The sequence below is a fragment of the Chroicocephalus ridibundus genome, chromosome 5, assembly GCF_963924245.1.
Source record: "Chroicocephalus ridibundus chromosome 5, bChrRid1.1, whole genome shotgun sequence".
NCBI classification, from domain to species: domain Eukaryota; kingdom Metazoa; phylum Chordata; class Aves; order Charadriiformes; family Laridae; genus Chroicocephalus; species Chroicocephalus ridibundus.
In genome coordinates this window covers 50430867-50575045 of record NC_086288.1, presented here as the reverse complement: position 1 = coordinate 50575045, position 144179 = coordinate 50430867, and the positions used below count along the sequence as shown (strand labels likewise).

The window sequence follows — 144179 nt, the reverse complement described above, 5'->3', positions numbered from 1 at the left end:
CAGCGCTGCTGCACGCACACGTGCCATCGCAGGAAAATGCCCCATTTGGGCAGCGTGCAAGGCTGCAATCGCATCTATGCACACACACACGGCGTCCACGCTGGTCCTGCAGTTTCGGTCTCCACATCGCCTGCCTTCTCAGCTGCTGAAAACAGCTCTTAACTGCAGCCAAGGAAGGGTTTCCCATTGCAACATTTGTAATAGAAAATGCTGATTACAATTAACTGGATAATTTTGGATTTTTTTTTTCAATGCATTGCACTCACAAAACTATTGAAAATCTGTGTTAGGCACAAAAATACTTTATTTTTATGTTTTCAAAAGAGGCCTTTATACACTTTTTGTTTTCAATGCTTTATAACAGGTGGGTGATTTGTCCCTTGGAGCTGCCTATCTCTATATGGACTGCAAAGAGACCTTGTCTTTAAACAAATTAAGTTAAATGAAATTGTTCTCACTCTGTATTTACATTTAGATAATTCTAAAGACATTTTAAAGCCTAAACCATAATCATAGAATAATTTAGGTTGGAAAATACCTTTAAGATCATAGGGTCCAACCATAAACCTAACACTGCCAAGTCCCACTAAACCAAGGCCCCTACGCACTGCATCTACACATCTTTTAAATGCCTCCAGGGATGGTGACTCAACAGCTTCCCTGAGCAGCCTGTTCCAATGCTCGACAACCCTCTCAGTGAAGAATTTTTTCCTAATATCCAATCTAAACCTCCCCTGGCACAACTTCAGGCCACGTGCTCTTGTCCTATCACTTGTTATCTGGAAAAAGACACCGACCCCCTCCTCGCCGCAGCCTCCTTTCAGATAGTTGTAGATACTACATGCAAGCCAGAGCTAGTGCTTTGTCACAATCTCTTTTTAAAACAAAATTAATATTTCATTCAAGACAATTGAATGGAATCTCAATATTTTGGCTTGCCTGCAGAACAGACAAATTGTTTCACCATGCAGCCCTTCTCTTTTCATGGCTATTGGCTGTTTGCTACCTTCCACACAATAAAAAGTACCAGGTGAAATGACTTTGACATTAACAGATTATGAGCTCCATTTCTGATACCAGACAAGCCTGACATCTAATTGTCTTTTCCAGATGCTTTCGACTCACAGGAAAATAAGCTGGAGAGGCGAGCAAGGAACAGCTCAAGGACTTTTTTGGATTGTGCAATGCATCTGCAGAACAGTAGCTCAGAAGTGATGGGCTCAAACCTGAGCAGAAATGATGCGGTCAAAAGACTTGCAGAGCACGTATCCCACACCATGAGATCTGCCAGCTGAAGATGGAAATAAAGTTTTCTTTGAGTCCTGAACTGAAGCAGTTAATTATGGATGGCAACAGGGCACTGGTCACGCACAATACTGCAAGGTGGATGGAGACCTACCTATGCATCCTTCAACGTGACTGCAGACAGAGAACACACCCTGAACAACCAGAGACATCATCCTTCACTGGACTTGTCCACCATATAAACAAGGACAAAGATTTCTGTGCCCGGACCCACAATGTGGACTCAGACATTTCACTCCAGAGGTCGCCGTGAATGTTACGGAGGCAAAACAGCCTGCACTGAATTTCTCTGGAGCCAGAGGCTGCTCCCCGGGCTAGGTACCACTGACAGTACAGATTAATCTTTTTTGAGAGGCTGACATCTGTCTTCATGCTGCATTAAAATATACCCTGCTTTTCTATCACTCAGTAAATGGAGAAATCTTCTGTGTCGGAAGAAATAGCATTTAGGATCGATTACACAGTGTCAGTTGTTGTTGTTGTTTTGTTTGGTTGGGGTTTTTTTATTTGCAATTATGTAATTTTAAAAATCCAAAACAAATGATGATATATGAACAACGAAAATCATGTTTTATTCTGTTTTACTGAGGTTCATTTTGATGATATGAGAATTTATCTTTCCTCCAGCATAGGATTTTTAAAAATACCTGCGTGACTTAGTGAAGTACTTGCATTTCAACGGGATTATATTTCCCAATGAGAACGCTCTGTTGGCATTTGTCCAGCCAGCTCTAATTACTTCTGTTTTATGTGACTACAGAGGAATTCAAGCCTGTACATCCTATCTGTGATGTCTGTCATTACCAAAGTTTAATCCCATGTAGCTTTCTACTGTTTATTACTTATTTGCAGCCTATGCTGAACAAATAGCAGTGAAAAGATCTGCAGAAGCAGTGTGTTTTCTTTGACATTCCTTGGTATGAGCATTTTATTATGCAAAGCATCTGACACCGTACTTGCTGTTTGTTCTGCTTCAAAGATACATTACCTGACCATAATTTCTTCTGCTGTGTATTAGGTAGGTCTTTGCTCCTGAAATGAAATGCCAGGCTACGAGCTATAACAGAAGTCCTAACAGGGCCAGGGGTGCTGCGAGATTCCTCTGCCTTCATTAGCATTTAAGTTAAAATTTTTAAGTTCTGAGATGGATGGCATGTAGTATCCTTTCCCCTTTACCTCCTTATTAAATCATGCATAGAAACAACCTTGCTTCCAGTTCCTCTGTGAAATGAAATACTAATCAACACTCCTTGGTTAACAGTTCACAACCCGTTTCTTAGCCTTCAGTAAGGTCTGAGCTTGGTTTTAAAGCATAAAGAGGGAAAGCAGAACTCAGCCCAGTTTCACTCTCTGACACGGCCCAAGTCTCTGTACCTCAGTTTCCAAATCTCTAAAACCAGGATAAGTATTAGATCAAGATCAAAAGAAGGAGAAAACATTTAACAGAGCAGAAACTTCATCATTTCAGTGAGCTGGCAACACTCGAAGCATGTCTAATACTCACTGATCTCCTAAGACTTGGTAAACTTCAGCCCATTGATATCAATACGATGCTCTACGCGCTGTGGAAGAGCTGCTGAGGAGATGTACAGTCCCATTCCAAACTGCAAACAGATCGATCAGAAATAAACATTTCAGTCATATAAAAGAAAATTTAAGGATACTTCCTACTGTCTCAATTGTTGTGCATTAAAGCAGTTTCTCAAACTGCAGGTCAAGTCCCTAGGGAGACTGGAAGAGGCAGGGAAAGGATAGTAAAGGATTAGGAAGGTCCTAACATCGTGGCTTATCTACACTTTTAAGCATTTAATTGAGTATTAGCTGTGTTAATAATAAAAAAAAAGAACCATTTTAGGAGGAAAAAACCCCAAGAAAATAAATAGGAATAACTCAGACCTCCTGCAGTTCAGAGAAGCGGGAGAGCTGAATTCATCAGCTGCTGGTCCCTGCAGCAACAGAGTTACAAGAGAGAAGTCGGGATGTGCTGGAAGCTTCTGAGCTCAGGAGTGATATATGAAGGGTCAACAATACGTAGGTGCTCTCTTTCCCTCCTGATAAAAGAACAATTAAGCACCACACAAAAATAGTGGGTTCAAACACAAGACTGTGGGACTCCTTGACACTGGAAGCTCTAGATATCAGACATTTGGCTGGGTTCAAAAAGCCACTAGGCAAATTCATGGAAAAGGAAGCAACACAGAGCTATTAAATACAAGAGGCACCTTGTTGTTAAGCTGCAAATCACTGACAGGAAGGAAAATATTCTTGAGATGTAGCATCATGTTTGCCACCTTCATAGGCTCTTCCCCAGATCACAGAGACACAGGCTCCCAGCCTGAGTGGATGCTCTCCCTGACCATCTCTCCCAACAACCTTTTTTCAACAGGAGCCACCCCATACTTCCTCGGTGTGGGGCTGGGAGTTTGCACATACAGACAAGAGTTACCCAGCTCACATCCTTCACCCTGGGATTATTGTACTGCTAGTGGCAATTAGAGGTATTTAGCAAATTACCTTGAGTAACGCAAAGAGTTTCATGCCTGCAGAGGAAACAGCTGTTGCTGCTCTGGAGGCAAATGAGCGAGATGATGCTAGCAGCAAACAGAGGAGCTGATGTTGCTAACAAGCAGAGTGCGTCTGAGTGAAGTTTAGATATAAGCTGAGCTGCATTCAGAAAGGATGTATAGAGGCAGGTGTGTGTATGGGGAGGGCCTGGAGCAGGTCCTGCTTGCAAAAACCAACCAACCAACCACCCACCCACCCACTGACCGAGGGAAGTTTGGTTTCATGGAGGAGTCATCACAGCACAGGGAAGTGGAGAGACCAGTGTGTAGGATTGTGTCTTCATTTGGAGACAAATCTGCAGGACCTGCTGGTCACCGTGACGCGCTTGAGTGGCTGCACGCTCTCACTGGGATGAAATGGCTGGTGCAGTGGGTGCTGGACCAGGATTCAGCACAGTGGTATTTAATTCCCGATTTTAACCTGGCTTTTTGGTTTTGTGTCACTGAGTTGCTTAATCTTTTGAAGCCACAATTTCCATATGAAAAAATGAGCCTAACTGTGTGTCTTACGATGTCCTGACTATTAAGGCTGTATGTTCCTTGTGATGAGTTTTGGTTGTCGCTATCTTTGTGCGGTGCCTGGCACAGTGGGGGCTAAAATTTACCTGTCGTAGCTAGGCATTGTTGCAATAATAAAGCAAATTTCCTACTGTAGGTAGTTCCTTGGGGTGGTGGGTTGTTTGGGTTTTTTTAATCGCCCCCTACACACTGCTTTCACTTTCATTGTGGGGGATGCAATTTGATTGATTTTTATATCAACACCCCTGTAAAACCTAGTATCCAGAGGAACGCTAGGCAAATTATACCTATTTCTTGTCTATGTTTTAAACATTTCTGTTCCCACTTGAAAACCTTGACAAAACCTTCTCCTCCCACGCAGGAAATAGGGTTTTTCAGCTCCTCAGAGGCTCAGACTTCTCAAGAGCTGTGCACCTGGCTAAGTTATAGTTTCCATATAGCACATGCATTTCCAGCATCTCCCCAGGGCCTTTTCCCTGTGGTCATCAGAGATCTTCTAAGAAACGTACATGTGCATGCTCTGAGCTGCCAACAGACTGAGCGTGAGGGGATAGACTGTAATAGAAATTACAGCGTCCTTTCAGGAGACTACAGTCTGACTTTGGGTTACACTGAGATAATTCAGAAGGTGCTCCTGTGAAATCACTCCCCGTGAAATGAATGCACCAGTCAGAGAATAATTAAGGCCCCACAATGGTGCAGGCTAATGGGTTTAAGAAAAATGTTATGGGGTCGTGTTAATGATCTATTTGTGCCTTGTGGCTCCATATGGGGATTCTCTGCAATTTCGTCAGTCACGCTGATGATGGTACCATATCCCAAACCCTGATGATGGTACCATATCCCAAACCCTTCTGTAGATGGCAACTTCTGCCAATCAAGTGTTATGTTCAACCTACAGCCAGCTCATTAAGGTTTTTTTTGTTGTTGTTTGTTTGTTTGTTTTGTTTCAGGGGAAATTGCCTTGAGCTGAGATGATCGTCGTCTCCTGTTGGTCTCTCCAACTTTCTTTGCTCCAGTAAAGCTGCTCCTGATGCATGCGAGGTAAGGGAATGCAGAACCAGTTCCTATGTGGGCTGGGTGAAATTCCAGGTTCTTGGCAGCCAAGAGATTTATAATCAAGGGAGGCAAAAAGTTAGAAACCATGTGTTGGAACAAGAAGTAAACATCCTGGGTTGTATCTGATCACATAGACGTTGTAGGGGTCTGGTCCATGAGGGACTTGGAATCAGGGACAAAAATGAGCCCTTAAGTCTACAAAGTACTGACATTCTCCACCTATTAAATTAAACAGGAAATTAGTGTTGAGGGGAACTTGCAGAATCATTAATAACTATTTTGTTTTGTGGGAAACCAAGTGGATATCCATCTCCCTCGCTGTGCGCTGCTCTCCCGCTCGCGTGAAAACTTTCACACTGTGGTCATGTCAAGAGCTCAGCACGTACATTCCCGTCGAGTGCTGTCTAGCGCATGATGAGACGGTCTGGTAGGTGTTAGAGTAGAGTAAATATTTTGAGGAATACAGTAAATGGCAGCCTGTTCTCCCCACAAGGCTTTCTGTCTGAGTTTGCAGACGCACGCTGGAAAGCGACTCCGTAAAGAAGACGCGGAGAGCTGCCACCTCTGTGTTTCTTTCCCAGCTCCTGTGTTGAGAGCCGGGCCCTTTCACCCCTGCTCTTGGAGCAGCATCTTGCTCTGGGAGCGGTCCCCAGATTTCAATGGCGTTATTCATGCAGAGTATGTTTTAAGAGTTATTTTTTTTTGCTTTGTCCAAGCTTGCAAACAGCCCAAATACTGAGAAATCAGCCTCCTACAGCAACAACAATTCTGCAGTTTCTGTTAAAATGGCCACGTTATTTATAACACTTGCTCATTCTCAAGCAATCTCTGTAACATTAATGATTCATGGGATCATGGAAGGGAATGGGGGATGAGTCTAGTCTCTTTGGCCAGGGAGTAAACATAAATTCCTATTCCATGTGGTAAAGCCAGCCTGGAGACTGGATAACGCTGGAGATATGGTTATAGGTGTGCTAGTGAATGGGCACAGTGGGTGTCACAACATTATCCAAGGCATTTGCCTACATACATACAACTGTAAAACCATCCCCTAGCAAGGAAAATCGTTCTTAATAGTATTCTGCATCTCTGACCATAAAAATGTTATAAGGCTTGGGAACCTGACCTGCAAAGCAGAGAAAAATGATAGGAAGAGTCCCTAAATAATGACATGTGATTATGAAGACATTATTTCTCCAAGTATCTTAGAGAGGGAAATCTTATGAAGGAAAGTTCAGTTCCATCCCTTCCTTTAGTTACACAACTCCAGTAACTTAACATCAGCTCTTAGCTCTGGGAAAGCGCCTGCCTTAAATGGGTCTAGCAGAGCTTTATTAATGCTCCATTCATGCTCATTTTCTTCGTACAAACTGTCATTATTAGTCAGCAACTGCTGCAGACACGGGACATTCATCAGATTCAAGTAGGCAGAAATAAATGAGTTTGTTATATCAAACCTGGCTCTTTGAAGCTCTGTGAAATGTGGTTGTTGCCACCTCAGGGAGCTCGGAGCAGCCACATCAACATCCTAAAGCCCAGCAGAGCCTGCCAAAGCTGCTTGCTGAGGTCCTGCAACATGAGCTGTCCTCCTGGCCACGGCAAGGTAACGTCATCTCCTCCAAGTCCACTGCGGTGCACAGCCATCAGCGCTGCTGTCTGCAGATCCTAATCCCTTCCTGGCCCCAGCAGGTCACCTGCAGCCTCTGGGCCAGCGGGCCTGACCCTGCCGCAGCGAGGAACTGAAATGCCTCATAGCAACAGCGATGTTTCGCTGGGCAGAATTTCCCTTGAGTCAAACTGAAATCAAAAGATGGGAAACACACAACGGCAGAAGTCTGCTGCATACGTTACCAGCCCTCTCTGGTTCTGGTGTGTCTCTTTCTCTTGCTCAGTGAACACAGTTGTAGCTCTGCAAACAGCACCATTGGGCTAGCCTCCATCATCAGGGAAAGGATTTTTAAAAAGCCTGCTATTTTATTCCTAACCTTAGGTTTCCTTGCCCTGATGGCTAGGTATACCAAGGCAATAGCATCCTAATAGCTAGTGCCCTCCAAATATAAGTGAGGTTTGCCAGCTGGAGGAAAAACTAACATCTCTTTCCCTCTCAAGCCACCCAGCTGACCAATTGGTTCGGCAGCTGTTTTAAAGCTCTGGTGGAAGCATAACGGTTCACTCAGCAATGTGGTATAAGGAACTGGCTTTAATGTGCAGATGCTCACCTCTGCCTGCATCTATGGGGTATTGTCTGGGCTGGGGCAAAACACATCAGCCAGGAGCAGAGTCAACATCAGATGGTCAGAGTACGAACTCCTCACAGCACCGCTCGGGAAAAAAGGCAATATGGGATTGATTAGAGTATAAACCCTCCAGCAGAAATGGCCAGGAAGAGGAGCGATAGCAGAATGGATCCTTAAATTCACCGCTGAATCCCTGCTGCTATGCAGAGCTCATCTCTCGGTTGCTGCCAACATCTCTGCAGACAGCAGGGTCTGCACAGACCTTACAGGTGTCTGTATTCCAGAGAGTATGCTGTGATCTGTACAGCGCAGGCATGTGCGTCTCACCCAGTGAATCGTGCATCAATTAGCCCCCTAACCAAAGGGCAATCTGTTTTTTTGGGTAGGTTCCCAAGGCAAGAGGGGGAGTATTATTTGGATGGGAATCCCATGGAGTAAACCCCAGAAACTGTAGAAAATAGCAAGAGGAACCTTGTCTCTGAATCAATGCTCCTGCAGTCACCCTGCACGGCGTTAACTTGGAGACCAGCAGGCTGCCAGAAGTGACAACTTTCCTGGGAGATTTAAAACCAACGTTCCCTCTGACAGCTTAATCCCTTGCATGTATATAGCACTTCACATGCCCAAATATTAACTGATTCATGGTTAATTAACTTGTGGTTATAAATTTCCCCTGGCACTTTTTGCAAGACTCAGGATGTGAATGTTAAACCAAGTGTCCCAGGCAAATTGCAGCACTGTAAGAGAAATAATGGGGCAGATCATCACCTGGTCTAGTGCAGCTACATAGATTTACTTGAGCCCAGGGCCTGACCCAATGGTTCTTGAATTCATTAAAGCAAACTGCAATGAATGAACTGCAGAGCTCCTTCCTACATCTAACTCTGGTAATTAATTCCCTGCTAAGGCAGGGCACATGGTATAAAATAGCGTGTTCACATTTATTCAGATGAATATTATGCCACAGTGATGGAGGAGCTAAAGAAAACAAGGTGGCTCAAGGCACTGGAATTGAAGGATTGGTGCAAAAGAGACCACTCTCTGTGAAGGCTGATGTTCATAGCACGACCTAGCCCTTTGCTTGAGCAGAATGCAAAGAGAAGGGAAAATTATACTCAAAAAGAAACACTACAGGCTAGCTCATTCTCCCAGAGCTGGTGAGAAATTTCGCTGAGGCTCGAGTCAACTCCTGAATGGCCTCTGAGAGGGAATGTGTATATCCTGAGCTGCTTCCCTGGGAGGACAGTGAGCACACCTCCCCGCTCCTCTGCCTTGCTTCATGTCAATGTCTTTGGAGACCCCCAGAAATTTTCCAGAGCTAGTTTCCCTTTGACAAGTGCCAATCCAATGAACCCAAAATTATTCATGAAGATTTCCAATTCATGCTTTTTGACCTAAGGGGGAAAGGTTTTGGAAATATTAGACAGCTACACACACACATATACCCTTCTGGATCTCAGTATATGTATCAGCCCCATTTTGGCTTATACCCCTACAGTATTAGGCCTTAGTGAACCTGATAAATACTTTCCAATAGTTCAGTGGTTTCTCTTCCAAACATAATTTGTGGAGGGTTCTGATAGGTATCGCTGGCTTTCCCAGGCATCTAGCCCCTCTCTAGAGTGCTGCTACACTAAGCTTAAATAGTTATGTGCAACCTCAGCACTGCTGAATTTGATCCTTGGGATCCTTTCTTTGCTATGATTTCAGTACAGCTCTGAGGCTGAGGCACCCTTTGGGTAGCCACCCTGACATCAGGACGCGGCACTGACTTCACATCAATTTGTGTCACGGGGGAAGAGTTTGAAATCTATCAGGTGCCATCAAGGACTTGAGACTCCTTTAATGTAGAATGAGTTTCCAAAATCATGCCAATCGTTTCACAGGGCCACGTAGCAGACTGGATACTGTTGTTCTTAATTATGGTTTATTCCCTTTGTACAGTAGTTTTTCTGCAGTATTTCAATGAAAAGTCTCCCCTTGAAGTAGCCTTCCCTTCTTCCATGCCTGGAGATCTCTGCGAAGCCCTTGCTTACAGAGGACTGCTTACTGGGGATGGCAGTAAGGATGGATATACAGGAACTAGAGGGCTTTCAGACCTGCATAAATTACTAGAAAAACGGAAAATTTTTTTTAACAAGAGTGAAAAGATTTGGGGTATATAACTTAGAGGGGGGATGCATGGTGTCTGGCCAAAGAAGTGTACATACTGGGGTAGGTGGGGGTGGGTGAAAATTTTATTGATCCACCAGCACAAGACCCAGTTCAGGCACAATTATGCTGGAATAGAGATGCTTGAAGGCAGAGATGCGTGTTTGCTGAGGGAGGAATGGGGCCTGATTAAGATGCTACTTTACATTCATTTAGGGATGAAGAAAAAGCAGAGGCATTCGATGCAGTTTTTGCCTCAGTCTTTAATAATACTGATAGACCTTGGGCTGCCCGGTCCCCTGGGTCAGAGGACCACAAATGCAGGAAGAGTGACTTGCCATTTGTGGACACTGAAACTGTAGGGGCCCAGCTGTATCAGCTGAATGTTCACAAATCCATGAGGTCTCATGGCATTCATCCCAGAGTACTGAAAGAGCCAGCAGATGTGGCAGGACCCTTCTCGATCATCTACCAAAGGTCTTGGGAGTCTGAGGAGGTTCCTGCTGACTGGAAGCTGGCCAGCGTTACTCCAATTAACAAAAAGGGTGTGAGGGAAGACCCAGGAAACTACAGACCTGTTAGTCTAACCTCAGTTCCCAGAAAAATTATGGAGAAGATCACACCGGGTGCTACTGAAAAGGATTTAAAGAATAATGCAATCATCATCATCAGGCACTGTCAACATGGGTTCAGAAAGGAAAAGTCCTGTTTAACTAATTTGAACTCCTTCTATGATGAGGTCACCCACCTAGTGGATGAAGGGAAGGTGGTGGGTGTAGTTTTTCTGGCTTTTAGTAAGGCTTTTGGTACTGTCCCTCACAGCATCCTTCGGAACAAGTTGACCGACTGTGGGATGAGCCGGTTCACAGTGTGCTGGGTGAAGAACTGCCTGAAGGGCAGAGCTCAAAGCGTTGCAGTGGATGGGGCTACACGTGGCTGGTGAGCACCGCAGACACAGGAATATCACATCTTTGACCTCTTCCCAAAATCGGGACCTGAATTCACACCAGCATTTTATACCTACATTCCCAGAGGGCTCAGGACCAGGATGTCGGGCAGGATCTGGATGGCTTCTGATATCCCAAAATGTAGGGCTGGAGGTCTGAGGGACACGCTCACCTCCCTCCATCCACACCTGAGTATTGTTTTACACAGAGCAATTTCAGGGTGAGGGATTGCAGTCGTCTCCCAGATCCCTGAGAAGAACGTTTTGGCCCCACGTGCTGGGGGGACGTGAGCTGAAGGACAGAGGCTGGGATTGCCGAGCCCCCAGCCCCAGGTAAGTGCTGCGTCTCCCCGAGCAATCCCTCTTCTCGTGCTGCACAGACGAACCTCCGCACCCGCCAGAGCCTGTCGGCTCGTTTCCCCGCCGCTTTCACAACAGGGCTCGCCAGCCTCCACTGCGATCGACGCTGGAGCCATCACTCAGTGATTTGTGATGTACTGAAACACAGTTTACATTGCAAAAAGCTCTAATATGTCCCTGGAAAGCAATTAAGAGAGAGTTGCATATGAGTGTTAAGGGTTTTGCTTCGCGAGCAGATGTCCTCTTGGCGGATGCGCCGCCGACCTCTCGCTCCGGCAAGCTTTGCTCCACCTCGGAGCCCCAGCAAGGAGAGGGGCCATCTTGCTCCTGATCAGCCAGGCTGATTTTTATTAGGCCTTTCTCCGGAAATAAGAAGTATGGTAAAGCGAGGTGATCTTCCCCCGCGGCTGCTGGTGTGGATTATAGAGCTGGCAGCAGCAGGAACGCATTAAGGAAAGCTCCCAGCAATGGGTAAGTTTTAAAATGAAAGCTGGCTCAGTGTTAATGCGCAAGTAATGTGTCCCAGCTGTCTTTAATAAAACAGCCAGCTGAAACTCAGCATCATAATAAACGGAGCAGGGATTTCACAAACATCCTGGCTGCTCAGAAAGAGACTGTCTTTGCTTTTTTTTTTCCCCTTAATTTTTTTTTTTTTTTCCTCGGAGCTTGATTAAACATTTCCTGTTTTCCGCTTTCCAGAAAGGTCGTCAGAAGCCTCCCCCTGCTGCCTTCTTGCTGGCAGCGTCATTTTTCAAGGCCCTCTCCTGGTCTCGGTGTGACACAAAACCAGAAGGATTAGTGTGGACCTGGTACCTGGGCAAGAAATGCCTCCACTGCAGCTGCAGCCCTGTCAGGTTTGATGCCATCCCTGCAGTCATGGGGTGGCACGATCCTGATGGCAGTCCCAAGCATCGGGCAGTCTCACAAGACCCCAGAGAAGAACCTTATGACCCATCGCATCCTGTTTGCGGACAAGGTGCAGAGGAAGTTGTCTACAGCTGGGAAATAAACCTCGGAGCACTGGCGATATCTGCTTTTGCGGCTGGTTCATGCAAAGTCACCCTAAGCCTAGACCATCAGAGCTGATTAAGGGTCCAATAACTCACATTTCAGGAACGAGCCCCTGAAACTGAACCTGCCAAAGCAGCTGGGCTGAGTTTCATCCCACTGAACTCCGGTCAGCCTTTAGATTCTGTCCCAGCCAGTGGAGTAAAATAAGCACCTTTGGGAAAAATTAATTTGAGTTTCTTTTTAAAATAAAATTTAACACATCCGAGAAGCACACGGACGTGACTGCGCACCTCCCTTGTGTCCAGAGCCAAACCTCGCATCCATCCCACGGCTGCATCCAGCCCAAGTCTGGAGGAAGAGAAGAGAGTCCTCTGGCCATGCCAGTCCTTCTGATTATCCAGGGCTTCTACAGGATTTTCCACAAACTCCTCTGAATGAGGGAAATGGAAGAAATAATTTTCTCAGCTTTTTTTTTTTTTCCCCAACCTTTAAAGACAAATCAGATCTTGAAATCCAAAATGAGGGATGAAAGATGGCTTGAAATTCTCAAATACTCCTGCCCCTGCCTAGCAAGCAAGTGGTACGCCTGACCTTCAGCTGAGGTACGCAGGCATTTTGCCAGCCAATAAAATCAAGTTTCACCAATTAACTTTCAGTAGTGGAGGGCCTGGCTAGAAGTACTCAACTTTAATCCCAGATAATGCGTGACAACTTTCAGTGCGCTCATTCCAAATGTTTAATAGGCTTCAGTATTTCCTATAGCTCTGTAATATATCCCACAAACATATAAATCATCTCTGTGCTACAGAAGAGAGAAAAGGCTCGAAATGCTGACTGTAGCAGACGTAGAAGCATCTCATCATCTCCTGGTTTCGGTGGTGTGTCCAAATATTCCTAGAGTTCCAGCTTTGCCTATTGTTTAGAAATGCCTATGATTTCTACCTTGAGACCCAACTCGGGATCCCTTCGTGGTTTGGAATTTAACTTCTTCTTGCCTTAAGTTTCTGTATCTGACAAGGGTGTTGCAAAGGATTAGTTAATATTGTAAGGTGGTGATGGATGAGCGGATCTTTCAAAACACAAAGTGCTGCCTGATGCTGAGGATTTTCAGGGGAATTTGGAGAGTGGCATTCCTGAGGAGCTAGTCTGAACTTGACCTCTCTGGATCATAAAATCATCATACAAACTGACATGAAATGGAAATATTCTGTAATGTTCATTTTCAGTAACAGGCAGGTGAATGGTGAGGGCTCCAGTTGATGCTTCTGGCTACGCATAAATTTCTGCAGGATTTGTAACATTCTGAGGGATGTTCCAAGAAAACAGATTAATTTGCTTTCCCCCGCAGTCTTATTTTACTTTGAATCCTCAGCATTTTCTTTTCCTAAAACAAGGTATCAAAATATCTTGGATGGAATTATTCAATACCTACCGTGAAACACGTTGCCAAAAAACATTCACTTCAAACAGTATTTGTTTGGAGTGCCTGAGTTTTCCTTCAGCCTCAGGAATTCTGCTTAGCACAACTCCATAATATTTTAAAATGGAAACAAAACAGCATTAAAATTTATCAGCCATATGCAGTGCTTTTTTAGACTTTATACATTGATCGATCTTGGGCAACTGAAAAAAAAGTTTTTCTGGAGTTTTCTCATTTTTTTTTTACACATATTCATCCTTTTTTCTCTTCTATACAGTCTTCATCTTCATTATCCTCTTATAAGTTTTCATAAAGGTTACCTTTAGGTTGTGAACAGACTGAAGGTAAATTGTAAGCAAGTAGCTGTCCTCAGTAATGCATGCCTTATCTATTATCAATATTTCTAAAATAACTATCAGTGAAATATTTCATATTTTCAGGATTTTTTCCAAATGGTCCCATGGAGGTGATTTAGAGTAGTTCATACTCTTTATCATTTTGCAGTCTGTGCAACAGACTGACCCATAAATGCAGGGGAAAAAGATGTATTTCCACAACCCGCTAAACATTTTTTCCAAAAAAGGTTTCTACCCAAGAATGACTTTATGTCAAAAATATGACATTCTTTAAGGAAAAAAAAACGCCCTCTTTTGAGAAACTTCCATTTCAAAATTTAAAGACAATACCCTTTCTCACTGTTTGAGCTGCTTCCATTTGAGGATTATAGAAAATAAATATTTGTCCTGCTGAAAGAGCATGGGGGAAAAACAGAGTGAACTCATTTTTTGTCTCTACTTTAATGCTCCCACTCAAATAAAAAAAATACACAAAATTAAAATGAAATACAAAGTCAAGAATCAGAAATCATCCTCTCCCTTTTCATTATGTCACAAGGTATAAGTTACCTTCCCAAATGTGAGAGCACTTCTGATGAAAGCAAGTCCTGGACAAAAATAACTTAGCCTTAAAATGAAATTCTGTCACAGAAGGAAGGTTAGATTTTGCTGAGCCCAAACTTTCAGAGATTTGCCAATCAAGCTACTGCTTTGCTCTGCAAATTGCCATTGAACTCACATCTCAGCCTTTAGGCAAAGTGAAACACTACAGTACAATCTACAAAATCAGCCTAGGAGCCTGCCCAGGACAGGTGGACAATTTGACCTTTGGAACAGTTGGGTCTTTTCATTTTCCGTTTCTAAAGCCTAGAATTAAACACTGGTCTCAACGAAATAACCTTGAAAGAGGCCTTCAGATAGCACAACCTGTGTCTGTTGTACAGTAGTGCTCTCAGGCCTGAAAATGGAACAAGCCTCTATTGTTTTTGATGCTACCCCTTCCCCCAAGATTTCTTGTCTAACACATACAAAGCCAGGATAAAGAAAGGGGCTGTTATTATCCTCCTTCACATCGCCATTTTATGGGCTGAGAACCAGGGCAGAAGGTCCCATGACTTATTCTTGGGCGCACACCCAAAGTCTGTGCCAGCAACGGTATTTAACCCGGCTCTTTGTCCTAGGCCAATGTTTTATCAATAAGACCCACTTTCTCCCTCCATAGATTTTTTTCCAAACAGATACTCATTTTTAGATTGTCCTCACTCTTTTCCTATAGCAAGTCATCCCTGTCAGCCCTTCCCTGGCATCTGCCCAACCAACGTTGCCATCACTAGTTAGCAGCTTCATCCCCCTGAGAACCTCGCTCCTGTTATGATGCTCCACTGAGATCAAAGGTCCCAACCAAGACAGAGGCTCGGTTGTTTTAAACATCACCTAACTATACATTTCTATAAAGTAAACATTTCCATAAGTAAAAGCTTTTCTATCAGAGCTAATGCATGTCAGCTTTAGGTACAGTATGTCCTTGGCTGTGGACAAACAACTGCTGCTCACGCAAGTCGTCATTTCTGGGAACGGAGAGACAATTCCCCATGGCACCAAACTGTAGTTCTTGGAAAAAGTGCAATTTGTGATTGGAATAAGCAGGTTCCCTTTGCCGGGATGGAGGCAACGCTGATACGGGCACACCCAGCTAGTTCAAAGCACTGCAAAGTGTAGCAGTGCTGTTCTTTAGTGGAGACCTGCTTTGGCAGAGACAGTGATTGGGCTGATGTCTCACAAACCTGGACTAAATACAGACAGCCATGAGTGATGGGAGTACTTGCTCAGGCTCCATGATGATTATAACATGGGTTTTATTGCAGGAGAGACTGCTGATTTATAACTTCATCCATACTAATTAACAGTCAAACATACTTTTTCCAGATTCTCCATCAGTCTAAATGGGAAAGCTCATATTTATTTTCAGGAGATTAAAGAATGGGGTGTCCATATTAAGTGATTGTTTAGAAACTTCTACATTCATTTGTGTGTCCTGTCACAGTTAGTCTTGAACCTCGCCCTTCATAATAGCCATGCTAACATTAGTGGGATAGAAACTGTTTTGGGTCCTGCCATAGGGGTTGTGCTGTGATTACATCAGTGAACGAGCCCATCTTTTGTGAGGTTTTTTTATATTTGTTTTTGTTCTACAACTGAATGAAACCCAAACTTTCTAAATTTGTCTCACTCACAGGAAGAAAAAGATATGACAGGCCATCCTGGACCATAAAAGCCTTCCTAATAAGAAACATACCACCAGCGAACCAGCTTTTACCAACCTAAAGAAGAGGGAGATGTAAAGAAGTACAATGAAAGAAGAGCTGGTTGGAAGACTTCAGATCAGCTGCAGAGGTGAGACCCTTCACGAATAGTGCAGGGGAGGATGATGCCATCACTGCACCATCACTCCGCTGGCACTTGTGACCTTCAGTCCAGTGTATTGAAGTACGGAGGAAAGCCCACCTCCATCGGTAGGGGCAGAAGGCATGGAGAAAGCAATTTCCTCTTGTGCCACCCATATTTAGCCAGGGGCATGGTATGATCTAGGGGAAACAGTCACAGGCACTGTACTAGCACCATCCATAGCAGGGACACAGTCTGCCTTCAAAACCAAGGACAAACAGCTTCAAGTAGACCTTCCTGTAGAAACTCCAACTGACTTTGCCTGAAGTGCCTTGCTATGAAGGCTTTTATTTTTGTTTGGTTAGGTTTTTTTCACATTGTTTTGCACTTCCTGAGAGTTGGGCCAGAAATGGGGGCAAGGAGACATTAGGCACAGTACTGGCCTCACAGCATTTCCAACTGTCAGCACAAGGAAGGGCAGGAAAACTCACAAGAAGCCCAGTTTTTCAAACAGAAGTCTTTGGATAAATACTGACTACTTCAAGGTTTAATCGCTCTGGTGCAAAATGGGGAAAACAGGAATGGAAAATGCCTCTAAGATCATCCAGGCTCATTGCCTGCTGGGATAGAATTATGCCTCTTCTCTGTTCTCTCCAGTCCTGGTATAAAATTCCTTACCAAGGAACCCACACGCTCATTTTGGTAGGGCAGCAGAAGTCCTCATCCTGTCAAGGAGGGCAGCTGCTCAAAGCAGGGGATTTTATGCCTTTGCAGCAGTAATTAGCACTGGCAGTCCAGCCTCAGAGTCCACTCACAGGGTTATTTTCTTCTGGAAAAGGACCCATGGTTTATTTGTTTTCCCCTGTGCTTCTTCATTTTATACCCAAGTGAAGACAGTGCCCATTGAACCAAGCTGCCTTTTCTATTACTTCAGCATTTCCATCCCTTTTCTCTTTCCTCTGCATGTTGCTGAGAAATGATCATCAAGTCCTCATGGGGAAGGATTAACACCTCACTTTACTAGCAGTTACCCCAAATTTCCCTTTCTTAATTTTTCCCCATTGTTCCTCCATGTACCTTCACAGCTCCTTAGGGAAGCTGTAAAGAGAGAAATGCTCTTTTCATTCCAGAAAGCCGCCCAAATTAACATTTTCCTTTGTCTATATTATTCGTTGTCCAGAATTTAGGTCAGATTCTCAGCCGATACAAAGCTCACAAATTCGTACTCTCTGTCATTTCATGGCAGCTGAGAACTGATGTAAAAACGGGTCTGAGCAAAAAACTCAGCCTCTGGTTTTGGACTGTCCTGGCTTCACAGACCAGCCACTTTCAATGCTGCTAGCAGAAACCATCTCTCAGGTAGGATGGGCAAAGAAACTGTCCAATGCAGAAAACTGGGTATTGTATATATTAATATAATCTCTAGACATCTGAAGTAAAACAAGATGCTATTGTAGAAAGCCTAAAAAGCTCTAGAGTTAAAAGAACAAGTAATCAGTCTCTCAGAAATGTTTTTTCTTTTCATAAGAGTCTTTGTGGCCACATTTATCCTTACAAAGTATAAGGCCATTGACATCTACCAAAAGCTTTTCCTGCCTTTCTGTCTCAAAACACACACATTTCTGCCCAGAGTAGAAACCCTGCAATGAACATGTGTTGCCCTGCAGCGAATATATTGAGGGATGTATAAGACATGTAAGCAACACAGAAGCCAAGAAACATGATGGATAAAACAGGCTGGATTTTCATCGCTGGTGGCCATAGCGACACACGATAGAAAGTGTAATAAGTACGCTGTTTCCGAGAGGATGTGAGGTTACGGATCCAGCAATATCGGTAAATGGCGTCTGCTCTTCAGTTTGACCACATAATAGCTAAACTGCCGTATTTTCCACACTGCTCAGCTAAACAGCTTAAATTGGACCCTCTCGAAGGCTAAAAGGAATCAATTTCATCCTAAACAATTCCAAGGCCAACCTGACCAAAGCCTTTAATTCATGCCAGTTAAAGCTTGATGGTGCTGGTTATTGTTTAATATCCACCGGCAGAGTGAAGTGCTATGGCCTCATTCCCCTTGACCTCCCACCACAGAGGTGACGAGCAGCTGATAACTGGGATTACTGAGAAGTGAGGAGCTCCTTGAGTCAGTCCTCTGCAACCGACTTCATTTCGGTGCAGCTCTGCACCTTCTCATTACCTGGCAGCTATTAACTCCCTGGTCTGCGCTCCCCTTTCAGGGGCCACTCCGCAGAGCATACTGCTGACCGGTTCCTGGTATGTTCTTTCATCTGATGAAAGAGCTTATTTAAGCAGAAATTTGAACATTCCTGCTCTGCCAGGCGCTGGCTGAAAATATCTTAGTAGATGCTTGGTCATGAGCAAATCCAGACCAGAGTTTCCCTCTAGGTTCCTCGAGTTCCAGTTATGAGGTCCTCAGTTTTCAGCCAGGTAGGTAAAAATCATTCACATTTTACAGATGGGGAAACTGTGGTGGAGCAAAGAGTGTACGAAATGCACCCAAGATCAACAGTGATACTTTTTTGTGGCAGAATGAAGAGTAGAGCTCAGATCTCCTGCCACGCAGTGGGGTGCTCTCACCACACCACCATCCTTCCTTTGCAAGCCTGCTAAAGCTGGGTTAATGGACAACACTTCAAACCCAGTGGCACCAGTCATCCCACAGACAGCAAAACAGGGCCCAGGGTCAGTGGCTGGGTTGCTAAAATGCAGAAGTGAGACACATCACGCACATCTCCTGCAGAAAAACAAGCATACAGTCAGGGCTGGAGTGTCCCACTACCATCTAGGGCATAAAAACCTAAAGTTTGGCTGCAAAGGAAACTACACAGACAGCTCGTGGAAACCACTTGCAAACAGCCCTGTCATCCAGCCCAGGGCCTGCCAGATCAGACCACCCACTCCAGCACGGGCACTAGGGCTCCACATACCTGGTGATCAGTAGGGGAGGAATTTGTTTTACCTAATTTCAGATGCCTACAAGGTACAGCTGGCCACCCTCGCGCTCTTCAATAGATGATTTTTAAGGAGACGCTTGTCTGACCTACTTTAGAGGTCTATTTTAAGATTAAGAGTTATACCCTGGATACAAAAAATAAAAAAGGCAGCTGTAAAGTCCATCTCAGATGGAAATATCTATGCTCCATGCGTCTACTTTTGATCACAAGTATCTCACCCAACATGACATCAAGTATAAACAATAAATAAATTCAAGTAGAATTCTCTCAAAAAACCTGTGAAGTGACACTTAGTCCAGAGTGGCTTTCTTTTAGTTTAAATGTATACGTATCTTTCATATATATGTAGATGTAGTGCAATATCATTTGGCCAAAGTACAGTGCTGATACTTAGGATCATGGGGAATATTTCCATTATGAAAGTTGATAATTAAGTTGAGTCTTTTTGATGCAGTCTTGTTTATCTGCAAAGAAAGTTCATGTTCTCGTTTTCCTCTGGGCATAGTGGGAATCAAAGAGTAAAGAGCAGCCTCTCCCTATCTTCTTGGTCTCTTTTTCTGGTCAACTCTATACTCAAAACCCCCTCTTAGCGGTCAGCTGGGGTTACACGCAGAACTGATTTGTGGCAGCTCTAGGCTTGCTGCTACCATCTCCTCTCTCCTTCTCTCATGTTTCTGGAACATTTGCTTTTACACACACAAAATTCAACCAAAACAATATCCTGACCCTAGGTTTTCCTTCGAGTGAAACACCTCAGGCAGTACAGCTCAGTTTCTGAAGAGCCTCGGTACAACTTCTGTTTTGGGAAACAGCTTCTATTGCTCAAATTCAGACCTATCTGTCTGGAGTGGAGGATGGCCATAACAGCCAGCAATTCAATGATATTTTGCAGAAGCAGTCAGGCATGGGTAAAACAAGTAGCAGAGCTTGTCCCCTTCAGCTCTTGGTATCCTCCTGAATGGTCTTGGAACAGACCCTACTTTCAATCACTTCCTATTTTGCCAGACTTTAGCTATGTGGGCTGAAATGTTATGCTCCGGATATCTGCTGCAGGCTAAATGTTTCAAGTCAATTTGAGACAAAACGTTTCAGGAGATTTTGTGCATAAGGCAAGGGAAAAATACATTCTTTTGCCCACGTTAAGCAAGCTGTTCCTTGAACAGCGAGACTAAGGAAATGTGGTTTCTCCTCAACATGCAGTCCTTGGCTGCTAACATAACCCCCCTGTAATCCCCCTCGTTCCCCCCATGCCTCCTGCTCTGCCCCACTGGATTAGCAGCAAAATACACTGTGGTTTGTCCTGAGCCATGTGTTTACAGGCAGACTGGACATGATGAAGTTTGACCTCTTCTCCCCATTTTCAGGACACTTTCATGCATTTCTATCCTCTACTCAGCCATCAAGTTTCACAGAACTTGCAGGAACTTTTTTGTATTAGAGATCTTCCCCCTTCTCTCAAAACCGGTTTTCAATTAGCCAAGTGATTAAAAAAAATGAAGATGGATGGGCAGAGGGAATGATCACATAATCCTTCTTTTCACATAGGTTAAAATCATTATTGAACCTTTATTAGTGGCATTACCAACTCTGCTTACAGCCTATTTAATAACATGTCTGTGTATTAACATGAACCTAAATAATGAGGAGAAATGAAAATTAATAAAAGACCTAATCCAAAGCCTTTTGGGCCAAGGGCCATTATTTCAACACTTCCGTGGTACTTTAGATCAGGCCCAGAAAGAGGAACAAGACTTGGCAGGTACCATTAATTTGGGATTTATTTTGAAGAAACAAAACAACTTTTAAAAAAAAAAAAACCACAAATTTTCTACAAAGATGGTGTTTCTAGGCTCATCTCTGTCCCTCGGGTCCACTCTGTGCAATTTAAAAAATAAACAAATCTAGCAAATTATCTCTACTGGCTTGATGAGTTGCATTAGGAGGAGTATTTGTGCACTGGGGCAATGTGGGGAAGGTGCTGGGGTGAATGTATTTAGAGCAGCTGTAAACAAAGATGCCAAAGGACTGTAACAGATTCCATGTTTACAGCTTTGCTGGCACCCGTGAGGGACTGGGAGGATGTTCTTGACAGTGACAGAAGAGATGGTTTCTGGGGAAAATTAGTGTACTGCCATCCAGGTTTAATGGCTTTAAGGAGTCCGGCCCAGGTGTTCTTTGCAGGGGATTAATCTCACACATGAAACATGAGCAGCCTCTGGGAGTCTGCTCTGCACGCTCACCTGGTGACTTGGGGCAGGGCAAAGGAGCCAGCAGTCTGGTATTCATTTGCGTATGGAAATGCTACATTGGATGTGACAAATGAGGCTAAGAGAGTGTGGATGGGCTGAGGGAATGTTAGAGAAGACCTCAGCTTTGCTTCAAGGTAGGGACCCACTTTGGCATTTTTGATGTTTGCAGCAGGGCGGTAAGAGAAAAGCAGATATAAGATGCCCTGACTGTCCATGCAAGTGAGGATGAGGTGCAAACACACCAACTTCTGCTTCACTTCATGGTGAGGGGAAGGTGGGAAGGCTCACTATTCCAGCGTTGAAGTTTCCTAGCTTTAGCAGGCCACGTGCTATTAGGAACAACTGGTCTTGTTAAGAGCTATTGTCACTTACATCACAGCACTGGACTTATACTGTACTTTACAAATAGTGGGAAGGATGTGCAAAGGTAGAAAGTAGAATTAGAGAGAAAGCAAAGATTTTCTCACTTATGTTTCCTCAACGTTTGAGTTTCACCAGATGAAAGGCTCTTCATATGCTTTTCCCCTGAGCATCTGTAGATGATTCAAAAGGGAGCTCCCACTTCATCTCTGAATTTGGTCTACATTCTTAATATTTCCTTACAAATTTGTTTTGAGCAGCAACAGAAAAGAGGATATTGCTACCCAAGGACTTATAATACAACATCACCATGTGCTAAGGTCAGCAAAACCCTTCTTTAGTCACCTGGCTGCATCCAGTCTTTTCCAGCAGTGCAGGAAAATGAAAAAGTTGATGAGAGTCTACAAACTTGTTAGAAGAATTGTTATCTAAAATATGAAACCTTTGGTAGCTTAGAAGAGAAAAGTTAATGGTCTCTGCCCAGACCAGAACAGGTATTCCCATGTAAGACACCAGCAAAATGATATCTTTTGGGCACTCACAGAGAAAGGACCAGTATGAAAAGAGTTTTTGACCATTTGTCTGATGTGGCCCTTTGGGTTCAGCTGAAGCAGGTAGATGAATTGCCATGGAAAATATGTGTATTGACTACTCTACCCCTTGCACTACTTGTAAGGGATGCCAAGAAGACAACAAATCCCAGCTGGTCATCCAACTCATTTAATGAGCTACAGAATCACACTATGCAAACCCATTGCCCTCCACACACTATTTTGGCTGATGAAATACCAGCAAATTAGTTCAGAAACTCTTGGACAACAGAGCTGCACTATTATTATCAATTCTCCTTCCACCAGCCCTTCCGCCATCACAAGAAGGAACACACAGGCAGGCCTTTTCATATGCCCCAAAGTGTCTGAGATGCTCATCAAAATGAACAATTGATCCTCCCGGTGTTGCATGAAGAAGTCCCTGCTCCTTGGCGACTGCATAAGCTTCCTGAATACAAGAACATGCATGTAATTACCAGCAGCCCTAAGGTTAGCATAAATCAAAGTGAGAAGTCAGCTGCCAGTGGCACTTCAGAAGCAATGCCCACGTCTCGAATGGAGCTGAGCTAAAGCAATAACCCCATCCAAGTGCCTGAATGGGCCATGGCTTGTAATGGGCTGGCACAAAGCTACATTATGCCACAAACTGCACCTGCTTCTAGAGTTGCTGTAGCAGTAGCAAATAGAGATGCCACCTGGCAAGATGGCATTTCCTGAAGCCTGCAATGACGGGGCAAAAAAAAAAAAATTCCCAACAAACAGATGGTGCCTACAGAAATGGGAGCTATATGGAAACAACAAAGGGCATTACAGCAACGACAAATACACTGCTCTCAGCCCCCTCTAAACTGTCACGCACATCCTTAGTGGGTGGTAAAGACAAGCCTAAATTCAGGTGCCTCCTCTCCCAGGAGAAAGGGATCTTGTTTTTCAAGTTCATTGCTCCTCAAACTGTATGAAAAAGATTAGAATCACAAAGAACCACTGAGCAGTGTCTGTCCCTCAGCATAAAGACAGCAAAAAATAAAACCCAAGGACTGACAGTGCTAGAAACAGGCCATCTGCAAAGGGATGTAAATGTGACTGTGCCCCCAAGTCATGGCTTACGGTCGTGGAAAGCAGAAACATGCTGACTGAAAGCACGCAATTAGTGCCAAGAAGAATATAAAGTATGGGAATACAAGAAGTTGGGAGGTGGTCGAATTTGCAAAAGGAAAACAAAGGTTTGTTTATCCCAATGAATTCACTGCAAAACTTGGAAGTAAAAACCAATCAGAGGTGTCACTGCCATGGGTTATTGATTCTGACAGTGTCCATCTCCAGTTGCAGCCACCAGTTACAGAATAAATGACCTGAAAGGAGAATTACTTCCTGACCCACAATAGTTATGCCCTGAAACATAAGAGTTTATGTCCTTCCCATAGCTGTTGTTTATCTAGTGTTTAAAGTGTTATGGTTACAATGCTTGATAGTCCTGTCGTCTACTGAACTAACTCATCCTTATTTCCATACGGCCAATTATTTCTTGAGTCACGACCCTCAAGATTTCACAATAGACTCAAAATAAAAAATTGCATCTTAAGGACCTGAAAGAGCTTTGCAAATCATGGACAAAATCCTGCCTTCCTTGGCCGAAGGTGCCCCAAGTTCAAACTGATGGAGCCTCCAAAGTAGCAGTTGCCTTGGAGACTGAAGTTACCGTCATCTGGGAAGGGCAGAAGGAGAGACATGGCTTTCCAGGTACCCAAGGAGCAACTGGAAAATATCATGTGTGTAAAATCATCCACAGGAAAGTCAGTATGGGCTCATAGGCGGCAAGATACTCTATAAATTATCCCTGGACCACCATGCTGAAGAAGCAGTCCATTACTTCTTAACCCCTATTAGTGTCATTGCCCTACAGTCCCATGGGGGTTCCCTGCACCACACCACATGCTTGCAGGCTATGGCCGCAGGACCTTTATGCTGACAAAGCAGAGACAGACACAGCTCAGCTCTGCTCACCTTTTGATCCAATTTCCTGAACTCTAGTAGATCATTTGGGAATATGGCAAAAGGTTGCCTTCCTTTTTGTCTTATGTTCTAGAGAAGGAAAACGTCTCAAAAGGAACAGCTGGAGCAGCATGGCCAGTTCCACAGGCTTCATGTCATGTATTTGTGGTGGTAGTAGCTGTTCAGAGGGGTCAGTCTTCCTACCTCAGGTAGAAGCTCTTTCCCCCCTGACATCCTTTTAGTGCAGCAATCAGAGAGGAGCGAAAAGACCCAGCTCCCCATCCCATGTGCCACGACACATAGTTTTGCATCCTGGAACATTATGTTTTTGCCTAGTTGGCTTTAAGCCCTGGTGTGCTGATTTTAGCTTGGGTGGAGTTAATTTTCTTCACAGTAACTAGTATGGGGCTAAGTTTTCGATTTGTGCTGGAAACAGCGTTGATAATGCAGGGATGTTTTCATTATTGCTAAACAGGGCTCACACAGAGTCAAGGCCTTTTCTGCTCCTCACACCACCCCACCAGCGAGCAGGCTGGGGGTGCACAAGAAGTTGGGAGGGGACACAGCCGGGACAGCTGACTGCGACTGACCAAAGGGATATTCCATACCATGTGACGTCATGCTCAGTGTATAAAACTGGGGGAAGAAGAAGGAAAGAGGAGGTGTTCAGAGTTATGCTCCACATGATGGAGCCCTGCTTTCCTGGAGATGGCTGAAGACCTGTCTGCTGATGGGAAGCAGCAAATAAATTCCTTGCTTTGCTTGTGTGCGCAGTTTTGCTTTACTTATTAAACTGTCTTTATCTCAACACACGAGTTTTTCCTCACTTTTACCCTTCTGATTCTCTCCCCCATCACAAATGGGGAGTGAGTGAATGGCTGCGTGGTCTTAACTGCTGGCTTGGGTTAAACCATGACACCTGGGAAGTGCCAAACTGGGGAAAACAATGCCATAAGAAGTCTGCAGAACTGTTGGGCTGAATCCTGGAGAGCGAGGCAGGCAGCATGGTGCTCTGGCAATGGCTGCATGCTGTGCAGGGAAGGGACACTAAATCTCTGAAATCCAGGACTCTGGCGACACTCTGTGCTGTGTTGCCCCTTTGCAATCACTCCATTTCTAGCCCATTCTGGCCACTGGGCACTCACTTTGGATGAGTCTTGTCTGCTTTATGACTCTGTACCAACCACAGACACATCTTTCTTGAAACAAACAACAAAAAGAAGGTGAAACACTTATGCCATCATCTCCACAGGCATTAGCTAACCCCAAAGGCATGAACATAAACGCACAAAGAACTGATCTAGAAATTTCCTCTCTTTTATCCCAGTGCTCTCCCCTTTTGTGCTGTGGTTCATCCATTTTCCATATGTCCAAACATCACTAAGAAACTTTCCAGCCCTCTCTTTCAGTTTCTGCCTTACCCATGAAACCAGTTAAGCATGCTTCATCCCAACCTCTCTGGTGTTACCAGTGGTCTCCTTTTGGCTGTATGACCCCAATGTCCCATTAAAGAGTTCATAAGGATCAGTGTGATACTTACACATCCAGCTTCCATGTGGCATGCTACAGACTATGCATAATAAATAGAGCTATATGTATCCTCATGTATATATTTCCCTCGTCTGGTTTTCTTTTAACAAGGAACATCCATTTATTGATGTTCTCGCCTGCTTTACATACCACACACAAAGTCTTTCTGCTCAGCGTTCACACAGACCAAAGTCGGCAATCATCTACAGCTTGGTCTACAGCTTTGGAGACATATCTCACACTCATCTGGGTAGAAGACCCACCATGGAAACGTTGCTCTTCCCAGAAGGACTCCAAAGCTTTTTGTATCAACATACATCAACAAGAACCTCCTATGTATCAGCATACATCCTCCTAGGCAAGTTTCACACCCTTCCAGAATAACTGCAGCGTGCTGAAATCTCTGTGTGATCAACAGGTGAGCATCTCACCCAGGGTTTAAGCTTCTCTTCAGGCAGGGCTAAGCTTAAGCTTAAGTTGTCTTCAAAGACTGCCTTTGTCTTCTTTTTTCCCTAAAGAACATCGTGCACCGCTTCTGCTCTGTTAGAACTGCAGGAGGCTCAGCTCAGGCAGCCCCTGTTGTGAGCCCAGGGCAAACGATCCATCAGAAGTTAAAAAATGAGAGAGTCAAGAGGATGCAGAAGTGGAAAGAGGAGAGGAGAGGAGAGGAGAGGAGAGGAGAGGAGAGGAGAGGAGAGGAGAGGAGAGGAGAGGAGAGGAGAGGAGAGGAGAGGAGAGGAGAGGAGAGGAGAGGAGAGGAGAGGAGAGGAGAGGAGAGGAGAGGAGAGGAGAGGAGAGGAGAGGAGAGGAGAGGAGAGGAGAGGAGAGGAGAGGCCGTTTCAAACAAGAAGCACTTGACAAAAAAAAATCAATCCAGTTCATGAAGGGGAAAAAAAATAATAAAACTTAACAACAGAAGAGTTGGCACAAGGGCAAACACAAAATTATCACAGCCCCAAAAATGGATCCAGTCACAATGCCAGATGCAACACAGGAATAGTTCAGATCCAGAACAGAGCTTTGCAGCTCCTATCTATTTCTGGGATAATCAGTACCATGGGGAAAAGGGAAATAGAAACACTATAAAGTTTATCTAAGGGATGGAAACACACCCAGCATTTGACGTGAGAAAAGAAAATGTGCTATCATCTAGCATGTGTACTGCAGGAACGGCCGCAGGCCTGGGCTGGGATCAAGGTCTGTTGCGCTAAACTACATAATTGCACATGGAGAAGCTGATGCAAAAATACCCTCTCACCATCTGCTCTGACAGCATCTGAACCGAATATGCAAAGACCAATGGTTTGCGTTTTTTTCTCCAGAATAACTCAGAAATGAACAAAAAGCTTCCTATGATACAAACAACAAAATTCAGCAAACGTTTTCATGCTTTCCCATCTTTGTCCAACACGCATCACAGAAGATAAAAGGCTGCAGCCTCAGCTGGTCTAAAACATTATTGAGCTCAGGTGGAATGTTCCAATTTACTGTCACTGGAGAATTAGGTTTCTAAAACTTGTTGATCTGCTCCAAAGATGCTGGAAGTTAAGAAAAAGTGTCCTACTAGAGTCTTGGGCAAAGGCTGCAAGAGAGAAAAGTTTGCATTTTATATAATCAAAACAACTGAGCCAGAGAGTGAGAGGAGAAAGGGGAAGAGGATCAGAGAGAAAACCAGATAGACCAAGATTTCGGAAGTGGCTAATGACTTTGGATGTCTCACTTCTAAAGACCTCAGCTTAAAGAAGACCAGATTGTCCTACGTGTGAATCAGTAGAGATTCACCACTGGGATCAGCAGCAGGGGAGTGGATAGCAAACCTGAGAATCGACACGGTTGGTACCAAATCCTGGCTCTGCTGGCTGGTCTAAACTAAAATTTGCTGCCTCTGCTTTCCACTTCCCAGCCCAAGCTGTCTTGACCATACAGTATAACGACCTCTTCGAAGAAGGGATTGCCTCCCATTCTGGATGGGACAGGTCGTCCCTAAATTTAGACATCAATAACATGAGTGTCATTCCAGTTTCCCTTGCAGTTGGTGAAGAGAAAGAGACTTTCTCAGGAGATTTCATGATGTCCCACTCTGTATTGAAACTGTATTGTCTGTACTGTTTCTACCACCTGCAGCTCTAATGTAGGCACCCACATTGTAAACTTCAACACCTGGCCACCTAAATCCCAGCCTAAATGTCTCTGTCTCTATTTCAGGCCAGCCAGGACATCAGTATACAGCAATAACACAACTCACATTAGATAGATCTGAACACACCAAGGCACTGGGCTCACAGCCACCAGTTATTTAGGGACTCAGCTCCTAACCTGCACCATAGCTGGGAAACCACTGGGAATCAGGGACCTAAATGCTTCTGTGGATCAAGATCCAAATTCCTGACTTACTGGAAGTGTAACAGCAGTGAACTTTACCCACCTTCCAAGGGCTTCAGCGGAGTTGTTGTGGTTTCATACTCCCTCTAACATCCACTGCTGCTGATCTGCTGACCTCAGGGGTCCTGGGATGCAGCCTACATTTGGGGCAGGACAAGAATTGGTACTATGGCCTTTTCCCCGTTCCCAAGAACCAGCCTATAATCAGAAACTGACAAACCTCAGAAAGTTTGGTGTGCCATCCAAGAAAGTTCATACGAAAACATTAGGGACAGGAACTAGGATCCAAATCTGCTGAGAGCAAACAGGGCTTCTTACCATAGCAGGGCAGAAAGCATTAGTAACAATAGGCATTTTGTGGTGTTTCACTTTGAGCCCTAACTGGAGCCAAGGAGCGCACACCATCTGCAGACGTATTTTAGACTGCAATGAACCTTTTTTTTTCCAACATACCAGCGTGAAAAAAAGGCTGGGAAAAGGCTCTGGGTTGTCACTTGCATCTATTCAAATATAGCTAGTCAGTCACTAATGACAACCTACATTGAGACTTGTCCAAAACGCAAACCAGCCCTTTGATGGAGGTTTTTTAAAGTCTGAATAATAGAGGAGTTTGGGGTTTTTTTCTCTCTTCTTCTTTCTTTTCCCCTCAGTTCTTCAGGGTCCCCAGATCAGAAGCAGGAGTGCCAAAATACGAGGGGAACTGCCCATCCTGCCAGGTTCCTTCAAAGCAATGAATACTGTTATTCTTCATGTCCCACAGCGTGCTTTCACTGAGGTCTCTGCCTGCTTTAATTCCTCACTGTCCGACGGGGGCTGCGAGCACACGCGCCTCCCCGGTGATCAAGACAACATGTTAGTTTGCCCGTGTGTTAGCTGTGGCAGCCAGTGATGGGCAAACTTTAGAAAGGTAGCAACTAGTAAAGCTGGAATTAAACATCAGTTTGCAAGGCACACAGCCTTTCTCGTACAGTTGACCTGACACATTTTGAGGGAATTTAAGTCCTTCTTCAGATCAGCCCTCAAGAGGGATCTATGTGTCCAACTAGTTGTCGATATATTTCTGTCTAGATAATCTAATTAAAAGTCTTCTCTTTTCCCTACAAACTTGACTTTTCTTTTGACAGCTAGACTATCACATCTCAACCTTTCAGACACATAAGAACCTTGATTTTGGACCTTAAAGGCTATTGAGGCACTGCAGGCTTGGGCACTCTGCTGGATGCAGGCATGGTTTCTCGTCTCTGCTGCCAGGTCCTCAGTCCAGTATGAACGACACTGACATGTGGGTAGAAATATCTGAGGATTTCTTTTTTTTGCTTTTTATAATCGCACTCAGACTTTGATGCAGATACACTTCAGAGAAACTCAGAGTTGTTATATTTTGTGAGAGGGTCCTGGATGTGAGGGGAGCACCGAGGTGGTACTCCTGCCAATGGGTCCAGAAGCCCCCCACTGAAATCTAAGAAAGCCAAAATCTTCTCCATGGACCTGTAGAGGGTAAAGATCACCTTCGAATCCCACCTGGATTTGGAGGTGAAAACCAGAAGCCAGGCAGAGAGGAACTGCAGGGTGGTCTTTGACAGCCGGCTCAGACAGTGACTGTTTCTGGTAGGATCATCTCAGAATTTCCACCGCTCCCTCTGTTTCCTGTAATTGTGTAAGGGAACACAAACAGAGACAGCAGATGCTCCGGCTGCCTGATAAGATTAAGCAAATTTTTAAACAGCATCATTCCAAGAGAGAAATCAAAATTACCGAGTTTGTCTTCTTCCCCTTATAGCCTCTCCCTGAGTCTGTGTAGAAAAATCAAAAAAGAAAGCCTCACATATTTCTAGTTATCATATTAAACCTTTCCACTACACTAGCTAGGAAACGCTGCAAAACCGCTCTAGATACTCGGAGCTAATTGAGCCACTGAGGGCAGGAGAGTTCATTGAACCAGGCTGAGCCAAGCAACAAATTACAGCCTGCATGACCTACTGGAGAGTCTTTTCACCTTATTATTTTAATTCCATTCTTCCTTTTAATTAAACAGTTTATTTTTCAGGATAAAGAGGAAATCCCAATTGCCATTACTTGGGAATTTTCAAGCAATTATTGTCTTGCAAAATCTGTCCCTGGACACCCAAGGATTTAATATGGCTTGGTACTGGCTAACGAACATTTGTAGACCCACTTGTAGAACAAATGTGGATTTGTAGGAAGGTCCTATAGACCTGAAGGAAGGCCTGCATGGACACCAGATCATTTGAAATTAGTAATAAGTGGACCCCAGCAGGATTAGGATTAAACCTGCTGCTTTTTCCTGAGAGGTAGGAGCTTTTTTCCTCCAGCTTTGCATAGCTGTCCTGATCTCACGCTGCAAGAATATTGCATTATCCCAGCAGACAGTTAAAATGGCACTTGGGTAGCTACAATAAATAGCAATAATACAAATAATTGAGATGATAGACATCAGATCGCTCACAGACTCATCAAAGCACCTCACAAGCTAGAAAACAAGTTTGCACCAGACAGGTTAAAACTAAGAAATTGTCATAAATTCGGACAAACAGAGCTTTGGTATAAAAACACACAGGAGTCCTGACATTAAACAAAAGGTTTTTCCTTCCACTCTCTGTGCTTCTATGTGTTGCTTTTTCTCCCCACTTATATTTAGCACACTTAAAGGAACTGCAGAATAAGTTTTATTTATACCCATAAAATAAATCCAGAGGGAGTCAAAGGGCTGACGAAGAAAACTACATTAGGCTGCAAAGGCAGCAGATCTCCTTGAACATTGTGAATCCAAACCCAGAATCCACAAGTTTGTTAGGAGCAAGTGATGCATGGGTATGGCATGAATGAACTCCAAACAAAGAGTACAGTGTGACATCTATGTGTTAGGCAGAGAGGATAAAAAATCACAGCTGTACTTATATCATTATGGTCATCCCAAAGGAATTCAGGATTACAGTTTAACATACAAAGGTATTTCACCTTCCTCTGAAAAGAAATTGTCTTAGCCTATGTTATGTCAAGAGAGAATAACAGAATCACTGGGACCAGAAGTAGAGAAAAATTTTGCACCCAGCTGAAATTAGGGAAAAACTTAGTACAGAATCATAGATAAGAGCTGAAAACAATCCCTGGAGCCATGTACCACCTTCTGCTGCCACAAGACAGCAGCCTTGCTGAGAAGGACTTGGGCATGTTGGTTGATAAGAAGCTCAACATGAGCCAGCAATGTGCTGGGCTGCATCAAAAGAAGCATGGCCAGCAGGTTGAGGGCGGTGATTCTGCCCCTCTACTACGCTCTGGTGAGACCCCGCCTGGAGTTACTGTGTCCAGCTCTGGAGCCCTCAGCACAGGAAAGACATGGACCTGTTGGAGTGAGTCCAGAGGAGGGCCACAAAGATGATCAGAGGGCTGGAGCACCTCCGCTGTGAGGAAAGGCTGAAGGAGTTGGAGTTGTTCAGCCTGGAGAAGAGAAGGCTCAGGATCGGGGCCGGGGGGGAAGGCTTATTGTGGCCTTTCAGTAAACTTAAAGGGGACTTATAAGAAAGATGAGGACAAAATTTTTAGCAGGGCCTGTTGCAATAGGACAAGCGGTAATGGTTATAAACTAAAAGAGAGTAGATTTAGACTAGATATAAGAAAGAAATTTTTTACAATGAGGGCAGTGAAACACTGGCACAGGGTGCCCAGAGAGTTGGTAGGTGCCCCATCCTGGAAACATTCAAGGTCACGCTGGACGGGGCTCTGAGCAACCAATAAATTGCACCCTTGGTTTTGTATCGCATAAGAAGAAATACGGGCAGGCTCAGAAATAAAAGGCTTCAGAAGAATGTTGCTAGCCTAGGGTCAAAGTCCTGAGCAAATATATCCCAGAACCTGAAGGGGGAGACTGCTGGCTAAAGGGAGGAAAGGCAGGTACAAAAAGAGCTGAAGCCTCTTCTGTGAGGCCTGGGACTTTTCCCAACTCTGCCAGCATACCCTTTCCGCAAATATTTCAGGGCCTTAGAAAATGATGGATGATATCAGTTTAGCCATCCATAAAAACAGCTGAAGGAAGGAGTAGGGAAGAGGGGGTGCTGCTCCATTCACCTGTCCCTCTTGGAATTACCTGTCAAAGTCCTGGCCTGACCCTTCTCAGTCTGTAACAGGATTTGGCTCCATGGATAGTGACAACAAGTGACATTGTGATAACATTCCTAATTTTATTTTCTTGCAAGGGTCTGTTACAGAAATCTACCCTTTTGCTGCTTCACTAGTTTAACTCCCCTATGAACTCTGACTCCCCAAATTATGAAATCGTAGACAATACAAAAGGAAGTTTATGAACCAATGGCAGTATTTTGGCTGCTCCAGCAGACATGCGTTTGGACCAGCACCTAATCCTTTTAATAATTTCTCACTACTTAATCTACTGACGTGAACAGAGTGTCTGTCTGATCCTCATAGTAGGATCTGTCGGGCTGTGAACTTCAGAGAGCCTGTAAAAACGGAGTGGTTTAATATGCTTAAATCTCCCGAGGCTGAAAAGAGAGTTAGACAGATGTCCCACGTCGCCACGAGAGTTCGCTTATTTTGATGGAGACAAGAGCAGTGACTGTGCTGCATGAGTGCTCTTCAGTGCCATTCCAAGGAGGTTTAGTAACGATTTCTAACTCATGCAAAAACATTATTCCTCTATTCTGGTGATAGATGCCTAGCACAAAAGCCAAGGCAAAGGTTCACTTCACTTGTCTAATCCAAACTTCCCCTCTTCCCCCTTGTATTTTGGCCTATGCCTCATCCCCCAAGCCAGAGATGCTCCTTCAGGAATGCGATAAAGACTTGAAACAGGGACGAGGGCCACGGGGCTGCCAGGCTGCGCTGGTGGGATGGAGTGGGTTTGCTCGGCTCTTTGTTTGAAGTCTGCAGCGCGGGGCAGCACTCGCTGAGCACAGGCAGAGCGCAAGTCCCAACTCGGTCTCAGCACACGGCCAAGCTGGGAGAAGTGAATCAGGAGGAGAAGGGTTTGTGGAGGAGTAAGTAGAGGCTGGAACCAGCGCTCTGCCTCTGTTTACAAATGTTGCCACTTCACTCAATTTGTCGGGTACCAAAGTACCTCTCCGGTGTCTGCTCCTCCCATTCCATCACCCTGGGCCTGAGGTTAAAAATTACATCAGCCAATTTTGTCCTCCAGGCTTCTGCCGGGACTGCTAATGTCAGCACAATGCCATGCCTTCCCACCAGAGTCTCAGGTACCTCCTCTGGAAGAAGTGACAGGACCCGGGGCAGGCATCACTCGCTAATTTATGGGTTCTTCCATTTCACTCTTCTTTTGGTACTTCCACTTGTGAAAGCAGTTTGAAGGGTGTACAGATGGGGCTTAGCCCCCAGTGCCCCAGTAGGTGCCTGTCTATCACGGTGGCTGATATTCAGCAAGCCATGGGCAATTCAGGGCACTTATTATGCAGTTTTTCTGCCTCAACTCCCTATACAGAGAAGCTGCTATGATGGTAAAGCCGCATCCTGTAGCTAGATGATTTGAATATGGCCTTTCATCAGCACTCTGGAAGATGTGCTGCTCCCTTCAGTCTCTGAAATAGGTCAGAAATTTTTGAGCTTCTCTACGGTGGCCTGCATACCAAACCCCTTCGCATCCAGGGCAGTAAAATGGAGCAATCTGCACCTTTCACCTCAGCCGTCTGCTTTTCATTTTCTCCTTTAATCACAAGCAGATTTCGTCTATCAAGTGTGAAAGTGTAGCAGACCCAGAGACCCCTGCAGAGGAGGAGATCCAAACTCAATGCAAAATTCATTTTGTGCCTGCTGATATACCTGATCCCTGGTTTGAAAAAGGGGATTTGCTGAATGTTTTACCCCCATAGAGAGAAAGAAAGAGGGAAGATTTATACTCACAAGAAGGTAGTTAAGCAAATACCCAACAGTACTATGGACAGTCTCCCCCTGCTTCAGGAACAAAACCCACCTTCTCTGTGATAAAAAGAAACACAAACCACAAAGAAAAATGTGCACGGTTACTGATTCACCCAGCTCAGCACCAGCTGACCTCTGCTCGTTTTTCTACGTGTTCTGCATTTGCACAGCGCCTTGCACCGTGAAAAAAATAATAACTTGACTCCAGCTCTTACAGGATGGGTACCGGTGGTTTACAGCCCACCAGCAGAGGAAGGTGAGGGAGAAGCGGGGACGCAGGCTGACTGCACAGGCAGGCGTGCTCCAGGTGTGGATTCACGTGGAGGTTTCTCACAGGGGGATTTGTGAACCCGGGAAGTGACTCCAGCTGGAGGGTGCACGTGCATAGTTAGTGCAGCCTTTAAGAGGCAGTGGGTGGCTTCTCAAAGCCAAATCTAACACAGGGAACGATGGAGAACTTTCCAGCCCGGCAGGAGCTCCCCGCGTGGGACAGTCTCTCCGGGAGTCGTTTCCATCACCCCATGGACTGCTCAGTCCCACAGGTGGGAGTAGGGCAAAGCATACGTGGTGGGACAGGTCTGCTCTGAGTCATGCACCAGAGCACAGCGGGGAAGCTAATGAAGCAGGGAGCAAATTCCTCAATGCCCGAGGGAGGAACAGATATGTTAAAAGACTTTTTTTTATTTTTTTTTAAAAAGAAAAAAACGGTTTCCTTCACAGTCATCAGTGTCAGCTTTGCTTTCTTCACTCCCATTTATTTTAGTCAGTTTATATAGCTCCAAACACCGTTCAGCTGGGCATGTCCATACACAGGGGAGAAAAACACATTTTCAGCGCAACGCATTTGATCACAAGCCCCTGACACGCACACCTCGTGCCCGTGAGATCTAGGGGAGCAGAGGGCCTGTCCTCCCGGGAGAGGCTTGTGCGAGCAAGACTTTGGGGACTCACCATTCGCCTCCCAACCGTCTGGTCCCCTTAGGAAAATCTCGCAGACAGCGATAGCTGCTACGACTTGTTTTCTCTCACCGTCCTGGCAGCGTCCCACGCATTCACCTTTTGAAGTATGTTCCCAAGGCTATGTTGGCCATATCAGCTGTCTCCCACTCCTGGACTCTTTGACTTTGCTGACGAGTTTTTCATGCTCAGCATACCAATACCTCGCAACTTCCACCCAGCTTAAAAGCCACCTCTTCATTCCTCTCACTCGTGTAATGTGTGTGTTGTTCTGATGCTTAAACTATTCATTATTTCTGCGTCTGGCAAGCGCATTGAAACCTGAGTTCTAGCAGTCTCAAGGAAATCATGAAAGCAAATATCTCCAATAGTACATCTATGTGATTTCTATTAATCTACAGTCATCCTCTCTGCAACGCGTCCCTTCTCTAAACCATTAGTTAGCACCAATATTATCGCTGTTAGCATTTTCTCTCCAGAAGTCAATCAAGACTAGGGTATCATGTTAGACACCTCTTTTTGCACAAAAGAGCAACTCGTTCTTGGACGCTGAATAGAAAAACGTGGAAAAAAGTAAAATGAGTTGAAAGGGACTTGGCACAGCCGCTTCTGTCACTGGCTGGACCATGGCAGCAATGAGTTCAGGGTGCGTGTGAAGGTCCTGTCAGCGGACACAAGTTTGCCCAGGGTCACTCATTTATCAGATCTGTCCTCCTGGCCCTACAACACCCGAGCTAGGGATGAAATCTCCCCATGCACATGGGATTTCAAAGTTTAATTATCCTGGGGAAAAGTTGTAATTATTTTGTGCTTAATCTAGCATTAAGGTATTTTTGTACCATAACATGGAGAGAGCATTGCTACTGTGGGTTAGTAGCACGTGTTGTACTAAAATAATACCACACATTGAATTTTAATGGAGATCAAGGGTGAAAGAAATCCAAAGGTTTGGTAAGTCTGCGCCTCAAGTTATTTTGCCATGCAGTGAAATAATCCCACACAATTTAATATGTTTTGCTGCCTGACATTTCCTACAGTTAACTCCTCCCTAGAACTGAAGGCCCTGAAACAGGTGGGTATAAGCTCACCGCTGGGGTAGACGGGAAGGATTATTGTAGGAAGCTGAAGTGGCAATGGGGAGAGGGGCATTTATGCTGAATTTGCTGCTCTGGCTAATAAAAGCGCTGAGGCATCGTGTCAGTTGTCAAACTTACACTGGTCCTTCAGCGACAGTCCTGCGTGATGTGCACTTCCCAAACCAGCACCTGCCCTGTGCACGATGGCATTCATGAGAACTGTGTTTGCTTGCTCTTCTGCAAAGACAAGACAAATGGCTTCTCTGCAACAAAACGGCTTCGTCACCTGCTGATCCGATGATCCTGAGGGGACACTGCTCCAAGTAGCCCAGGGAAGCAGACTGCAATGTGCTGAAAAGGGAGGATGCTGTGGAGACCTGAATGGCAGGCACCACCGTGAGCCACCCATCCCTCCAGGCTGCGCTGCTGGCAGGTGCTCTGGCTTGCAGAAGGCATTTACCCCCGCAAAAGAGACTCTGTCTTGTCTCCCTGTCTCAGACACATCACTTTTCCCCTAAATAACTTGTCTTTGCAAAGCCACCCCAGGCAGCAATAGCCACCTGAGGAGCAGCAGTCCCCTATCAGTCTTCAGAGGAAGGCTCAAAAGCAGCTGTGCCTTCTGGAGCAACCCCAGTTCCTTCAGAGGGCCGTACACCCAAACCCACTTGCTCGAATTACCGCAGTATGGACCCACTAATCCCAAATTAGATACACAGGAAGCACAGCAATTTTCAAGAGAATCTGTGTCCACGAGTGGATTCAAAGTCACTTGGGAATGCCACCTCTCTGGACCTGTGCTGGAGTGGGGCCACAGCCCCACCAAACATACAAAGAGCCTTAAGTTCATTTCCCTCTGTGTCTCCCCATGCTCACCACATTGTAAATATTGTGCTTATACCCTGCAGCTATTATGAACCTGGGACTTTGTTCTTATACATCATATTTTTCTTTCCAAGGACAAACACAATAAGAAGGTTTCTAACATGCTGGAAATGCTTGGGAGTAGTCTGTGCTCAAGATAAGAGTGCCGACCATCTGAAATTGCTCCCTCAGCTCCATGCTGGGAAACACTCACTGATGCTGGGGAGCTCTAAAGCTGGAAGAGTGGCAAAAGCAGGGGACCCCTGTGGCATTGGTCCACCCTGATAGCACAGACATCCCCAAACTTACCCTGTCCAGAGAACCACCTGCAATATCCAAACACAGCAAAGATGCAGAACTTCGAGCAACATATTAAGTGGTGGAGACACAATGCCAAAGACCCTCCCTACCCATGTGGCTGTTCAGTAAAGACATAATGAGCAGATCAGAGCATCTTATGTATGTAAAAAAGGTCTGGCCAGAAACAGCCAGGGTCCAGCTGCCAGAGACCCACGCACTGCCAGTTACGACATGGCCAACGACATGCTCCTGTTATATGTTTTGCAAATTACTGTACAGAGTAAAGGGGTTAACGATCTGGCTGCTGAGTGCTAGAGAGTTTAAGGGTCCTTGGCTGGTAGGAAAGGTGGATTCTGGGGAAGCAGGTGACATCACAACTCACTAATATTGTGAACACTGAAGCAGAACAAAAATTAAAGTTTGGACCTCAGACTAGGAATCTCAGGAGGCAGACGGACTAAGCCTGCCAAAAATGCCGGTTGCTTTGTAAAGCCCCAGTCTGGTGTTAAACTCTTGCCAAATGAGGTAGCAATAAACTTACCAGCCATTGACACTTGAGCTGGGGCTCAGGGAGGAGAAGGAAGAGGCCCGCAGATGAACACTAGGGCTGGCGAGCACCTTGCTGGCCAAAGGAAGCCTTCCCTCAAACCTCATGGAAATGTGAATTCTGCCACTGTGCAAGGCCTGAAATCAGAATGTTTCCTGACGTCCCACACTGCTATTAAAAATAAACCCAAGAGGTTTCCAACAAAGCAGCACATTTTATATATGCCAGGAGGAAAATGAATTAAAAATGCATATCTTTGTTTCTTCCTGACAGTATCCCATTGATGCAAAGCAGCAAGCAAACCAGAGCAACAATCAGCGCTCTGCAAAGAGGTGCCCATAACCATGCAAGGAGGAGGTTTTGTTCCCCACCCTTGGACTACGCTCACTAATAATCTGGATTTCCAGGCACATGTCCCTCCCCCCCATGGGGAAATCTCAAGGCCTATTTGCGTGCAATGGCTCTTGAAGGGAATAGGCTCTTTAAACCATCCCGACACCGTGGAAAACTCAGGAAACTTTAATTAAGGGAGCAAAAACAAAAAACCACCCACAAGGCATTTTTGTGTTTACTTTCACTAAGTGCAAAAACGAACTTCACAGGAATTTCATCCCACAGGAATTTCCAATATTTTAGTATTTGTTTCCATTATGACTTGGGACAAAATGTTGAAATATCAAAGCATTTTCATAGAATGAAGTGTTCTGGGAAGCAATATTTTTTACGTCATTTCGACGTGTTTCAGACTTGAACTTGCACCTGGCTGAGCTGCTGAGAGGTTGCCATGCAAGTGCCTTGTGGTCCCAGGTTCCTTTATAGACCAGCCTGAGAACATCTGAGACTTCCCACCCAAAACACATCACCAGGTCCCACAGCACAACACAGAAATGCAACAAGGCAGAAGGTAGTAGTTCATCACAGGATATGTAGTTCTAGTCAAAGACTTGGTCTGTCTAAGAGAACGTACCATCAGATCTCCATCCTATGTGAGCTGAGCATACATAAATGTTGAACACACACAGCTGAGCCCAAATGTTTCATTTCAGTCTTGTTGGCTTTGTTTATTTCTTAGCATAAAAGACGGACAATTCTCAGCCAGCTGCAACAGTGTATTGGTCTGTTAGCACTCCAGAGACATCCCCACCTCAAACTGCATAGCAGAGCTGCACCCCTGCTGTCTTCTCCATGACGCAGATGGGCAGGAGAGGGGGGCTGTGGTGGCCAACGCTGGGAACACCTGTCCATACCAGCATGTCCTTGGCTTGGATCCGTTCTGGGGGGTGGATCTGTCCCTCTCTTGCATCCATCACCACCTGTAAGAGACCAAGCTTCTAGCTTAATCTTGTCGCTTAAGCACTCTCACTAAATCTGTCCTCCTTTTGTGACCATTTGTCCCATTCCTGCCTCGCAGAGTTTTCCAGGGAAGAGGAGGGTCAGGCAGCACAGCAGCAAGCCATGCTATCAGGAATAAAGTCACCTTTGGAGGAAAGGGGAAAAAGCTTCATTCTCAACACAAGAGCTGTAATGAAAAATCCCGGCAGCACAGGGCCCTTGTGCCTTTTTCTGTTGGCCAGCCTCAGAACCAGATTTCACATCACCTGGCAGAAAAGGATGGCAGAACTGACTCTGAGTTTTACTTTTTCAAACATGTCTGACCTAAGAACTGCTATTGTTCGTTTTCCCCGTCTGATACTTTCTTACGTATTGGTTTGTGCTCTCCAACCATTGCCTTTCTGGGAATTCAGGTGACCTGTGGCTTGTGCAGGAATTTCCTTGCCAAACTTCATTCCTCCAGACATTTTTGGTATCAAGAAAAATAAGCCTCACTCCACACACACACACCCTTTTTACCTTTGAAACCTTAATTTCTCCTGGAGCAAGCATGGATCAGGAGCTGGCCAGGACCACACACAGCTCTTCTAATATCCCAGCCTCAGGAACAAGAGGGGGATGGAGGAGACAACCAGCACACTGTGCAGAAAGGAGGGAGACGAAATCCAGCCATCAACAGGAAAGGACCATGAAGCCCTTGCTCAGATCAAAAAAAACATGAAAATGAGTAGAGCTTTTGACAGAATAAGGACAGAGCCATACGATCTGCATCCTAGAGCTGTGCGTGAGAAATTCCTCCAGGCATGAGCCCCATTTTGGGCAGACCATGCAGACTGGCGTGTCCATTACTTCCTCTCAGACCCCTTGCTGGGGACAAAGTCTTATGGGCAGCCAGGGACAAAGGTGGGCTTCTCACTGCCATCTCAGCCCCAGGGCTGGTCCAAACCCCTTGCAGAGGTCCTGGTGGGGTGGGGGGCTGTCCCTGGGGCTTGGCTAGAAATAAATAAGTCTTGCATTCCTGTGGGTTTCCTGGCAGGCCGAGCAATCACAGCCTGATGAGTTAGGATCACAACCATTTGTTTACTGTGGCCTTACCTTCTGATGTAACGGAAGGCTTGATTTCCACCATAACTCATAAGTCAATATGCCACAGGCTGCAAGGATGCACCCAGCCAAGGGCTGGAAATGTTGCGTCGGACAGAGTTCTTGCAGAAGGGGATTGTTTTGTTCCAAAGGCAGGTCTTCACCCAGCAAATGCAGCTCCTTCCTGGAGCCCACAGCCCTCCGTGCATCTCTTGCAGCAGGCACTTCTTCTGCTTACAAACAAGTCTTGCGCTTCACAGTATTTTCAAGGGGCAGGAAGATTTTTGATACACAGTCTCCATGGCCACAAACACACTGTCCATGTTGTGGGCTTAATAAACAAGGAGAATTTTTTATGCTTTCCATCAGATCATTTCCACCAAGATATGACACACTCTCGGGTCCAATCAGTGGAAGCTTTTACTTAGGAAAAGATGGGGAAAGAAGTCTGTTGTATCAAATATCAGCTGATATTAATTGGGAGGGGGCATTTATTTCCTATAATGCTATGCTAGTTCAATCCAGATCAGATTTCCTTGGACACCATGGTGGCAGGCTCACATTTTTGCAAGAACCAGGACTGTTCATAAGAGCAGACTCGCCTGACCAGACCTAAATCCTAGAAATGCTGTAACCTGGCCGGAAAGCACCTGACTTGCTGACAGGGTAGGTTCAACTGGTCCCACTGGTGTGAGGGCTGCCCATTCAGATGTCCGATCCCATGTCAGGCCAGGACTTCACCTCTTTTTCCTTGCAGTAGTGTCAAGAACACTCAGTCCTCTGCACTGCAAAAGGCTGAAGCACGTGGCTTTCTTTCCAGCCAAGCATCAGGGAAATCATGAATTCTCAACCTTTCAGTAACCTTTAAATGATGCACAACTTATCTAAGTTGGGACAGATCCTGTCATTTTGCATCACTGCAAATTCACCCTGCAGCTGCGCAGTAAGAACTGATGAGGAGTCACTCCACGTGGGGAGTAATATGCTGGTGATCAACAGAATTTATTACTTTCCACTCCTGCGGGAGCACAAAAATATGTATTTGTAGCATTGGGTTCAGGGGTTTTGGCTCCAAAAAACTCTTGTCTCAGTTTGCTTGAGACACAGGGAGTGAGTGAAGACACCAGAAAGTCAAACGATGCTTCTCAAAGTAAGTGATTCATCAGGACTGTAGGAATCAGGATTTCCAGGTGCAAAGTCCTCTCACAAACTCCAGAAAAAAATGTTGAAGCACACTTACAGACGAGGACAACAGCAGCCTGAGCAACCCTGCCTTGCTGACTGCTGGCCCCAGCTTTAGGTGTGGGTCCCTTTTGTTACCCAGCCACGCAGAGAAGGGTACCACACTGGTTGACAGATCAGGTAAGATCACTCTCGTGATCTGCTCCCTAACTACACTTTTCCAGCATAAATTTACTTCTCATCTTTTTCACTCTCTCCTGAAACAGTTTGTTATCCACACAGTTGTTTCCTGCTTCTGCTCCTAGACCTTACCATAGCCCCTCTTCCAGTGATGCTGAGTGTCATCTTTCATGCTCCATGTTAAATGAATTCTTTCCCTGGAGTCATAAATGACACTAGAAAAAATATTTCCTCATATTATTTTTTGGGATTGACACTTTTCAGATGTGCTGGCTCCACCATCGTAGGGAGGGTCAGCCTGAGACGAGGAACACCTCGTTTGCAGAGGCAGCGCTGAGAAGCAAGAGCAGCAGAGACGGAGGAGGAATGGGGAGACCTTGCAGAAATGCTGCCCAGTGGTTGAAGGTGGCACCAATACCTCGCAACAGCAACTTCCACAGGTTAATGACAGCATTTTGTAAGAAAACTCTGTTTCCTGTGTATTTGTCACCTCTGAGTTCAGATATGTTGGAGGTAGCCACAGTGTTACAGCTAAACAGGACAGAACATCCTCCAATAACTTTAAAAGCAGAACCTTTTGACTCATGTACCTTTTTATCTGTCATGTCTTCCTATAACATCTGCTGAGCTCCGAGTCTGTATACAACAGCATCTACCCGCAGGTGGGTTCGCTCTCTCTGCAGCTTCAAAAATGAAAATAAAAAAATAAATTCCCAGCACAGGCACAGAAGCACCAGAACTAATTTTCCGGCAGATGCAAGAGACCGTCAACTAATGTAGGAAATTAAATGTTTAAGGAAATTATAGAATGAAAATATAAACTCTTGAACTGCAGCCAAAAAATACAAATTCCATCATTTATCAAAAAAAAATCCAAAATGAGCCTGAAACGGTGTGGGGATGGCTGAATGAAAGGCTATATTCAGGCAGCAGCACTGTTTAGCTTACTTTTTGGACCTTTTCCCTTTATTGATGCTGTTGGGAGGCCCTCGTTCCAAAACCTCTAATGCTGTCGTGTTCTAGGATGAGTTACTAAAAGCAACCGTTCTTCTGCGTATGAAAACATTCGATTATTTGCATGTTCAGTGTCTTTAATGCCTCTTTTGTGCCTCTGTTTTTGGGGAGGGAGGCAGATGAGGAATCTTGTATTTCAGCAGTATTCTGATATAAACTTCCTTTGAGAGAGGGAAGGCAAAGAAAAAGTCTTTGCAAGCCTGAAATGGAGCTGAGGAGGGCTGGCTTTCTTGATTTACTTGAAGGGACTGATGAAGGTGTTTATTCAGGATTTATGGCGTCCTTCCAGCCCTTAAATAAAGACTCAGCCTTGAAGTTTCAGCATTACCTAGCGTTCCTTGAGCCATGTGATAAAAAAATGTCCAATATGAACCATCCCAAACAGTTGCTGTAGTGGCACAAATACCGGCACTGCGCGCAGGACAGATGAAGGGCTCAGAAAGCTGCTCCATAAGCATCTCCACACAGAAAGGAGTGAGAGTGTGCAGTGCTAGGCGAGCATTTTGGGGCAGAAAGCCTCCTGGCAGGTCACAGCAGTCAAGTCCCAGACTCCATGTGGTCATCTTGGCTCTCTCTCGCAAGGGCTAGAAGGTTACAGGAAAGCCGGAGGCACCTGGCCAGCTGTCAACATGTTACCAGCATCAGGAAATACTTTAAATACTGTCCAATTGACCTGTGAAACGCACTGCTACAAGGCATTACCAAGACTCTGGGTATAAGCAGATCATGGTTTGTTCCCTAGCACGTTGTTCCCTAGCACGTTCCCTAGCACGTCTGGTGCTGGGGGAGATCCTATCCCTCTGCAAATGCAGGTTAAACCTCAGTTAAAACTGCTGCTGAGCTCCACTGTGCAGTTGCAAAGGGCTAAGAGCTCCCAAATGGCCAGTGGCCACAGATCAGTGGAGAAGCAGTAATTCATTATGCCATGATAATTCGATTGCTTGTGATGTTCTTCCCATAACCAACAAAACTAGCGGGAATCCAAAAGAGAATTGCTTGCATTTATGGCTAATACGATTAGCTGGTCACAAGAGCCAATATTAAACAAACAAAAAATAAGAGGTTTGGAAGAAGTAAAAATCCTCAGGGTTTAAACCAGTGAATGGGGATTAGGAAGAAATTTCTCTGAGGTTCAGTTATTCCTGATCTCTTGTGGCTTGTTACATCTCGTGCCAGAGCCTCTAGCCTTTGCCCAAGAAGTACCCACCTAGACAAAGCACTATCCTGCTTCATCGTAGGCAGGCATGGGTCTGCAGAGGACAGCCGAAGGGGAACACTTTGTCCCCATGAATCCCACGGTGGTCCTCGATCACTCGACGCCGTCTCTCTGCATCCCAGTTTTGCCTCATCAGCGTTTGGCACCGGAGCTCAGGATTTACCCGTCGAGGTGCTCCCACAGCTCTGAGCCGCCCTGCTTTTCCCAGTCCCTCTGACGGGCTCATTTAACGCTGCCTTTACGGGAGCTTTTATAATCGACAGATAAAGAGCCCGGCTTTGCTTTCCTGGGCCAGCAGCACCATCTACAGCCTGCTCCGACGTGTGCAATCCGCTTCTGCCTGCGGGAACGTACCTCCTCCTTCCATCCGCAGCTCAAGGGAGGAAAAAAAAAAAAGAGACAAAAATAATTTACACGTGTTAGGGTGGAAAAGAGAAAGTGGCAGACTGAGCAGCACCTCTGGGGCTAGAAAAGCTAATATGCAGTCATATACAGCTGGTGTATTGTACTAAAAGAAGTGAAGTTGGCTTTGTACACTTAGAGGCAAAAAGGATGTGATTTGTAGCTAAACGTGTTGTCTGCTGTTATCTTGTTCTCAGGTAGCACTGTACGTATTTGGAGAAGAAAGATCTTAAGCCAGGGGGTATATGAGCCTTGTATACTGGCTGTATACATCATGTATACATGATGTAAAATGGGGGAAACAACCTGGGCAGAGTTATAAAAGCAGCTGGTGACAGAGCCAGGACCAGAGCCTGTGGCCTCTGCTTACGATTTCCCAGCCAACAGCAGGGTCGTTGCTGCTTTTCCAAAGGCCAACGAAGAGGGTCACTGCCTTCTGTGTCCTAAAAACATCCACCCTGTTCAGGATAAGGGCCCACGGCACAGTCCCTCCATGTACCTTGACACGCAGTGGTGCTGTGCGGTGCTTCTAAGGGCCACTTACGGGGGAAACTTATAACCTGCAGCAGAAAACCATGTGAAATCACTTTAACACGCCACAGGAAGAGAGCGGGAGAAACCCAGGGCATAGCCTTTTGCAGCTCTCTGCAATAGGAAGGAATTTGTAAGATAAAGGTCTGAGATAATGCTGGCGAGCAGAGCATGCCCCATGTTCACAGAGGAGAGCAAAATTTAAAAAAAATAAACAAAATCTACTTCCCTTTGTCTTCTGGTCTAGGGAAAAAGCCTTCCTCATGACCCATCACTTTAAACTCACTAGGATGGCCTTTGAAGGACTCAGCTGGATAGGGGACCCCGTACCCTAGAAATGAGCGTGGGGTAGTGTGCTGCCTTCCCCAAAATGGTCTGGGAACATCATATCCTGAAAAATGGGTTATCCAAAGCACTGAGGTTTGTACAGGAAAGGACAGTCCTGTACGGCCCTGGTACTACCCGCCACCACTGAGGACATCACAGCAGCTGCGTACATCTGCATCGTGACACACACAGCAAGGCAGGAGGAAGAGCTGGGTGCGCACAAAAAAAGGAAAAAAATGTCCTAATTTCTCCTGACTGTTTTTGCAACAAATGCTTTGCTTTGCCGTTACAGGAGCCATGGACCAGCGAGCCCAAGGGAACAGATAAATTTCTCCCTCGTCTCCTCTTCCTTCCTCTCCTCCACAGAAAGCAGGATCTGCTGTACTGGCAGCAGCTGAGCTATTTAGACACTCATTAGACAAAGCTGTCTGGAGCATAGATTGTACCTTGTGGCTACATCCATACCCAGATGGGGCCAAGACACAGTCCATTGTCCCACGGGTGTCCGTGGCCTCCCACAAGATGCTGGGACACAACAAAACAAAATGGGCCAGGAACTGCTTTCCCAATAGGTAGTTTGGATGGAACCCTCTTCCACTCCTGAGGAATTACTTTGAACACTTTGGGGAAAGCTGCTATATGTAGAAGGATACCGCAGTCTTGGGTACCCAGGAGTAGCAACAACAGGGTCCCAGAGACACAACGGCAAAGCAAAAGTTCCTGTCAGGAAGGAGCAGAGATTTGCCAGGAGACGCTGAAATGCCAGGACCATGTGTCTTTGATCTTGTTCACTCTGTCTCTCCCTCTCTCTCTCTGAGTAACAAGGGACTGTATGGGAATAAATCAGCATATAAATGGGGATGCTAATTGCAGCTGAATGTGAGATGGACTAAAATCTGCACATTCCTTTTAATTATGAATTCTATAGCCCAATTTGAACCACACATGGAACAATTCATGAGAGCAACTATTATTTTAAAGATCAACCATTCTTTCAATGGATTTGATATCTAGATTAAAATATAAAGGCAGATAACAGGACAGATCCCAACCTCTATATCACAGCATAATCCGGACTACCTCCCTTTTAGTGGAGGAGCCATTCAGAGCAACAGAGGCCAGGATAGGGCTCTGTATTTGACAGTGTGACTTTTTAATAAGAGGCAGAAACAGGCTCCTCTTCCCATTTCTCCTTGTCTCAACAATGCTGCAGTGATAAGTAATTGGCATTTCAATGCCTGTGTGCAGTGACCACATTCTTGAGCAAGCACAGACCTATGAAGTGTCTGTAACTACGAGACCTACATATCAGGTAGAGAGATAGATAGAGATAGAGATGACAGAGATAGATAGAGATAGAGATACAGACAGAGATAGAGATAGAGGTAGAGATAGAGATAGAGATAGAGATAGAGATAGAGATAGATAAATATATATGTGTGTGTGTGTGCTGTTTTGTCACCACTCCTCCCTGCGCAGAGGAGTCAAGGGGTTACCAGTTTTCCCATTCCAGTTTCCCCCGCTCAGGAGGACTTCACAATGGCATTTAAACACTTTTATCTTTTTATTTTATTTTTAGGCAGCATAATGAAGGCAGACTAAAAGAACTTAAATGTTCCCTCACACCCACAGTCTTACACATGGCCCAGAGGCTCGTCTTGCATCTGCTACCGCTGAAGACCATGAGTGAACCACAATCAAAGATCTCTCTGTGATGGGAGCCTGTCTGAGGAGGGGATGATCTACAGCCACAATTATGAAGGTAAATGTCTCTTACAGGACTCTTTTGAGGGCAGAAGGAGGGGTGAGAAACCAGATTCTGGATCTTCCCCACCTCTTCCCAAGCTCTGCTCATTTGCTTTCTCAGGCTGAGCTTCCAGCCCTCGTGGTGTCTTGCAGCAATGAGTTCCACAAGTCATATCAGCACTCCTCACTCAGGCCACTATTTCACATGAATTATCCCCAGGCTTTGCTTATTTAGTGTAGTGTAAGTGTCCAGTCTGCCTTCTCTGGTCAGGCCACCCTCCTGCCAGTAGCTTTTTCCCCCCTTTATTTGCTACATTCACCATTCTCCAAAAAGTGAGGGCGTACCCCACAGGAGACCAGTCAAGCCACCCAGGTCTCATCTGTCAGCGTATAATATCAGAATTTGCATTGACTGACCATTTCTTGAGCTTGAGATATTTCCAGTGAGAGAGAAGCTGTGACGGTCCTTAGGAAATCATTTTAATAAATGACACGGTTTCCTCTTTTTCTACTGTCTTTCCATTAAACCCTCTGTAGGTCCCAAAAGCACCTTATTCGGGTCCTCTTCAGCCTTTGGTAGCTTGAGGTCTCAGCCCCAAGGCCAGATGCTGGTCTCACTGGCACAAGAGAAGCATCCAGAGCTACTCCCTCCAACTTCTCCAGAACGCCACCAGCAAGAGACTGTTTCAAACCCTCCTTCCCCCACCTGCACGTGGCCGTTTCTTCATGGCTTTCTGTATTTGTCCCAGACACTTCATACCTTCATCCACCCCGAAAGATTTGCCTGGAAAGTAAGCAGTTTGGCAGATTTCCCTGTTATAGCCTATTCTCATTTCTTTCCGGGGCTTTGTTCAAGAGAGAGTGGAAAGCTCCAGGGGCTTCTGTCTTGGGTCACAGCTCAAACCTGAAGATCATTTAATTGTGGCAAAGCCCAGAGCCCTTATAGCATCTTAATTTGTGATACTGCTCCACTCCTAATAGAATGGCTCAGAGACTAGGTCCAAGCGCGCACATACTTCCTTCTGTACTGAATTTAATTTATGGTGTGTTGTCGTATAAAGAGCTGTTAAATGGAGTGCTAATCTTCTTCTTTAAGGAGGAGCTGTAGTAACACTGGGGTATGAACAGGCTTGTGCACTTGAATCAGCTAAGTAGCATCTCTGCAGGCCTTCTCCCCTGTAGAGAGTCAGGGTGGGAAGTTAAAGCACTGCTGGTGTCAGAGTATGAACATACATATTTTCTTTACATTAGATATGCATGCATAGGAAAACTTGCTCTTCAGTTTTGTGATATGCAGGTATATGCAGAGTCTGGCTTTGTTTCTTTGTCAGAAGCCTTATGGATGGCTGAAGAATCCATGTGGGACTGGAGAGTCCCCAGGTCAGTGGTCCTCAGTGACACTGGTGCCGGTACATGGGGCACAACGCCATGGCAACATGAGAAGGGAAAGGTTGGAGGTCAAGAGGCATGCTGGGATGGCTCTTGTTTCCCCACCGCCAGTCTAACCTCCTCCAAGAGCTATTTGCGGGGATGTTCAGAAGATTATGGGTGTCAGCCCTGTCTTGGAGCATAGTACTGCAAAAACCAGCTTTGAGTTTCCCTTCAGCCCTTCTGGGGTTGTGATTCATCCCATCCTAAACAAGGATGCTGAGTGGGATGAGTCCCCCTCTGGAGATGCGTTTCCCTCCCCCGTCATCAGGCAAGGGGCAAGACAATCAAATCATGTTAAGGACATACTCCACTTAAAAAAAGCTATGTCCAGCAAGATTAAACCCTGCCTCGTCCTCTGTGAGTGTGGAAGGACCCTCTAAGAGAGGTGCCAAAGGAGGGAGAATGTGTCTAATTCTGGGTGAGGACACAAGCCCACAGCGGTTTTTAGCACCAGGAGGGGTCTTTAGCAGTAAGCCCCAGCTCCAGCAGTCCCTACACTGCTGTGGGAAGATGTACATATCACTTGATGCCAGCTGGAGGTTAGCAGTCCTCTCCACACTTCAGCTTCAACGTGGGCTGAAAAGCATCTGGTTCCTAACATCTCACAAAAGGAAAAGCTTCAGCTGCTAAAAAAATTAAGCAGAAGGACCTCACTTCCAACCATGGCTTCAAGAGCTCACCCTGCCACAGGCAGGGCTGGAGAACGGGCTCCCTCCTGCACTCAGCCCACCGCTTCCCCCAGCCCCAGCAGCTCGGGACCTGTTCGCAACAGGGACGTACCCCAAGCACTCCACCAGCCAAGCGCGGGCTGAGCTCCCTGAGCAAGCGGCTGATGATTTAACTGGGCAAGCACGCTGTAAAGTAGCAAATAAGTGGGTCAAAAGTAAATAGAAGGTTTTATACAGTTGTTATATTTGTTCTGCTGAAGTGTTTTGATGCCAGATTCAGGGCGAAGTGGGGAGGAGAAGTTCAATTCACATAATGAGAGCTGGCTCCAGTATAAACATCCTTTCAAGCTTTGCCAGTCACTGGTATAAAAGGGGGTGGCAAGGTGGGTTAACACGCCAGCCCTTCAGTCTTGCAGATTTATGTTCAGTTCACAGCCGCGCACGGATTCCAGCTCTCACTAGTTTAACATGCACATTGACGTGGGGCTCTGCTCCTCAAGCTGCCACCCCTGCAGTCAAGTACACAGCTTGTGATGAACAGCAAAAGCTTCAACACATCACTGTGGGGCAGAAAGCCTCAAAGAAATATACGGTAAGAACCACAAATTGATTATTTCTTTAGAGTCTAGGAGTTTTTTAGGTGCATCTGGAAATTTCCTGAGCCACACTAAAGGTTTAAATACATGGGCAATCTCTGCTGGAGCAAAACCTCCACCAGTGTCCCCAGCACTCCACGTGGGGAGAGGCTGAGAGAGGGACTGAGGCACATGCGGCAGACACGGGTTGCATCCCGGTTGCAGCAATGGGAAATACATGCATGTGAGGAGGGCACAATTTCCATAGGCTGCAGTTTTAAATATCCATGGGTTGGCAGTTTTGGATTCCTCAAAGCCACAGAGCTGACCAGGGGCTGTTTACAATGTTTATCAACACAAACACCCAAGGGCAATGTATTGTACTGCAGGATATTATACCTCTTTAAAGGAAAGTCAGTTAAATTTCTACCCGCTTTTATGTCTGTCCCCTGTGATGATGATCTCTGCGATGAAAATCAGGGCTTCCCTCTGAGATTTCCACCCTGCTATCAATTTACCACAGATACTGTGGAGGGGTCACAGGAAAGATGCTGTTTGAACACATATAAATCCTATCTACCACTATGGAAAGCCAAATATACCCCAAAAAAGCTGAATACTAACATATAGAAATACCAGTCACACAAACCTTTGCTGGTGAAGGTTTTCTCATGACTACTGGCACTTCTGCAAGAGGAAACACAATAAATACAAACAGGCTCCCATTTACTGCCAAAGCAGAGCTTTTAACCAATGTCACTATGCAGCACATGAAAAAAAGTCAGCAGAGCTAAAGATGGTAAAAAATTTATCCAGGCCCAAGTCTACACTGCAAAGCACCCTGGGATTTTAGTTCCATTTAAACCTTTACCAAAGAGGTATAGAAGCAAGTGCCTAAATTATAGCACAGGCCAAAAGAAATATGACAAAAATATGTGAAAGTCAATGGAAACACATTGGGAGTTGAAGGGCTCATTGCCCAACATTGGCTGCTCCCTAAGAAATGGTTTCTTCTGTTTTCAAACGTGCTACAGAAGCAGCCAAAGAAAACCTGTGGGTTTTCATAAAGAAAACCAATAAGAGCAAACGCGTCTCCTCTCCTTGGTGCTCTCACATGAGAAGAATTTCACATTCAAAGCCTCGTGATAAATTTTTCATGTCAGGTGCCTCCTTCACCCTTCGGTTGGCAGATCTCCAGCCATGCTGCCCACAGACAGATCAGGCTGGCCAGACATTCGTACCCCGTGTTGTCTAAACAAGCCCTAGGTGAAGGTTTAAAAGAAGCTGCTGCTTGGGCATAGGAATAATGGGAGTCTGCTGAGCCATAAACTACTAGCCCCAGTTCCTCTGCTCTTCTGGCCAGGTTCAATAGACAGGAGTCGTCATAGGCTATCCTGGAGCCATGCACCCACCTTGCTGGTGGCTCTCACTCCACATGTGTGCACACTGGGTGCTCCCTGCTTTCTCCTGGGTGGCTCCTCTTGTTTTCTGGGCACCCAGACACATAATGAATCTCCTCGACCAGATCTGCCAGCTGCATTCACAGCGTGTGCTTACAGTAACCGAGACGCCTCTGCATCTTCAGAGAAATTCCATTAGCTACGACACATGAAGATCTGGCTCTGTGCTTTTTGGTGGCTTAGTAGATGCCATAATTGACACAGAAACCCACCTCAACAGAGTCTGGTCCTGTGGGCTGCCTGACTAGATGTGTTGTCGTTGACCTGGCAGGAGTGAGAGGACCAAGTCCATGCATCAACATGACAGATCTGAAGTCTGGGAGCAAAACCCAGTGAGCAGTAGGGAAGAAAGGAGAAGGAGAGCTGCTCAGTGTGCAGCTGTGGGCGCCCCAGGCACACCCCACTGCAGCACAGACAAAATCAGAGGTCACCAAGTGTGGCAACAGCTTCCTCTCTGCCATGACAATGTTGTAAATAGGCAAAGGGGAGAAGCATGGAGACATGACCCTCCTGCAAGCGGTCTGTGAGGAGGGGTCTTACCCTGAAACAACCCCCTTCCAGCCCTGCAAGCCATAGGGTTTGGAGATAAACAGGAAAGATGATCTAGCAGAACAGGGATATTACTGGAAAAGCAAAAGGGTGTCACCAAACGACTGCTGCAGCAGCCTTGGGTAGCAAAGGGATGGTCAGATCCTGCAAACAGCAGCTGTCTGCCCAGGAATGACAGTAGGAGCACAGGTTTCCCAAGGGAAAAGCTCAGAGAAAGGAGCAGGAATCCAGTGTGTCCATGCTTTGAGTTGTAGCTACAACCAGCACATTGGCAAGTAGTTCTCCTTATAAAGATTTGGCAGCATATTTCATGGCTCCGAGTCCTTTGCCAGTATTGCCTACAGCCACAGGCTGACTGTATCGTTGCAGAGCCCTGGAGACCAACCTGCTCAGCCACAGGGCCAGATCAGAGCTGGCCACCTCGCTCTGTGCCATGCCACCTCTGGGTTATAAACCACCCCAAACCTGAGGAACATGGCGCGGCCTCACAGAGATCCCTCCTTTTCTGTCCTGAACATGATGACAGTAAATGCTGCACCATCAGAGTGAAAATATTGCTCCTAATCCAGAGAATAAGGAGGAAATGAACACAGAGGCTGTAGCAGAATATAGCAACGGTGACAAAATTTTGTAGACCTGCTTTTTAAGTTGGGTCAAAAGAGAGGTCAAGGGATGAAGTGCCAAGGAAATGGGTATAGACAGAGGGAAAAGAAATGAGCTTTCTATCTCCACAGCTAGAAAAGACCACAAAACAGGGTCGCATCATTTTAGGTAGCCTAAGACAGAAAATTAAGGTAAAATCAGGTTGGAGTCAGTCCAGAAACAGAGGGATAAGTACAGCCGTTCCATATTTGGAATAACACAGGTTTATATGAGTGATGAGCTGAGGCGTGTGAGCTCTGCCCCGAGCAGCATCCTTCCCACTGACCCCCTGTCTCCACACTGCAGTAGGAGCCCATCTCCTCACAGCTGGACTCCTCAAACTTGGGCAAGGCTTAGTCCTAACCCACTGGCACCCCTGGGACAGTCCTTAACCTCTGCGGATCACAGAGTCCCAGTGCAGCTGTGGTGGGAAGGGACCTCTGGAAGGGACCGTCTTGTCCGAACCACTGCTCAAGCTGGGTCAGCTGGAGCAGGTTGTTCAGGACTTTGCAGACACCCCAGTTCATCTCACCAGCACAAGATGTCCATGTTTGGGGATGGAATCACTACCTTGCTGTCAGCAGGGAGTTCACCACTCTCATGGAAGCTCCTGGTGCAAGGACTGATCTGCAGCCCCACATGGTGTGATCCTACTCTGCTCAGGACACATGCAGAAAGGCAAAATATAACCCCAGTTAAAATTCACATCTTCACTGCAGATTTTACTCCCTTTCTTTGGATTTAAAAAGAAAAATCTCCACTGCAAAGCACATAAGTTACATCAGCCCCCGTGTCTATGAGACGTGATGATGGAAGTCGGGCCAGAGATGCTCTGGAGCAGTGTGTTAGTAGGCAAACCACATGGAAATGAAGCAAACCAGTGCCGGGACTCCTGGGAGTGATTGATTTCTAGAGAAAAAAAAAATAATGTTCAGACCAATGTGGAAGCAAACACAGTGTACATAACGGCCCGACAATGGGTTAAAGTGGAGGAAACAAAAACACAACCAATTTTACTGTCTCACTGTGATGAAAAGCATGTGAATTGAGTGGGGCATTGGAGAATGACATCCAAAGGAATGCAAAGGCTGAGGAGTCAGTTGATGAACACTGAGACTGCAGCAACTGGAAGAATGAAAAGAAATACAATTGTTTGGGGTTTGGTGGCTAGCTTGTTTTTTTTCACTTGAAACCAAGGAATGGAGGACAGAGTAGGGAGTTCTGCTTCACAGCTGAGAACTTTGGCATCTGCATACGAGCTGGGAAGCACAAACGTTTCCTGGCTTGAGAGAGAGCTCTTTGTGGGACCCAAGATCTTCAGGAGGAATTACTGAGGGCAGAAAAGCTAAACCTCTGAACAGCAAGGCCAGCAGAAATGTCCAGGGAGAGGATGAGATCGGCAACCACGCGAGCTGAACAAGTACACAGCTTCAAACAAAGGGAGGCTGGGAATCAGGATGGAGAGACGAAAGGGGAAATCATCTATCACAGGGCTGTGCCGTGATGTAGAAAAGAAAAAAGTACCTAAATTCTGGACAACAGCGCAGGGGCAAAGAGGCTTACTTTGTGTCCCCAGCTAGTCCTTCTTGGCCAGAAGTCAGGCAAGAATAAAGCAGTTTTGGTGTCTGAGGCTTTGGGGCTCTCCAGTGTAATGGCAGATGTCCAAGCAGGTCTCAAGGCTGGGTGGAATTAGATGGGATTTAGAGGATTTTCCCCTCCAGTCCTCTCCTCTCCACATGAAGATGTTTTTACTCCAGAACAAGGATAAGTCAAGGGAGAGGGGATCCTGAACCGTGGTTCTGAAGCTGTGCTGCATTCCCCATGGAAGGAGGCAGAGCAGGACAGGCTGACCTGATGTCCTGGCATGCTGAGCACAGAGGGAAGAGCCTGCATGCTAAAGAAAACATAAATGTGAAGCACCTGAAGGGTGACAGCTCTCTGAACATATACTTGGAGATAACTCCCAAAGAGGTGTCACGGAGACAGTTAGGAACCAGCAAAGGATGTACTAAGCAAGAGACCAGTCCTAAGCTACTGCAACAGTGCAGGACCCGAACCCAGGACCAGTGTGGGGAAGAGGCATAAGCCCCAATGTTTGCAGGGTTCTCAAAGCACTGCCAAAGGACAGCGAGGGCAAGCAATGGCTTTCCATCCTGGTACCTTTTGTGTGGGAGCAGTTGCTGGATGTTTTCAATTTTGAGCCCAGCTCTGGCGAGAGTGAGAAATGTTTTGACCCCTAAGTTGCTAGGCAAGCACGGAGCCCCAAAGTTTGTGGGCATTTTATTTTTTGTACTTGCTCAGTGCACAGCCAGCAGCCCCCAGGGCATCAAGCAAGGATAGGGGACATCTCCATGAATGGGTTGAATCCATCGGCTTCATGAACATGGACCCACGTTAACTCTCCACCATGCCAAACATGAAACATGAGCCTGGCTGACACAAATAGCCAAATGCCCCAGGCGTTGCTCCACAGGTACCCACAGATAACCACCCAAGGAGCTGGTGGTGGCTCCCCTCGCTCAGCTGGCTACCTCCTCCCCTTCTCAGATGTGCCCGCTGCAGGAGACCTCCCAACCCCCCACATTTCACAGCACACAAGGCCAAAATAGCAGGTGCCAATCTCCCTAGCATCCCACACTAAATACCATCACACAGAGAGGAGCAGTGGCATTACCGTGGTCATCCTAAAGCAAGAGTGAGACCGTGCCCTTTGCCCATTTGCTCCCTGTGGCACATCAGCTACGGCACGTCAGGCCGAGGACAACAGTCCCCAGCGTTGCTCAGCCACTTGCTGGCAAATCTAAGGCAGCGCCATCGTTGGATGGCAGGGAGCATTTTAAAGCATATTCAGCTTTGCTATTTGACAGTGGCTTGCTATGCACATTACGGTATAAAGGTTTTTATTTGTTCCTGTTGTTGCAATGTTTATTCCCCAAACTCTTTTAATAGTGGGCTTTTGACAAAGTGTTTCCCCAGCAGTGGGAACTACATATACAGCACAAAGCAAACACTTGCAAGATAAACATCCTTCACATCCCGTGCTGGTCCTAAGCCTTCAGAGCTCGCCATTACCTCCCTTGGAGCAATTCAGTACAACTTAATCAAAGTTAAAAATGATACTGTGTGATTTTATTTTTTGTACTTGCTCAGTGAGCTTTTATTGGCAGCTGCTGCCAGGATCTGGGACTCTGCCAAACTCCCTGGTTATACTGCTCCAGTGTGGACAAACAAAGAAAGCCTATTTAAAGTTTCTTGGACGCAAATAAGGTAAAAACATAACAAAATAAAAAACAATGTGTAATTATTTGTTTCCTTTATGAAGGGCCTCCTTTGGAGTCCTTTGAAATCAGTTCTGGTTTCCACCTACGAAAATCACCCAAGTGTATCATTTAATATTAATAGACATTCCTGAACCAGAATGTTACAACCAGAGGCACAAAATCCAGGGGGGAAAAGCTATCTACCTTTGCCTTTCATATTACACTTCCTGAGCCAAAATAACAACTTTAGCTCCTTGCCTTTCTCAGTAACGTTTGTTGCTTCTAATCATGACTCAAAACAAGTTTGTATTTAAGCCCAATTATATCCATTAAGGATTTCATATTAATTAAGCATTTTCTATTAATTAAAGATTAAGGCTCCCATCAACGATGCCTGCCTTCAGGTGCATGCATTGATCTCCTGACCTTTGGTGTTTCTGCATCAGGGCTGCCACCTTCTCGTGCCATTTTGCAGGCAACCGTTGCTCATGCGTGACACTGAGGGCCTTGTCACCTTGTAAAGGTCACCACCATTGCACTGGCTCCTTCAGCCCTTAAAAAGCCAGAAACACAAATGGCACTGCTGAATGCACAGGCTGAAACTCATCCTGTTGCACAGAGCAGCCTCTCGCTGCACATCAGAGGGAGAGAGGGGCAGAGAGGACAGGAGGGAGAGGGAGAGGGAGAAGAGGGGAGAAGGACAGAGAGAGAGGAGAGAATGAGAAGCGAAAGGGAGAGGAAAATCTCTCCCTGTTTGACACGGCTATTTGGCAGTATTTAGAAGCCAAAGCGCCTCCTGTCAACAGGACACACAATGTGCTTTTGAAGAAGCAGAAGCGTACATGCGGTTCCTTGGCAATTGGAAATAATAGTCAATATACAGACAAACAGGTTTTGGAGCTTATGTTTTTTGAACTCCCAAGAAACTGCAGCTTATCCGTTTTTTTCAGGTTGCCTCCAATTTGTTATGCAGAGTCAGTCACTTGCTGGTGTGCACAGTCCTGAGTCACAGTAAGCATAAGAAGAAATCCCACCCTCTCTCCAAGCAGAAAAGTGTGACTGCAAAAAAAGGAGCTAAAAAAAAAAAAAAGCTTCTTGTTTCCTCACCAGTGGCTGCAAAAAGGAGATTAGGGAGGAAATAAAATCCCTGTTTCACTTCTCCCTCTCACTCAGCAAGTTTTGGTCTGAGAGAGCCTCTTAGAACTCATTTAGGAAGCTTGAAAATTCCAAGTCTAAGTAAAATTCAGGTCATTTGCAAGAATTTCTTGGGCTTGGGAAATGTGTGAATTCCCACCTGTAACAGAAGGCAGGCGCTGAGACATCTGCCTTCCTTGCTAGACCCACCTTTACTTACCTCCAGCTGCATCAGGACTTGGGTCTGTTCCCTGTGGAGAGCAGGCACGGCAGACACAGGCTGCTCAGGCTGGGAGCCACCTGCCAGAAACTGCCTTTGCCCGTGGACACACCATGCGCTTTGGGCAGCCACAGGGACATGGGGACACGGGCTGGAGCCCACACAGAGCCTTGGACCCTTACTGCTGCAATTCATCTTCCTCCACTCTTGGACACAAAGATACCCTGGCATTTGCGGTGTCTCTGCAAAGTACGTGCCCCAGGACGCACATGGCTCTATGGACCCATCCTGTGGTTCATAAAGATGCTGTTATCTTATTCTAGCAAGGCGGGTTTCTTAATTCCATTTATTTCTGTGTGAGGAGGTGTTGGCTCTTTGTTGCTTTTGTCAGGATGGATGTGACTTGGAACAGGATGAAGGGAAAGAATTGAGATTTCACCCCATGGAGCTCCTGGCTCACGTGTCAGACCCTCAGTCAGGTAAGAGCATTTGGAGTGAAAAGTCCTGGGTGTGTTCTGCAGACTTTTAACATGGCCCCAAGCTGCCAGTCTTTAACAGTCACAGTCCTTAAAACCTACCAATTCCTTCCTTCCATTCATTCTCCGCTCCTGCTGTGACCCATCAGCGTCTCTAATCCAGGAGGATTTTTTGTGTCTCCTTCCAAGTTCTCTTTGTAAAGGAGAGATCATCTCTCCACTGGCCTAAAAAGAAAGCTAAGAGTTGGAAGTGGTCTATTGATCCGTGTGCAGAGCTGTGATGAGGGAGATGAAAAGGAAAGGAAAGGCAATTTGCTGTGACACCAGCCTCCCGCCCTGGAGAAGTGCATTTAGTGTTAGGGGAAAGAGCTGGGAGGCAGGTTAGTTCTTGGCCAGAGGAAACATTTGATTCCACTGGAGTGACACCAGCTTGCTTCAGATAAATATTTTTGAAGACACCTTTAGAATCATAATTTATATGAAAACATATTTCAGCAGGCAGAAATTGCAGCAGAGTGCAGCTTAGTGGCAGGGGTTCGTCTCAACTCTGCCATCTGCCCACAGGCAAAAGCACAGCGTGTAAAGGAGGAATAGAGCTCAGGTCTTTGTCGTAAGTAGGTGCATCATTCCCATCGAAATCCATGAGAATAACATGTCTATACCCCTTTGAGGATCTGACCTTATAGCACCAGGAGATTTCCAGCTTCCCATGCAGGAGGGTGGTGCTGAAACGTGCCTTGGATCTGTTTATCACTATTACTGAGGTGATGCTGGTTCCTGTTGGTGCTAACCCAGCCCTGTAAATTTTGCCGTGGGAATAAAGCAAGTCGAGAGCATATAGTTTCACAGTCAAGGCGAAAACCTAACACCTTCCCGCACCTTGCTGCAGTGGTGTGGGTACACTCCCTTGCAGTTCAGTCTGTCTTGTCTTGATTGTTCAAAGGGAGGAGGAAGAAGCAATCTTGGCTTCACCTTTTCTTATTTGCAGACCTCCACCAGCACACCAAAGCAGGTGTGAATTAGTAACTGGAGAATCCAAACCCACTTGCAGCATGTACTTACCTCTCATGGAGCCTTTTGCAAACCACAGGCTGAAAATCGTGCTGGCTCATTTTGCCCTGTGTCCAACAGACAGCAGCAGCCTTCCCGGAGCTCTGGGGTCTGTCACCATCATCTACCATGAATTCATGGCTCAGACCCCTCTTTGCATGCTTGTATAGACTTGGAGACAGGCTCGCTGCTAACACAGCAACACAACCCCACCTGAGCCGTACCAGAAGACCTGAAACTCAAATTGGCCCACCCAGTTAATTTCTCCTGCAATTTCTGGGTTACAGCCCTTTCCTTTATATTTTAGTCATTGTTAATCAAACTAAAACCCAAGCTGGAGTTTATTTTACTTGCAAGAATCCCCAATGCAAATCCCTTTTGTCCATTTCTTTAACATCCTCTGGATTTCACAGCCACAAACCACAGCAAAGTCCAACTGAAAGACGCAGTCTGAAGTAATTACTTTGTTGGTTGCCGGGAGGATAAAGTTCCCATAAATAATATTCCTTACAATGCTGAGAAACTGAATATCACTGTGAGCAAAGTGAGTAATTAAGTGCTCAGCAGTTTCACACTTGGACAGGCAGTGCAGGTAGCCTAATTCCTTGTCTACAGCAATGTACCTGCTTTGCTCCCGGTCCGTCCACATTAATCAGCTGAAAAACACCTGGCAGCCACGCAAAGCGCTTTCCTGTCAGTGGATGGGGACTCTTGTTTAGCTACAGCAGGACTTCTCCAAGCCGGTAAGCCCCAGGGGGGCTGCAAGGGGCACTCCACATCCCCAGTGGTGCAGGGCATGGGTAGCTGTGACCAGGCTGCACGACAGGTTTGCAATGGGACCTCTGAGATAAAGTTATCATCGCCTGCCTGTGAACTACTCTCCTCTTCTCCACAGCACATGGCTCAAGGCTGGTGGCTTTCAGCACACGAAGACTTGGGTATCACCTCTAGGGTCAAGAAGCTCGGCCACCCGTATAAACCCACAAGACAGTTAGATCCTGACTCTAATTATCAAGCAATAAAAGGTGGCACACCTATTTCTCACATATGGCTTCGAAGATCTCTATTTTGAGTGAGTTAAGCTTCTTGTGCAAGGGGGAATAGTCGATTCTCTGCAGCCAGGCCCATCCTCATAGATCCCCCAACAAGGGTACCAGGAACCACCAGCTCCAGCTCTGCATAACACTTGCCATAACAAGTGGCAGCTTGCCCAGCTAGAGCTGGGATAAAAATGAATAGATGGATATTAAAAACAACCCTTAGCTGTGCTCCCCAACACACATATGCACACATCGTCTGCTGCCAATGTCCTAGGAAGCTTTGATCAGAAAGCAAGGAGCAAAACTTAGAGAGATGTGCATATACATATGGACACACACGTACTTATAAATAGACACACGTAAACAGAAAAAGACAAATACGCTGCCAACATTTCCAATTGCAGTTCTTTTCCTGCTCAGGTTAGCATGGATGCTCAGATTAGACCTAATCCGGGAAACTAAGATTAGGTACCGCTAACTCCAAACAGCACTGGGAGACTCATTTCCTTCCAGATGGGACTCTCCCTTTCAGGAGCCAGCCAAACACAACCAACGTTTACTCCCAAGTATACAGAGATACTTCCTAATATTTTTCGTGCAGTGTGGATGGGTACAATATTCTCTGTCCACGTGAAGGACATTTCATGGTACATTCACACCTGGTCCAGCTATTGATCAGTGACACACATTTCTCAGTCACCTCGTCCCACATCACCAGCTGGTGTCACCACCAGCATCCTCCTTCGGCCTCTGCGCTCCGGCGTTATCTAAGCCGAAAGCACAAACCCTTTCCCAGGGCTCCTCAGATGGGCTTTATGGTAAAAGATGAGGGGAGGAATGAATAACAGATCCCTGGCAGACAAACTGACTCCAGGCTCCGCCTTGCATAATTGTCTCCGGAAGGACCTTGGGCATCAGAAAGAGGTTAATAACACCCAGTGCTCTTGTTGAGTCACTCCAAGTATTGGAATGTCACGGGTTTGAGCAATGGATTTGTCGGTGCCAGCTAAATAAATGGTGCGCAATAACTCACCAGCGGCTGTGGGCTCTGCAATGGCCAGTCCTCGGAGATGCCCACAAGGTGCCTCTGCCTTGCCCCAAGCACTGACCACTCAGGGCCTTAACAGCGGCCACCACTTGCAGACTACTTTAAAGCCCTTATTTTACACAAAACGTGGGACTGTTTCTGTTTTTATTTGGAAGCAGCACATTTTTCTCATTATAAACGGGTGATGTTTACTGAGCTGCCTGGTTTAGAGGTACCGTTGCGCTATGAACAGAGACAGCTCCTACATCGCTTGTCATGGGTAGCTCAAAAAGTGACAGATCAGTTTAAATCGGGTTTCTATTTGGAAGAATACATCATCTACATTAAAGAGTTAAACCCACAGCAAATCCTCCAGCCCTGATATCCTGGATTCCATCAGGACTAGATCTCGGCTGGAGATTTCAGATTTGGGACCCAGATATAAGTTCCATTGTTTGGAAACAACTGCTGATCAAAACACTGTTTTGGAAAGCATTTTATTTATTTACAGAAGTCTCCATAGAAACCACAGCAGAGATTTTTCAACCAGATGTGATGCTTCATTGTTAATTTGTTCATTTATCAGAACAACGGCTTTCCTATCACGAGATCTGGGCAGCTAAAATCTGAAGTGCTAGCTCCAGGCTGCCCATCAGATGGAAAATATTAGTAACACAGCTTTTGGAACTGGAAATCTCCAAGTATGTTGTGCAAAAGCAGCAGACATTCATAGAATCATAGAACTATAGGGTTGGAAGGGACCTCTGGAGATCATCTAGTCCAACCCCCCTGCCAGAGCAGGGTCACCTTAGAGCAGGTTGCACATTGTTCATCTCTAGCCACCTCTGTGGAAACAGAGGCGCAGAGCACCCTAGTGGTTTCTCCAAGAGCACGCTACCACTCAGAGCCCAGCACTCAAATTCAGCTCCCATCACCTAGACCACTTTACCCTGCAATGGACTAAACCCCATCTTTACTGCAAGATCCAGTAAACAACAGGATTGATGGATATTATGGATTATATCCGATGACTTTCTGCATTGAGGCTGTGGGGGCCATGGTGAATAGCAGCAATAAAACCAGGGTAGCAGCAGATGATACCGTGATTGGGAAAACAAAGCAGCTGTCGCACCCCTGCCTCCCCAGCTTTGCGGAGCACAGTTTAGGAGCTAGGCTGAGCATCTATTTTTAGACCAGCATTTACCTCTCTTCCAACCCAAACATAGCTCTCCCTTGTCATACCGACGGTGCTTTCAAACAGAACAGCGAATCATGGCGCCACAATTATAAATAAAATTATCAGCTGTCAGGCACGGGCTCCCACACAACTCCTTGGTGCAAGCCAGGGTAACGCTTGTTGCTTGCATCCCAAATGCAGTCCTCTTGGGTTTGCTAATGGAAAGAAAGGCAGGGGATGTTGTTTTAAATGCCAACAGACAGACAAACGGTGGAACTTTCTGCGTGATGAAATGTTGCGTAACTAACTTCCCAAAAAATGTTCAGTTCCTGGATCTAACATCCAATGGTGGTGGTTTTATTTTCCCTAATGGTACCTGTCCGCTTAAACTGGGGACAAATCCCAGACAAGAAATTAAGGTAAAACATTTGTATTCTTGCACCACTGGGGCCCAACTGGCCCCCTCTTGCCTTCTGGGACACACAGCCCTTTCACACTGATTAATACGTGCTGCTTGGTCCCCAAAGCCAGCATCACCTTTCTGTTAGCTTTGTTCTCTTTTTGGCTGGTGCATCCCCCAGGGTGAATAATAGAGAACCGGCTTGAAGAACTTGTACAAAAGGAAATGGGTTGATTGAATTTGAGAAGCACATTCACTTACGCTGGGAAGGAGCGATGTAGGGTCTTGATTTAGAAAAACTAAAAAAAAAAATAAAAAAAATTACATGGCACTGCAGGGAAACTATTTCTTTGAGGATCAAGTTAAATCAGACAATAGAAAGCAATCTTATTTTTAAGACATTAAAAGAAATGAAAAAGCGAAAACTAAAGCAGTTAACTGGGCTCCAGGGTACAATATTACTCAGCAAGCTTGGAGAACAGAAAGAGAAGAAAAAGTTTAAATGATTCATTAGATAGGTCCATACCATCCCACCATATTTCCTCCAGAAGAGTCTGAAGTCGACCCTGGCATTGTACGAAAGGACTTAGACACCAGGTTTGGGACTAAGACAACAGAGAAGCGAGTATTGGAAGGGTCTGAATGCCTTCCCCCTAGTCTTGCACCACGAGAATTGAAGAGATGCAGGGAAGAAGATTCACCACAGGTTTGCGTCCCCAGTGACTCTTTCCTCAAGCCTAACAAGCCACACGACACATGCGAGCACACTTGGTGCTCTGCTGCAACCCGTAACACGTGTTAGCCCCATTAAACAGTCACAGCTGCTTCTGGGCCACTGAGACCTATCACATAAACGTAGTCAGACAAGCTGGTCCCCAGCTCCATCAACTCTTGTAGCGCTCTGGCAGGTGACACTAGCCAAGGGACTGTCCTCTCGCACACCAAAAGCCAGGTGAGACTCCATATAGCTGGATAAAGTTACACCATCACCCTCTTAAGGACAGCAGAACTTCACCACTGGGAAATTCTCCCACCAGAGAGAAAAATCAGGGTCTGACACAGGTTCTGAGTCTGCAAACTACTAGAGACTTTCAGGCAGCAAGACATCACGGGCACAAACATGGCAGCAAGCACTGAAAAGCAAATACTGGTGTAAACTGCAGTCAATTTTCCTGGCACTATCATTAAAAATAAGACAAAACTCACAAGCAACTTCCTTCCCCTTCACTCCTGCAGAGGATTTAGTTTGTCTGCATTAAGGCATACTGGAAAGGAAAGGAAATATGTAAGAAAGTAGATGCTGTGACTGATCCATTTGACAGAGTCAAAACCACAGGGGTCTTTCAAAACCATAAAAAGATTAGTCATGTCATCATCTAATGACTTCTAAAAAGATGGAGAGCCCGTCATACAGCCAAAGACAGCCTGCTGAAGTTAAACACCTTATAAGTTTGTTTTCTAATGGAAAAATAGTATTAATTTGCCCTTTCTGCTTTAAAATGCTCCATTGTTTGCTGGTTCAGGTAATAAATGTGTCCTCCAAACTGAGGAAAAATAGGAGGTGGTCCATTATTTCTCTGGTTTTCTTCTGTACGACTTAAATTTTCACAACAGGGAGGGGGGAAAAAATTCATTATACCTGCTTTAGAGGTATAAATTGTAACCTTAGAAGTGAAGCTGTATGTTTAGATGTCCAGCTGAAATCACAGTTTGCTTCAGCCCTTGCCTGGTTCCAGTTTCACACAGAGATGACTGTTCAAATTCCCTCATGTCAAACTATGACATTTCTTTAACTACTTTCTGCTGTCAGAGTAGTGCAAAAGGACTAGAAAGTTGGCCAGAATCCAACCCACTGACTCTAGGATCAATCTGGAGACACTCCCTGCATCCAGCAGGGTTTAAGCCGTGGCTTCTGAACCAAGGTCTTTAACTATGCAAGAGACTAAAATCTGTGCTTGGACCGTGATGAACGTTCTGTTAAAAACTGGTTTTGGTGGAACAGGAGTGGAAATGGCTGGAAAGAAAGTGACTTTGGACCGTGTAGGCAAGGCTACACAGTTATGTTTGCTTTGGGAGCCTGAGAGAAGGAAAAGTCCCATTACAAGAGAGACTGACTAACATCAGTGCAGGTATATGACAGAGACTGCCTGCATGGTAGTACGGTCGAGAAGAGTCCGAGGGCAGATGTGTATCCTGAAGACTTTCTGGAGATCCCAAGAAATGCCATGAAAAGGCGTTAAAAGCACAGACCGGTGGAAGCTCTTGATCTAAACACACCAATGCTGTTAGATCACGCAAGCAGGTTCAGTACATTTGATCCACCCCGATAGGCTCTGAAATAAAATGCATCCTCCCATATGCTTGAACTGGAACAGCTGTCTAGAGCAAGAACTGTCATCTTCTGTTTGTACTGCACCTAGCAATTGTTCATATAAATAATAAATAAAATCAAGCAAGCAAGCAAAGGCACCAAGCAGTATCAGTTCTCCTTCCTATTATCTGCTTGCAGAGACCTATTTGCATCAGATGGGGCTCAGTAAGTCAGTGGCAATAAGATACCAAACCAACTAGCTTGATTCTTATCTCAGTGAGAGTACTTTAACCAATCTGAAACACGGCTGTATTTTGCATACAACAGCTCACACAAGTTCATTAATGCGCATCTGGCCATCTAGATTGTACGCTGTAAAGGTGAATAGGGACTGTCCAGCATTAGAGGGATAATAACAAGAACAATAATTTAAAATAAGGAAGGTAAGATTTAAATGATGCTTTTCAGCTAGGAATTACAAAATGCTAAATTCTTACAGATGGTATGAATGTTAAATTGGAGGTACAGATTGCACATGCAGAGAAAAATAAGCCATCCCTTCTGAGCAGTTTAAAAATGCAGAGGCCCCCGGCCCCGCAGCCTTTGGCAAGCACAACATAGTTACCCAAGCTGAAAGCTCAGCAATGCTGTGAAGTCAAGCCTTGGGGACTCACGCATTCGAAAACTGCTCACTCATCCTCTTCAGTGCCCAGGCGTTTATAGCAACCTCCACTCAAGCACTGGTTTTCACATACTGTCAGTTTTCTTGTAAGTACTGACGCAAGCAGCAAACAGGAGAGCCCTGAGGCAGGTTTCCCAGGCAGCGGTCAGATTACAGCAGACGTACAGTGTGCTGCTGTTTTTCATCACTACGCTGAAGCACAATTTCCAATATCTAATATCAACAGGCAATAACTGGCCACACAAGGAGTAATTCTTGATAACGTGTGATACCAGGTTCAATGAGAATTGTCAGGTACCAACACTACCATAGCACCTGTATCTGGTGTGCTGGTCTCTACTGGATGACGACTTCTGTATCCACCCCCATCAGCAGACTGGGGACGGTGTGTCTGTAAGGCTGCTATATTCAAGCACCAGAACAAAATAGGTTGAAAATCTCCCCCCTTCTCCACCTAGCAGCTCTCTTCCCTTCACCCAGCAAATATTCACCCAGAGATATTCTGCATAAACAGTAAAAAACCAGAGGGAATTAGAGAAAGCCATTTCACCCTGGAGGAATAAAGGAAGGCGAGGAAGATCCCAGTGCTCCCTTATTGCAGCAGTTGTCTAAAGGTGCACACAGGGCAAAGTACACTTTGGCACCTATAGCACAAAAACTAGCATTGTCACTATTTACATGCAGTCTGCTGGCATACGTCACTTTGCAGCTCTTTGTCCTTTCCAAGAGGAATCTATGAAAAAAAATTGTCTTATTAGCATTAGGCACAACTACAGCAAAGAGGGACAATCTCCACCACTGCAACACACTGAAGCGCAGCCCAGTCTAGCACAGCCAGTATTTCAAAGAGCAGCAGCTGCATCTTGTGGAAAGATTTAGCACTGCAGGCTTATCCCTACTAACGCAAGTTTATAACGTGAGTGAGTAATGCACGTTCAGCTTTGCATTAATCTACCCAGGGGTTCTGCTGAAGCGCTCTGCCCTTTTCTACCCCTCTTTTTGTGCAAGATGTACATAGTGAACCTGCACAGCACACTGATCCACTGCAAAACAGCAGTTTCATCCAGTCGACATCCTTTCCCTTAGACGGGTTTGTCCAGCTCATCACAGCCCAGAGGTGATCAGGGTGGAAAGCGCAGGCCTAACCTTTGTGGTTTTACACTGAACCATATCTAATTGTAGGCCAACATCAGCCTGCAACCTCAGTACTCTTTGAGGACTTTAATAGAAATCAGCTCCCATAATTGACACACACGGCCAAGACAGTTCACAAATTAGACCAAATACAAGATTTCTCATCCGTATAGTTCAGTCTGTATACAAAGAAACATCCCAAGACACAGCCTTGAGTAATCCCTGCTATCTGAAGTTGAGGCAGGGAGTTAATTTTGTTTTGGTACACTCTGTTCAGTGACTAATTTTTTCTCTATTATTCTGGAAATTTCCTAAGCTATAACTTAAAAAAAAAAAAATACAGCAGCACAACTCAATATTGTTGCTACCGATATCATACTGACCCTCCCAGTGCAGGAATGAAAGAAAACCCCACATATCCTAAGCTTGTAGCATGCTGATTACCATAGACCTGCTCTGCCCTATAGGATGGTTGCTGCTACATACAGTTGCCAATACACATATAACAATACTGAGCTATATAATCGAGGAGTAGACTCCAGACTCCTAAACCCTGCTACTCCTTTTTCTACCTGCCCCGGGAGACTACCTTTACATATAAGGGAAGGGCTCCAAGTACAGCTAAGAGCACGCCCAGTAGCAACAGCCCTGCTGAGAGGAAGGCCCAGCTACTAGTCAGGCGAGTGAGGGAATGACCTCCCATTAATATTAGAAGTGAAAAGCTGTAGCTTGCAATGAGACAATCCTGTTAATGTCTGTTAGATAATAGCACCTTATCTGAGATGTTTGCTGTTGCCCTCATTAAAGCTGACTCCATCATAACCCATGACCTGCAGCCTATACCTCTCAAGGCTTTCCATTGCAGGCAATGGGAAAGGCAGTAGCATCCGACAGTCTAGCAACATTAAAAAAAAATAATAATGGAGACAGAGTAGCAAGCAATCTGTCCTGCTATTCAGTACTCTGCTGGGCTTGTTGATAAAAGCAGAATCAATCCAGCTCCCCTTAAAAAACAACAAACAAAACACCACACAACCAAACCACAACTGAAGTTCCACTTTTTTTTTTTTTTTTTTTACATCATTAAATACATTATAGCATTTGTGAAAGGTCAAGTTTTATTGCAATCTTGTAACTCGGGAATGTTTTGATTAAATGAGAGAGCAGGAAGAGCACAATAGCAACAATGACCCATCCTGACCCTCACTAGCAAAGCCAGGTCATGAGTACAGAACCCTGGTGTTCTTACACAGGGAAAAGACTGAGGGCGAGACGACTAAAACTTTTTCTTTTGAGTGACATGTGAAAGTATGATGCAAGACACTGGTTGCCACTTCCAGTAGGTAGCAAACTTCAGTTTATTGAAATTTTCTACAGAAGATACAGCCAATAATAGGCAAGACAAGTGCAACTTGCGTTTTATTTTTCTCCGCACATACACAATTAAAAAAGTGAACACACAAGACAGGAAGTCAAACTAGACATATTTACAAAACAGTTAAGCTATCAAATTTTTTCCATCTTCAAGATCAAGTCATCACAGATTTTCGTCAGTTCATCATTTTCTTTAGTCTGTTGAAGACAGGAAAAAAAAAAAGTGAGTTTCAGGTATGCCTAAGCTGTGCTATACCCACATAGGGATCTGAGTCACAACAAGTCACATTTGCCAAGACATGGAATAAAGTGCCCATTTACATGCTAGTGACTCATGCAACTTTGCTCTCAAGGACAGTCAACTCTGTAGAAGGTCACATCTAAGGTTAAGAGCCTCAGGAAGTGAGACAGAATCCACTATACTGTCCATACTTCTTCCAGGTTATACTGTTATACATGGAGATAACTGATCTAGGGAAATAGGACTTATCAGACTCAAAGTCTTTTTATTAGATACACTGAAAATCAAGATAGTGACAGTTTAGATTTTAATCTTCATAAGATGACAACTCTGTAAGATGCCACCTCCATACTTTTACTGACACATAGCAATAATTCTCAGTTTGTATTATTCCTTACCTGGTCAAGCCATTTTAATAGGAGGTAACATAAAGTGTTATGTATTTATAACAGGAACAAAACTAGTTCTGTGTTAAGTGGCTTATCTCTCCAGTAACAGGCTACTGTTTCCTCAGCTACGCAAACCTTAGCCATAAGCCTGAAGACTAACACAAACACAGGACTTTTCCCCTAACAGGAATGCATCAGCATTATCTATTTTTGAGTCTTCAATGCTGGCAAAGATACAGCCATACTGCAGTAAAACTAATAGCACACATTTCCAGCAATATCACTTTTAACCCTCAAAACGCTTTTTCCTTTGAAGGGTTCTAACACAGGAGACCAAGTGTGCCTTTACAAGACATTCTAAGACTTTATCTATGCAATATGAAACAATACAAAATACAAGGATTAACAGTCTGAACAATATTGAAAGTTCAGTCAATACAAGAGATTCTGTACAAGTGCTAATAGCTTACAAATCATGTTTATGAACAAGATAAACCAGAAAATTAATTCAAGATTCTTTCCCAGATTCTGCTCTGGGTCACGTTAGAGTTCCAAATCACTGTCTCCTTCAGTAGTTTAGATAACCTCCTGACACAGTAGCCTGGATTGATCACTTCACTGTGGGAACAAACCTTTTGCTCCAAACAGTCTAAACAAACAGTTGAGTCTCAACGTAATACAGTTATGCCATAAGTTTCAATGCTTATTTCCCCAAAGCCTACCAGGACAGCAGCCATCAAAACCAGCACAGTTCGCATGGCTATTTCTAGCGCTGAGACCAGGTCGAGAACCACCTTGTACAAGACAATAGCTTGAAGAGACTCACCCATGGCATTTTGACTAACCTTTTGTTCAAGGGTCCTCTCTAAAGACTGGATCCTCATTTGTTCTTTGCGGAGACTGGCTTGCAGTGCTGCAGTCTCCGATTTAGCTTTGCTTCGTACCTGAGCAATTTCCTCATTTGCTCTGAAATATAAGCAAGACGGTGTTTACATTCCTTTCAGGCAGCACAGCAAAACTGTTCACAGAATTGCACCAGATGCTTGTACTTTGGATTAATCCCCAAACAAAAGAAGTGTTTTAAGCCAGGTTTTGGTATTAGTCAACCACATTTTGCAGCAACTGTGAAAACTATTTATTTCACTCCCAGTATTTGGCTTCTTGACACGGTACTTACTGACGCAGCTTTTCTTCAGCATGTGCTTTTAGCGCCTGATATCTCTGCTCCTCTTTTTTAATTCTAGCCAGGTATTCTTCAGCACATTTTTTCAGAGCTTCTTCATTCTGTCCCAAAAACAAGCAGCTTAGTTAGCTTTTTATGTGGTAGTAGATGGAAGAGTCTCTCACTTCACAAATGGGCTATTTGACTACACCAATGGCAGTATTTCCTCACCAGAGTAAGAGGAACAACTGTGAAATCCCATAGACCTACATAGCGACTAAAGATCTCCCTTTCAACTCTCCTAACTTTGCAACCCAAGATTTATTCATCCTATTTCCCTCCCAATATACTGTTTATTTGGTAACAAACTTTGCTAAAGGGGAAAGGTCACTAAGCAGGTTTTTTTGGGGGGAGGGATTTTTTTCTTTTTTTTTTTTTTTTTTTTTAAAAATCAGCTTTGTCTTAGCTTGCAATTGTCCTAAGAATAACTAGAAGTCCAGCTACTTCAGAGAATCCACGGAAAGATTCAGGCTTTGGACCCCAACGTAAATGAATCCAACATTAACAGCAAAAAAGTTACCTTGGTAGGCACAGACAGTATGACACCTTATTGTATTAGCTATTATAAGTAAGTTGGAACTGTTTGAAACAAACAAGTGTTAAGACTCCCTACTAATTCCAGGTCTTGAATTTAGCAACTGTTTCCAAGTGATGTTTTAAACTCTGTGCTAGGAAAAGGGCTTCCGAATTTAGGGTGCAGAGACAGAAGGGACACAAGATGAAGGAAGCTTGATGTGTTAGTAAAGCAGAAGCTTAAGGTACAACACAGACATTATTCCTGTTTCTCAAACCTAGACTACTATGAAACCTAACAGGAGAGTTCTAAGTTTGACTAAACAGACATTAAAGGATAACTGAAGGAAAAAAATCTGAAGGCACTTTTTCTAAACACCAACTGAATTAGTTTTTATGCATTTTGTGCATTAAGAAACCATAGCTTGTGCTCCTCATTAGCTTCGTTCCTCCAGTCTCTGAAAATGCTGCAGAACAGAGGCCTGACTTTACCAAGTTGGAGGGGTTTTTTTAAGCTAAATAATGCCCAATAAACTATTATCATTTTGACTTGGAATAACAAATCCTCTTCAGCATCCATTCAACATAATGAAGGGGAAAAAAGTTGCCCTTATGCAGCAGTTGCTACATGACACTGTCTCTACAATTACCAGAAAAGTGATATGCATGCAGCAAGAAACAGCTCATTCTTCTGTTTGAGGAAACTTTGGCTTCTAACAGAGATCATTATCATACTTTAAGCCAGCCACTAAATATAACAAACCAGTATTTTTTTTAAATCTTTAAACAAACAGCAACTTAGCACCTGGTTTTACAGGTAATGCCTATACTAGCTAATTAATGTATGCTCTAGAAATTCATCATTTCCTCTGCACTGTCTCATATATCTTGGAAGAATATTATTCACATTATAGCATCTTACTTTGCGGTAACCTTCTAGCACTTCTTTCTGTTTTTCAAATCGTTTGAAGAGTTCAGAAAAAGATTTCTCCATAGAGTTCAAGTCTGAAATAGCTTGTTGCTTCTCTTCCACCATTTTCTGCATTTCTTTCTTTGAAAGTTCCTTCTGCTTCTGAGCATCCTCTAAAGAAAGTGGAGTTAACAGGGTTACACTCATGATAGTTAACTGCATTAGCATAAAACTAGTTCCATAGTATGGATAGAAAACCCCCACATCTTTACTTCTTCCCCTTAAGGAAAAAAACCAAATGGTTTCAAAGGGCTTCATAATGTAGCCTCTCCTCTGAAAGGACACCATAGCTTTGCTTTTAAGGAAGCAGTCATATTCTCTTTATTTGCTACATACTACCTCACACCAACCCTAAGGCCATGAAAGACCAACTATGAAGTGCTTGCCTAAAGCATTGTTTCTCCTGCAACGTAGTCACAATAGTACCCTTGAGTTTACTCTAACAGGAGCCTCAAATGTTGTGACAGAAGCAAAGAATCAGAAAATATTTGTTTTCATTAAATATACACAATAGCTAGAAGATCTGAAGGAGACTGGGATAACAAGCCAGACCAGCATAGCAAATTCTTTCAGGACAAGTTTTTGTTAGCACACCTGAGTTATGTTTCCCATAAGCATAAAGCACAAAAAAGCTGACATAAATGTAGCTCTTTAAGGAGACTGAATATTAAGTAAGGCATAGATGTGGCTATTCAGCTTTGAACTAGGAGAACGTACCTATACAAACAAGTTTCATGTGATGTCTTCCTAGCCTTGAAGCCACAAATTTGACCAAAGCAAGGGCCAGATCTGTCCAGCAAGAACTTATATTGACATCTTATCACTTAAATGAGGTCAGATAGTAAACAGTTAAACACGAGGTGCAGACAACTGAATCTGCCAGTTTTTATAAACCAATAGCTCACACTCCACTGAAGAATACGAAAAAGTTAGATGTGTTCATGTCTGACTGAGGAAGTCATCATTATCTACCGAGTGATATCATGTCTTTATGAATATGCATAAAAGTGTCATTCTACCTTGTCTGAAACCTTACACTCACTCTAGAAGCACTTGAAATATTAATGATAGCAGAAGTGAAAGAGTACTAACTTCAGTTAGTAACCTTAGGCTAAGCACGCCCCGCTCACCCCCAAGCTACTCAAAGTGTAAATATGGAACTTACCCATCATTTGTGTTATTGTACTTTCAAACTCAGCAACTATTTTCCTAAAAAAAAAAACCATGAAGAAAATGTTGAAGTTAAGTTAGAAAAAGGAGCTGGAATAAATAAGCAGATATAAAAGTCAGGACAGATTCATACCCCATTTCCTTGTATTCCATATGAAGCTTATCATACTTCTTTTTCCATTCCTGAGTCTCCAACTGTTTCTCCTCAACCTTTGAGGGAAAACATAAGCCTTTATTTCTTGCACAGGAAGAGATACAAGATTTGATACTCAGAACAGTCTGAAGGGCAGCTAAGGTATACTTATAACTTGATATGGAGAAAAATAAGTTATAACTGCTTAACAGAATCAAAATTAAGTGTTACATTACAAATTTGAGTAAAATAAGGTGCAGATTGATAAATAGATTCCACATACACAATTCCCACTCAGTGTTATTACTATCTCTTCAAATGGCAAAATCAGAGCCAACTCAGTCAATCTCTTGGCTACTCTTACTCATCATATATGTAGATCATTATTCCTGTGCCAGTTATGTTCTCTCAAGAATTAATATTCTCTGAAGGGACATATATTTCCCTTTTTATTTACGAGGCAGACAAAAAAAAGCAACAAAAATCTCCTAATCTCAATATAGAAAAGAGCAAATACCAGAAGCCTATTCTAGCCAAGATCAAATTGCTGTTTGGAATAATTTATATTCCATACTCAATCCTCCCCCTACCGTGTTTCCAAATTTAAAGATACTTCAGTTCTTTTAAGAATAACCATACCTATTTCACATCAGCTGAATTAAACCAGAGCTCACGGTAACAGCATAAAGCAGTATAAGCGCTCTTTGCTAAATACTTGGTGCAAATTCCATAAACTTAGTTTTCTACTTAGTTTTTGTCATTGATAGATAGTTTCTTTCAAGAACTATAACACTGATAGTTGACTGCAGCATGGGAGACCTTCAACGACAACAGAGGCCCAAAATACATAAAACAACCTGGAATTTCAAAAAAGAGAAGGTGAGAGCAGCTCATTACAGCTGATTTCCCCCTCAAAGTTGCACAATATACTGTAGTACACTGATTTTCAGTATTTATTTTAGAGTAAACTTATTTTAGATGTATTGTAATATTTCAGATGACAGGAAGTGGGGCACAAGTGAAAAAAGAATGTACCGAAATATAAAGAGAAAGAATTAACAATAGTTAGGCCAGAACACGTGTTACAAGAGCAAAAATGCAGGAAGATGGAAATCTGTTAGAAACTTTTGTTTGCAACCTCAACAGAAATGGGTCAAGCAGACCCAAAAAAGCATGCTTCATGAATTACAGTATTTGCCCAGAAGGTAAATAGGTTGGGTTCCCCCCCGGCTCCTTGAGTTGTTTCACCAAAAAGCAATCTTAAAATTTAGTCTGTCTTCCTTTCAGGTTAATACAGTAATTCCAAGAATTTTTATTTGTTTAAGTGACACAGCTGGAGCCATCCAGTCACACCTGTCTTGCTACAACTAGGTTTGCATGTTCAAAATAGTTTTTTGAAACTAGAGATCAGAGCATTAATTTTAAGATATTACAAGCTTTACTCCCTGTTATTATATACAGTCTTCATTTTAGATCAATCCACTAAAAGCTGTCCCCTGTCAAAGCTGCACTTGTTTTCCTATACTAGACAACATGCTGCGTAAAAGCATCCTCCTAAGTGACAGAAAGGAAAAGTTACTTGTAGAAAAGCTAGTATCTTTGTACTTTAAAGGGAGAGAATAACTTAAGCAGCAAATAATCACAGGTCATCTCCATTTGGTATCCTTTTTGTCACTACCTGCAGTATAGCTAGCAAGGAATTTTGAATGTTCCATTTTCTTCTGAAGCTAATTTTGAAGCGACTTCATTAGCTTTAAGGACATTTATGTTAAGGTATTCCCTCTTACATTATTTAGTATATATAAGGTTACATAACCCAGAAGCCATAATGAATCAAATACTCAAATATTTTTTAAGCGAGTGGATACCTAACTCTTCTTGCATCATTAAGAAGATGGGAGTTCAAAAGCAATTTCTGTAGTGATATAGCTACAGAATATGCTTGAAATCCCACTGACTACTTCTTCCCTCCTCCACTAATGTTGTTCTCCTCCAGCAAGCTCTAGATCTCACTTTTATTTTATAAGCTGGACATACTATTATGCCTCCCCACCTCACAACAAAAATTGATCACTGCGCTGAATTGGCATTACAGTTTTATATTGTTTTAAGGAAGTAATCATATCAGAAGAAGCATAACCCTCCCATTGGAAAGAACAGGTATTTCCTGCTTACTTTAATAAAGAGTATTCAGATCACTGATATTAAACCTAACCATTCCATCTGATAATGAATGCTTTTTAATACTGACCACTTCTAAGGCAGAAGCTGACGGACTAATAGTGAAGTTTACCATATTTCCTTAGATATTCGCTCTGAAGAGTTCTATACCTACTGCTCCTATCAAGTTCTTGTTCAGAACAAGATGCCTATGTCAAGTAAGCTGGAAAGAATTACCAAGTAGAGAGATTTGTACCAGATAAGCTAGACACAAGGGACTTTCAAGACTATGCAGAGTTCTGCTTTGGACCGTACCTCTCTTTTAACCAGCTCAACAGCTGCATCCATGTCATTTTGGCTATATTTTAGCACATCTATAATAGCATCCACTGCAGTGTTTGTGGAAGCAGCAAGAGGGAGTGGAGGAACATCAGTAGGCAGGGAGTCTACAGTTAGGGGATCTGTTTCCTGTGAGGAAGAAAAAAAAAAATAGAGTTTCAACAGATTTCGGTTTTCATGCCTATAAATAGCTGTATGCAGGCTATTTGATGGTAAGTCAACATATGGTAACAAAGTTATGGAGGTATTTTGGGTGTTTAAGTAAAATAACTTTCTTACTTTGTAGATCTCTACTATGTAGTTATCTGTAAGGTATAACAGAAACTGCTATATTTCATATAGCTATGAAACAAAGCAGATGACACCACACTGTTCCCCACCAGTAAGAGAGGCACCGTTTCAGGATGAACTGCTGCGTGCAGATCTGTTCTTAAAAGGCTTTTTAAAGTATAAGCCTTAAACCATACAGCATCAAGTTTAAATCAAAGAAGTGCTTTTCATCCCAGCAGTGCAATTAAAATACAAGCTTGTCTTAATTTTGTGGCTTCGACTGCATGAAAATGATTGCTTGATTAAAGCATTCTTAAAAAAACTCAAGTTCTCCTAGATCATGTGCAATGCCCCCAGCTTCCACAAAAAAATTAATACTTAAGAAAATTACGTCCGTCAAAAAGTTCAATTCTGATATAAATGAGTATCCAACCTGTTTTTTTTTAAGATAAGTTTAAATTAGCATTAAGCATTCTGCAATCCTTAGAATAGCTGCATAAGTCTTAAGTCCAGAACCTAGCCAATCCCTTCCCCAAAATATCAACATGAAACCTGTTACCATTCCAGACACCCTTACAGAAGTTGTAAATGTCCCCAGAAGATCTAGTCCTTTTGGTTTTTCTTCATTTTGAAGACTCACTGCAGGCTTTTCAGCTTCCTCAAGCAGTTTACTTAAATCAGCAACAGGACTAAAAGCAAACAGACATACACCATTATATTCAAGCACTGCCTTTCTTTGTACAGCTATGTACTACAGCCTAGACCAAGTCAATACCTACCCACACTGAAGTGGAGTTGTCATGATATTCGTATTTGTTTCAATAGCACCAGAAATTGGTTTTCTCGGACTGTCTCTCAACAGAGGGTCAAACTTCAAATACAGTGACTGTTTCCTCAAGGCAGACTCTTTGAACTGAGGGGAAAGAGGCATAAAATGGCAGATATGCCACTTCATAGCGCAACACACACATCCCACACGCACACATAAATAATCCTCTGGAGAGAGGGTGAGCCTATTCTTCAGTGGCCAGAGCATTGTTCTCAGGAGAAAAATTGCGTAAGAAAATTCAGTGCCCACACACTTAAATCCTTATGTAATATCAAGCAAACTCAATCTGCTCACAGACAGAACCAAAAGGGCAAATATAATGAACTATTCAAAACCAGCAGAAGACACTGGAAGGGAAAGATAGTTTTTTAAAGGTGAATGAGCACTGCATGTCATTCTGTCTTTGCTCATACAACAATAAGGACAAACACAGCACAATCAAAAAACAATTTCAGTTCAGTGTATTCACAATGTATCCAGAGCCACCCCTGCTCCGCACCAAAGTAGGAGAAAGAGTAACTACACCGAACTAACTGAAACATGACATGCCCAATTTAAAGACAGATTTCCTGAAACTGCCTGTAAAACAAAAGAGCTTAGAAAAAAAATATTTTCAAAACAATGATCCTGAGCTTTCAAAGCATTATGTTCTTGCAGTTTGGCAAGCAGAGAGCTGAAACATCATCCATCTCAGTTCCACCACTATTAAAGAAAAATATCACCTTCACAAACTGAAAGCATAAGACCATAAGATCCTTAGCAGAATTGCTTATAACTATTCCTTCCACCACCACCCATTGCCCAGCCTTGTAAACACATTCCTCTGGAATAGAACCTGTATTTCTGTGGGCAAGTTCAAAATATCTCATGAAAACATTCAAGGCTTGACAGTTTTTTGTTTTCCTTTCCTCTCCCCTCTGCCAGGGAGGCAAACAAAACATTTCAATGTCATACTTACTGATGAAGTCCCAAACTGTTCTAGATAGTCTATTTCTATACCCATTCCTAGAACTGGAAAAGAAAGAAATGATACAATCAAGACACAATATTCTTATATTGCCTTACAGTCAAGCACCCGCAGGCAGAAACAAATAGGTATATGCAAATAAATCCCTGCTCCCGTGCCACAAGCTCTAGTTTTTCACTTAGTAAAAATATTGTCTTTCTATCTGGACCTGAAAATAAAATAAAACAGGCTAAGATTTCTAAGCTAAACAAACTTACAGCTTCCATTTGTCCCCAAATACCTGTAAGAACATGTAGAATTTAACACACAGTTGAAGAACATCTGTTGTTCTATGGTTAAAGTGGCAAGCACACTCAGATATTCTACTCTTTTATACAATGCCCCATAAAAGAACAAGATTGGCAATCTCACCATTAAAATTAGCACACAACTCAGATATGGACAATGAAGTTATAGACATTTCTCAATGCTGTGATTCCACTCAAGTATTAAGAGAAGTGATAGACTGCACTGCAGTCATTTGCTCATCCTTCCACACAGTGCTCCTACAAGGAATAACCCTTCCAGGTGGTTAAGTCACAGCTATGTAAGTTTACTATATAAAGTAAGCTTTCAAGACAGGCATGCAAGTGAAGAAAGACCATCCACACTGCAATATGAAATCAGCATTCAAGTAGCACTAAGGCCTGTAGTAATCTACAAGACCCAAATACAGGCAGTTGCATAGCTCTAGTGCTCTCAATTTAAAGTGCTTAATACCAGAAGTGATTTTAAGGGACCATTTTTTCCAGCAGAGAAAGCTGCCACTGAAACTCTTAATTGTTTCTGTACCAGCCTAAATTTCATCCTTCCAGGCAGCTGAACACTAATAGCCAGATTTTTGAATTTAGCTTAATCCAGAGAAAGTTAGAAATAAGCTTAGGTAATTTCCCACCCCTGATAGGGTTGTAGGTTTTACAGTCCTTTCAGAAAAGCAAAGTGAGACAAAAAAACCCAACAGAATCAATGACAAAAATGAAGTAGAGAAATACCTACGCAGAGGTTATTATATCAATACCGTTCCAGTCTGTTCTAAAGAAATGCCCTTACCTTCTGATGATGGTCTGAAGAGCTCATCAGGTTCAGTGCTAGTCGTCTGCTCATCTGCTGTTATTTCAGTTCTGTGGGAACTAGGTTTAATTTCTTCTGCAGACATTGACTTTTTTCCACTGTCAGCGGAAACCAAATTATCTTGAGGGGGGACATTAGCTGGAGACATTTCAGATGGGCTCATTTGCTTCTCCTGATGAGAAAAAACACAATCCTTTTTACTGTTAAAATAATGATTTAAATGCAATGAAAGTCACAATAACGATGAAATTGGTTTGTCGCAAACTATCTGGGCAGCCAGCATAAAACCCAAGAGTTCACAGGCATAGAAACTGAACTACCAACACTCAGTACAGCTCATATTATACAGGAGTCACTTTTTTAGAGTCCACACCCTTATGTTTGTCCTTCTATGTGACTGCTGATCAAAAAAGATACTAAATACCAAGGCACCAATTTGGTTGTCTCTGATGTTACTTTCAAAAAACAAGTCTGCACAGTTGATATTCATTTAGAGCTGCTGAAGATGCATCAAAACACTAGTTCCTGGACAAAATAACCTTGTCAAACACATGTTTGATAAGGTTAAGTCAAAGAACTCTTTCATGGAACAATTTGGTAAGAACTGGTCATCTTTCCTATACCTTACCATAGGTATCTCTCCTGGAAGTTCAGCTTCTGCTTTAACTTCTAGCTTGTCTTCTTGAGCTATTGGCTTGTCTTCTACCACACTCTGTTTGCCGATTTCCCTAAAGAAAAAAAAAATCAAAATCCAAGTCACACAGACAGTTCTGTATTCTATTTACTAGATATACTGAAGCACTTAAAGTAAGGTTTAGAGTTTCTACTGCTGTAGTACAGGAAGCTTTGAGGGTGGGGATGTAAATTCACTATCTTGCCTGGTGACAACATAAGTGACAGAAAGCTCTCCCTCCATAAGAAGCAGTGCTATCTGGGAAGCAGAAAGTCACATCAGTATCACTTATTCCTATTCACTTAACACTGTTCTCTGATTTCCATTTGTTAAGCCCATTATTTTTTAATTAAAGATGGCTTTTTGTTTAATTGTGAACAGAATAACAAGGAGCCTGCTACTCTTCCCAAAGTAATGTAGTGATTATTGGTATAAGTTGCAGAACTTTTAGAGAAGTTCTATACTTCAGTCACTGCTGACAGCACTAACTTTTCAAGTTGGTAAACAGCAGCTGATCATGTTACACAAGGAGCAAGAGAGCAAACATTTCTGTCAAATGAGCATCTTGTGCCAGTGTAGTTCTGGTAAGCACCTAGCTGTCTACAGTAATGCTGATATTTTAGCAGCTAGACTTTCTAGGAAAGACAACACAACATCTCCCATTCTCAAATAAAAAGTTTTATGCAGCGCCAAAAAAAATGCAACTTTGGTGACAAGCCTTTTTATTGGAGATAGCATTTAGATACCAAGAACATGAAAGGAAGAAACAGCACCTCAGAATTCAGGCAGGACACTCAGCAGAGAACAGAATTGCCTAGTCCCTTCACGCACTGCATGATATGCAATGCTACTGCCTACTTACCTGTTTTTTGAAAAACAGCAGAAGTCACTTAATTCTCCACATTTTATTCTAATCTTGAAGGAGTGGGGAAGAGCCACTTGACCAAGGTACTAATGTTCCTCCCATATAAGCCTATTGCCTTCCATTCCTTCAGATTTAAGAACACCTTTTGCCCAGAGCTAGCCATCTCAGGATGAGATGATCCCGGATGAGATATTTGCTGTTGCAACATATTATGTTAAAGGTTACATTGTGCAACAGGCTGAGACAACCTCAGAGGGAAGAAGTCAAGGAGGTAGGAATCAGCTACAGACACCATATAACTATCTTTTCTTCACGTGAGTTCAAGGTGCTTCTGCATTCAGCTAGATTTACTTACAAATTTTCGGGTTCTCTTTTCCCAAGAGTTTCACAGGTAGTTGGTCTGTTATCCTGCTCCACTGGAAGAAGCTCACTTCTTGATGATGTACTACCCTGCTCCTCTTGCAGCTGAGCTTTCTGAGTGCTAGGTTTAGAACACTTGAGTGAGCTGGAAATTTTAGAGCCTCCTCCAAACGGGTTAAAGTTTGGATCATCAAGTTTGTCCCAGTCAACCTTATAAGATGCTTTGGGAACAGGGATTTCATCTTCCACATTACTTTTATTTTGTGCTTCAGTATTCTCTGTTTTTGTTTTGGTAATTGGAATTTTTTTGGAAGGCGGTTTAATTCCAGGTCTTTTACCTAGCTTCTTAGGAGGTGGCTTTCTAGCAGTGGCATTATCAAAGTCAAATTCCAGTTTTACTGGTCCAGTCTTGGTGACACCAGGCTTTTCTGCAAGTTCCACTTTGGAGACAGACAGGTCTTCTTCAGGCTTTGACTCTTCTGCAGAGGCTTTTTCTGCTACCAAAATATTCTGGAGCTTCGATTCTCCAGTTTTAGAAGAACTAGTTACATCAGAACTACTGGGACCTAAGTTGCCAGATAAGCATACAGGAGGTGTAGGTGCTTCTGCTAATCTCACTGAATTATTGATTTGGCTTATGTCTGTGGAAACAGACTTCACATCCTGCACAGGATCACCAATTGCTTGCTTAGGGGACAGCTTGGATTTGGTAGACTCCAGCTCTCTCAATACAGATTCTTTTCCAGAGACAAGAGTCTTCCCTTCTTCACTTGAACGCTCTGTACTTGCTGTGCTTGAAGCAAAGGGAGCTGTATCATCCAACAGAAGAGAATTATTACTTTTTTCAGAGGTTTTCTCAGGGCTGATAGATACTCTTACAGGAGACTGATGCAGATTTCCAGGTGAATGCTGCAACTGCACTGAACTCTGAAAAGGATTGATGTCATTTAAGTTATCAAAATCAAGATTGTAGGAACCTCGACTCTTCACTGGCATCTCATCATCTGGGTAAGGAGCCGCGCTGACTTTCTCTGGCATTAGTGTATTTATCACTGTATTGTTTGCTTCAGCTTCAGTCTTTTGTTGACATGTGCTGCATTTAAAAGAAAAAGATGACACATGCTATAGCTATTTTTTAGACATCATTTGAAATCATTTTTAGAAAGATACTTGCACAAGTAGCTTTCCACGCTCAGAGTAATCTGATTTTTTTGACATAAAGCAGCTGACAGCAAAAGAATATAATCATGGCAAGAATTCAGTTGCCATCTAAACAATCAAAAGTTATGAGCACTGGTACACATGAACTATAGCGAGATTAGTCCTTGAAGCTAGTCAGTATTCTTAAGCTATCTGTTCTACACAGCTATTTTACCTTATGCCAGTCATCACTGGAGACTGCTTTACTCACTACAGCATGTGGACATTTCTATTTCACTAGACAGTGAAATATACATCACCTGGGAGTTATTAACAGAAAGTAGCTCAAACACAGGCATAACTAGTAGTACCTCTTCATGTAGATTCATCCATGAGTCATGACAGACTCACAAGTTTAGGACCAAACTCAGTCATGATTCAGGTTCTCCCATTCTAGTTATTACTTTGCCTGGTCATTCTGGCAGATATTTTTTTCCCCTGAAAGTATGCACCAACATTTCATCTATGAGGGCCTACATATCAAAACAGAACCTGGACTTCAGGCACTCTAAACTCTGTACAACAGCAAATCTGAAGAGCAAAGTGCTATATAAGAAAATACTTCTCCAGTAAGAGAAAGGTAAGATTCTCTAGCAGATGAAACAGGATAAAGAAAAAGTTTGTGTACTCACTACTGCTGAGTATTCTACAAGTTATTGCTCTCCACTTTATTTCCCCAAACTCTACTCAACTTTTGAGGCTTAGCCTCAGACCACAGAGAGTTAAACCATTACTTCCTGAAACAGGATTTCCTCCCATTGTTTTGTCTGTTCATAGAGTTATTTATTTCTCTGTGCCATCCATATCTGCCGTAGAACAGAACATGATTAAAAGCCACTCACGAAAAACACCACTTTGATAAACCCGAAAGCAAAAGCGGGAGATAAGAGTTCAGGAAGTCCTTCTCACCCGGTCTGAGTGCCTCTCCCCTGCAATAGTTCAGCCCCAGGCTTGTTCAACTACTCAGGCCCCTCCCTTTCTCCTCCAGTGTTTAACCTAATAAATGCCAGCCAAGAGCGAGACACCTGCTTGAGACTTGAATTACTTGAGATAGTCGAAAGTGACACCCTTCAGCAACACCCAGTCCTTTAGTTTATTTGCTACAAAGAGATACTTACATTTTAAAACTAGAAAGGATATGTACAGTAAACGCAACATCTTGATACATAATTATTCCCCAACTAAAACCATTTTGGTGATAGCCCTTTTAACTCACTTGAACCTTATATGTACTAAATCTTCAGTTATTCACGTGAGCAATAAGTTTGGGGCATAAATGCAATTAAGCGATTTAAAAATTGCAGTGGGTAGCTGAGTACTTTTCTAAGCTAGAGTATACATGCAAGTTAACAACTGAAGCAAACCATTACATTTAAAGAACATTTAAGAATTCCCATCTTCCTCCCTTCTCCCCTTCCCAAAAACAAGAATAGGGGTCAAATGAAAGTACCGGGTAGTTAAAAACAAGCAAAAAGATGCATTTCCTTGCAGAAGACAAAGCTAAGATCTGAGACTTCTTGCCACTGGGAATTATAGATGTCAGATGTTTATACAAGTTTAAAAGGGAGCTAAAAAAGTCATTAACAAAATACATGCATTGAGACCTACTAAATCACATTGTCATAACACTGTTTTATTAAACTGTTATAACAACCTTTCTAGTAAAAGAGAGTTGCAAAACCCCAAATTGGAACACTCCAGACAGCCACCATGAGCTACTTGGAGACCCAGACTGCTAGACTTTAAAGGCGCACAAACTTGTTCGTACTTGGAATTGATGTTATATTCATTTTGTGCTGCTAGTTTTTCTTTAATCTTAATGCTCATTGACTCAAGGTGTCAATTCAAGCTAACCCTTCAGAAGATGTATCTTAAGGAGAAAATCTGAAGAGATAAAACCTTAGTTAACATACAAGAGAAATTTTAAGGCTTAGCTTTAAGGATTAGCTTCAGAATAGTTGCAGTCTCACATCAAAACCTTACTGTAGGAAACAGTTTTGTATTCTCTGCCTAACGAGTCTCTTCTCTCAAACTATTTATCTATATAAATTATTTCTATGAAATCAGTTACTGAGAAGTTAGAGTTCAGTATTCGACATTACAACCAAGATAAATGTCATTACTTTTAAGAAACTTTCATCTTTGAAAAAGAGTTTGTATATCAAAGTACGCATTAATTTTGGTCCTTTTGTGCAGTTTAGGTCTTGTTATAAAATACAAAATTACATTTTAACTATACTGGTTTATAATGGGGGGGAAAAATCAACTTGAGTATGTCCCATATTGCTAATACTATTAGCACTGAATACATTACTTACTCAACATTGACGAGTGCAGATAAAAGATCATCCGCCAAGGCTGCACTGGAATCATCAAGAGTGAAAGTAGTCTCAAGTTTGTCTGTCATAGTAGGACTTAAGATTTTTCGAGTCTGAGGATCTCTCAGAGGAGTTTGAAAGGTTACCTTTAAGAAAGGGGCAGGGGGGAAAGGAAGAATATGAACACCACAATATTTTGAAGCTCCAAATAGCATATGCATTCAGTAGCAGAGATCATAGAAGGCAAAAGAATATAATCAAGATAAAAGCAAAAGTTTACCTTCATAGCTTTCGCCACACTTTTTGGTGGCAAGTTTTCTTTCTGGGACAGGCGTAGAATGGAAGGTCTCCCTGTAGGTTCCGGTGGTGCAAAGAAAAAGCCACAGTCTTCCGCTGTTAGATCATCATTGACATTTCCTCCATTTTCTCCATTTTCTGCGTTTAAAATCTGCAGACTCATTCTAGAACATCAACACATACAACATCGCGGCATGAATGAGAGGGTGTGGTCCACCAGATGCACTTTCAGATAATGGAAGAAGTTGGAAGCCTGGCACTGGCTAGCAAAGATTAGCAGCTTCAAAAGATGTTTTACAAATACTGAAAATCTTCATGTGATTAGTCGGATCTCAAAAGACTCTGAAAGCATCTAAATGCAGCACTGCACAGCCCCTTGGCTTTTGTTAGGGGTCTAGGAAGTTAGTTGTTGATATTATCCTTTCCACAGTTAACATTATAACCTTACTAATTAAACTGCCCTTTCTTTAAAGGTAGCTCTGTTATTTGCAAGCTTCTTCATTACTAACCCCTTAAAGCCAGTAGTGACATATAGTCATGTGTCTTGTAATATGGCATCTAGCTAAGCAAAATTACAGCTTTTGCAAGGAGCTGATGACAATCATTTCTCTATTTTCTTCACATGGTCTCATTACTGCATTGTAATCAGCAAACAGCAAAACCAAATTTGGTTGGTTAGGGTGTGTTTGGGATCAGAGTCCTGGATAAAATCATTTAGCTTTTTTGCACACTGTCTGAGCACGTGCTGCTTTTGTAAGACACATAGTACTTAAAAATCCTTGGCAGCATAGACATTATTGATATGCAAATCTGAAAAAATTGAAATTAAAGAAGTATTTTTTAAATATTGTTCTTACATTGGACATGCACAAGCTTTAGTAGACAATATAGGCTGATCTAATCTTACTAGTATTTCAAGTATGAAGAACTTGAAACTAAAGCTTGTATCACATCTAAGATTAAGGATGAAAGCAAGTTAGAAATGGAGAGAGAACACATTTCAAATATCCCAGGCAAGACAGAACACTGTAGGTACTTGAACTCCATCTACCTTTTATTCCCACTGGAGCCTCTGCTGTTCTTAAAGAATTATTTAATATTAATACCCAGTGATGGTATGATATTTCTTTAAAACAGAAACAGACAAACTCCAAAAAAGCACCAGAGCACAGAAGGCATGTTAAGCAAGATCTAGGCATAACCACTGTCCATGAAGGATGATGCCTGGGAAACATAGTTAACTGTCAAACCACTAAAAGCGATTTCTTACATAAGAACTGATGTGTTATCTTGTACCACCTATGCAAGACAATTAGTATCATCAAGTGGACGAGACTGTTGGCTTTCTGCAATGGATAACCATTCCAAATGATCTCAAATGCTTGATTTGACCAGACAGCTAACTTTTAGATAGTTTCTCCATCCTCCATCATGCAGTCAAGATTAATCCAGAAAAATCAGCTGAGGACGACTCCAAATGACTGTCTTCATTGTCAAAAAGAGGTAACAAGAACACCCACACTGAAAATTTTAAGTCATGTTTTCAATCTCATTGCCCTTACATATTCTGTATTTAAGCCTCTGCACACATTTCATACTCTCCACCGAACCCAGCTGCTTTGTCTGTGACCCAACAGCACTTTTAACCAGCAATGGAACACAAACAATGGCTACAGAAGCATGGTAAGGAAAGCATGCCTACATTAGCTACTTCTTCTTTTCTTCTTTATTCTTCATCATATTCATACTTTAGCCCAAGTTATTTTATACGTAAAGTATTTTTACATTAAACAAGTTATACAGCTTGAAGTGAACTTCATTGCCTTCTTTCATTCCAAACTAAAATTGAGACAACAGATCAAGTGAATCTTTACAGACTATAGTGGTTTATTGCAATTACTTTAGAAACAAAGCCTGAGACATGAAAAAGTTGGCAACACCTTGTAAAACAAGCCCCATAAGCAGGAGAGGTTCATTTGGAGACTTTCTTGGGTTTGTCATTGAGCTACTCGTGCACCATTGCTAAAGCAGATACAGATCATTAAAATACCCAATAAATTTACACCATATACATATATCACATTTATCCAGCATTTTATATATTAAATCTAAGAAAAAAATCAAATCCCTTTCTAGGATTAAATCATTGAAACTAATTCAGCATTTATTTAAAATATCTGCAACCAAGAGTTTATCTAAGTGCTATTTCACAAGTTCATTAGCTAGTAGCTGTATTAAAGACAGAGGGGAAGAGAGGCTTTCTTTTTCGTTAAAGAGGTCAGTGTTCAAGGCATGCAAGTATTGTGAAGGGCTGCAGTTTTCCCACTATAGTCAATCAAAGTTCATAAAAGTGAAACTGCTCTTAGTTTTAGAATATTTATCCAAGCACAAGCAGCAGTCTGTCATTCTGTATTGAGAATGAACATAAATTCAATAACATCAGATAATTAAACCTCAGGTACCTATAATTTGTAAACTGAGAGCTTCACAGCAACTGCCTGTTGTTTAATAATCCCTGGGGCACAACATCCATAACACCAATGTAGTCTCAAACGTCTAAAAAAAGCAATTGAACACGCAGGGCAAAGATGGAATTTTTTTACTTAAGTTATCCTTCTGAACTCCTCCAGCAGCTAAGATGCAGAGCACTTGTTGATGGACAGAGTAACTTAGGATTTGCTGTGAATGTTTCTATACAAACTGACACAGGTGACAGATATATATATATTTAGCACAAACATCCCAATTCAGAACAAATAAACACTCTTCTGGTTAACCGACTCCTTCACAATCACGACCTTCCCCTGACTACAGAAGTCACCCGACTCCCAGCAGACCATTTGAGGAAGGGGAATTCGCAGCAGTTTTAGCCAAAACCAAGCCCGGGAGGCAGCAGACTCCGATCCCCAGCCCAGCCGGTCTCATTAACCCCCGGAGCGGGCGCTCGGGCCCGCAGCTCGTCGCAGGGGAACAAAAGATGGCCTTGGCCTTCGGCGGGGGACGTGGGAGGCGGCGACCGGGGGGGCTCCTCCGGGCCGGGGAGAGGAGGAGCAGCGAGGCCGGGGAAGGCTTCGCAGGCTTTGCGGGAAAGCACCGTCCCTGCCCATCATTGCACCTAGCCATGCTTTAATTAAAAAAAAAAAAGCCAAAAGCCACCACACCCAAACAAAAATCCCCAGCTCCCCGCCGCCAATTCAGCGGGGTGCCCCCAACACCCCTGAGTCACCCTAAGCCACAAGGGCCCCGCATTGCCCACCTCGAAAGGCAGCGGGGTGCGCTCAACAACCCCGGACAGCCCAGGCTGCCAGAGCCCCCCTCAGCCCCATACAGCCCCCAGACAGAAGTGCCCACGTACGTGCGTCCCGCCCATACTCACAGGCAACTCCGAGTCCCCATTAGCCCCATATCACCCGCAAAACGCATAAAGATGCTTCCAAGATCCTCTTGAGCCCCACCTCACCCCCGAATTCATGGAGGAATCCCCAGGCTCCTGGCTCGGCTTCATCCCCAAACTCACAGAAGTTCCCCCCAAGTCTTGGTCCCAAGCTCACGAAAGTGCCTCTGATTCCACTCGACAGAAGCTGCCTCCAGCCCCACGTTCACAGAGGGGGTCCCCAAGCCTGTCCTGTACCCCCCCAGCCCCACACTATCCACAAAGGAGGCCCCCGAGCCTGTCCTGTGTGTCCACAGCCCTTCACCACCCCCAAACTCACAGAGGGGGTCCCCGGGCCTGTGCACCCCCCCCAGCCCCACACCACCCCCAAGCTCGCAGAGGGGGTCCCCGGGCCTGTGTCGTTCTCTCCCTCCTCCCACAGCCTCACAACACCCCCAAGCTCACAGAAGGGGCCCCCGAGCCTGTCCTGTCGTCGTCCCCTCCCCCAACCCCACACCAACCCGAAGCTCACAGAGGGGGGACCCTGAGCCCGTCCTGTGCCCCCCCTCCCCAGCCCCACACCATCGCCAAGCTCACGGGGGGGTGTCTGTCCTGTTCCCCCCAGCCCCACATCACCCCCAAGCTCATAGAACGAGTCTCCGAGCCTGTCCTGTACCCCCCCCAGCCCCACACAACCCCCAAGCTCCCAGACAGGGTCGCTGAGCCTGTCCGGCCCACCCACCCCCCCCGCCCCACACCACCTCCAAACTCACAGAGGGAGTCCCCAAGCCTGTCGTGTCCCCACCTCAGCCCTACACCACCTCCGAGCTCACAGAGGGGGTCACCGAGTCCCCCCCCACAAACTCAGCGAACGGGGCTGCCCGCAGCTCCATAGACGATCGGAGCTGCCCCCTCCCCGGCACTCCCCAAAGGACCCCTACCTGCCAGCAGGGCCCGGGTGCCAGCCCGCAGAGCGCTCGGCTGAGGCGATGCTCGGGACCCGGCAGGCCGAAGCTCCCCACCGCCGCTGCAGCCACCACCGGGCAGCGCCCCCTCCACCACCGCCACAGGATTTCAAATTTCAACGTCCGACCCGGCTCGCGAATGAGGAAGCGGCATTCGGAACGCGTCCGCCAATCAGAAAAGCTCCCTGCAGGGGGGCGGGGACAGCCTCGACCCGCCGCCGGTGAGCCCCCGCGGGAGGGTGCTCCCGCGCGGAGCATGCTGGGAAGTGTAGTCCGCGGCTCGTCATGGCGCCGCGCTGAGGGGAACAACGGCTGAACGCCTCAGACCGAGGGCGGCCGGCAGCCACGGCCCGCTTCGGACCCACGCTTGGGGAAGCGCATGCCGGTTCTGGGGGAAAAATGCGTGTTTGGTGTTCTTCGGAAAGAACTTTTGCATTTGACACTGTCCCCCATAGAATTCTCATGGAAAAACGGGCGGCTCATGGCCTGGATGAGCATACGATCTGCTGGATCAAGCACTGGCTGGATGGGCGGTCCCAAAGAGTGATGGTCAATGGAGTTAAATCCAGCTGGCGGCCGGTCACAAGTGGTGTCCCTCAGGGCTCAGTCTTGGGACCATTTCTGTTTAACATCTTTATTGATGATCTTGATAAGGACATAGAGTGTATCATCAGTAAGTTTGCAGATGACACGAAGCTAAGCGGGAGTGTTGATCTGCATGAGGGTAGGGAGGCTCTGCAAAGAGACTTGGATAGATTGGATCGATGGGCCAATGCTAACAGTATGAGCTTCAACAAGGCCAAGTGCCAGGTCCTGCACTTGGGCCACAACAGCCCCATGCATCGCTACAGGCTTGGGGAAGTGTGGCTGGAGAGCTGCCTGGCAGAAAAGGACCTGGGGGTTCTAATTGACGAGCGGCTGAACATGAGCCAGCAGTGTGCCCAGGTGGCCAAGGGGGCCAATGGCATCCTGGCTTGTATTAGAAATAGTGTGACCAGCAGAAGGAGGGAGGTGATTGTCCCCCTGTACTCAGCACTGGTGAGGCCACACCTTGAGTATCGTGTCCAGTTCTGGGCACCTCAATACAAGAGAGATATCGAGGTGCTGGAGCGAGTGCAGAGGAGGGCAACGAAGCTGGTGAAGGGCCTGGAGAATAAATCTTATGAGGAGCGATTGAAGGAGCTGGGACTGTTTAGTTTGAGGAAGAGGAGGCTGAGGGGAGACCTCATCACTCTCTACAACTACTTGAAAGGACACTGTAGAGAGGTTGGTGCTGGTCTCTTCTCGCAGGTAATTAGCGATAGAACAAGAGGGAATGGGTTCAAGCTGCAGCAGGGTAGGTTTAGGCTGGACATTAGGAAAAAATTCTTCACAGAAAGAGTGGTCAGACACTGGAATAGGCCGCCCAGGGAGGTGGTGGAGTCACCATCCCTGGATGTGTTTAAGACTCGTTTAGGTGTGGTGTTAAGGGATATGGTGTAGGGGAGAACTTTGTAGAGTGGACGGTTGGACTCGATGATCCCAAGGGTCTTTTCCAACCTAAATGATTCTATGATTCTAACTGTGTGAAGTGTCCGTGGTGTTACTGCTAGCCCAAGGTCAGACTCCTACAGGACTTGGGTCTCTGGGGGCAGAGGCTTGTGTCTGCAAATCCTGAGGTAAATAATTCTGCCCTTTGGTATGAAATCTTAGAAAAGCAAATTCTCAGTACCCAAAATCCTTTTGCCATGGAAGGAGTGAAGTAAGAGGGCAGGGACAAAGCGCTGGAGGCCCAGATGGATTTTTATGGACCCCAGTGTACTTCCTGGGCATCAGCCCCTCCATCGCCTGGCTGTGGCCAGGGGAAGGCCAGGCAGGCACTTACCCGTTCTCACTGCTCAGTGCCACACACACACGGATTTACACACAAAGCAAAACTGTACAAGAATTTGAGATGTAAACCCAAATGTTCTCCTTGCAGGTACCTGCTATGGAGGAATTGGGACTGAGGCTGATGTTCATCAGGCTTTGTAAAAGGGGTCAATATAAATAAATCTGGAGTGTCTCCTGAAATTCAGTCCCACGGTGAGTTTATGAAATACTGTTGATACCATTAGGACTCTTTAAAGGAAACGAAAGCTGCTGGTAGAGAACTTAGTGCAGAATCAGATCCAAAGCTGGCAAGCTTTTGGAAGAAGAAGGTCCACATTTAAATTCATGTTTCATTCAGAGCTCTGTGTTGCTAAATAAATCCACATGAACGTCCATGATCTTCAGGACTTTTGCATAACTGTCCCGTGTAGCTGTTGGAGCATTTTGCATCTCTTCCCCCTTCGCAACAGAAACTCATCAGTGCCCTGTAGTCCCAAATACACCCACATCTCAGTTATTCTGCTTCAACAATCTTCTGAATAAAACCACAGAAAGAAAACTTGCTGCTTCACAACCTGATTTTTATTATTGAACTCCACGGTCCATTCCGCAAATTAAAACAGTCCTTACAGTTGAGTCATTAGACAGCAACAATGAAATGATTGTTAAAAGAATAAACTTGCAAACAATGATGTCTTTTAGAATGAAATATGATGCCTGTAATCCGAGCATAATTTTACTGATGCCTCTGTCTTACTGAAGAGTCACTAAACCACCGTGAATTCCTGATCTCCATCAACAACAGTGACACATCGGCCATCTGCCAGCATGAGATCTCACATTCCAGGGGCAGCATTTCCTATTTACTCAGCTCCCCATCGGTAGCCGCAGACACATCGTGCATTGCTTTTTCTGCCACGCTTCTCCAACTGTGCGATGTCCCCTTTCTCTAAAACAGACAAATATTGCAGTTTAGGGTTATTACAGGGTGCAAACAGGTGTTTTGTTGCATTCTGAGAGAAATGGCAATTGTTGTGGCTGTTATTTGTATTTCAGTAGTAACCGGAGATCCCAGTCCAGCCTCTCTCTTTGCTGTGCTTGGGAGTGTACAAAGATATCTGATAATCTGACTCATTTTAAGGCCTTTTAAGACCATACCTCCCTGTCTTGACCATTCTTTGAAGAAAATACTACATAGAATACACCAGGAAAAACAAAGTTTTTTCAGACCCTGAAGCACCACAGGCCATTTCCCTGCTTCAGAAGGACGCCGCCCTCGCCCAACAGAGCCCTTTTAAGTTCGGAATGTTTATTTTGCCAGGACTTCTACAAGTTTATGAAGAGTGAGGCCACGGGGAGGGTCGGTTACCGGCAGACACCAGCCCTGGCCGGCTCTGGGGAGCCAGGGGCTGAGTCAGCTATTCGGTAGCCAGCTGGAGCGCGGCGCTGGCCACCGCGGGACGGCAGGGCCGCCGCTTTGCACTGAGAGCGCCGCGCCTCCACCCCGCCGCCGGCTCCGCCCCAGCGGAACCGCCCCGCCCGGGAACTACCGCTCCCAGGGAGCCGCGGGTCGGGTCGGGCCGTGCCGCGGCGGGAGCGGGCCCTGCCCGGCGGGGCGCAGCATGGAGAGCCCGGCGGTGACCTTCACGCTGGCCTACCTGGTGTTCGCCGTCTGCTTCGTCTTCCCCCCCGACGAGGTGCGCTCGGCCGGGCTGACGGTGCAGAGCCTGCTGGCCGCCTGGCTGGGCAGCGAGGACGCGGCCTTCGTGCAGTATCACCTGCGGCGCAGCACCGGCACGCTGCTGGCCCACTCCCTCCTGCCCCTGGGTGAGCCCCGCACGGCGGGAGGGCTCGCGGGGGGGAGGGTCGCCACGGGCGAGTCACCGCCGGGGGGACTGGGGGGGGATGGCAGCCCTCAGCCTGGCGGGTGTGAAAGGCAAACCCGCCGCCGGGGTGACCCTCGGCTGGGCGGGAGCAAAGGGGGTTTCTCGCCCGTGGCCGTGGGTCAGGGGTACGCAGGTGTAGGGGAATCAGGTGGTGCGATACATCCTGGAAATAGAGTGTTTTAGTATCGCTGAAGCTTCTTCGGAGTGTGCGCCCTGAGCTTTGTAACTAGTTGGCTGCATCTACAATGCATGCAATCACATGCAATTACAAAGGAATGGCATTTTATTTAACCAGAGAATTCAAATCAGCTTCGTTCAGCCATATAATTGTGCTAAAAGCAAGTGTCATCTTACAGGTAATTTTATTTAACTTGCAATGCATATCAGCTTCATTTAGCTACATAATTCTGTTAAAAATGAGTGGCAGGTAAGAATTTACCTCAGATTGCTTAGGACAAGAGGTTTGAATTTGAGTTACCATCTGGAAGTACGATAGCTCTCCAGGAGGTGAGCTCACTACTTAGATAACTATATGAGTCAGGGGTATGTGTTTATGCATGTACTTAATTGCTTCCTGAAAGTGAGTCTTTTTCCTTGCAGGTTATTACCTTGGTATGTGCTTTGCTGCACCTGAAAAGCATCTTTGTTTTTTCTACCTGGCTTCAAAAGGATGGAAAACTTTCTTCTTCTTCGCTGTTCTCTTGCCAGCAGTCACAAGTGCCCTGGCATATTACTGGTCACGGAAAGGTTGGAATAATCATCCGTTAGCCCGAACGCTTGCTCTTCATGCTCTCCCGCAGTCGGGTTGGAGGGCAGTAGCTTCTTCCATCAACATGGAATTTAGGAGAATCGACAAATTTGCTACCGGAGCCCCAGGAGCAAGGGTGATTGTTACGGACACGTGGGTGATTAAAGTGACCACCTACTGTTTACATGTTGCCCAGCAGCAGGACATTCATTTGACGGTGACAGACTCCAGACAGCATGAACTCACCCCAGACTCGAATGTTCCTGTGCAGTTCCTCACCATCCGTGTTGCCAGTATTAATCCCTATGTAAAGGCATTTGATATCCGGTAAAACAACTACCCTGTTGTGTTGTATATACTGTTTGATGATGCTAATAGAGTGCTTTTATGGCAGCTCTGAAGACTCTTTGGGTCTTGTCCCTTCCTTTTTTCTCCCTGCCTGGTGTTCAGGGATGCTGTATGCACTGTTCAGCCGTGCAGTGCAGTGGAGAAAGGTTGTTTAGAAAGATTCATACACCTACAGTATTGAATGCGCAGTGGTTAAACAGAGGGACTGCCCTCTTTGATCCATTCTTAGGAAGAAGATTGTGCTGGATGCAGAAAAAAGTAACTGGAGAAACTTAGGTGAAAGATGGAGAACAGGAATGAAAGGGAGAAACTTTGGTCTTCCAAATTTTGGGGGAGGAGAAATAGTTATTTTTCTAAAACTGGCTGTTGTTCACCCATGACTTTTTTTTTCCCCCCCCGTCTTCTGCTCAAGGCTCATAATTTTGTCACTGCTCAGAAGAGTTCTCACTGAGCTACTGCAAGCTAACTGCCCTTAAACCAAGGAAGTAATTTTGGTCCATTTCTGATTTGTGTGGCTTTGTAGCAGTAAAACATAGCAAATGTGCTGTGAACTGTTAGGGCTTGTTTTCCAAGGGCCCATGCTATTTTTTTCAGCAGTCTTTCTGTGTAGCTAGGCAAAAGTACAAGTTCTGCAGAAACCTGTGACACTGATTAGAATGGTGCTAAAGTCTTTTTTGTTGTTGTGTCATTAAAAGGAGTACACAAAGCCATGCTAGTGCTTCTAAAACTGTGTATTTGAAAAGGCATTTGAGAAGGTCTATCTGCTGCACATTTGTATGTCAGCAGCATTTATTTACTAGGTAGTTAAAAGCAGGCAGATCACCATACTGGTAGGTGAGCAGAGGGGTCCTGGCAAGCACGAAGAAGGCATAGAGGTGATTGTGTTAGATATCCGGGTGAACAGAGCTTAGAACAAGAGGTTAATTAAGGTAAGCATGACAATCCTAAGAAAAGAGGAGACTTTTATAGACAGACCTGTGAGAGTGGTGACCAAATAAGTATTAAAAAACTAATGATTTTCTTCTGTAATTGCCTCAGTGACAGAGTGATAAAACTACATCCACAGCTGAGAAAATCACGGCTTGTTTGGGAATTCCTTTTAGAGGAAAAAAAAATCCAAACCCCAAAATTTTATTTTGTGGCTAAACTGAACATCACTCAGAAGAGTTTTTAAAAGTTCTTTTAATAAGATGTGTCAGAAATAACAAATCTCTGCTAAATACAGGGTTTAAGAAAAGGGCCATAGGACAAAATTCCCCTATTACCCTATTAAGGATGTAGGATCATTGTATATATCCAGAATCAGAATTATGAGTAGTTTCTGGTAGAAAAATGCTTTTGTGTAGGTAGGCCACATTTCCCTGTGTGTTGAAGGTGAATTTTTCCTCTGGATACAAAGGTTGCTGTTACTTGCACAGATAGTATCTCTTAGCAAACAGCCTTATCCTATAATAGTTAAAACAATGGAGACCACTAGGAGCTAAAGCTAAGCCAGCGTTTCATCGCACTGGGCTCCAGGAAGTCAGCAAGTGGTAGGAAGAATGAGGAATTTCAGGGCGATGTTCCCAGGGCTTCTCCATGAAAGCTGTTTAATGAGTGGAAACATCAAGCTGGGGAGCTCTGAATCTATGGTTCAGAACTGTTATGGTAGAAAGGGGTAACAGCAGTAACGTGTCGCTACAGGATCTGCACAGGGTCTCATGTGCCACTTGAGGTCTGTGGGCCTGACCTAGAGAGACTTACTTTAGCAGAAACAACCTAGTGTGAAACACAGCTTGTTACAGCCTTAAATCAAAGTGTAAGTCCCATTCAGCAGCTGTTTGTAACCTTTGTGAAATCTCATGTTTTATCTAAAATTGTATCATAAAATCACAGAAATTGATACTGATTGACATTCTTCTAATATTTATATGTACTATATCACGATGTGCTACATGCCACATGATATAATTCTAATTTCTGTCCTCAGGAATTTATAAACTAGAACTTAGATATGGTGTAAGTAAATAGGCACTAAAAAGGTGGACAGAAATTGTGCATGCAGTAATTAATGTATTAAGTTATTAATTATTATGTATTACTGTATGAAGTTACTAAGTTAATGCATGATTTATGTACCTGTATTGCTTTTGTTCATGCTGATAACTTTGAAAGCATTCCATTATTTTTGTGTGATGTTTCAGCTACTCTTTGGCATATCCTGTCGTCAATCTGACACAGAAATGGAGGGCAGCGTTTTCCGTTATCTAAGTTGTGTCAAAACCAACAACAACTAAAGAGCAAAAGAAAACTAAATGCTCAGTGTGTATTTATTCTGACTAGTGTGTATCAACCTAAATAAGGTCTCTGTGAATTCACTTCTCTGGTGTTAACCTCTGCAACGTGCTACCAAGGTATTTGAATGCATAATCAAGGTAACATTTTGTTCTATCTTTTCTTCTCCAGGTTGAACTCCACAGAGTATGGGGAGCTCCGAGAAAAGCTCCGTGCTCCCATCAGCAATGCAGCTAATGTTGTGATCCATCAAAGCCTTAGTGATTTATTTCTAGAAACCTTTACATCTCTGGTGGAAATTAACCAGACATACTCTGTTCCAAGCACTCAGGTAAGAATTTCTATCCACTGTAATAATTGTTTTTTCAATATAGGTGAGCCTGTGATTACTGTGTAATTGATAACTGTTCGCTTAGGGCTGTCACAGGCAAATGATTAAGAGAAGTCATCATTGTGAGGTTAACCAAAAGGTTTTATTAAACACTGATTAAACAATGATAGAATGAAGATTAACTGATAATTATTAAACAGTAAGTAAACAGTATTCAAACAGTAATTAAATGGTAATTACATGGCAGTCAAACACTCTACTACTTACTGCACTTCTAATGATTAAGCTAGTTTGTATACAGTATGCTTTAGATCTAATATAAAATGTCACTTATCTCACTGTAGATAATAGATGCAGGGTGGGCACAGCCATCACACTCCACCCTGCGACTACACTTTACTTCACAGAGTGGTGGTACGGTCACCTCTTGCCTCTGTGTTATAAATAGGAGGCTGTAATGGCATCATGTTGTCTACTGCAGGATTAAATGATAAATCCAAAATTTAAAAGGTTAATTATAAGATAGTTCCACACAATGAGATATACTGATCAGGCAAAAAGCAAACTTGAATATATAAAAAGACAATAATAGCAATACAAGCTACCAGAAGGGCAAACATTATTACTACAGGATGTAACATGGCGTTCAATACAGCTGTTTCTGTTGGAGACCACCCTAATAGAGTTTCCCACCAATGGTGGTCCCGATCCTTCTTCACTCTTCCTAGTGTACGGTGTATTTCTTCTCCATCGTGATGTACAGTTATTAATGTGGTTTTGCTTTGTTGTTGTACTTTTTGTAATAAGGCCCGTAAGTCTTTATGTTTCAGTAGCTTCTGAAACAGTATCGAGTTCATTCTGCTGCGGGAAGGGTGAAAGGTCATTATATGGTTTAGACTGGATATTAGGAAAAAATTTTACACTGAAAGGGTTATTAAGCATTGGAACAGGCTGCTCAGGGAAGTGGTTGAGGCACCATCCCTGGAGGTATTTAAAGGATGGGTAGACGTAGTGCTTAGTGGTATGGTTTAGTGATGGTTTTTGTCAGTGATAGGTTGATGGTTGGACTGGATGATCTGACAGGTCCCTTCCAACCTAGGCAATTCTATGATTCTGTGATAGGGTGTCGTTTTCCTTTAACAGTGCCTATGAGGTCACTGGAGCTCTGTAATTAAAATCTCATCCAGTAATGCTTACAAAGTTACAAACTCATACATTTGATTGATTGGACACATTATGAGTAAAACTTCTATCAACGAGTCTTCACAAAGTGTTCTTATACAGATTAGCGCACATGGACAGTTGTACCCTTTTCAGGGACCATGATGGGTTAAATATGACTGTTCTGTACCTTTAATAGCAGAGGGTCCAATCACAGAAATATGTAGCTCGGTCGGTTGTGGGACTAACAGAGTAGAGAGTAGGTTGATAGGTAGTAGGAGGTAGTTGTTGGTGTAGTGTGAGGTCTGTAACCAGATGTTACTGTGACCTTTAAGGATAGTCCACTTTCACGCTCTCTCCTTTTATCTGTCCACAGGCACACTGCTTCTATAGTTGTGTCATTAAAGAGGAAACTAAGTATACAATCTGGGCGTGAGGCACAGCCTAATCTGCTTTTTCATCGAGTTTGATTTATCTTCCTGACCATCATGTAGGTGTTTGCCTTTGAATAATTTATCACATTACATTCAGTAGAGCTTCTGTCACCTGGTGTAGCAGAAGTAAGGTGATTCTTACTTGCTTTTACAATTGTGTGATTACAAGTGATGGTCATTATTAGGTTTTGTGTTGGGTCTTCCAATATTCCTGTACTTCCATCAATTTTAAACACGTGTGATGCAGAATGTATTACAGTTACTGTATTGATTAGCACAAGTAAAAGAAGTGAGGACCACCACTGTGTGCTTGGCTTGTCGAGGCGTAAATCGAATCTGGTCCATGTTTGTGATGATTACTGCTGCGAGAAGGATGAATATTTCTCTGATGATCAATCAGAGCCGCTGCTGAAAGACCAGCAAAATAAAACCAGACCTGGTATTCCTTAAAGGAGACCAGGCTTTTGTAGTAGATATTGCAGTTAGGTGTGAGAACAAACTAACATCTCTGGTGGACGCAGCAGCTGAGAAAGTAAGTAAAAAAAAAAAAAAAAAAAAATTGACACATTGAAGATAAAATCCAGGAACTGACAAATGCCACTTCTGTCATGTTTATAGGATTTCCTTTAGGAGCATGTGGTAAGTGGTATGAAGGCAATTATGAGTTGTTAAAAGAACTAGGGTGCTCTCAGGTGCTATTTAGTTCAGTAGATACTTTACATATATTTGTTGGCCAGATACAGTCTGTTTTAAAATCCTTATGTATTAATGATTTGTGATTGTTAGAACTAACGAATTGTCAATTGATTGTGCATGAATGGATTAAACAGTAATTATTAAAGAATTATTATTAACCAGTAATCGAACAGTAGTTAAACAGCAGTCAAACACTCTACTACTTACTGCATTTCTAATAGCTAAGCTAGCTTGTATACGATATGCTTTATATCTGATATAAAATGTCACTTACCTCACTGCAGAAAACAGATTCCGGGTAAGGGATCTCTAGACCTTGAGGAGTAATCATGTAAGGTATCCTACCCAAGGGGAGATTACTGCCGTGCAGGAGAGCTCAACAGGCCTGGCGGGAACTAGGATATTTATAGCATAAAGTGCTTGACTCGCAGTCAGACTCCCCTTTGGTGAGGGTGTGCAGCTGTAGCGGTTTTAGTTTTGCTAAGTTCTATCTCAGGCTGGCATCGTTAGCTCCTGATAAGACATAGCCTGAATTCTTTAACTTCCTGAGCAGGTATGGCTTCACACAGTTTCTCAAGGTCTGCCCAGCAGGGGTGACTCCAGTCAGGCCTCCTCATCAGTGATGCCTGGACCAAAGTGCTGTTTGCTTAGTCAGGGTGGGCGCAGCCGTCCCAAGGGCTCACCTTCCATTTCAGTAAATACGTAATAAATGTAGTTCTGGCTGTTTCTTCTGTTTCTTCTATGAGGAAACAAACTGTATTGTGTGCATTACGTTTTTGAGACATGAGAAACAGCACAGTGGAAGAAAGTCCCCTATACTAATTTCCATAAAAAACTATGTTTGAAAACATCCGGAAGTGATGAGGTTGCATTTCCAGAAAGTTTCTGGGGACCTAGAGTCACAGCTGTTGTTAGTGTTCTTTGGGCAGTTTGCTCCATTACAGCTTGCTTTTCTAGACAGCCAGGTTTTGCTGGATCTTCTGCTGAAATAAATTCATGATTCTTAATTGGGGCTTGTTTTAATTGTAAATAACACCCTGGAGTCCTTCCTTCAGTAATATTCTCAGAGACCTAGTCATTACTGTACTTGCGCTGCAATCAGAAGTGTGACTGGAGCACTGTTCAATATACCAGAGGTAACTAATTAAACTAGTTCTGGTGACCTTGCAGTGAGTCTGTGTCAGATGTCCCAGCTAATGGGGTGAGTACTTGATATCTTTGGTAGTGTCGTGCAGCTTAGATGCTGTATTCACTGCTCGGTTACGTGAACTAGCTAAAATAAAATTGGATCAGGTAAGTCTGCATATAATGTGTTTGTGCATTCTGATTGCAGTGTATAGCAAAAATAGATGTTCAAAATAAAGAGAAGATACTGTACATTTGAGAGATTTGCTTTCTTGCAGGACTTTTATTTTGTGACATACTTAAGTGTCAGCTAAGTTACTGAATTTTGGTTTGACATTGAGTAATAAATAACACCAGAAATTATGATATGGACATTAAAAATACAATATGGGATTTTTCCCTATTCTGAAGCTCCATGAATAAGCTGAAAAAGTTAGCAAACCTTTCTGTGCTAGAATTTTTCCTGCCTAAAAACTACAATAAGCCCTAATTTCACAAGTTAAAGCTGATACAGCTTCTGAAAGAAGCAGCCCTGCTTCCTGCACTCTCCTCATCCCCCCGTTGACACAAGATTTTGTCTGTGGTGAAGCTAGTTGGCGGAAATAATCGAGGTAAAAAGAGGCAAGGAAAGATGACTAGTTTTCATCTGGATCCGCTCCACAGTCAAGCCACCAGTGTGGGTGAACAAACGCTTGAAGGGAAGAGACACTGGAGGTGGGAACTAGAGACGACCAAGCAGGGCTGCTTTCTGTCACACCGGTAGCAGTATGAATAGGATTCCGGTGTCCCAGCCTGTCCAGTGTGCTGTCTTTTGAACTTTGTCAAGCTCTTGGAGAGCTTTGGCTAGAAGACACGTGGAAAATGCTAATTATTATTAGTTGTAAAACAATTCATAGCAACACGTTCTCCCTGTATGCAACTGCAAGTTCATGTGGCATAATTAACGGTGGGGAAATACCAATTATTCCAAAGATTCCAAGAAAAATTAAGTAAATTTCTGGTCCTTCAAGATGAGTGCCCATTGTGTTCAATAGAGCCCTGATTTCCGCTGTTATTTGTGTCTCCTACTTACAAAGATAGTGTAACAAGTGGTAAGAACTGTTTGCGTTGTTTATTTTCCTTACTTTATATTGGTATGTTTTTTTGTAAAATAGTATGTCTGAATGATAAAGATGGCTGCTTGTTTACCTTGCTCTGGCTGCTGTGCTCTGCAAACAGGTGGAGCTCTTCAGACAGAGAAAGAAGGTTTATTTTCAGTCATTTTTGTTTAATCAGTCTTGTGTAGCAGTTCTGGGCTTTCTGTTTAAAGAGATACTTTGTTGTCATTCATTAGAGGGTGTTCTAATAAAATATGGCTCTGGAGATTGAAAGCATTTGCTGGCTCTGGTGGGGCAGTTCTGCCTCAAAATTTTCTAGAAGCCTTTGAAGAGCAATAACAGAAACCGTTCTGTGCAGTTCATAGTTTTGACGTTTTCTCCTTTAGGAGCTGGAGCCGTGCATAGGGTGTATGCAGACTATCGCTAACATCAAGCTCATCAAGAACTGCCAGGAGCCAAACGAAGGGGAGTGCCAGCAATGCTACTGTCGTCCCATGTGGTGCCTCACCTGCATGGGCAAATGGTTTGCCAGCCGACAGGATCAGCAGCACCCAGAGACCTGGCTCTCAAGCCAAGTGCCTTGTCCAACTTGCCGAGCCAAATTTTGCATTTTAGATGTTTGCATAATACGATGAATAACACTTGGGTATGTTTTAACTTTTTAAATTTGAGTGTATTTCGTAATGGGTTTGGTTAAAAGGTCTGCTCAATTCGTTTGAGACTTCACGTTCTACAGGGGTGCAAAATCCAAAGCTTTCTTTTACAGTGTTGAAAACAGATGTAAATCTTTTCAGTTCCTGCCCACTTTTACTAGTATCTTTGGCGTCTATTCACCAGATGTCAGTTTCTGGATTATTATTTTTTAATACATATTGTGCTGTCCTATGTCTTGAATGGAATAAGTGTATCCCTCTCTATTTGCAGTACTATTCTCTTTTCAAGTTTTAACGTAGGTTAAATTTTTAAATTTAACTTGGGTTTTGATTCTTGAGTAAAGGGCTAACTAAGAAAATGACTTTGATTAGACTTCATTGATACTTTTGCTCTTCTTTAATCCATTTGTAAATTTCTTACTAATCTTTGCAAGTGTTCACCAAAAAGTAGACCAGTTGTGTTCCTTCTGCTGATCCCTTCCACTTAGAAATGGGATCAGTTTCTGTAGGCTAAGGAATTTAATACTGAAGATGTACAACTCCCATAGGGACCTTTTATTCCATTAATCTGCCTTTAGCTTATTTTTTTTATGGATGTATTTATTTCAAACAACAGAAGGATTCAGAAACATACCCCATTTACCTACACTGCTGATGCTATGCATCATTAAATCTGTTGGGTTTCCAGGACCTATGTTGCTTAGGGTTTCGATGTTCTTTAGGTGCTGGATTATTTTTTATACATTTGAAAGGAGTGCAGCAAGCATGTGAACTGTCTAAATACTCTGCAAGAATGCTCAGCCATTTCAAAGCCTGTGAGCGTTTTCTGAGGGGTAACCTTTCCCCTGACAGAGATGCCAGTATCACAGAGGTACAAGTTGCCATGTTAGAATGACCATCATTAATGAAAGTTCTTCAGGCTTGTGATTCGAAGACTGATCATAAGCAGTATTTGCTCTTTTAATATTCATAGGGTATTGATGCACACTTCTTGACCTCATCTGCATCAGAATGATTTGTAAATTAAAATCAAAGCATTTTCCATACATTTAAGAGACCTAAGTGTAGTGCTTAGTTTTCTAGGTGTCCATGACACCCTACAATGGACGATTATTTGGCCTACTGCCTGGTGGAAAGCCTTGAGCTGCTGGAGAACGTATGTTTGGGTTCTTACACTGACCTGTGCAATGCAGGTGCTGAGATGTGGGTATTTGCCTGCTTGGGTTGTCCATCTTTAGAGGGGTATTAACCCCAGGCAGACAGGTGGGTCAAATAAGGAGAGAAAGGAAGATTGTAATGCTTTGATGTAGGAGAATAAAAGCTCTAATGCCTCCCACCTGTATGATCAGAAGGATCTTATCAGTAAATCACTTGCATAGATGACATGCCAATGGTTAACTGAAAATGTCTTGATTACCATGACAGGCAGAACTGCTTTGAGACAGAATAGGTGGCAGGATGTTAAAACCAGTAAAATACTGGAATCACAACCATGAAAGATTCCACTAGTCTCAGCCTAGCTACAGGTTGAGTGGTGAAAGCACCGAACTGCACTTAGAGCCAGCCAGCCAGCCAGGAAATGGTTACGAATGTCACTGCAAGCTGTATTTTGGAGAGGGATATGGAACTAAGAACAGATTTGACAGCATTATTTGAGAACTAACATATATGCTACATTGTTGGTGTTGGGTTATTTGTTTGGGCTTTTTTAATAACATGCACTTACTAAAGTCCAAACCATTTGGACAAAAGTCCAAATTGCTTGAGCATATCTCAGTTGTTACGTATACAACATTTACTATGCAATTATCTGTACTACCTATTAATAAGGGTGATTATTCTGTTTTTCGTTACCTATTGTCTCTTTCCCGAAGAGATCTTAAGTGGCCTGTCCCTCTTCATCTGAATAGGATTAAATTGAGTTCATGAGTTTCAGTCAGATTTGTTGACAAGTCTGAAAATTAATAAAAATTCAAGGAGCTGATCAGTGATTGAATTTAAAATATTTTCCAGTACTTCTGTGGGAAAGCTATTTGGATGTTTGAAATGGTCTCTGCAGAGTTTTTTAACCTCTGGAAGATTCTTACAGGGCTGGGTGGTGTCATCTGACATGCACCTCCTCATTACACAGCAGCCTTTACAAATAAGCATTTTGTACCATTTACTTCTGGGAAGTTTACATAATGTGGCACAGATACAAGGGATGTGGTCCCTGAAATAGTTGCAGAAGAGAGGGTAGGATTTTGGAGTTGTGGTTTTGCTACTGACAGTCATTCAACTCTTTTCCTGTTGTGAATAAAAATATTTATTGTAAAGATGTGTGAAGTTAAAATCCTAAAGGCCTTGAGAAACTTAGGTAATAGATACATGTAGTTGCAAATGGTTTTATACAAGAAAAACAGGTCAGTTGCCAGTAGTATCTCATGTAATAAGAGCTTTAATTTCCTAACTGCTTGTGCAGTGGGGTTGTTATTTATCTACTTGGAATTGATTGGAAGCTTTCATTTCAGTGGAACTTTGCTGTTATTCATCTTACTTCTTTTGTCAATAAAACAGTATGACAAAGTAACAGTTATAAATGTAGAATAGTTTTGCATCTTTTAATGGTAGTGCTCTATGCACAGAAGTGCCTCTTAGAAAACTTAGTAATAATTACCAAAATAAAATTATGATTTATGTTAATAATAGTTTCTGGCTTAAATTCCTTAAACAACCATTTATTTTCAAAGTTTAAATTCTTAAAGTAATCTGGCATGCCTCCAAAGTTTGTAAGCTTCTTAAAGGCCGTGTTAGAGAAGCAACTTGTTAAAAATCCGTATGACATATTCTTACAGACAGCAGAAGGAGAAACCGTGACCTCTCCCTGCACAGTCATTTGATATCTTCTTTGTCTTGAATAAATCACTGAACATGAAAATAATAGAGTACAAAAATAGGCATTTGTCTTCGTGATAGCTTCAGGTCATCATCCGAAGAACCGCGTTCACGTATAGGGCTGTTTCTAGAGAAGATCTCTGTTTGCAGTAGAAAGAAATACATTGCCTCCCACCCAACCTTGATACGTTTCTTAAACATAAGGGTAGGGCTTAGAATCAGTCTTTTTACAGCACTTTACTTCGTTAATTTTTTTTCTTAGAAATGTGATGCGCTAAAATATTTACTTAAAGAATTTTCTTGAATTATTAGTGATTTAGTGTTACTTTTTTCAGCTGTGTGTATGCTTTTCCACATCACTCATTTCTGGGTAGGCAATGTTAGTAATCTGAGGTACATTCTTTAAGTGTAACGTCATTACAATAAGACAATCTATATGTGGGTGCACAGTGTCCGTGTAAATACTCCATAGGTATGTATGTGTGTACAACCCAAATTTCCCTCTGTGCTGCATCTGAATAGTTGTTTCCGAAAACATGGGCTGTGGCTATATGATTTATTTCCACGGCTGTGTTATGTCTGTAATTGTAGCATTCCAGAAAATATTGGCAAAATATGTTATCTGTTGATATTTTAGGTTAACATAGTTTGCTAACCCAAAAAAGGCATTTTATCCAAGCAGGACATATTTTGAATCCATTATATGAATGCAGTTGTTTACCATGAGGCTCGCCATTAGCTTGAAACCAAAATACCAGGTTACTATGTGATCTCTTCAGTATGATTATTTTTATTGTGTTGAAACTTGGTAGACTGCAGCTGTGTACCATTCTAGTCAGGCTAAACCTCCGTAAGACATAACTGACTGAAGTTCTGAGTGCCATTTCTTAAGAAATGTTAACTTTGAGGTATTTGAGGAGTTGAGATATATTCAAGGTCTTACATGTGTTACAAAACATTTTCTTCCAAAGATATACCACAGGGTTTGTTATTTGGTTTGTTGTTTTTGTTTGTTTTTTTTTTACCTAGGTGGCTTAACTATTTTAAAACAGTAGTATTTGGATAGCCTTTAAGGAAAAGGCTTAATGAATACATGTAGTTAATCTTAAAACTCTTTGAAGAGCTGAATAAAAATACAGTTGATTTTATGTAAGACTTCTGGTTTTCATTTTAAAGTTGTGTTTACCAGTTAAGACTTGGCAGGGGTGGAAATCAGCCTGACTTACCCTTATACAGCGTTCTCACTGAGGACGTGTGAACACAAAGAGGGCTTAAGTTCTCCTGAAGGTGCACCTGGTAATTCCTTCTTTGATGAATTTTCCTACTCTAACCTGAATGCGGAGGGCTGCATAAATGAAAGGAGGTATGTAAAAAATATCTATGTATCGCAGGGGAAAAAACCCAAACAAGCAAACAACAACTGCTTTTCATAGCTAGCAGGGGGGAAGGAGTGACAGTGGATGTCATGAAATCAGCACAGGCGACGACTAGAAATTTGATTTTCCAGGGGAGACATTGTAATGACGAGGTGCCCTGTATACACCAGATTTTTTTTGTTGTGGCATTGCTTAGGTACGTTCACAAGCGCAGGAAACAGAGGAAGGTCGTGCATTCCCGTAACGGTATGAAATGTGGGACACGTTCCTCTGGAGCGCACCAGCCCCCTCTGCCAAGCTAACGTCGCTCACCACGTCTCGCAGACGACGAGCTTGGCCAAGCCCGAATGAGGGAGGCTGATGCCTGAGGTAACGCTAACGCTCCCGTGCCGGGGTCGGGCTGTCGCCGGCGGAGCGGGCATGTGGCGAGGGGGAGGCCGTGAGGGCAGCCGCCCCCTGCCGCTCACGGCAGCGCGTTCCGCAGGATGCGACGCCTTCCCCCCGCCCTCCCTCACCGGCTTTTTAGCAGGAGCGACATCTTTTACCCGCCGCCGCCATGCTAAACTAACGCTCTAGCCCCACGGTCCTCTCCCGGCGGCGGCACCATGACGCCTCCTCACGGGTCTTTCTGCGCATGCGCAGCGGCCGCGCAGAGCACGCCCTCGGGCAGGGACGCCGCGCATGCGCGCTGCTTCCGGTGCCGCCCCCTTCCGGGAGGGAGGGTGGTGCCTGCGCGCTGCCTGGCGCCGCACGGCGGGCGCAGCCATGTTGGGTGGCGGCGGCGGAGGTGCTGGTCGCCTCAGCCATGTTGGGCGGGCAGCGGGGCCTGCCGCGCCACGGCGGCGGGCAGCGCAGGTGGGAGATGCGGCGGAGGGCCGGGGTGGCTGAGGAGAGGATGGGGTGTTGCTCCCTCTGTAGAGCTGCCGGTGCTCCGGTGTGTGGGCGGGCGGGCGGGGGGTGTGGCGCTGTCTGCCCTCGCTGAGGGCGTCTCCTTGGCGAATGAGGCGGCTCCGCTGTTTTCTGGCAGCGGGGAGTTGGCCTGGGAGTGAGAGGTACGGCGGCGGTGTGTGGGCCCGAGTGGGGTGCCGTGGGTCCGGCTGGGGGCCTAGGGCCTGCCTTGGGACTGGCGCTGGAGCGGGCGGGGAGTGCAAAGCACCGGAGGTAGCGAAACACCGCAATGTCTCTAAAAGACATAATTTTCGGTTAGCATTTTTCCCTAGACTTTCAAATAGCGTTGTACCGAAGGCATCCTAGGTGTTGTGCTTCCTTCCCCCCCCCCCCCGCCACATTTCTTTCAGATCTTTAAATTGAATAATTGTTGTTGAGAGTGGTTAGAGAAGGGTTTTATCCATTCACTGCCTTTGCGAAAAACGAATGTGTTGAAAGCGTCCTTTTGCCTAGATCCGTGACTCGTAGTAAGCTATTTGTGGTGTGCGTTAGTAACTTCTAGCCCTCTGGGAGCAGGGAACTCCCAAAGCCAGTCAGGGTGGAGGAGGAAGGGAAAGAAAACATAGGTTGTTAATCCAGGATTAAAATAACAAGAACCTTCATTCCTTTTCCCTTCTTGACTTAAAAAGTGCAGAGACCTCACACATACAGAACAGTATGTTTACTGTTTACCCACACATACAGAACAGTATATTTACTCTGGATTCTGCAGTATAGGGTCATTCTCTCAGGCAGGTTGTGGCTGAACTGCAGGTGTGGTCCTTAGCCCAGAAGCCAGGTCTGATGTTAGTAGACGCTGTGACAGTGTTTTGTTTAATCAGCTATTATCTAAGATGTCAAAGCCACCAGAACCAAGGAGGAAAATGTAGGTAACTCTTAATCCTTAAGCAGTTTCTGGCTGCCCTTCCAGCATGTTGTAGGCGCCCCACTCTGGCTCCTTTTTCCATGCTTACTTGTGAGGACTTCACTGTGTCTGGTAAAGAATTTCCTGTGTAAAAGTGTATTCCGCATAAATGTTTAACCTACTTCTCCTTAGATGTGCTGTTTTCCTGCATTGAAGTGATGTTTCTGTATTTGCCTCTTCCACGAGTTTAGTGCTGGATAGAATGGTATATAAATGTCAAGTAATGCATTGCTAACAGAGGATCTATGAGTGTTGGCACATGTCAGCAGTTCCATAAACACTGTCTTCAGTTAGTTTTTTTTATTCCTTTATTTTGCAAATAGAGAAAGGATATACTTTTGGTTGTCTAAATATTAACAGTTTATTTTAAAATCCTGATGTCTTAATTGCATTATTCAAAGACCATTTCTCAGCAATTGTGTTGTCTACTACCTTTCTTAAGTTAGTGTTGCCTGAATGAGTAAGTTGATGCAAATCAAATGTCTATGCCAAATTGTCATTTTGTAGATATAAATGATAATACTCAGATTTTCCGTATTTGTTTTGTATAGGCAATGTTCAGTGGCTGCCAGTGACTTGATTTCTGATGAAAATTCTTGTTTTCTAGTTCTGTGCAACATCCACGTTGCTGGCATCAAGAACAGGAATGCAGAAGCTGGAATGATTCGGATTCTTTGGCTTTTGACGAGTATCAGTGTAGACATTTAGACCAATGGCTGGAGAGGTACGGAATAAATGTGAAGTTATTTAAATCTTCACTTTGCTCCACTCTTTTATTTCAGAATCCAAAACCTTGGATGTGATTAAATTAAATGTTTTCTAATAATGCAGTGGCACAGGGTTAGCAAATGATACCTGCGTTATGCCAGAGTAGACCATTCAGTTTGTCTAACTGCAATACATGCCATAATATGAGCAAGTAGCAAGTATTCTATATGAAAGAGAGAAATGGTATATAGTGATGCAGTAGTTTAAGCCCTTTATTGATGAAATCTTCCATATTAGTATAAAACTGCATTGAAGCAATATGCTGTTAATTTTTATGCTTTACTTACGCATCTTTGTGTGTAAGTGTGGGCAAACCATGTTTGTCTCTTCACTTGACAGTGCACTCGGTGTATTCAGCTGTAGTACAGTTTTTAGTAAATACTCTTTTTTTTTTTTTTTTTTTTTGTAGTTCAGTACCAAGTGCAATTTGAGATGAGATCAAATTTTGTAGGTAGGTGTATTCCAGGAGTATTTTGCTTTGCTTTTGGATATCCTAGACTAAAGACCTCAGCTGGAGGAGGTGGTTGGGATTAATGTCTGCCAGGAAGTGTAAAAAGTGGTGAATGCTTGGATATGCGCAGAAAACTGTGTAGGATGTAAGTTAGAAGAGGTGAAATATTTTACTGAGGGCACGCAAAAACTTTACGTATATGTTTCTGAGTATTACATTATATGAAGGGGATTGTAATTTCTGATAGGGTGTTAATATTGCTTCAGTTAATAAATGAATCTTTCGAAGATTCAGGAAAGATCTTGTATTCAGGAGTGTTTTCTATGTCTTTGATGCTATCATAAAAAATAGTAACAGTATGTTATTGTTGTGAGTCAAACTGGATGTGCTAGCAGCATTTTGTGTTTCTGTTTTGCTGAGTAGATACATTTCTTCATGGTGTGGAATCTTTATGTCATGTGTTAAAATAATGTTGGCAGCATGGGTAGTAGTTTTCATCTGTGGATGTGAAACTGTTTAGGGAAAGTAAGACCATAAGCTAATCTACTTCTGTATTGCTTATGCTAAATGTTGAGGCATTAACATTGAAAGAAGTGGACAGACTGAAAGGAGAAGTTTTCAGTGCTTCAGAATATTCCAGCATTCTACAGTTTTCATTTATTATATTTTTTTAAGTTAATGAGGAACCTGGTAAGTGTTTCTTCACTCAAGAGAACATCAGTGATCCAACTACGTGCTTTAGGCAATCCTGCTCTAGCAGGGGAGTCGGACTAGATGATCTCTAGAGGTCCCTTCCAACTCTGAAGATTCCGTGATTCCGTGAACTGTTATTTAAGTAAGAGCTTCCTGGCTCCCTTTTTGGCTTTACACAGCAGAGTTTACATTCTTGAAATTGTATGTTGTGATATGATGGTGTCTGACAAAATATTAGTTCTGCTAATGTGGTGGACATTTTTCTATTTCTTAAGCATCTCCTCTGTCCTTTACAAAGTCCTTAGCTGATGACAAAAAGCAGTGAATAGACTGATGATTTTGATCTCAAGTAATTTGTGTTGTTTGATGGAATGGCAGTATTGAGAAGGTCCTCAAGTAGTAGAGAAAAGCACTTGAATTGGCTGAGCTGGGAGTATTTTAAGAGATGGTCAGGTCTATGTTCTGACATCTGACTGACTTCATGACCTTTTTGTTTCCCTGCAAAGTAAAACTGATAATCTTACATCGCTGCTGAAGGTGACTTGAGCTGAAATGTTTTAATTTGTTTGACTTTCAACTGAAACAGAGTAGTGACATGCCCATGGTGTTACAGTTGTGTAGCAGTTTTTGTCCACTGTTGAAGTTTCTGTTCATTAAATACGCTATGAGCATCAAATGTTCATATCAAGTTCTTGTTATTTTCTAGCTCTACACCACCAGAATATTCTAGGTCTCTTTCTAGTTGCCCTGACTGGGAAGGTGGAATTGAAGAAGGCAAAACAATGAGGACATCAAATAAAAATATGATGAAGTAGGTATTGAATAATTCTTAACTATTGCTGCATTAGTTTTAGCAATAGCCATCTGATGATCTCCAACTACTTTACATGCATGAATGAAGATTTGAAACACGGCCAGGCTTTTTTATATCAAGCCTGAAGGAAGCCTTAAGGAGAGAGTAGCACTGAGAAGTCAGCTTGTATGATCTATCATTTCATATTCTTGTCTTTTTAAGCTTAAATTGCATATTCATTGCAACTTTCCATAAAAGAAAATACTAGATAGTGAAAGGAAAAATATATAGAGAGAAATGTCTGTTAGATCATTCAAGCTAGCTTCCTTTATGTTATCCATCTTCGCTTTATTGAGTTTAAGCTCTTTCATATTTATATCAGGAGGGTGTTACACATATATGCCATAATCCCGTATCATTTGATTTGCTTGCTGTACGACTAGCTATAAGCTTCTACTAAGGCAGCTCTAGCACCAGTACCCTCGGGTGTATGTTTACTTGTTACAAACCTGAGCAGTTGCATTAACTTGCAAAACCTACTCTTTTTGTTGTAGTGATTCATTTGGTTAGCACAGCTTTCACTTCTGTAAACTACTGAAGTAGGAATTGTGCTGCCTATGTAAGAATACATGCAGTTTTAGAGTATGTGTTTATATAACTTGTAAAGCCATTAAGGTTCTTTTTAACTTAATTCTAATTTTCATTTCTAAGTTCTGTTTCAAGTGCTTCTGCTAATCCAGCTGAAAGGGAAACAGATGAAGTGGTCCTGAGGAGAAGACAAAAACAGATCAATTTTGGAAAGAATACCCTTGCGTATGACAGATACATTAAAGAAGTTCCAAAGTAAGTTACGCTCTGTTCCACGTTTCCAAATAAGCTCTTATTTGTTCCTGACATGTCTATAGATTAGTGCACAGCTTTAGTTTTCTTAAAATTATATGAACAGTAAGTGAAGAAAACCTAAATCAATTGATTTTTATCAAAGATAGGCCAGGTATTTTCTGCATATAAAAGATTTTAGTTAGGGATAATTTAAAGCTAAATGTTCCCTTTGTGTATTGCTGTTGCTAGTAGCAAATATACTTCAGATAAATTCTGTATTAATCAGCTCCCTGTGACACTTCTGGTGACTGTGTTGCCAGGCCAGTGTGAAGTTAATTGATACCAGAAAATGACAGCTTTGAATGAGGACCGAATAAAGCCTTGCATTTAAGTATTGGTAAGGGAAACCAGTCTTCAGTGATTAATCAGTAACTAACAAATCAAAATCTGGATTTCTGGCTTCCTCTGTCATTCTGCTTTGAGCTGCAGAGGCTGTGAATTGTGGCACTTAAATCAAGATTTCTTAGCCAGCCCTCTCTGCTTACTACAGAGCCGTCAAGATTCAGAAGCTAGTCTGTACTAATGTGTGGATGTTGGTTTTTTGTGTGTTCTTGGTTTTTTGTTTTGAGGGTTATTTTTTAGAGGTGTTTTTCTAAATATGGCTCACTACTTCTAGTTACCAGCTTTCTCTGTATTCTACCTGTAAGAGTCTGTTGTGGAAAATTGCCAGCCAAGTGCAGTGGACACTGCAAGCTTGTTGTTGAGCAAAACTTGAAAGATTAGACTAGATGACTAAAAATCAACAACAGATATAGTAATTGATCACGGATATCACACAATATCATGATCACATCTTCAATGGCACTTTTTTCTTCAAAGAGTTTTGAATTGCTTTGTGAATTGTAATTTTGCTTGCTACTTTGTCATCAGTGGTAGGACTGCAGTGAGCCTTACAGGAAAGAAAGCCGGGGCGGAAAGCAAGTGATGCAAATGCAGTTGCTCACTAGCTTCCACAAGGAAACTGGTGCCTGACAGTCTCTGAGCAGTGGCCACTTTGGAGGACACCTCCCCTACTTCCTCTGCCCTGTTTTTTATTGCTGAGCATGACATTATATGGTGTAGAATATGTCTTTGGGTAATTTGAGTCAGCTGTCCAACCAGTTCACCCTCAACTTAGTGGATGCAGGAGGGGGTGGGGCAGAGCAGGTTCAGCAACTGTTCAGCAATAGCCAGAAATTAGCGTATCATCAACACTGTTTAGTCATAAATCCAAAATACAGCACTACAGGGACTGCTATGAAGGAAGTTAACTCCATCCCAGCCAGACTCGCTGCAATACTAAATACAAAGAAACTGCACCCAGCCCAGAAAAACTGAGATAGAAGTAGCTGGAGGCTGGGATACTATTGAAGGGGTATGAGTTATGCTTCTTCTGTTTTGTATTTGTCCACGGGCAGTAGGGATCTGCTTTTGGCAGCTGTAAGAGTGCTGGACTGGATAAACCTCTAGTCTTACTCAGCATGTTATTGCTAGTTGTTTCTTGTGTGGTCTGTTTTTGACAATGTTTTAGAATACATGCACTTCAGTTACTTGTTTAAAAATATGAGAATTTTATTAGGCCACTGATGCCTGTGTGATCTGAGAGACTGGGGATTTCTTTTTAAGAACAAAAATCGTGTTCTGAAATAATAAATGTTACTGCGTATTTACAGGAATCAGCGTATACCAGGAGTTCATCCTAGAACTCCCAACAAATTCAAGAAGTACAGCCGTAGATCCTGGGACCAGCAGATCAGGCTGTGGAAGATAGCACTGCATGCCTGGGATCCTCCTACTGAAGAAACCTGGGATCTGCAGCCAGTGTGTGTATGGGTGAATTAAGCCAGCATGTCTCTTGCTTCACAGGAGGACTCTATTTCCTTTAGAGCATTCCTAACAGAGCAAGAGACGTGATCAGGCTCAGAAATTCTCCTTGAATGCCTTGTTTTCCGTTTGAATTCTGTTAGTCTTCAAGTTATTCCCATTATTTAGCTTAAATTAATTTCCAATAAGGTGCTTTGGGGAGGAAGACATTTGGCCTGTCTATAGCAGTACGCTCTCTTTCCCTCTGTTTACACTGGTGAGCACAAGGTGAAATTATTTCTCTAGAAAGGGATAGGCATAAGCAGAAATTCAGTGATTACTGTGTCCCTGATAACCTTTCTGTCTTTCCTTTTTCTGATGTCAGTGGAACAACCTTTCTCCTGCAGTAACCATATGTTAGAGGGTTTGAGAAGTGTAAGAATGTGAGATTTCTGTGCTCTCTGCAGGAGAGTGGCAACTGTAGTCAAGATGGATTTTTTTTTTTTTTTAAAATATCTTTTCAGAACTTTGAATTTCTGTAATAAGGCTAGCTCCACTAACTGACACCACCTAATACTTTATAAGGTCTGGACTAGTCAATTGGGAGGTAAAGAGTAGAAATCTACTAGTTCTTTAACTGCATTGTGTGAACAGTTTTAGCTGTGTTGTAACTGATCTATGGTGGAAGTTGCAGTTGTTTGCACTATTTGGATGTCATATGAGATGAACTATTAATTATTACTGCAGCTTAACTGTCTTCTGCTTGGAGTGGTAAGCTAGATGGGTAGTATTTTAAATCCTTTTTTTTCTTTTATTTTCTGTTTTTAGTAGTACAGAACCGTCAGGCAGTTCCCAAGAATGGTTCTGCAAAGATCAGGATGATTCTGGCTCCCTTGTGTTTGATGAAAAGCAGAAGAGAAATGAGTGCGAAGATGAATGCAGGCTGACTGACTACACGCCGGAGAGGTATGAGATAAAACGTCTCTGGCTAAGTTACTGAAATAATTCAATACACATTGATGCTGTCGGGTTTTTTTTTAGGAAATGTTTAGTGAGGGAGTACAGTTAACACTCAGACTTGGAGTTTGGCACTTTTGCTGTTGAATATAATCCATTACTGGTACAGAGCATTGAATGTGGAAGAATCACCAGCGTTACAGAGTCATATGATTAACAGCAGAAAAAAACAGTGTTTTTTCAGCTTCTCTGTTTATACAGTGGAGTACTGAGGTTTCTTTAACCACTGTTGGCAAGTGCTGAAAATAGGATACTTGTTTTAGAAGCATCCTTAATTAACAGTATTACTCCTGTGCAGAACGGCAGGGAGACTAACAGTGAAGCACCTCATGCACTTCCCTGTTTACTGAGGTGTCTTAATCTGGGGATATGTGTGTGGAGCTGAAAATGGTTCTGCTACCAAGTTTATTGTGCAATTGTGCCTGGGTTTGCTTTCAAAATACAGTGGAGTTGTTACCAAAATTTGAGTCGTTTTCCTCTGTTGTGACTGAAGAATCATACCTCAAAAAGTCTTCTGTGTAGCATGGGACGTTATTTTGCAGAACTCTGATAAGCATTTAAACACAGATAAAAAATGTGTGTGTAAAATCTATGTCTTATTTTTGCAGTCCCTGTTCTCCCGATTCTTCTCCAGTCTGGAAACGCAGAAAAAGAAACAATTCTGACTCCTCTGTGGTTTCAAACAGCAAAAACCATTATGTACATATGTACCACACACTGGAAAGGTATGAAATGATTCTCCATATGGAGACTCATTGATACTGTGAATTGACTTTTGGAATATGACTGTATTTATCCCTCCATTTGTTAATAGCTTTAATTTTATATGAATGTATGTTCAATTTAGTGAGGAAAGGAAGTCATGCCAGAATAATTGTACTGTATGATAGCAAATATTTACAGTGGTCCGTTGTAAAGATGAAGAAACTTCAGTGTCAGAAGATACAATGTAAGTTATTTTTTGTGTGTAGAATTAGGCAACACTAATGTGTTGTTCTTGGTTTCTCATGGAACCTGGTTTCTGCTTCAGAGGTTGTAATTCTGAAATTACGATAGTTATTTCCCATACCTTTTACATGCCTTGCATTCTGCTTTTTGGCATGCAGGATATGTGCAAGTTGATTAATTTTATGGTAAAGGAATGGAGCCCAACGTGTACTCCTAAGTCTGTCAGTGAATACTGAAACTCAGTGCCTGTTTAATTATTGCTGTGTTACATTTGCTACGGGTATTACAGAGAATATGTACTCATGAAGGGATGTGAAAGAAGCTTTGTGTATTTTGATTAAGCTTTTTCCTGCCTTATGAAGGATGGCATGGAAGAAAATGCTTGTTTAAATAACAAGGAATCTGTCACCCAGCCTGGAACTGGGACAGAGTGAGGTTAATGTTAAAAAATGGATAATAGAAGGGTAGATTTTTTCAGGCTAACACCTTCTTTATTCTAAGTTGTTCAGGAATGAAACTACTTCTCTAGCAATTGGTTTTAATCATATTTCTTTTTTTCCTCTTTCCTAGCTGCTGCATAAGAAGTCTTCCTATAAGTGGGAAATAATAGGCTATGTAGAGGAGAGCATGGTTTAACCCTATACAAAGTTTTGTCAGAATCGCAGAAAAACTGGAACAATGATTTAAGTTTTTTGGGGTTTAGTAGAATTCTCATACTAACCTTAGTAAAAATGTTTATAAAGGTGTGGCTTTTTTCTCTCTATTTAGCCCCCTTATCTTCAGAAGAATTAAGAGGAACTGTGAGACAGAAGTCCATGGTTTCAGACCTTTTCACTTTCTTTCTAGTCTTACTGAATCAGGACATCAAGAGGCATTTTCAAAGTGCTCAGAGTGGGAAGCCTTTGGTGAAAATGATGAAGTAATGACAGTACAACATGGTATAGAAATAACAGGGTAAATACCATAATGATTATGATGTTCTTTCTGTTTTTTGCTTGTGCTGTGTGTTTAATACTACTTTTTTTTTTTTTCTCCTTACACTTCCTCCAACGTGTGGTATGTTTGGTTGTTATTTTTGTTCTTTGAATTCACTTGGCTTTTCCAGTCTGACTCTCCATGTATTGCTTTTTGCTGCTTCTGCCATTAAGTAATGCTGGAAGATGCTGAGCCCCTTAAACCTTCTTTGTCTTATGGAAAGCAATGGCATTTTATAGAATTGGTCCCCGTGGTTGTCACCTCTCACTTCCTCAGCCCAGGACCTGAAAGCTTCCTCTTCGTCTCCTGAGAAATTAAGTTGTTTTGTAGCTGATAACAATGATAGTTATTTGTTTTTATGCAGTGACCCAGTTCCAGCCAGTTGTTCTTCAGGATGGAACAATCAGAAACAGAAAAAACCCAGCTGCTTTCTGCCTGACAGCAAAACTTGGAGAGATACTGACTGCAGGCTGGAGAGGTAGGAAATGCAGCTTATCAATCAGGGGCTTTTTTTGCATGTTACATTAGAAGCATAGTTGCCTTATTACTGTATTTCAATCCAAGCTTTTATTATAAACATGGAATTTTTTTTACTATTCTTTTGAGGGATGGGTTGGCCAGTCTTTATGTTGTGTGGTAAACTTCTATCCTTACGTTCTCACGTTATAGTCTGTATTAGAGTAAATAGCAAGTTGTAGCTGTATTTAAGTATAAAAAAGTTACCGTAATAAAGCTATGTAATCTTTGGGTGTGGGTTTGTTTTTTTTTTTTTGTAGGCTTAAACTTTGTAGCAGTTTATTGGAAGGACATCAGTCAGAATACCCTGAAAGGGGATGGGGAAGTACAAGCACTGAAGGTAGAATAATGAGGAAGAAAATTTAAATACCAAGGTGAGATCATGCTGACTACTTAATTTACCAGTTCTCTTTGAGTAGCCCATATGCAATATCGTTATACAGAATCCAACTGTTCAGTTCAAGCAGATCAGTTTCTCTTTTTGCTCCTTTATTATCTTAGTATTTTATCCCATCCTCTTGTATTTAATACAGCTCTTTAATTAAAAGTTCTAGTACTTCAGACTTAGTAAATTGAAATATTTACCTGTTCATCCAGAAAACAATGTATTTTATCTTATCACCCAAATGAAAAGTGCCATTTGTTTTTAATTATTTCAGTGGCAGCTTTTCTGCCTCATAATATTTTTGTGATAAAGCCACAACTTTGTAGCAGTAAATTTCAATGAAAATTTTCTTTTGGACTGTAGAGTCCTGTGGTACATTAATAGGATGGGTAGTATCTTGAGTCAAACAGGGTTTTTTTAGCTAATAGTCTGTTGTGTAATTTGATTATCTTTGATCTACACTTAATGCAGGCTTGGAAACATTATGGACTGGGATCTAAATGTTTGTTTAATAGTGATCTTGTAATATTTTGCATAATAGAACTCATTAAGAATATGGTATTAAGAATATGGCACACAGTTTTACACTCCTTAGGTTTTGAATTCTAGTTACATGAAGAAAAGGCAGGTAGAGCTTTTAAAAATTGCGCTAATGGCATTTTTTCTAATGACTTCATTGATTTTTAATTTAAATTCTTTAAGCATGAATAAGACTTAATATGGATTTACTGTTCTAAAGTGCTAATTCATTATTTGAAAATATCTAGTCTCTCTTTGTATATAGAACTATCGAAGAAGGACTTTCTCCTGTGACAGAAAATGATTTGAAGAATAGGGATATAGGCTGAGATCAGCAGATCAAGTCTTGGAAAACTGGTGCAGTCGCATAAAATCTGCACTGAAAGAGGAAGAGATTTACAGTCAGCGTATGTGCAATCAACATAAGGTGAAATGTTCAGGTAAAAGAAGCATGCTTCTGTACACCACAGTTAAGAGAGCCTTTCTGGTCTTCTGTATAGTCAGTTGTTATTTAGCTGCTTTGCAGTTGTTTTTGTTGTAAATAAGGCTCTTACAAGGAGCGTGTATACTCATGGGTTCATAATCACTCATTGTAATGGAAAAACTATCTTTGGGACACATGAAATGTAGAAAGTGAGTTAAATAGCTACTCTATAAAGCAACACGTTGGTTTCCTGGTATGCAGAGATCAATATTTGAGAGAAACACTGCCTTGAACCATGTTTTTTAAGTGTGATGAGCTCTTAACTGTGGAAGGTGAATGTTGCTTGAAAACCAGATAGTGGGTTACATGGTAGAATTCCACATCACCCACCCTCTTGCTAAAAGAAAATTTCTGTCTCAAACAGGAAAAATAAACGCGGCTGTTTTGGAGCTCAGTTAAATGTCCATAAGTTTGAATCTATCTGGTTGCTTTCTAAAGGAAAAACCTTAGTCAGTAGGACACAAGATATAGCAGGAATGTGTTAATTAAAATTGAGAAGAAAATGTGTTCTATGAATTAATAATTACATTTAGGTGAAAATGATGCAAGAGATTGGGAAAGATAGGCTCAACTGCTTCATTTTGTGTTTGAAAGATACTTTAGGAATATAGGGTGTTTTCCAATAACTTACGTTCTCAAAGCGTTCATACTATCTGTAATGCTTTTTTAAGTACGGACAATATGGCTTTGTATTTTCTACTGTGCTTTGAGTTCACCATTTGCAATGCTCTGTTCCGTTTACTTCTACTGTAACACTACAGCTTAGAAGAGTAAATGTTTTGCTGTTAATGGCTAGATATATCATATTTATAAAATGCTGTTATCTGCCTTTTTGTTTAGGTTTCTCCAGATCTTTAAGGATAGATTGTTTTCTGCAAGCTCTGCCTCAAGCGTAAAACTGCAGATTTCATTAAGCCTGTGCTACAATGATGATGGATGTTCCTTATATCTTTTGTGAGAATATTTCTGCTTTACCCACGTTGACAGATGACATGTGCATTATATTGTAAAGGCTACTTCAGTTGATGGATCCTGCTGTTGGAGATCATGCTACTTAGAGTGTGCTAATGTTACGCTGGTGAATTGGTCTGATATCCGGTCAAACTGAAGAATGCCACCCCTTAAATCAAGGAGTTAAACCCTGTTTCCTCTACTGAACCAGAATTGTACATCCAACCTGAAGAACTGCTTCAAAAGAATGTAGATAATTTCAACCTTTCTCCAGTTATTAAAGACAAACTGTTCTTAGTTTTTGAATCATCCATTTGGTATATTTACCATTCTCTGAGATAAGATATATCAAACTAGCGTTTGCCTAAGCCTAGTGAGAGAAGAGAAAGGAAAGGTAGATGGTTTATTAAAATCAGATCACTCTCTTTACGGGGATGAGTGACTGAACAGCAACACAGCCTAAGTACCTGATTTTGCTTTTATGTGTGTTGCAGCCTGACCTGAAGAGCCAATCTGCTGCTTAGCAGAGGATGAGTTCAGTGCCTGCTGTTCCTACAGGAATACAAGGTTAACAGCAGTATTTACAGGTTTGGAGCTGCTCTTGGGCATAGGGTGTCCAGGCTAAGGGTTGTGACGGTGTTGAGATAGGCTCTCCTTTTTTAACTCTTAACTGTGCTGAGAAGGTCAAAGCGAGGGCTGTGGCTACAGTGGAGTTTAGACCAGATTCATGTGCCAGTTACAAGAATTTTTTACAGTCCTTGTGGCATTTTATGTAGCATGTACTGGGATACGAATGTCTCTTAGAGCTGGGAACTGTCTTTTTGCAGGAGTTCGGTTTGGCTTTTTGCGAGGCCACTGCAGAACTGTGGCAGTGCTAGGAATGACACACAGCAGCCTTGTGAGGCTGGCAGTGTAGCCAAAGGCCAAAAGCCCATTGCGCTGATGATGTGGAAGTAAGCTGCGTTTCCAGAAACGACTCCCAGTCCCTTCCAAAACACTATTTCCAGGCATGCTCAGGCAGTAGTGTCGCAGCACAAGGATGGCTCAGTCAAACACCACAAGGTGTGGAGTGTGTGTATACAAGGAACACATCTGTACAGCACTTTTTTAAGAAGTAATATTTAGAACCTTGTTCCAGTGTGCATGCTTTCATGTGATTTATGATGATTGTAAATAAGGGAATGTGTTACATTTTTGGCATTTTGTCTTTATGCAGAAGAATTAAAGTCTTTAACTTTAAAAATCCCCATTAGTCTGCTTTTGCTGTTGTGTTTTCAGAGTTTCATTGCATAAGGAATATCTGGGTTCAGTAGTCCTTTTTTTTGGTTTTAGAGTGTTTTGTTTATTTTGGGGGTTTTTTTAGCTAAAAAGGGGAAGGAGTACTCTTTGGAGATTAAATCAAACTCTTGAAGGGAGTTTACAACTTGGGTTGTGTCCAGCCTCTCAGTTTCTATTCTGACATCTTGTCAAGAACTTGTATTTAGTGCATTGTAACCTAGTGAAAGGGAGCAGCTGAAGCCCCAGCACCCATTCTGCTAGGAGAAAGGTGTCCTCCTGGAGAGGATGGAGCTGCTAGGTGAGAGTAGTAGGCTATCATTAAATACTTAAACTTAGCTGTCAGAGCCCTTAAGCTTTTGCCTATGATGGATGGGGCCTGCAGCGGATTTATGGACACAAACCCATAGGATTTGTAATTCAGCAGTCTTTAAAAGATCTTGTATTTCTCAGTTGAAGATACCTAGACTTGAAGTAGAATAACCAATCTGCTTGTGGCAATTAAATTTTGGGCAGATTTATTCTCTAAACCAGGTTCTGTATGCTTTGACAAGCTTTGTTAGCACAAGGAAAGGAATGGTACTGGGCAGATGAGGTTTGAGGTCTGGTAAAGTAATTTCATGCAGTGCTGCCACCGGATGGAGAACCATTGTAATGCCTCCTGATTAGTAACAGTGCCCTCATCAGTCCAGACAGAGCCGTTAAATTGGAATGCACTCCATCCATTCACTTGTTTATCCATCCGAAGCTATTTGACATAAGAGTTTACAACTGAGGTAAGCAAAGTTGGCACTCCACCCCCAACTTGTATTTAATAGTCCTCCGTTAATTTTACCTATTTTAATTAAATCTAGTTTGCATAAATTTGTGCTCAGTTCATAATTCAGCCAAAATAAAACCTGAACTTCACCAGCCAGGTTTAATTTTCTTCCAAGAAGCGTCATGTATCTTCTCTTGGTATGCTTCCACTGGGAGAATCTCCTCACAGATGATACATTATCTGTGCTTGTAGAAACAGTCCTTCACTAGCAGTTCTGAAATGCCATTGTTTATATGTGTACTTTTGTTTTTAAAACTGCTCCTTAGAGGTCACAGTAACGAGGGTATCTCCCTCTCCCCTTAAAATTCCCACTGTAGTGTGAAAGTGCTTTTCTGAGGATTTTCTTTACTGGCAAAGACAGAAAAATGCAAGGCAGCTGTAACCCCTAAGCTCTGTTACAGCAGATAGTTCTGCTTGATAAACTGAATTTAACTTGTACGTAGCGTTTTGCTAAAAATGCTGCGTGGCTGCCAGGCTGAAGCTGTCCTCTATCAGGCTAGCTTGGGTGAGTTCAGGTAAACATGCCGTTCAAATCGTCTTATCTCAGAGCAAGGCTGGAGGAAATGGAGTTTGTTTGTACGTGTTTTGAACTGATGCTGTACTTCAAGCTTATCCTTGGCTCAGGAACGCAGTTCTGTTTCCCACAGAAGTGTGTGGGAAAGGAGAAGTAGCATAGCAAACTCTCCTGCAGGAGCACAGATATTTATGCTGGTCCCACACAAGATGTGTGAGTTTGTATTTTTACAGTAAGGCCAGGCAAAAGGAAAGGAAATTCCAAGCTAAATCCATTTACACTAGTACTTTAAAACCTTAGTGGTTCACTGAGTGTAGAGCTGGACCAACTGTTATCGCCCAAAGGCAGACACTTTGGAGACATCCTACAATAGAGACCTCTGCGGAGAAAAGTACAAGACCTGTGTACAACCTTTGAGGAAAAAACAATGAGTTGATGGAAAGTGAACGCAGTTCTCCTTACTTCTTCTCAAAATACTACTGATTTCAGCCAGGAGCACTAGGTATGTAGACATTCCACCCAAAAAGCATTATTAAACAGCTAAAACACCATTTCCAAATACATACTTAGCAGGATGTCTTTGAGATACATACGTATAATGAGAATGCAGATGCAATTTGTAGATGTGAAACATTTTAATTTGGTGCATTCACAAATGGGAAAAGAAATGTACAACCATTGAAAAGTCGAGCAAAATAATGCAAAAAAAAATAATAGTAAGCTAGCTGCTGTGATTTCAAACTGTTTAATTTCTAAAAGCCATTGCAAATTATGTCTAAAGACTCTTGGTCTGGCGCGGTTCCCAAGGCAGGCTGGCAGGGAGCAGTCGTCTTTCCGCTTCTGAAGCTGTTAGTTTTGCTGAGAAGTTAGTGTGAGTTGTCTGTGTGTTTTCATCCATCCATTGTCTGGCACTGCTTTGCAAAAAAAAATATAAATCAGCCAAGTGGTTGAACAGTATTTGTGCCTTTTTGGAAAAAACGGTGTGAATTTCTCCCACTTTTAACAATGAGCAATGCTATGAGCTTTGTGAGCTCACCGTGAAGAGGATCCTCAACACATCTGAGCAATCCTGAGCAGGTGCTTCCTCTTGGCCTTCAAGAGTGCATATATAATACTGCAGTGATCTCTGGTAGAAGAAAATTCTGCAGTTGTTACTGTGCTGATCTGGGACCCTTCTCTGACCTCTACCTTCTTACCCTTGCTCTTATGCCCAGAGTTAAAAGCAGCTGTAGATACTGTGCTGTATGGTTTTGCACAGCCTTGAAGAAAGCCCCTTTTATATCTGCGAACTGAAAAAGGGGTAAGAAGGGCTGCCTGGTTATTTATCAGACTTCAGCTGGGGTGTTCCTATAGGCCATACTGTTCAACTCTCCAAGAAAGATTAATCAGAAAATGGGAAGAAATTAATGTGTTCCTAGAAGTACTCAAGATTTGAGTTTGGAGACCTTTTATTAATAGGAATATGTGGTGAAGAAGAGGCAGAAAGACTAAGGTGCATATTGCAGGTGCTGTTCCTCAGACGACTGTCTTAATTACTTTAAATAATATGGATCCAAAGCAACATACTTGCTTCAGCTGCAGTTGTGCTGTTTGGAAAATTCCTTCTTCCTAGCAGGTGAAGGTGTGTACTGGCACCCACTGTGCCTGCTGGCTGTGTCCTTTCTACTCAACTTACGGACAACAAGAGCTCCAATTCTATGTAAATGATGACCTGAAATGCAAGTCAGAATAGCAGACATCGTTCACTTTCATTTCTGTAAATAAAATAAATAAATGTAAACCATGCTTCGTTTCTACAGTAGAGATGTAAATTCTCCCTCTCAGCATACTTCATGCATAGCAAGGTTGAAGTGTATCTTCATAAAATAAATTCAAAACACCACCTGTCAATATGTGCTCAGAAAGTCTCTCCAAAAACATTGCTGGGCTTCGTTAGTTGTTTTCGTGTTAAGCTGTTCAAAATATATGTAAAAAAAAAAAATTAAAACAGCTCTAGTTTGCTACTTCTGCCATCCATCAAACATGTCTCATTGCTAATCTTGCAAGTGTTACTCACTCTTACTCACTACTTACAGGAGTGAATATTAGGTTTACTTCCCCCAGGTTCATTGGAAGACATGTTTATGCTCTTTAATCTGTCAGACATTGGCTCCAGGGCTGCTTTGCACCTGCTGAGCCAACAGCTGAATTTCCCCTTGCTGCTCTTGAGGTGTCTGGTCTTCGAATGAGCCAAAGAGCAGAGATGCTTGAGAACAGCAGTGGCTGTAAGTTCAAGGTAATTGCAGCGTTTCAGATAGTCTCATATCCCTAAATATCATCAGAAGTGTTTTGGATGAAGGCCACATCTGCACTAGAAAGCTTTACCAGAAAGCTCTGGTAAAACCTGCAGAATTTTTGTATTGTTTTCAGAGCTCGGTAACTTATTTACACTAACTCCCTGCGTTTATCTCGTATGATCTAGATTCAGTATGAATGCGTAACTGCGTTTCTGCCAAGAAGTAACTGGAGCCAAGGTTTGCTGGCTTTCTGCTACCTGTGAGAGAAAGATGAGGCTGCTCCAGTAAAAATGTAGACTGACATGCAAACCGCATATGATCCAGAAGAAAGCTTGCTAAAACTAAGTTAAAAATCCTATTTTCTGTATCCTGATACCACGAGTGAAATTCTGCTCTGTTTTTTTGAACTTTTGTTATCGCAACTTCTACAGTGGTAATTTTTTTTTTTTTTTTTTAAGAGGAGGCAGTGAAGATTTGGCTAGGGAAAAGGAGTTAATTGCATGCTGCAGGCAGGAACCAAATGCCCGCAATGGAGAGGCCAGCTGGGCCAGTGCAGCGGATGATTCACTTCATGATGCACAGGTGAGACGTGGTTAGAAGAAACTGCGTTATTAGAATTAATGCAAAATTGTGCCAGTTTCTATGGCAAGCAAGAGCTACAGTGGCTGTAGGTGACAATAGCTCTTACAAAGCCTGAAATTCTTGAGAACTTACCTTTTGACAGCAGAAAATTTATGACCAGAAAGTACAGGATGAATATTACCTCAATGTGTTGAGAATAAACAGATTTAATGAAATCGTCTGGGGCTCTTGTTAGAGAGAAAAAAAAGGATGGATATCCCAGCTGTGGGCTTTCTCCTCCCATGTGCTTCTCCTGTGAACTGAAGCAGAAGGAGGCACTTTCTTGTAATTTTTAAGGTTTCAGTTGAGGCATCATGACAGGAATTGTTGTAGGATACTGAAAACAGGCTATTTCCTGTAGAGCTGAATGAGAATATGCAGACTGCATCTGAACAAGCAGAAATGCAATACATAATTAAACACTCTGCATACCTTAGAAACTGAATTCTAGGACAGAAAAAGAAATTCTCCTTTAAGAACAATGTTATTTCCTGTGCTTTATCTCTTACTAATTTCAATAAATTTTATTAAATTAAGAATATTGTATCTCTTATGGTTTAGTGATGGTTTTTGTCAGTGATAGGTTGATGGTCGGACTGGATGATCTGAAAGGTCCCTTCCAACCTAGGCAATTCTGTGATTCTTTGCTGACTGTTTTAACCTTATTCCGACAACCGTTGACATGTTTGCTTATCTGAGAAAGGAAGAAAACCCCAACCTAGTTCTACAAAGGAAGAAACATCCCATTCTCGTTGCTACCAAATCACACGTTGAATACCAGACCTGCAAGAATCTGAATAATCTAATGCCTTTTTGAAATATGAATGCTTCCTTGCTTGCTGGAGATAAAATCTCTTTACCTAGAGGTAACTGTACCAGCGGTGCCATTGTGACTGTGGTAGCTACGTCCCGTGTCCCAAGAAGCAGCACCAAGGCCAGAAGAAGCCAATGCTGCCCGGTTTGTGTATGCCTTGCTGTGAAGCATCCCACCAGCTGTCAGCCCATGAGGGCCACAAAGGTATTTTTATTTAAAGCTGTGCTTGTGTTCTGCTGTAGGAGTCCTTCAGGTTGTTTCTAAATTACTGTTGTAAGACGGCAGCACGTACCACACCTCACCAATCGGTAGGACCTCATGCCATCCATTTGCAATTAAAAACACATGAAAACTCTACTTAGTAAAGCATAGCGGCCTCACGGCATTACCCGACCTTATTCCATAGTGATATGAAATGTTATTTAATGCCATGTCACTTCATAGAATCCAAGTTTATGTCCTAACAGTCTGCTACAGGGCTTGAACTGGCCGTTGAAGTACCACATGCTCCTCACGGGTTGAAGAGCCATGCTGATTACCGCAACCCTTCATCTTTAAATCTCAGCAATCAGTGGCTAGCAGGACTATGGAAGTGATTGCCCCCCTGTACTGGGCACTGGTGAGGCCCCATCTCGAGTGCTGTGTCCAGTTTTGGGACCCTCACCACAAAAGAGACATTGAGGTGCTGGAGCGGGCCCAGAGAAGGGCAACAAAGCTGGTGAGGGGTCTGGAGAACAAGTCTTATGAGGAGCATCTGAGGGAACTGCGGTTGTTTAGCCTGGAGAAAAGGAGGCTGAGGGGAGACCTCGTTGCTCTCCATGACTACCTGAAAGGAGGTTGTAGTGAGGTGGGGGTCGGTCTCTTCTCCCAAAGAACAAGTGATAGGACAAGAGGAAACGGCCTCAAGTTGCGCAAGGGGAGGTTTAGACCGGATATTAGGAACCGTTTCTTCACCAAAAGGTTTGTCAAGCATTGGAACAGGCTGCCCAGGGAAGTGAGTGAATCACCATCGCTGGAGGTCTTTAAGAGACGGGTGGACGTGGTGCCGAGGGACATGGTTTAGTGGTGGCTTTGGCACTGTTAGGTAAATGGTTGGACTCAGTGATCTGAAAGGTCCCTTCCAACCACGGCAATTCTATGATTCTATAATTATCCTTTTGTTCCGGCTATTTTTCTGCCTGACGCGGGTTCGCCGTGCTGTGGGGCCCGGCCCGCCCCCCCGCCACCGCGCGCCAAAACCGCGCGCCGCCGCGCTCCATTCTCCCGCCAACACGCCCCGGGGCGGGGCCGGCGGGAGCGGGCTAAACCATTATACCGGCCCGGGGGACACACGCGCGCACATAAATTTTCTCGGGGCCGGGGGCGCCGCGGCGGGGAACACGCTTGCTTTGCACCCACCAGCGGGCTGGGCTGGCGGGGAGAGGACGCGGGTTGGTGGCTGCGTTTTCCCTCTTCTCCCCCCCCCCGCCTCCCCCGCATACCTGTCCCCATGGAGGGGCCCGCGGGGAGGCGGGGCGGGCGGTGTCAGTCAGCGCCGGCGGGAGATGCGAAAGGGCTGAGCGGGAAGGTAGGTTGCTGCTGCTCTCCCTCACCGCCCGCCGCTCACTCCCGCTCCAGTCTCCGCGCCGCCCGGCTCTCCCTCCAGCCCTCCCGAGGTCACCCTCTGCCATGTCCTTCCGCCAGAGGAGCCCGCACGGCGGCACCGAGAGCAGGTAGGTATGCCCCGGTATGAGGTGAGGGGTGCCGGCGCTCATCGCTCCCCTTTTCCCCGCTCTCCAGTGGCGGAGCGACGGACGACGGCGAGCCGCCCGCCCTCCCAGTCCCTCAGGCGGAGTAGGGTCGAGCCGCGGCCCGCACGCACCTGCGCGTGACCTCCCCGCCCCAACGGCCGCCGGGCGGTGTCCGCCATGTTCCCTCAGCTGAGGTGCGGGTCCCCTGGCGGGTTCCCCCCGGCCGCCTGGGGGGAAGCGGGGCTGAAGGTCCCGCCGGAGGGGAAGAGGTGTAAATGGCCAGGTCTCCCGTTGCCCGTGTCGCCTGCGAGGGCGGGCGGTGGGGGGCAGGGTGTGGGGCCGTTGATCGCAGTGTTCCTCTCCGGGGGTAGCCCCCTTCTGAGGACTCCTAAGGGCCACGCCTGGTTGTGGTCGCTAAGCTCGACTTGTTGAAGTAAAATGAGTAAATAAACTGTGGTGTCTCCATGGGGTGATGTTTGTTGTTCAGCCAGGAGAAGGCTCCAGGGAGACCTTACTGCAGCCTTCCAGTAGCTAAAGCAAGTGTGTAGGAGGGATGGGGAGGGACTCTTTATCGGGGAGTGTGGTGATAGAACGAGGGGTAATGATTTTAAACTGAAAGAGGAGAAATTTACATTAGATGTTAGGAAGAAATTCTTTACTGTGAGGGTGGTGAGGCACTGGAACAGGTTGCCCAGAGAAGCTGTGGCTGCCCCATCCCTGGAGGTGTTCAAGGCCAGGCTGGATGGGGCTTTGAGCAGCCTGGTCTAGTGGGAGGTGTCCCTGCCCAGGGCAGGGGGGTTGGAACTAGATGATCTTTAAGGTCCCTTCCAGCCTGAACCATACTATGATTCAAAGAGGTTGATAAAATAAAGCCACCTAACATGTTCACGTTGTCTTTGCTTGTCTGCTGCCAGCCCACAGCCTCCACCTCGCTGGTCCCAAGGAAGGAAACGTGGTGCAGATGGAAAGCGGAGAAAGCAGAATGAATTTGATTCATCCGTTTTTGATGAAAACAAGTACAGACCTTCTGACAACAGGCTGGACAGGTACATAGTGCTTGCCATAGAGATAACTCTGCTCTTTTGTTCACCAGGAGCTGTTGAATTGACTATTGTACTTGTTTTTTCAAGCCCTGCTTATTTTATAAATCACTCATCGACCATAAATAGCTGATCTTAAAGGAGGGAAAAGAACTTAGTGCAGTGTTCTTATCTTGAAGCCACTTCTTAAGAGTAACCATTTTTCATTCTTATGTCTTTAATTGTGTTTTTCATCATCTTCTGTCCTACTTCATGCTTCCTGCCATTTATTATGAAGCAATAACTGCACCAAGCCAGTTATGTTTGTGGAAACAGGCTGTACATACTTGTGTATGTTGTGGTAAAATTAAATAAGATGACAAATTAAAAATTCAAGTCTTAAAAGTCATCTGTCTTCGTATGTCTGAAGGCAGCACAGACCATCTTGAAAAGTTGTATCTAAACATGTCAGCACATGTGTGATGGAGTCCACTTCTGAGGTCACTCACTCTGTTCATACCGCTGCTCGCTTACCTTCCTTACCATTTCCCAGCACAAGTAAACTTCAGTTTAGTCAAAGTATTTTATATCCCTGTCTACATCTGAGCCATTCATGCCACAGTCCCTTTTATCAGTGGATGGGAGTTGTCCTCTGCAGCCCAGTTGATTGAATGTAGATTTCTTATCTAGAGTAAGATGGGTTGTGCCCTGTAACTACCTGTTTTTCTTTGCTGATAATAACTGGGGAAGACGTTGGTCAGTGGCTCAAGTTACAATATCCAGAAATTAATTTCAGGAAGCATGTTTGAATAGGAGTACCAAGACAAAATTTTACAAATGGCTTCATCAGTTTCAACCTAATTAAGCAGTGCTTTTTTTGTGTCTTCCAGTATTGAATTGAACAGGCGTTCTTTCTGGTTTAGTTTGGATTCAGCTCTGACTGAAGTTGTTCTCTTCCTGCAGTAAAACTACTCTTTGTTTATGCCAACTCAACATTGTCAAAATAAAACTTTAAAAATGGGAAGAGGATCAGGATGGAGGCCGGGTCGTGCAACAGATTCAGTTGGCGGGAGGGGGCAGTTACAGCCTTGCTTTTCTGCACCTCTGGCAGAGTTTGAGTGCCATGTGCAGTCCTAGCACAGCGCTATAGCTTCTCACCAACTGCGAAATGGCACGTGGGAATGAGTGCCTGAAGAAGGACAGCTGAGCTTAGTATGTCAGCAGTACTGTCACAGAGCAAATTAATCAAGAGAAAAAGCTGTAGACTGTCCAAGGTTGTCCCTAATTCTATGTATACACAGCACAGATACAGAATCAAACAAGTACAAAAAGGTATGACACAGCGTTGAAGAGAAAGTTCAGATGGTGGGACTAACCAGGTACTTCCGGGATTGAGCTGTTCTCTACCACGGGAGAGCAATAGTTGAATGTGGCCTGCACTTTCAGCAAAGTTAATATAAGCAAATGCTAAAAATCCTTGGAGGCTGAAAAGATAACTTGCAGAGGGACTTCTACTGTTTGCTATGGATTTTTATTTTTTCTGAGTTGGTAACTGGGTTTCGTCTAAAAAGAAGTTTTAGTTTCAATTTAACAAAAACTTTTAAGTAGCGCAAACTAATTTCTGAGCTGGGAGCAGGGAGGGAGTTGGAACTGGTTTTAGCACAGCTGGATCTAATTCCCTGACTTCAAGGGACTTCTTTGTGCGGAACCCTGGTAAGTCTCCAGAGCCTTTCCAGATCCACTGAAAAAGCTCTGGTCTGTAGGATATGGTTTTGAGTTTGTACTTTAGGAAAATCAGTTATCAGGAGTACAGGAACTGGAAAACACATTCAGTAATCTTGATGTAGGCAACTGTTGTTGGCTGGGAAGTGATATGAGCTTATTCCTTTGCAGTAGTCTGAATCTGTTACATAACAGTTTGCAAAGTCGTAGCAAATCTCAGTTTAGTAGTTAAAAATTGACTGGTTTTTTTGTCCCCTTGCCTTCCCTACTAGGTATATTTTCACATGGAGAAACTCCTGGTGCTATTGTGTAATTTTAAGTAATTAACTGTACAATTTAGTTCTGTGTTCTAACTGTTGTCTCCCATATAGCTAATGACTCTGCAATCCTGAAAGAATAAATATTTGTTAACTCATTTAGTGGAGTGAAAATAAGTGAGTAAATGCGTGAAGTTGGTATTTAGCATAATGTTTGCTGAAGGACACCAGCTCAAAGTTACTGAAAGTGTAGGCTAGGTTACATGCTGCAGTGGTATGTTTCTACAGATATCTACATAAAGTTTTCAAGAAAAAAAAAAACAAATCCCAAACCATACAACCTCAAGCTGGAACTCTCAACTGATGCTTAATTTTACAATGATGACATTTTATTAGAACAATACAAGCCATTGTGAGTACTGTAAAGGAATATATTAAATGGCTATCAAGCTGTGAATGGGGAAGATGCCGGGGGTTTCTGGTAATACAATAAAATACAATTTTTAATGAAGAGGCTTTTTTTTTTCCAATAGTTTTACAACACCAGAAGGCCCAGGACCTGTTTCCCGGTGTTCAGATTGGGGAACTGCAGTGGAAGAAGATGAAATGAGGACCAGTGTTAACAAAGAAATTGCAAGGTACCCCTGGGTGTTTAATATGAAGTGGGGAAACGGTAGTCTTGTAGAATCTGTACTGACTTCTATTTTTAACTTTACCATCGCAGTAAAATCTGACCAACCTTGGCTGCATGTCTGCTGCTTTTAGGTCAGCTTTGGCTTAAGTCCTACAGGAATGACAAAGTATACTATCTGTAGAATTGATGTGTATCACTAAATATCTCCCTTTTGGCAGAATCCTTTCCCGAATCTCTTAGATTTGAATTACTTTGAATGTCCTCTCACTATTTACTGGTTTTGCATATCATTGCTATAAAAAGATTTTTAGGGAAAAGACTTAGGAAAAGAAATTCCTCAGATTTTATTTTTTTCAGGGGAAAACTGAAACATCCATTCCATAGTGTCAAGGTGTTTATAGTGTGTGGATTGACTTCTTCAAGACTGCTTCTTAGCCGAGAAGTAACATCAGCTGTGACAGTGCAGCCTTACATGTTCTCTTTGTGGATGCATGTTATTAATACTGATTTGAACTCTTACAGATACAGAAGAAAACTCCTGATCAATGAATTTGCAAGAGAAAGGAAGTCATCCTCTGGAAGGTAGGTTAAATTTCTAGCTTAGCTGAGGAAAATCCTAACGATACGTCTGAATTTTCCCATGTACTGTGTTGCTTCTGGAAATGCTTAGTTTGAAATAGTTCATCTTAAGTCTGCTCCAACAATCCCAAGCATTCATCTGAAAAGTTTAAACAGCTCTCTTCATAATCTTCTACATGTGGGTTTGTTCTTGTGTATTGCTTGCTTTCTTCTAGCAGTCCCAAATCTACAATGTTTTTTTCTTTAGTTCTGATTCAAAGGAGTCCACTGTGACAGTAGAACTTGAGACAGATGAAGTGGTTTTGATGAGAAGACAGAAACAGATAAACTATGGAAAAAACACAATTGCATATGATAGATACATTAAAGAAGTTCCTAGGTAAGCTGCTTTTGTTTCTGGTAAACTAAATGTTCAGTTGTAAGTTATACCTGTTCTTTGTAGGCATATTAACATACTAAACTTGGTATTTGAGGCATTCAAATAGAAGGCATCTACAAATTATACCTTCTAAGCCAACTTTTTAACAGATAAGTGACACAATCAAATGAGACATGGATTTTATTTTTTTTTTTTTTTACTAGTTGGTACATGAGGAATATCCCTTCGAACTTTCTCATGCTGCAGAAATGAAAGTGAAAGTTTTTTTGGTTATGCTTGTTAACTAGAAGAAATGAAACTCCTTTTTGCAGTCAATTTTCTCAGTAGTAAACGAAAAGACAAAATGGACTGTCATTGCTTTTAAGTTTGGAATATGTTAGATGCAGAGATTTCATGCTGAAGTTTTCAGACCTAAGATTGAGAATCCATTTTTGTTTCATTTGACTTGAAGACAGAAAAACTAAAATGTTCATGTGGAGATGACAGCTTTTCACTTGAGTGCTGAATTTCGCAGTCGTCTTTTCTCATAAATAATATAATTAGGCTCATTACAACCCAGCAAATTCTGTGTAGCAGGCAATCAGTCTAACATAAATCAGTTTTAACAAAGCTATACGATATGTCTGTGTGAAAAGCGTTAACAGATTTTTCATGTCTAATATCTGAATAGATGCCATCGTATACCAGGGGTTCATCCCAGAACTCCAAATAAATTTAAGAAGTACAGCCGTAGGTCATGGGACCAGCAAATTAAACTGTGGAAAGTTGCATTGCATTCCTGGGATCCACCTACTGAAGAAGGATGTGATCTGCAAGAAATGTATGTATAGAATATTTGAGATAACCTTTATAGAAATTCATATATAAAATCTCATAGTAAAAAAAAAAAAGGGCAAAAACCTCACCTAAAACAGCATAGCACTTTTTGAGACAAGTCAGTGATTGCTGAATGTTTTTATTAGCTACTTGCCACGCTTAGTGCTATCTAGTTCCTTCTTGGTCAAAATATGTAATAGCTTTCTGGACCTAGTTGGTATGACTGGACTTACCTGCTGTCCTTGCAAGGGCATGCAGAGATATCCCTCACTTGTGTAACATATGTCCAGTGGGTGAAAGCAGAGCTCGTTCTGCATTGCTGTATAAAAGAAAATATCACACCATTGAAGCAAGCTGGTTCTTTCAGAGCAGTCTGTACATTAATCTGGGATATAAGCAGTGCTGGAGAGCTCTCGCTAATTGACAGATGTCATGAATATTGAGCTTGGACCAATAGAATGTACAAGAACCTGCCTCATAGCCTTCTTGCTTGCTAGTTCAAGAACAACGGTAAATATTCTTGTTTCTTGAGCAGAGAGGAGGAAAGAAGTATTTGTAAAATCATCTCAAGGTGCCATTAAATTAAAAGCACGGCCGCAAGCATTCACAGTCCAAGCTACTGTGGTATTCTGCTCTACAAGATGTCGAATGATGTAACTAGTTACTTTCCTCCATAGAAAGCAATAAAGCTTATCAGGGAACATCCAAACTAAAGCTGTGGGACTACGCAGTGAAGGTACACAGATGTAACTAATTACGCAGGAAAGTTTAGTGGTAATAAACTACTGTTTTTACCTAACAGTGGTGCTGATTTTAAAACCAGTATGGAGCAATGGGATCTAAAAGCTAAGGCTTACTTTTAGCATCCTTTTACTTGCAATCGTGAGGGGAATTGGTATTTCAGCCTGACGCCTATGGTATAAGTCAGTGTTGAAATACTAGTCTATCTTCAAATGCTGGGGTCTAGTTCTGTGTATATTGGATATTAAATCTTATGTTGCAAAACAAATTGATGAAACCTTTTCTGGGTAAAAAAAATAATAATTCCTTGCTCTTGCATAACATTTGTTCTCATTTGTACTGAGGCATTGTTTGAGTGTTGGGTATTTGGCTTTGACAAATTGCCATATTCAATTTCAAGAGTTCAATTTAGTCCTTGTCCATTTTGGCTGTATTCAGGTGACCTGCTATTCTGTTTGGTCTCTGCAGTTTGCCACCACTGTCCATATAATCTCTGTCGGTCTCTCTTCTTTTGTTTGGCAATCATTTTCAGAACCGCACCTACCTACAAAGTGCAACTTACTACTAAAAAACTGAATTTGTTTTTAAGCTGTATGCTTGTTAATTATTTTACAGGAGTCCTGTTGACCTTGGTGAGATGGAGACAGAATCTGTTGCAAGTAATTCTACTGAATCTCAAACAAGCTGTCAAGATAATGATGTAAGCATATCTCTTACTTGCATAAATATTTATTAATAATTAGTCTGTTACTTGGAATTAGATCCAGAGCAGCCTGAATACATGAGAAATTCCATAATCCGCTGCGTTTAGGGACTGTTTATAAAACAATTTTTAAATTCAGACATTTTCCCAGCTGTAGCCAATATCAGTTTGTAGTCTGAGTTCAGAGGGTTAGAACTTAAGTGACCATCTCAAATGACAGATATCTCTCTTATTCATGGCCTGCAAAAGAAAATTTATCTGTTCAAAGCATCTCAGTTATGAAGTGTGGTGTACAGTGGCAATACTACTGTAGATTGCAATATCTAATGTTAAAATAGGATGTAATTTTCTTGGCATGTTCAGACTTTTTGAAGTAATCTCTTTTTATATCCAGAAAGCTTTTAGTACAGCTGAGCAGTAACCTTCACTAAAGATCTAGTAATGTTTTTTTTATTACTGGATTTGTTTCTCTGGTGAATATTGAGTCTATGTAATGTTTCAATGTACGCATATAGAGATCCTTAAAACATTTGCAAGAAATCTTAGAATGTGGTTGAATGGGCAGAAGCCTTCATTAAATTTCTTCAATCTTGAGTCTAACCTTGGGATTTTGTATGGCCTTTAAAGTGTTTGTAAGCCTCTGTTATAGGGTGGTCTAAATGAATTACAGAAGTTAAATGAATTATTGCATAACTAAACCTGTATTTAATTATTAACTGACTTTGAATTCCAGGATACCTGTTCTGGCACTCCCACCAAACTTAGACACATTGACTCTCAAGCAGAAGGCGAATTCAATTTGGAAGTGTGTTTGAGTGAACCACTCAAAGATTTCGATACTGTGAGTTAAATAGTCTCGTGCAAATTGTTTTAGAGGAAGTTTCTTTTAAATTTGAGAGGTTAGCTCGATTCATAAACTGTTAATAGTAAGAAAGCTTAAGCAAAGTTGAAGACTATTCTCTAAGTTCAGGTTGGTCTACATATTCTCTGGACCAAACTTGTGTAAAAATACAATTCAGTTGTGTGACTTATTTTTAACTTTTAATTTATGTATATCAGATTTTTTTTTTATAAAACCTTTCAATAGAAAAAAATAGCCAAAGGCAATGCTACCTTAAGTAATGATAAATTGTTCAGCAAGATCTTACTGATTCTGGCCTCCCCCCTCCCATAATTTCAGTTATCCACCTGTAGACCAAGAGCAAAGTAGGGAGATGTTTTTGAGCCTCCGTTTATTACCTTGCTTTTCCATCTGTCTTTACTACAAGGATATGACTTGAAGCAATATAGGTGGTAGTTGAATCGTACTGCTGATTAGTACTAGTAAACTCATCTACTGCAGTTCTTTACTATAAAATTAAATTGCCTTACCCCTTGATTGGTTGGGTTTTTTTAAAAAAAACACAGATTGTTTTTTATTTGCAAAAGGGTTTCTGAAACAATTGGAAATTAAATACTGTGAAGAAATTGGAGGTCAGTATGGTAAATCACAGGCAATAATGCTTTAAGAAGCAGTAGCCTGAATTTGAAATTTGTAAATAGTCATGAGTCATTTGTTTATAAAGCCAAGAAAACAATGTGTAGGTAAAGTGATTCATTTTTTTAATTTTCTGGTTTTAAATGTAAAACTGTTGTAAATGATAACACTGTACAGACTTTCTGCTGAAAGCAGTTAATGTTTCTATTGCTTTTGTATGGGATGTTGCTGGAAAATAAATGGAATTGCATTTACTTATGACTCTTCAACTTCATTTCCTACTAGTGATGTTCTGTGGATAACAAAATGCAGGAAAATACTGAAAGCCATGTATTTGAGACTGGGATTGATACTAGGCTAGGATATGCGTGTGTTAGAACCATCCTCTGACTTTGAGGGAGACCTTAAAAACTATTTACTTGTGTGCAGGCCAGTGGAGTGAATTTAAGACTTGGTTATAACGGGTAAGCCTGTTGTTGACCTCTTGCAGATTCCTTAGAAGCAGTTCACATTAGGTGTCCCCTAGCTGTTTGCCAAGTTCTGTTCCCTAGAACAACTGCTAGAAGAGCTAGAGTGGACACTTAAATCTTGTTTATTGTACAGGAGACTTTTTGTTTAGTCACCTCACCTGTTTTTATCTCTAAAATTTCTGTGTGTTGGTGTTCTAACACGGTCAGGTTCAGTGGTGACACTTAAACTTTTCAACTCTCAAGTTGAAAAGTTCGAGCTATAAGCGATACTACTAGCTATCTAATTTGTTAGGCACTCTTAAAATCTAGTAGCTTGATCTGATGGGGAAACTTCCAAGAGGAAGCTATGGCGTGGGGATAAAGATGGAGCTATGTTCTGGTGTTAAGGAGACAGCCTCCCTAGAATGTCTTTTTTTCCAGAGAAGGCATCAAAGTGATAGTTCGTCTTGCTTACTACCTGGAGTAATCTCTCTGCCCTCCCCAGATTGTTTTCCTTATGGCACGTTTTCTGGCCACGCTCTCTGTGGTTGTTCTCAAGCATTTTAGTTGTTGAATACTGAATTGTAGCTTGAGCTGCAATTTGCTTTGGAATTTTTTCCTGTATCCCCTTCAGTAAAAGTGGACTTAAGGTCAAGCCAAACTTTTCCATATCTAGCTAGAATTATTTGATGCCTTTACTTGAGGCTTCTACATAATGCCTAAAAAGGTGTTTAAACTAGACTTCCCAGGCCGCATAGCAACTGTTCTGAGTGTCTCAGTTTTTAACTTTGATGATAGGCCTGACAGCACATGAAGCTACTTAGGAACACTATTTCAAGTTGTGGCTACTTCCTATTAGGTTTTTTAATAGTTAATGCATCTAATTTGAGTCAGCCATTTAAAGCTTAGTGCGGTTCTGTCTCTGGGCCACTACTGTTAGTATCTGATGGTACTAAACTATTTTCATAAGAGTGTTTTTTTTGAGAATACATGTGTTACTTCTGAATGTTTTAAAGGTTAGTCATGAGTAATGGGAAGCCAAGAACAAAACCATTCATGTCTTAAATAAGCTACCAATAGTTCACACAGTTGAATATTAGTGTAGAATGAAGTATTATTGCTAAATGATGTGGTGTTTTTACCCAGCGTTAAATGAGTAAGCCAAGATTTCTGTAGAAAAACAGGTATTGCAGACCTGGAAACTAGTATTCTGTGTCAAGTTGATGCTGTCTTCACAACCTGGAAGTGTAGTTTAGTAGTTGACACTTAGATGTGTCACAGTTTGCATGGTATCAGGAGACACCAGGTGCTCGTGCTGCTTATACGCTTGCTGTAGCAAGTAGTAAGTAATACTCAAGCTGTCTCGTTTGGTGTTGTACTGGAATGGCTGTGCAGTGAATTAGCTGATCACTGAACTAGCTTCTATTCATGCTATTCTTAACCTCAGAGTATATCTAAATTTTGCACAAATAAAGTGGCAGAATTTTTCAAGGGTAAACCCAGGCTGTTCAGGATATCTTAAATGAACTTAAAGTCTTGAGGTACTAACAGATATATGTAATCTGATCTCCTGAGTAACACAGGACATAAAATACCACCTTAACTTATCCTGGAATGAATCACTAACTTTAATACTTTATGTGGAGAACAAGAATGGAGCAATATCAGAGTCCCTATGCTAGAAGAGAAACAATTAGATGAGATTTTTAAGAGGGGACGGGGCAGTCGTGTGTTAATCTGTACCTGAGTATCAGAACAGGCAGTAGAATGATTTTTATTTTTTTAATAAGCTTTTCTACACCACTGTAGCTAAGCTGAACATGTTGGATCAGTGGAATATTCATGCTTTTGTTTAGAGGCTTCCAAAGGGTAAGGTTACTTACACCTCGTTTCTAAGTAAGAATATTGAACCTAATAATTCTCTACTGAGATAGCTACAGGAGATACATATATTTCAGAGCTTATTGTAGAAAAATTTGTTACTCTACTAGCCTGAAAAATGTCGGTGTTGCTGAAAAGCAGTTTTTATTAAGCTTCTTCCATAACTTCACAAAACATATTAATTCCAGAAAGAATGTAGGTATGGCATCTGAGACTGTCCTTAGTGAGAAGATAATACATGAACAAATACTATTAAAACAAAAAAATTAAAAATCCAACACCAACAACCCCCTGCCACAAAAAAAAAGCCCCAAAACAACAATCTTTTTCAGTAATCTGAGTTCTCTGTGACAGTCCTTATGATTTTGTGACTTGTGTTCTTTGGAATCTGTACTGGAGGAGGAAACGTAGGAGTCGTTCTTTGACTAGAAGATTCAGGTATGGGGGAATGTGGGGAAAACATCGTGAAGAACCATAATATCTATGCAGAGTAGAAAGATACCAGACAAACACCTGAGGCTAGTACTTTTTTATTATAACGTAATGTACAACAAATACTTCTACTTTGGCAAATGTCTTGAGATGCTTTTAAATTTCTGCAGAGTAACTTCTCAGTGGTTAGTCCATAAACTTAAATATAATTTGAGACAAAGCCAACTAACGTGCTACTACTCGGCCAAGGTTTTCCGCATAGGCCCTGGGGTATGATCATCTTGCTCTCAGCATTGCATGCAGCCTGCCCTCTGAGCGTTGCACTTGCATACACAACTGCCTGCCCTGTTGAGATGTGTTGCTTTTCACTCTGCTGCGCTCCGTCAGTTCTGTCCGTGTTCCACCCTTTCACTTTTCAGAGCTATGCTGTGTCGCTTCTGCTTCAGGCTGTAAGGTCCTATGTTACTGTTCCTTTTTCTGTGCTAATTTATCCCATGTTTTCTTTTCCTCTAATGTGCTTCGGCTAACTTACAGATAATTTAATTCTGCTGGCTTCATTAAAAGCAAACCTTGGGTGCTGTTCAACTCTCCAAGTCTGTGCTGTTCAGCATGCATGGTCACCCAGGAACCGGGTGTGTGTTGGTAAAACATTTCAGCCTAGAAATGTAGCTGTTTGTGAAACAGGCTTAGAGTTTTTAATTTATCCTGAAACAGCTGGACATCCATTGTAGTGTCTTTTTTCCTACAAGTTACTCCCCTTTGCTTCAGTTACTTAGAGGACTCCGTTTTATGTATCGTATTTAAAAAGGGCACTCACGTTGTCTGAGTTTGAATTTTTTTCAAAGCTGCTGAACACTGAATTGAAAACAACTTTTTTTTTTTTTTTCCCAATAGAATAAAGCCCTCCAGTGGTTAAATGTGGGATAACCTCATCCATTTAGGTTAATGTGTGGTAATCTTATGGAAAAATAACATCCATATGTTCAGTTGTGCATAGTTGCATACACTGGAGTTTGCTTCAGATGGAGAATTGGCAAGTACTGCTGTCAAACTGTAGACCTACTAGGTTAAATTCCTTTAAAAATAAAAATTATCAGGTTGTTATGTAGGCAGCAGAACCTGTCAACCCTGTTTTTTATAGATTTGTGCCTTCTGTTTTATGTTTCTCTTACTCCCTTCACACCAAGTCTTGTCCTCTTTCAGCATCCTTCATGCCATGCCTGGATAACTGACAGCAGTAGCTATGGCTGATTTAAAGCTCCATCTGTTGTGACTGGATAGTTGGTGTATGTGTGCTGATGGGATGGCAAGCAGAACGTTTAAAAGCTAAGCTGTTTCCCAACTTTTCCTTCACTTGGGCATTAATTGTGTCTTCCTTCATTACTTGACTGTTGTCACTTAAAGTTTAAAGGAACATATGTACCTTTTTGCTAAATACCTGGAAATCTAGCTTAAAAATTAGAGGAGGCAGGACAGATGTTTTGAAAAAGACTCAACAGTACAACGATTTAAGTCTCTTTAAGGAAGCCAAGCTAAAACCATCTTTGTTCCATGAATCCATTTTTAAGTCAAAAATACCATTCAAACAATGTTTTGTTTATGTGTGTATTAACTAAAGTTACTTTCAGGATTATCTGCTTTGTCGTGTTGCTAACGCAGATAAAAACCCCTGGTGTAGAGGCAAAGTATACATATGGCAGCTATGTACGCTTGAGCATGGATCTGTGTGGAAGTCTGCTGGGGGTCAGGCATTTCTTTATCAAAACTGGACTGCTAAAAGAGCCTTTTGGAAAGAATTTTGAGCTTACTGGAAATTCTTACTCTTCTGTGTTTTCTTCTTCTATATCGTTTCTCAAAATGTGTTCAAGAATACATTTTTTTAGTGCATCCTGAAAAATAGGGATGATTTTGGCAAAATATTATATAAATAGGTAGGAGATTGATGTTATCTTGGGAAGTGTCAAAAATCCATTATATTTTCGAAGAAAACAGTGTAGTTAAGATGTAATGTATAGACTTAAATTGATTAGGAGAGAAAGCAATATTGCTGAGCAGAATTTATTCTATACGTGTGGTATTTAATTTTGTGGTATCTGGGTAGTACCTAAATATAAGTACCTAAATACAAAACATGCAAGGAGACACAATCTAGCATATCGCACAATCAACCATCTCTCACTTCTCACCACCACTGTATTTTTGGATTACCGGTGCTATTTATTCTTTGGGTTTGCCACTTACCTCCCTTGGATTGTGTTTAAGCACAAGAGCAAACTAATTTATCCAAAAATTGCTGATTCATACACTTGTGAAATAACTTAGTTTTAAGTGGAAGGTTGGAACTTGCTTTGTGGGTTAAACTGGGGTTCAGCTGTCTATGCTGGGAGCTTTCTCTCTATTCAAAGTTTCTATTGATAAAGTTCCTGGGAGGTACTGGAAGGGCTCTAATCATTAGCAAAAACAACGTTCCCTTTTGTGTTTCTTTAGAAAGGGGCTATTCCATTTCTTCTGAAAAACTCTTCGTTTTCAGAAATATGAGTGCAATATAGAGATGAAGATTTGTGCCTGGTCTTTCAATCAGCTTTCATGTGCAAGAATCAAAGTCACTTTGCAGTACTGCAGAGGGCAGTAAAAGTGCATGTTTAATTACGTGCACACAAAAGAGATCTCAGAGTTGCTTTACATTTGTTGTAAATGCCAGGAATCTAATTATACTTACTGATTCTGACCTTAGGAGCAACCCATAGTTCCAATAAAACTGCTTCAAGTCTGTCATCTTTCACTGTTCTTTCCATTTCCAGTTTCACTTGATCTTAAGCCCATTATTACAGGGAATGGAAGATAATAGTAATTTAACAGCACACAGAGGAAAAATGGACTTTGGGTGGGGAAAAGTCCTCCTGACAGATAGTACTAGCCTGCTTGCATTTAAAATCCTTAGCGCTATACAGTGGAAGTATCTGAAAATGCTTATTTAAATTGCTTCATGAAGACACCTTTTTTTTTCCACTTCTGCAAAGAATAGAGAAAACTAATTTTTTTTTCCTGAGGGTTTGAGGTTTCCAAGGGAAAATTAATTTCAGGATTTTATCCACAGCTAACTATTTTCAGAATATTCTTGAGTGTTGAATCAATATTCTTTGACATTTATTGGAATGTGTTGGTCTTCTATACCCACTAAACTGTCAGTGCTCTAAAAGCATTGCCATTTGAATTAAGATTATACATTATAGTTGGAGTGTTGGATGTGAAATCAAAGCAGGGAATTAGCAGCAACTGAAAAGAATATGTTGGTAAGGCTATCACATGCAGTGCAGAGAGGAAAGAACACTAGAAAAAGTAATCGAAAGAGAGTCAGTCCAATCTAGAGACTGCTCGTAGCCCAGGAAGCTGAACATTGTATGCAAGGACATGGCAAAGCTAGAATTAATAGAGGTATAAGGAATAAAATGAAATTCTGGTGGTCCCTGGCACTTGAGCACTTATCTGGAATGAAAAAAGAAGAAATTTTAAGCCAGACAGGCTTATCTGGAAGCAGACTTTATGTCTCAATATGCTGCTAGAATTTCTGGAGCAATGTACTCCAAAGATAAGACTACTAAGAAAATATACAGTAGTGACTAACAATGAACAGTCTGAAGATGCTTAAAAGCGTTTGCTATTAAGTCTAGTGAACTGTCAATTTACGAACATAATCAGCTACAATTTTTCTGACGTTTGACCATAAAAGTCCTTCCCCTTGTTCTTATTGGACAAACTAAATTGGCAGGAATAATCTTTGTGCTAGACCAAGTATGTCATGAAGTGTAAAGTACAGAGGTGAGGCTTCACCTGATTCTTAATCTATTTTCAATGGCATTCTGGCCATTCTTTAGAATACTTATAAAGGAGCATTCTGACTTGGTCAGTTTCTCCTCCCAACAGGAAATATAAATACATTCATTACTGTGATGAAAGTCTTTTTTATATATGTAATATTTTAAGAATCTACTGAAATGTTGACATAAGTGCTTCCAGTATTAGTGGATGCCATTATTTCTCTGAATAATAATCATGCCATAGATTAAGTGAGACCTAATGCAGTTTTATTGTTGGGAACTAAATAAAGGATGGCTGGATGGAATTACAGGGTTTGCAAATCATAATCTGGGCTGGTTGAAGTAGTTGTATTCAAGCAGGTGGTGAGCTCTTCAGAAAGCATCTAGAACTAGGCAGGGACAGGCTTCTCATGATGTGAAAAATTTCCGTATGCTAAACTTTTGTTTTTAATTTAAAAAAGCGAAGATGTCACTCTGGGGAATTTGGATTCAGATCCTTGCTATGTCTGCTGTGGAGAAGGCACTTAAACCAAGGACTGACATCCCTGCAGGCTCTCAACTGTTCTGAAGTGAGGGACCAGGCAATCCTTGTGGTGAGGAAATGAATTAATTTTGGATGATGCTAAGATATTCCCTTCAAAAACTCCCAAGCAAATCTAACATGAATTTTCAAGCTATAATTCTTAGAGGTGAAGTGGATTTGGGTAGCATGGAGTAAGATATACTTCCAGTACCAATCTGTTTTCACTATAACCACAAGTAGAATTTAGGCCTTTTGCTGGAATTCAGCATATTTTTTTTTTTACATTAGTGCAGCATTTTAAAAAGTTATGAAAACCCAATGTATGTGTCTAAGAACACAGAGACCTGAAAATGTGACTTCTTTCACCGAAGAATGCAGTTTTTCTTGCTTTCATAGCCTCTCTCGGTTTTGTTATGATGCAGTCATAAAGAAAAACAAACAAACTTTGTAAAGATGTGTTTTACAAATTAAAATGGGTATTGATGGGGGAAACCCCACATTTTTGTGGGTCGAGTAAGTATGTCTGACTATTAACAGCAAAGCAGACCTCCTGCATGAACTTTGTTGTAAATCAACTAATGATATATTGAAGCGTAGTTTGCTTTCAGAGTCTCATTGCCGCGAGTTCTACTTTTCACAAGGATGCAGATGAACAAGGGACGATCCCTTTAAGAGCTTGATAGGTTAAGTCGGGAAACTCATATCTCACACACCAGGCAAAAATATGCTAGCAACTGCTGGGAAAATGACAACTGCAGTGTCTGATCGCTTGTCAAATCAATGAGGCTTTTCTCTCCTTTTGGTGAGAATTTATTTGCAGGGGTTGGTGAGCTGAGAAAATAAGATTCCTGACCTAATGGTCACCCCCATTGGTATCTCATTGTGGAAAATACTCTCTGCTGCAGTCCATTCAAGTGATTGGCAATGACAGCTTGGATGGATATTGTCAGTTGACAGGGCTTTGCACTCTCTCCGTTTTAAAAATGATGCGAAAGATCCCTTCCCCAGTGTGCAGTGCCACAAGTTGAGTTTATGAATGAATGGATGAATGCATGCTTCTCTCCTGTCATCCGCAACAACAACGAAAAAAAATATTCCAATCCTATCCCCGAAATGATATGCTAAGTAAATTCACACACATGCATTTAACACTCTAACGGTGCCTGAAGGCAAGCTGAGCAAGTCCTTCCAAACACTGGGGCTGTATTTTTTTTGTAGTCATTAGGAATTTCATGGAAAATGTAAAACTGCCCATTTGATATGGAAAATCTCCATGAAAAATGTGAAATTCCAGTGTTTCCAGCAAGGTTTTGCTGACAGCTCATGCATGGAGAATAGCCTGAAAGACATGCATGCAATTAAGGGATCCATATAGCCGAGCTGGAGAGAACAACGCAGGCAGTGGGGGATGTGGCCTTTGCTAGGGCCAGCTGGTGTCTGCTCCTGGACTCTCTGAGGGCACTAGACCATTGAGAGAAGTGGGGTGAAAGGGGGGGGGTAGAAAACACAGAAGCTTCAGAGAAAATGAACTAAGTCTATCTGAGAAAATCCTGAAGCTCCTAGGTAACACTTTGCCTCCCCCTTTCTGGATGCTATTAGATGCAGTTTCCAGTGTGACAGAAGTTTCTTGTTTTCGCAAACCTGAGAGTAATGATGCAAATACGAGTGTGCAGAGGTGCTGGGGAGCTTAGCCGGGGAGCCAGGTGCTTGGCTAAGAAGATGAGAATGAATGGTTTGGGAGGGAGGGCGTTTAAATTTTACTCTATAATCACGTCAGGCATGTCACACCACTGCTTGTTAGAGGCGCTAGCGGTTGAGGAGATACTTCTGAGCTGCCTCATCGTTTCTTCGCTATATTTCTGAATGGTTTAGCCCTATCAGGAAAGGCTCAACTAGTGCATTTCTTCTAGGAGAGTGACTTCTGCACGTCGGCTTGAAAAGCCTTCAGGGGTAAAACTGAAAAAAAGAACTGCAAAACCTCCCCTGCTTCCCCCCGCCCTCCATTGCCATTGCAATAAAACAGCGTAACACTGCAGGTAGCCGATTCCTTGCCGCGCCTGTGGTCATTTATCTGGGAAACCGCAGTCCACTGACACCAGCCTGGCCCCGTAGCACTCTTGTGTTTGTCACCTTAGCTACTGATTTAACCAACCTTAGAGGGAAAGGGTTGAATGGTTTGTGAGCAAGGGGTTGCAGCTTCACGGAAGCAGACAGGACTGCCCTGCAGCGTGTTTTGTTCTGGAAATGTGCCCTGTAAAGTCACTTGCTGCCATTGTTCCTATTTGACAGGGCAGGTAGGGAGATACCTACTCCGTGCAGAGGCGCGGTGTAGACATGTTGAAGTTAGCAGTGATCTGCGCACTTGGACGAGTCATTCAGCATCGCGCCAGTGGATTCCCAGGCATAACGCCCTGACTCATCCTTCTCATTTAGGGGCTATCGTGCAGTTTTCTCACAAAGCAGGTACGGCTCATTTGTACTTTTTTTGTTCGCGCTGTTTAGGAAATACTTCCTGTATGCAAAGTTTGGGAGAGAAGGTGGGAAAGAGATGGGGTCACAGGAAAGGGGGAAAATGAAGCATCAGTTGGTGTGGTGTATGAATGTAGAACAGAGATCCGCTCTGCAGACAGGAGGGATAACTTGAGGAGAAGCTGGCCATGGAAACATGATTTCTATGCTGCTTCTGAAGCATATTTAATAAAGGACAGTAAAACCATGCAGCCTCGGAAATATCATAGCAAAATAGCCTCAGATAGTTGCCCTCTCACAGCTGCACCATCAAAGGAATTACATTTAAATGTTTTGTTTGGACTCTTCCCCCTTCCCCCCTCCCTTCCCAAATCCCTGAGCACTCACTCCCACG

The 144179-nt window shown here is 43.0% G+C and overlaps 3 protein-coding genes across 8 annotated transcripts; 2 read left to right on the top strand and 1 right to left on the bottom strand.

Moving 5' to 3' along the window:
• Positions 1-67568: 67568 nt before the first annotated feature.
• On the bottom strand, positions 67569-88069 carry TACC3 (transforming acidic coiled-coil containing protein 3). 4 transcript variants are annotated; one of them, XM_063336526.1, is made up of 16 exons: positions 87943-88069; positions 83612-83792; positions 83332-83477; positions 79809-80906; positions 78544-78643; positions 77895-78087; positions 76797-76849; positions 75789-75922; positions 75569-75698; positions 74716-74868; positions 72241-72317; positions 72103-72146; positions 70890-71050; positions 69410-69516; positions 69078-69198; positions 67569-67800 (listed from the first exon to the last, which is right to left on the bottom strand). In XM_063336526.1, the coding sequence occupies exons 2-16, from the start codon at positions 83789-83791 to the stop codon at positions 67735-67737; spliced, it is 2763 nt and encodes a 920-aa protein (XP_063192596.1). In that variant the 5' UTR covers position 83792; positions 87943-88069; the 3' UTR covers positions 67569-67734. The 4 variants fall into 4 exon arrangements, with proteins under 4 accessions (XP_063192596.1, XP_063192597.1, XP_063192600.1 ...); XM_063336527.1 differs by having other exon boundaries at positions 75587-75698; XM_063336530.1 differs by lacking the exons at positions 83332-83477; positions 83612-83792; positions 87943-88069 and adding an exon at positions 81646-81819.
• A 3293-nt stretch (positions 88070-91362) lies between these two features.
• Positions 91363-104592, top strand: TMEM129 (transmembrane protein 129, E3 ubiquitin ligase). Its single transcript, XM_063336523.1, has 4 exons — positions 91363-91644; positions 92304-92778; positions 95245-95404; positions 100304-104592. Exons 1-4 carry the CDS (start codon positions 91440-91442, stop codon positions 100550-100552), a joined length of 1089 nt encoding a protein of 362 aa, XP_063192593.1. The 5' UTR covers positions 91363-91439; the 3' UTR covers positions 100553-104592.
• A 2687-nt stretch (positions 104593-107279) lies between these two features.
• SLBP (stem-loop histone mRNA binding protein) lies at positions 107280-134422 on the top strand. Of its 3 annotated transcripts, XR_010071208.1 has the most exons (13): positions 107280-107396; positions 107850-107891; positions 108567-108726; positions 109291-109395; positions 110089-110220; positions 111912-112061; positions 112870-113007; positions 113667-113783; positions 114775-114960; positions 115346-115459; positions 115758-115871; positions 116650-116841; positions 117726-119081. XR_010071208.1 is itself a non-coding variant. In XM_063335848.1 (12 exons), the coding sequence occupies exons 3-12, from the start codon at positions 123242-123244 to the stop codon at positions 133584-133586; spliced, it is 1092 nt and encodes a 363-aa protein (XP_063191918.1). In that variant the 5' UTR covers positions 116651-116841; positions 117726-120947; positions 123180-123241; the 3' UTR covers positions 133587-134422. The 3 variants fall into 3 exon arrangements, 1 of the variants encoding a protein (XP_063191918.1); XR_010071207.1 differs by lacking the exon at positions 108567-108726; XM_063335848.1 differs by lacking the exons at positions 107280-107396; positions 107850-107891; positions 108567-108726; ... (6 more) ...; positions 115346-115459; positions 115758-115871 and adding exons at positions 123180-123303; positions 124207-124360; positions 125774-125868; ... (5 more) ...; positions 132649-132733; positions 133470-134422 and having other exon boundaries at positions 116651-116841; positions 117726-120947.
• The last annotated feature ends 9757 nt before the right edge of the window (positions 134423-144179 follow it).

Coding starts and splice junctions, on each gene's coding strand:
- TACC3 (XM_063336526.1), bottom strand. CDS start 83,791: ATGAGTCTGCAGATTTTAAACGCAGAAAATGGAGAAAATGGAGGAAAT. Junction 78,088..78,543: donor TTCCAGGAGAGATACCTATG/GTAAGGTATAGG, acceptor TTTTCTCATCAG/GAGAAGCAAATGAGCCCATC. Junction 71,051..72,102: donor TACAATAACACAAATGATGG/GTAAGTTCCATA, acceptor CACTTTCTTTAG/AGGATGCTCAGAAGCAGAAG.
- TMEM129 (XM_063336523.1), top strand. CDS start 91,440: ATGGAGAGCCCGGCGGTGACCTTCACGCTGGCCTACCTGGTGTTCGCC. Junction 91,645..92,303: donor CCACTCCCTCCTGCCCCTGG/GTGAGCCCCGCA, acceptor TTTTCCTTGCAG/GTTATTACCTTGGTATGTGC. Junction 95,405..100,303: donor ACTCTGTTCCAAGCACTCAG/GTAAGAATTTCT, acceptor TTTCTCCTTTAG/GAGCTGGAGCCGTGCATAGG.
- SLBP (XM_063335848.1), top strand. CDS start 123,242: ATGCCCGCAATGGAGAGGCCAGCTGGGCCAGTGCAGCGGATGATTCAC. Junction 123,304..124,206: donor ATTCACTTCATGATGCACAG/GTGAGACGTGGT, acceptor CTCTTTACCTAG/AGGTAACTGTACCAGCGGTG. Junction 124,361..125,773: donor AGCCCATGAGGGCCACAAAG/GTATTTTTATTT, acceptor CTCCCGCTCCAG/TCTCCGCGCCGCCCGGCTCT.